At 41.0% G+C, this 115,865-nt stretch overlaps 2 protein-coding genes and 1 long non-coding RNA gene across 4 annotated transcripts; 1 reads left to right on the top strand and 2 right to left on the bottom strand.

Annotated features, from left to right (window-relative positions):
- Nucleotides 1-16,623: 16,623 nt before the first annotated feature.
- On the bottom strand, nt 16,624-34,712 carry slc6a4a (solute carrier family 6 member 4a). The gene is made up of 14 exons (XM_060944083.1): nt 34,612-34,712; nt 31,180-31,732; nt 30,247-30,381; nt 29,392-29,614; nt 28,686-28,824; nt 28,306-28,440; nt 28,076-28,179; nt 27,661-27,788; nt 27,365-27,477; nt 26,768-26,899; nt 26,532-26,631; nt 26,336-26,436; nt 23,347-23,514; nt 16,624-18,097 (listed from the first exon to the last, which is right to left on the bottom strand). The coding sequence occupies exons 2-14, from the start codon at nt 31,547-31,549 to the stop codon at nt 18,017-18,019; spliced, it is 1,929 nt and encodes a 642-aa protein (XP_060800066.1). The 5' UTR covers nt 31,550-31,732; nt 34,612-34,712; the 3' UTR covers nt 16,624-18,016.
- Nucleotides 24,540-33,770, top strand: LOC132901590 (uncharacterized). 2 transcript variants are annotated; one of them, XR_009656872.1, is made up of 5 exons: nt 24,540-24,879; nt 26,326-26,650; nt 26,743-28,859; nt 29,060-29,225; nt 29,367-33,770. It is a non-coding gene; the product is annotated as an uncharacterized LOC132901590 (long non-coding RNA). The 2 variants fall into 2 exon arrangements; XR_009656871.1 differs by lacking the exon at nt 29,060-29,225 and having other exon boundaries at nt 24,545-24,879.
- Nucleotides 34,713-55,105: 20,393 nt separating the features above from the next.
- Nucleotides 55,106-97,338, bottom strand: blmh (bleomycin hydrolase). The gene is made up of 12 exons (XM_060944082.1): nt 97,226-97,338; nt 92,690-92,887; nt 90,522-90,631; nt 88,904-89,045; nt 88,174-88,262; nt 86,634-86,726; nt 62,296-62,451; nt 62,032-62,190; nt 61,535-61,602; nt 61,270-61,387; nt 59,380-59,449; nt 55,106-55,380 (listed from the first exon to the last, which is right to left on the bottom strand). The coding sequence occupies exons 1-12, from the start codon at nt 97,233-97,235 to the stop codon at nt 55,232-55,234; spliced, it is 1,362 nt and encodes a 453-aa protein (XP_060800065.1). The 5' UTR covers nt 97,236-97,338; the 3' UTR covers nt 55,106-55,231.
- Between the last annotated feature and the right edge of the window lie 18,527 nt (nt 97,339-115,865).

Below are 115,865 nucleotides of genomic sequence, written 5' to 3'. Positions count from 1 at the left end.
TTCCATTCTATGGCACCTTTAATTATGTTTCCAGGCTGGGCTTGGGGTCCACTGTGAACGTGACCAGGATAAAGCAGTTTCTGTAGAAGTAATTAAAGTTTTGTTTGGTATCTTTAGACTAGGTCTAAAATTTATTTAAAACAAATAAGCTAACAACAACAACAACAATAATAATAATAATAATAATAATAATAATAATAATAATAATAATAACTGAACCTTTAAAGCCTGAAGTTAAGAAGTTTGGGCATATACAGCAGTAATATTACACAGATGAAATCCAGAGAAAATATAAAAATGTATCATCAATTGTTCTCTAGTTTCAGGTATTTCATTACCTGATTAGTGAACACTGTCTTATTTATTAGATACAAGTGTATTTTAGGGCGGCATGGTGGTGTAGTGGTTAGCGCTGTCGCCTCACAGCAAGAAGGTCCGGGTTTGAGCCCCGTGGCCAGCGAGGGCCTTTCTGTGCGGAGTTTGCATGTTCTCCACGTGGGTTTCCTCCGGGTGCTCCGGTTTCCCCCACAGTTCAAAGACATGCAGGTTAGGTTAACTGGTGACTCTAAATTGACCGTAGGTGTGAATGTGAGTGTGAATGGTTGTCTGTGTCTATGTGTCAGCCCTGTGATGACCTGGCGACTTGTCCAGGGTGTACCCCGCCTTTCGCCCGTAGTCAGCTGGGATAGGCTCCAGCTTGCCTGCAACCCTGTAGAAGGATAAAGCGGCTAGAGATAATGAGATGAGATGAAGTGTATTTTAATCATATGTAATCCCATGCAATCTTGTTTATTCATTGCAATTATCTTAATCATAGTTAAGGCCATGAAATGATGCTATGTTTGTGTATTGGTAACGATATCCCTGTCTCACTGTGGGTGACTCATCAGACAGACCAAACGAGTGAGTACCAGATTAGCCAAGATTACAGTGGCCAAAGAGACTATCATGTGTTGACAAGCAGCAAGACTAATCACAGCTTCCAATTTAAATTAGACTGAGGGTTCATTTGGAACAAAGAAATATTCCTATTAAAGTCCTTTTCCCTGACAAGTAATTAAGACTGGAGATGGTGTGCACTTAACATGGACTGGTGACTCTAAATTGCCTCTCTAAGTATATATGTGTGTGTGTGTGTGTGTGTGTGTGTGTGTGTGTGTGTGTGTGTGTGTGTGTGTGTGGTGCCCTGCAATGTACTGGCATCACATCCACAATGTATTTCCACTTCATGCCCAATGTTTCAGAGATAGGCTCCAGATCCTCTATTAACTGTACAAAGATAAAGTGATTACTGATGATGAATATTTTAATGCAGAAATTAATGTGAAAATTTGATCTGCCATTGAGTTTTATATGCCAATATGTTCATGATATCATCTTATATACACAATATAACCTACACTATATGGCCAAAAGAACATGGACACCTGTGTCTTCCCCAAACTGTTGCCACAAAATTGGAAGTGCACAAGTGTATAAGATGTATTTCTACACAGCAAAATCCCCAGTGTTGAATTAACACCCAGAGTGTTGATTTAACACCCTACTGTATTATGTCCAATTGGACACAAATGAACTCTGAAAGTGTTAATTTAACACTGGGGAATTTGCTGTGTATGCTCTAGCAGTACAATTTCCCTTCACTGGAACTAAGAGGCCCAAACCTGTTCCACCAAACCTGTTCCAGCATGACAATGCCCCTGTGCACAAAGTGAGCTCAATGAAGACTTGGTTTGTCCAGGTTGGAATGGAAAAACTTGAGTGGCCTGCAGAGAGTCCTGACCTCAACACCACTGAACACCTTTGGGCTCAACTGAAACCCTGATTTCAACTGACCCCAATGCTCTTTATCTGACATCACTGCGTGACCTCACTAATGTTCTTATGGCTGAATGAGCAAAGACCCACAGCCACACTCTTAAATCTAGTGGAAAGCCGTCCCATAAAAGTGGAGGTTATTGTAACAGCAAAGGGGAAATAAATCTGGTGAATTATGAGTGCTTCTAATTATATATTTTTTTTTAAAAATGTAAAAAAAAAAGTAATATTGTTTTTATTCAGTAGTTTAAAGCATGGGAAGATGTGAATTATGGCTATACATTTAGACTTGTTCATAAGTTGTGATGCCTTTTGCAACAAAATGTGCTAATGAAATAATAATGTAGATGAGTAGTAATAGGGCGGCACGGTGGTGTAGTGGTTAGCGCTGTCGCCTCACAGCAAGAAGGTCCTGGGTTCGAGCCCCGGGGCCGGCGAGGGCCTTTCTGTGCGGAGTTTGCATGTTCTCCGCGTGGGTTTCCTCCGGGTGCTCCGGTTTCCCCCACAGTCCAAAGACATGCAGGTTAGGTTAACTGGTGACTCTAAATTGACCGTAGGTGTGAATGTGAGTGTGAATGGTTGTCTGTGTCTATGTGTCAGCCCTGTGATGACCTGGCGACTTGTCCAGGGTGTACCCCGCCTTTCGCCCGTAGTCAGCTGGGATAGGCTCCAGCTTGCCTGCGACCCTGTAGAAGGATAAAGCGGCTAGAGATAATGAATGAATGAATGAATGAATGAGTAGTAATAAAGTAATAGGGTGCGTAGCATGCAAAGCACAGAATTAATGAAAGACTCAAATAGTATAGTCACTCAGTGATCTGAAGTAAAGTGTAAAGATCTCTAGTATCCTCTGCTGGTCATTACAGTAACTACATGAATAACAGAGTTTATTAAGACAGTTTTAGAGGTCAGAAAAAGACAATCAATCAATCAATCAATCAAACCACTGCTCCATCAAAACAATAATTTAGTTCTGTTTAAATTCCAAGTCCATTTGGCATATACATTTGTTCCATAAAGGTGGCACAGTGGTGTAGTGGTTAGCACTGTCGCCTCACAGCAAGAAGGTTCTGGGTTCGAGCCCAGTGGCCAACTGGGGCCTTTCTGTGTGGAGTTTGCATGTTCTCCCTGTGTCTGCGTGGGTTTCCTCCGGGTGCTCTGGTTTCCCCCACAGTCCAAAGACATGCAGGTTAGGTTAATTGGTGGCTCTAAATTGACTGTGAGTGTGAATGGTTGTTTGTCTCTGTGTCAGCCCTGCGATGATCTGGTGACTTGTCCAGGGTGTACCCCACCTCTCGCTCATAGTCAACTGGGATAGGTTCCAGCTTGCCCGTGACCCTGCGCAGGATAAGCGGTTGCAGATAATGGATGGATTTGTTCCATAAATCAACAAAGACTAATGTTTAAATGCACACAATTTCCTTTTATACTGAACATTGAGACAAAAAGTTCTGGTCTTAACCGGAGTCAAATTCCTCGTGTGTGTCCACATACTATAAAAGTGTTTCTGATTCTGACATTAAAGTGTGTGCTTCCAGCTTTCTAGCAGCAGTTTGGGGAAGATTCATATGCGTGCCTTGGTCAAGTGTCCACAAACTTTTGGTCATGGAATGTATCTTTGTTATACAGCAGGTGTGTTTGATCTCACCAGCAGGGCACACACATATGAGCTTATTTCATTAACCAGGGTTGCCAGGTTTCAGCAAAATTTCCAGCTTTACTACATTTCAGAACCTCACAAAATACCTTAAATTAGCCCAAAAAGTTCAGGCATTGGAAGAAGGTGAGTTTTCTTTTTACTCAATCTTTGCATGGGAAACAGGTTCAGTGTGGTGCACATACTCCATAAAACCTCTTTCCCTGAGTCTGAGACCACTCGTAAAAATGCTTGTGCTTGGCATTCTTTTTCAATTTAACATAAAGTTTCTCATTACAAATTATATTATCAGCAATAACTTGAGTGAAAAGTAGAATCTTTGAAATATTTGCAGAAATTTCAGTTTCTTAGTATTTCGTATGTCCCCTTTTTGCTTTAATAGTGTACACTCGAGTTGACATAGATCTCATCTCATCTCATTATCTCTAGCCGCTTTATCCTGTTCTACAGGGTCGCAGGCAAGCTGGAGCCTATCCCAGCTGACTACGGGCGAAAGGCGGGGTACACCCTGGACAAGTCGCCAGGTCATCACAGGGCTGACACATAGACACAGACAACCACTCACACTCACATTCACACCTACGATCAATTTAGAGTCACCAGTTAACCTAACCTGCATGTCTTTGGACTGTGGGGGAAACCGGAGCACCCGGAAGAAACCCATGCGGACACAGGGAGAACATGCAAACTCCCCACAGAAAGGCCCTCGCCGGCCACGGGGCTCGAACCCAGACCTTCTTGCTGTGAGGCGACAACGCTAACCACTACACCACCGTGCCGCCCCATTGACCTAGATATCCACAAATTAATATAAAACCTGATGATCAATGTTAGATCAAATCCATCAGAGTGTCATCTGAACACATGCTTCAATGGAAGGGATGAGACTCATGGAAAATCTGACCTTTTGTACAAAGGAGTTAATATGGTCAATATCACAAATTTGCTTAAATTGAAATAGTGACCTAGAAATTGTGCAGTGTCTTGAATACTGAATAATCACAAGACAAGAAGAAGAAGACAAGAAGCCTTTATTTATCACATGTACACTCAAGCACAGACTTAAACACAGTGAAATTCCTCTCTGCATTTAACCCATCTGAAGCAGTGAACACACACACGCACACACAATTGAGCAATGAGCACACACACATACCCAGAGCAGTGGGCAGCTATGCTACAGCACCCAGGGAGCAGTTGGGGGTTAGGTACTTTGCTCAAGCGCACTTCAGCCCAAGACTGCCCCATGTTCACCCAACTGCATGTCTTTGGACTGTGGGTAAAACCGGAGCACCCAAGGAAACCCACACAGACACGGGGAGAACATGCAAACTCCACACAGAAAGGTCCTCGTCGGCCACAGGGCTCGAACCCAGAACCTTCTAACTGTGAGGCGACAGTGCTAACCACTACACCACAGTGCTGCACATTTTCTTTTTTGCTTAAGAATTTTCAAAATTCTAAAACCTTCTGTTTATTTCTAGTTTTAAATATATTTTCAGTGTGGGCTCAGACATTTGAACCCCACTGTATCTTAAAATAGAAATGGTTCTGTACACCACAGTCACACAGTATGTTCTCACAATTTGCCTTTGTTCGCAGAAATTTATTACATTTAATTCCAGTGATTTACAGCAAGACCTTGGCAGGTGCAGAGGATTTTAACTAGCCCAATCTGGCATACTGCAACCACCACCCTGGCAACCCCATCATTAACTGTCCTGTCCACTGTTCCTCCTTTGAGCATGGGGCAGAGTGATACCTGCATCAGGGGGCTTCTATTAGTGCTTGTTGTAGTTTAGGTCGATAAAACAGCTCTGGATTGCTCTCCAAGTTTGTTATTTTGCATTTGATTGACTTTTTCAAGGGGTGAGCATGCGCTCAGTAAAATTAAGCTGATAAAAATGTATTTATGTTCTACCAAAGGTACTATTTATTCTGTGCCAAGGGAGGCTTAACAGTTTGGCAGTGTTCTCCACAGAGAACCAACTGACCCAAAAGCTGACAATAGATAGGAGCAAATTCATCTTGGCGAGTAAACAGATGACTGACTACATGTTGCAAACAATACTGAGTGTCGTAATACAACAAACCATAGTTTCATTATGCATTACAGCCATTTACATTTCACAGGTTTTGTGTGTGTGTGTGTGTGTGTGTGTGTGTGTGTGTGTGTGTGTGTGTGTGTGTGTGTGTGTGTTTTCCTTGGGACCTTTTAAATGGTCTGTCCTTGGCACATATGCACAATGGGCGTACGTACTATTTATAAGCAAATGACTAGCTAAAGTAAGTACATATTTGCTTAAATCCAAAAATGGATTAGATTTAAATATAATCCTAAAAATCAAAATATCAAAAACAGAGATTTTATGTAAATCAAATTTAGCCAATTGGCATCATCTGCCACACTCGTGCCATGACTGTGAAGTGAAGTGAAGTGAAGAGGAAAAAAACTGGTATGAGGTAAGTGCATCCGAGGCACTCAAATGCTCTACTGAAAATAGAGCATAGTAATGTTAAGCACTCAATACTTAGTATATGTCCACTGTAACTATTTACATAACATTTTAACTAGATAGACTATGCTAACATTAGATAGCTGGCAATCCATCCATCCATCCATTATCTGTAGCCGCTTATCCTGTCCTACAGGGTCACAGGCGTGCTGGAGCCTATCCCAGCTGACTATGGGCGAGAGGTGGGGTACACCCTGGACAAGTCGCCAGGTTATCACAGGTTTTATGGTTTTGCTAATTTTATGGTTCTGATTTTTTTAAATTGTAATTTTACCCCAAGCAAGTCCCAAACAAATTGGAAAAAACAACTACAACAACAACCCAACAACAATTTTCATAAAATTTAGTGTTGTATATAATTCAAACATGCAAAATTCATATTCAGATACTTTAGTCAGCTTCTAAGCAGCATAGTTGAGGGCCCCTAATGATTAGGGCCCCTAGGAATGTGCCTTTAATTCTGGTCTTTAATCTGCCTGGTCTTTAATCTGGTTCATTCATTAGACTACAAGTGTGGACACTGGGACAGATCCTGTGATTCTCGTAGGGAGGAAGGTGAGAATCAACTCATTTGACAAGTTCTTCCTGAACTTGGAGTGAGCTGCTTTTCCACTTTTCTGTAAATTGAGTTTTAGGGCTCCCAAGTGGTACAACAGAAAAGCATTTGCCATATTATCCAGAGATCACCAGTGGGATCCTGATGATGCCACAGCCATCCGTGGCCAGGAGCCCAAGACAGCAAAATTGTCCTGTACTCTCAGGTAGTGTACTCTCTCTCCCCTGTCAATTACAGCGATGGTTGCCAATCATGGGCATCTGTGGGCTTGTGTCAGGCATACAGAAGTGAGCGGATAGTGCTTTCTGAGTGTGTTACACCACCACCAAATGTTGCCCCTTGGAGGAATCACATGATGACCTTTGCCGTCCCTGGTTGGTAGCTGTTGTGTGATAGGGGACAGACTTGTCTGGTGGGTGGGAATTGGCTATGACTAAATTTGAGTGGGGGGGCTTTTGGGATGAGAGAAAATTACATCGACTCTACATGCTCTTCTAGATCCAATTACAGTAATTGGAATCCACAATTCTGGAGAAATATTGTTGATATTTGAACTCAACATCTAAACAATTACATACCTCCCTTCAGTGTTCCTTCAGAAGCTCTGCATCCCAAATACATAGACATGCATTACTAAGGCAACAATAACAGGGCTAGCTGACTAAAAGAGAAATATGGCTGAATCCATCATCGTCCATAAATTAGAAGAGTTTACTTATCACTTTTCGGACAAAGACTGAGAGCCAATACTTGACCAGGGTGGTAGAGGTGGTCACGCAAGTCTTATATGGTGTGAAAGTGGATGTCTTTTTCTCATAGTTGAAGCAAGACAAAGCATTATAATATAAAACATCATCAAATGAATGGCATGCAAGGACACAAACACAGCCTCAAAACACAACAGAGTAAAAAACTAGCTCGAGTTAGTTGTTTAGTCTCATCTCATCTCATCTCATTATCTCTAGCCGCTTTATCCTTCTACAGGGTCGCAGGCAAGTTTGTTTTTATAAAGCTAAGAGAGGACCATAGGTTTGTAGCTAAGCTAATAAAGAAGGCAACGTTACCTAGCATAGCATTTTGAATTATGGATCAAACCAAATAATCCCACTGTGCTAGCAAGCTTGGATTTTTTAGGTCTTTGTGGCTATAAAACCCTTCATAAATGTTGTACAGACAAATACCATGATTTCGAGTGAACAATAATACAGTAAGTAATAAAACTAATGTTAGCTAGATTGTCGGTTAGCAAACTGTTGCTACAGTTGCTCCTGAGACGCTAACATGCAGAGAGGAAGAGACAGTTTCCCAGAGCCAGCACACCAGCTCCAGACAACAAGCGCTCCTACAACTATGGCTAACATCATAACATAACAACAGCATATATTGGGAAACTAGAAAGAAAGCTGGGCAAGTAATTTAACATTACCTAACACACAAATGTGACGGGCAGCACGGTGGTGTAGTGGTTAGTGCTGTCGCCTCACAGCAAGAAGGTCCGGGTTCGAGCCCTGTGGCCGGCGAGGGCCTTTCTGTGTGGAGTTTGCATGTTCTCACCGTGTCCGCGTGGGTTTCCTCTGGGTGCTCCGGTTTCCCCCACAGTCCAAAGACATGCAGGTTAGGTTAACTGGTGACTCTAAATTGACTGTAGGTGTGAATGTGAGTGTGAATGGTTGTCTGTGTCTATGTGTCAGCCCTGTGATGACCTGGCGACTTGTCCAGGGTGTACCCCGCCTTTCGCCCGTAGTCAGCTGGGATAGGCTCCAGCTTGCCTGTGACCCTGTAGAACAGGATAAAGCGGCTAGAGATAATGAGATGAGATGAGACAAATGTGACGCAGGCAGGCTACCTGATTGCTAGCTAACGAGTGTGGATTAGTGATCATAAACATTAACAAATGGGCCAAAACAATACTGACCTATTGATTCAGGTGAAAGATAGCACAATTAATGTTACCCATTTTGTTAAGCAGAAACAGAGCAACCTTCATATCTGTCTTTGTGCCTTTCATCTCTCAGACATCTCTCCACTGTTGGAAAGCCTCACCGATGTTAACTCGGCTCTTTACCCTTGCCTGATCATAGCATTTCTTTGTAAATTTTTGTTCATTGACTTCTCCTCTTTGGATGACAATGTGATTATGTTGTTGAGTTCAACACATTACACAGCGGTGCTTGAAAGTTTGTGAACCCTTTAGAATTTTCTATATTTCTGCATAAGTATGACCTAAAACATCATCAAATTTTCACACAAGTCCTAAAAGTAGATAAAGAGAACCCAGTTAAACAAATGAGACAAAAATATTATACTTGGTCATTTATTTATTGAGGAAAATGATCCAATATTACATACTGTAACTGTGAGTGGCAAAAGTATGTGAACCTTTGCTTTCAGTATCTGGTGCGACCCCCTTGTGCAGCAATAACTGCAACTAAACGTTTCCGGTAACTGTTGATCAGTCCTGCACACCGGCTTGGAGGAATTTTAGCCCATTCCTCTGTACAGAACAGCTTCAACTCTGGGATGTTGGTGGGTTTCCTCACATGAACTGCTCGCTTCAGATCCTTCCACAGCATTTCGATTGGATTAAGGTCAGGACTTTGACTTGGCCATTCCAAAACATTAACTTTATTCTTCTTTAACCATTCTTTGGTAGAACAACTTGTATGCTCAGGGTCATTGTCTTGCTGCATGACCCACCTTCTCTTGAGATTCAGTTCCTGGACAGATGTCCTGACATTTTCCTTTAGAATTCACTGGTATAATTCAGAATTCATTGTTCCATCAATGATGGCAAGCCGTCCTGGCCTAGATGCAGCAAAACAGGCCCAAACCATGATACTACCACCACCATGTTTCACAGATGGGAGAAGGTTCTTATGCTGGAATGTAGTGTTTTCCTTTCTCCAAACATAATGCTTCTCATTTAAACCAAAAAGTTCTATTTTGGTCTCATCCATCCACAAAACATTATTCCAATAGCCTTCTGGCTTGTCCATGTGATCTTTAGCAAACTGCAGACGAGCAGCAGTGTTCTTTTTGGACAGCAGTGGCTTTCTCTTTGCAACCCTGCCATGCACACCATTGTTGTTCAATGTTCTCCTGATGGTGGACTCATGAACATTAACATTAGCCAATGTGAGAGAGGCCTTCAGTTGCTTAAAAGTTACCCTGGGGTCCTTTGTGACCTGGCCAACTATTACACGCCTTGCTCTTGGAGTGATCTTTGTTGGTCGACCACTCCTGGGGAGGGTAACAATGGTCTTGAATTTCCTCCATTTGTACACAATCTGTCTGACTGTGGATTGGTGGAGTCCAAACTCTTTAGAGATGGTTTTGTAACCTTTTCCAGCCTGATGAGCATCAACATCGCTTTTTCTGAGGTCCTCAGAAATCCCCTTTGTTCGTGCCATGATACACTTCCACAAACATGTGAATATCAGACTTTGATAGATCCCTGTTCTTTAAATAAAACAGGGTACCCACTCACACCTGATTGTCATCCCATTGATTGCAAACACCTGACTCTAATTTCACCTTCAAATTAACTGCTAATCCTAGAGGTTCACATACTTTTGCCACTCACAGATTTGTAATACTGGATAATTTTCCTCAATAAATAAATGACCAAGTATAATATTTTTGTCTCATTTGTTTAACTGGGTTCTCTTTATCTACTTTTAGGACTTGTTTGAAAATCTGATGAGGTTTTAGGTCATCTTTATGCAGAAATATAGAAAATTCTAAAGGCTTCACAAACTTCCAAGCACCACTGGATGTGCCAGATTTACCGTCCCTCTCTCCCACTGCCTCTTTTCCCCCAGAGATGCATATAGATGGCAGAAGTCACACTAGAACCGGGCACCCATGACCCATGCTTTAGGCACTTAGGGATATATTAGGGAATAAATAGTGAAGAGAGAAGATGGTAGGCCTGAATGTACATTTTAGTCCACTTTCAGTCTAGACATGACAGTCTCCCAACCTCCCATAACAACCCCCCCAATCCATCCCCCCATCCACTTTTTTTCTCACTCAGCAGTTTAAACCTTAAGAGATTTTATGTGACTACTTTGGAATTAATCATTTTAACATTCGATGGAGTATTGAAGAAGGAGGGGTGTAGGTATCTGTGTGTGTGTGTGTGTGTGTGTGTGTGTGTGTGTGTGTGAAGATAAGCGTGTATTCTCAGGGTTCAAAATGAGTTTATTAAGCAGTAGGCTGGCATGGAGAGACCCAGATTGCTCTGATAAGGCCACGGAGTGAAGGGAGGAATGAAAGTTTCATTTCCTGCTTCCACGAGCTGACGTATCAATGCAATCAGGACACAGGGCTTGTCTAAGCAGAGTGAGTGACAGAGAAGTGTGGGGAGGAAGAAAATGCCGGAATCAAACGTAGGTAAACAAACCATGTGAAATGGAAATGTCTGCAAAGGATACGTTCATGAATCATTCAGATGCCGTATAGATGTCCTATAATGCTTCTAATGGAATACATTTAAAATCACATTTGCATGTAGCCAGAGATGAGACTCAGGAAGCATAATAGGGATTTTGACATGAGATTATTATGCTAAAGAGAATGGCTGTCAAAGGCTACATGTATAGAAGCCAATTGTGTGTGCTATTGTATGCTTTTATTTCCTGTATTATTGAGTAAACAGTCAGTTAAGAAAAAAAGAGAGAAATCATTTTGTGTGCCGCATCCAGATGGAGACAGATAGGTAAAGACAGGAATGGGGAGATGGCTGCATCAGGGAGCTGTACCTGGGTGTTTAATATAGATCCTCTGGTCAGATAAAATAGGCAGAAAAACAGGAGGCTCCCATCATCAGAAGAGCAAGGCTTATAGGAAATTGCTTCAATGGAAAGCACAGTGCGAAGCAGGAGACTGCGTTACCAACATCTCAACGTCAATCCTGTTATCAATTGCATGCATCTATTGCTGAGTTTTTACTCCTGTTCCATGCTTTCTGAATTTTACTGACTGTAGTATTACCAGAGTAGGAGGCTTAACTTAGGAGGATAAAAACTTTAAGAATGACTACAGTTGGGATGTTGTCATATAGGCTGTTGTTACTGTTACTCAAAACTGCATGTATCATGTGTGTATGCAGTGTGTAGGAATGAACAGTGTGAAGTGTTTGCTAAGGCTAGGGCACAGAGTAGGGGGATGGATTAAGCCCTGATGACAAGATAGAGGGCTATTTGTAGAGCTCGTTTCACCATCATAGCTTGCCTGTCATGAAATACATGGGTATGATTAATCAGTGTTACTCACAAGGATTATCTCATTTGCTTTGTTTAATTTACTGATGAGACATCATTTGCGCAACTGTGAACTACACTCACCAGATACTTTAATAGGAACTTGTTCTTGATTCTAAGCTTCCTGTTTTTGGCTGCAGGAGTGGAACCCAATCTGATCTTCTGCTGCTGCATGCTGAAATGCTTTTCTGCTCACCACGGTTGTAAAGAGTTGCTATGAGTTACTATATCCTTCCTGGCAGCTCGAACCAATCTGGCTATTTTCCTGTGACTTCTCATATCAACAAGGTGTTTCCACCCACAGAACTGTCTCTCACTCAGTGTTTTTTGTTTTTTGCACCATTCTGTGTAAACTCTAGAGACTGTTGTGTGTGAAAGCCCCAGGAGATTAGCAGTTTCTAAAATACTCAAACCAGTACATCTGGCACTGACACGCATGCCACAGTGAAAGTCACAGACATCATTATTTTTCCCATTCTGATGTTTGAAGTGAACATTAACTGAATCTCTTGATTTGTACCTGTGTGATTTTATGCATTGTGCTGCTGTCAAGGGATTGGCTGATTAGATAACTGCATAAAACAGCAGGTGTATGGGTGTTCCTAATGCCACACTCAAAACCCGCCGTAAGTGCTTTGGCCACATACGGGTCGCAGGGTTTGGTAGCTCGCAGCCGTGCAGCAGGGTCGTGGTGAACCCGGGGGAAAGTTTGGGGGAGGAATATGGGCAAAGTACTTGTCAAGTACGTGTTGCACGCCTGACTTCCTCAAGGCATGGAAAAGTTGCGCCGTTAGCCCATGGAAAGCATATGTCTGACGCACGTGATCAGTGCGTGTTCAGTGAGTGTGGAGTGCGTGTGACTTGCATTTTACCAGTTTCCTGCGCTAGGAGTACGGGCCGCACTTGTGAAGCCTGTGTGACACATGTGATTAGCACGTGACAATCACTCATGACTTGCATGTGATGCAAGCCAGGAATGGGTATAAAACCAGCGTGTCTGCAGCATTCTGCATCTGTCTTTCGGCTGAAGAGCAATATCGCTTCGTGCTGCTCCTCAGCTTCTATCATCTGCCTATAAGGGTCCAACTCCCTCAATTGTTGCAGCGGTATGGCAACAGCCATCTTCTTCCCTTCTACAGTGCTACACATTACATGATCGGTTCCTTGGTTCCTCCCCAATATATACAGTATACCCAGAGTCTTGCCCCTCGTGTCGCATGTGGGTTGCGTGCGCTGCGTGCATGCCACACATGGGGTGGAAAGTGAGATGTACTTCTGTCTCAGGGGCCACATAAATAGCAAGTGTGGAATACGTGTGTAGTACTTCTGAGGCACGTCACTTGTACAATGACTGTGCGTCACTTGTGCGTCTTACTGTCATCGCAAAGCCCCTACTAGCCGTGCTGCTGACTTGGTTCAGGTGTAGAAAAGGAGTACGGGTCCCGTACATAGTGTATGCGTTCTTGATTTTTCGCAAGACCCGTAGAATTTGCATGTGCAGGACCAAAACTCTCCATGGCCAGTCTGCGACCTTCTACGGCGCTGAACACACGCAAGTGTCGCACAAGTCTCAAACATGGTTTTGCCAAATTTTTTACCATAGACCGCCTGTAATAGCACATACAGCAGGTTGTGAGTGAGCCTTAATAAAGTGCCTGGTGAGTGTATCATACAACATTTTGGCAGATCACACATTTTGGCCATCTTAAAAAAAAAGAAAAAGAAATAGATAAGCACATTCTGAGAACAGGGAGTAGATATGAGTATTTAAGGATGAATATTCTGATGGGAATCGGGAGTAGCTCTTACTTCATGTCAGCTTGGTAATAACATGTAATCTTCTCCTTCCTAGAAAATTAGAATTCTCTGATCTGTATATATATATATATATATATATATATATATATATATATATATATATATATATGTATGTATGTATGTATGTATGTATATGTATATACATTATATACAACCATTCATTCATACATTCATTTGTCCCTGACTGAAACTTCTGGCAGACACTCCCAAACAACCCAGATGGCTTGTCTGTGTTTACCCAGTAAATCTGACCAGCATGACCACCAAGTGATGATCATTTGGCAACTTTGGACCTTCTCTTTCCCTTAGTTCCAAAACATTAACCACAACCTGATCATTGGCCTTTAACACAAGGTATAGAAAGTACACTTATGAGCAACCTTGTCTTTGAATAAAGTGTTCATTATTGATAATCCGGGGATTGTACAGACGTCTAATAATGTTTCACCACACAGGTTCAGATCTGGGAGGGTGTTCCAATTATTCACTTACTACTTCTAGCTTGTCCCACTTAAGTGTGTGGGGTCACTGCTATGTGGACCCTATTGATCCATCCATCCATCCATTGTCTGTAGCCGCTTATCCTGTCCTACAGGGTTGCGGGCAATCTGGAGCAATCTGCAGCTGACTATGGGCGAGAGGCGGGGTACACCTTGGACAAGTCGCCAGGTCATCGCAGGGCTCCCTATTGATCCAATGTCATATTAATTGGAGCATAGTTTTACGCCGGTTGCCCTTCCTGCCTCAACCATCCCATTTCCAGGCTTGGGAAACAACCATTCACACCTATGAACAATTTAGTATACCTAAATGCATGTCTCTGGACTGTGGGAAAAACTGGAGCACCCAGAGGAAACCTGCACAGACATGGAGAGAACACGCAAACTCCACCCACAGAAAGGCCCCTGCCGGCCATTGGGCTCGAACCCAGAACCTTCTTATTGTGTAGTGCTAACCACTGCACCACCATGCCACCTGGGTGGTCCAATTACAACTCTCCAAATATTTCTATCATTCCCAACATGAAATTTAAGTCCCCCTGAAAGATTATGGAGTCAGTAGGAGGCACCCTCTTGAGCACCTGCTTCACCTTCTCAAAAAAGGCTGAATACTGTACACAAACAACAGTCTGAGTTCTCCTTCCTGATACTTGAAATGTTATAGATGCAATTTTCTTGTCCACTGGGAAAAACTCCAACTCCCAGGCCCTTAGCCTGGGACTGATGAGTATCCACACACCTGTCTGATGGCCTTCTGTGGGAACCCTGCAGTAGGAGACAGATCACCACCCCATCTACCTATTTGGTACTGGAGCCCTTATTGTGTATTGATGTAAGGCAGACAATATCTAGTTAATTGTCTTGTCCATCTAAGGCTGTCCATGTCACGCCAACTGCCCGACTGGCACTGCACCTTAACTACACCCTTCATCTTGCAGATATACCCACAGATTGTCATTTCAGACTGAGCTCAACTGGTTTATGGGGGTGATCCAGATACCGAGTGCTCACCTAGGATCGCTCTTTGTCTGACCTCTCCCCTCAGATCTGTTCACCAAAGGTGGCTCGACTGGTAGCATTAAACTCCCAGTCACATAGCTCTGAAGTTCACCCAAGTACACAGACCCCTTCACAATGACAAGGTCTATTTCATAAAGGGTATAAGACGGTACCCAGAACTAAATGGATGGACAGAGGACAAAGAAGAGACAAAATCTCTTAAAAATAATAGAGAAAATATTCTCAGAAACAGTCTTGGGAGAGTTCATGAAGTATAATTAAACTCTAGTTCATGTGAACAGCCACGCTGAAAATATTAAATAAACAATGTCAGTGAGCTAATGGTTACTTTGACTAATAGAATTTGGATGAACTGCACTCCTTAATTTCAAGGAGAATTCATTAGGAAATACCTCATAATTAATGTCTTGTTTTACTGCTGAAAACAGCAAGCAATAATTTCTTTTTCTTAACACCTGTCTAAGAAATTCTGCCAAATAAATAAAACAGATGTTGCATAAATGTTAAGAAATGAGTCACACCAAACAATCAGATTGGAGTTTCCATTTGTTTGTTTGTAATTAGCTTGTAAAGCTTTTCATATATATTTTAAAGGGATCATTGATATGCAATTAACAGTTTTATAGAATATGGATAATTAGGACTATGACAATGTGATATCTGTATCGGGATAAAGCACAACACAATATGCTTTTCCAAAATACTCTTAAGAGTATCAATGCTTTTATAACAAAGCCAACTTAATATTGAGAGTAACAATGAACTAAGTAGATGTTTAAAATTTTCTTTGTTAAATCATTTATTTGGAAATTTAAATAAAATATTTTAAACATTAATTAATTCAGTAATATTCAGTAACTGCTTTATCCTGATCTGGGTCATGGTGCATCCTGAGTCTATCCCAGGAACAGTGTGTGAGAGGTGGGAATATACCCTGGATGGGACTCTAGTTTATCGCAAGGTGCCATTTGTACATGCATTCATACTTAGGGCAATCAATTTCACCATCACCGTGTTTTTGGAAGATGAGGAAAATTCGAGAACCCAGAGACAACTCACATGGAAAACTCTGCATAGACAAGAACCTGAGCTCAGCATCAAACCTGACATCATTGTAGACATTATAGATGTAATAGAGAAATGTATTTGATGTTTATTTATAGTTGTTTTTTTTTATTTTGTGAAATGCTTTTCCCATTTGAACCCTTCACCATAGGCTTACACTTTTAGAAAAGGTTCCTAATAGAACAGACATCTATCTGTGTATAGATTTTGATCTCTAATAAGCAAAGTAGAGGTAACAGTGGCAAGGAAAAACTTCCTGAAACAACATGAGGAAGAAACAATATTCATTAACTATCCAAAAAAACCCTTGTGGAATGATACGCATTATGTATTTTGAAGCATTATAATACGGCAAAAATATTATATCGCCCACCCTGTGCAAGAAAGCAAAATAAATAAAGCACCATCATTATTAATACATATATATTTTTTATTTATCTAATAATTAATATATAATTCATATATATCTTTATTCTATATGCATTCATATAACAGTCATGTAGACATACATCGATAAAGTACAGGAGATTTTACATTGATAGAGTAACTTGTAAAGACAAGAACAAGATAGGTAGGAGGAAGAGGCAACACTATTTTGAGGCACAGACTAAATACATAGAATACATTCTTGTCTACATGCATGTGCGTGCATACACACACACACACACAGATCGAACCATGGCTTTTGGCTTTTCTACATTTACTTAAAGCTCACACATGCTGAAAACTAACGAACATCACACACCCTATACATCTCAGACAGGTTGACAGGTTGTCACATGACAAACACAAACAGCAACACACACACACACACACAGGTACACACTTGCACTTTCAGTCATTTGCTAGTTTTTTTTCCCTCCCCAAAGAAAACCACGTCTTTCGGGTTATAGTTGAACCATTTGTAACAAGCACACTAGTATTTGGTTTCTGCTACCTTGTCATTCACATATAACATGGAAAATAAAGAGTCACTGTGTTGGCTATTGGTGTCTCGTTTCATGAATGAAGAATGCATTACATTAATGCAATTCCACAAATGGTCCAAAATAAGTTTATGTTACATATAAGATGCTGTATTTTGTGGTTTTGATAAACCTGACAACTGTGAGCAGTGACACTCTCCACAATGATAATTACAAAGAGGTGTGATGGATAGATATTTGTTCACCGACACCCAAACACTCATACGTACACACACACCTGTGCAACAAACCAAACCTTGCTTTTTCTCTATCTGAGGAGTTCAAACCTCAAACCGTAAGGATCTGTGAAGTAAATTGAACAGCAATACAAGTCATCTCCAATTATATTTGGCTTCATAAATATATATAAATGTAAAAGCTACCTGAAATGTCAGATGCATATAAAACAAAACTGTTAGTTGGTGGGAGATTCAAATGTCATATTTGATCTGAAAGTGCTAAATAGAGTGAGACATGCATACATTACGTATACTGTCCATTATTGATTTCTTTACGACTTCTAGTCCATTTGTTTGAGAACAATGTAACAAAACATGAGATCACAAAATGGTGACAAAAACCAAAAAGACATTTGTGCTACCAGACTCCTGACTCGAATACCCAATAGATATATCTTTGTGGCAGGTGCCATCTCACACGTACATTGAACGCTGCCACATTTAGGAATGGTGGGAAATAGAGCAGCTGAATTGCTGGATGCAGGAATCCAGCCATCGCATGTTCGGGTTAGAGACTCCTTTGGCAGATCTGGGATATGAAGAAGGGGTGGAATACCCACTTGTGCTACATGTCCAGCAGAGGGCGAAGGGTCTCCACTCACACAGCATTGGTGATGATGATATCTCTGTGCAGGCTATCGATGTTTGCAGGCTCAGGGGTGATGCTTTTCATCAGACGCTGAGGAGCAGAGAATGAGTGAGCATACACACTGCAGACTACAGGAGTCATAAATAAATGAATGAAGGGATGAATTAAAAAAAAACATTCAAGACCAACTAGAAAAACTTAATCTGAGCCAGAAAAGTTCCTAATTAATTCATTTTATCATCAAATGTATAACCCCAATTCCAACCACTGTAAAATATACATAAAAACATAATGCAATGATTTGCAAATCATGGAAACCATGTATTTTATTGAAAGTAGTACAAAGACAACATATCAAATGTTGAAACTGAGAAATTTATTGTTGTTTGAAAAATATACGCTCATTTTGAATTTGTTCCCAGCAACATGTTTCAAAAAAGTTGGGACAGGGGCATCACTGTGTTGCATTACCTCTTCTTTTAACAACACTCTGTACATGTTTAGGAACTGAGGAGAGCAATCGCTGTAGTTCTGAAAGTGAAATATTGTCCCATTCTCGTGTGATATACAATTTCAGTTCAGGGTCTCCTTTGTTGTATTTTGCGCTTCATAATGTGCCAAATGTTTTCAGTAGGTGACAGGTCTGGACTGCAGGCAGACCAGTTTAGCACCTGGACTCTTTTACGATGGAGCCATGCAGTTGTAATACATGCTGAATGTGGTTTGGCATTGTCTTGATGAAATAAGCAAGGCCTTCTCTGAAAAAGATGTCATCTGGATGGCAGCATGTTGCCCCAAAATCTGTGTATATCATTCAGAATTAATGGTATGTTCACAGATGTGCAATCTACCCATGCCATGTGCACTAATGCCCCCATACCATCACAGATGCTGGCTTTTGAACTGTGCAATGATAACAAGTCGGATGGTCCCTCTCCTCTTTAGCTTGGAGGACTCCGTGTTCATGATTTCTAAAAAGAATTTCAAATTTTGATTCATCAGACCACAGGACAGTTTTCCACTTCGTCTCATCCATCAGTAAATGAGCTGGAGCCCAGAGAAGGCAGCGATGTTTCTGGATATTGTTTATATATGGCTTTAACTTGCATTTGTGGATGTAGTGATGAACTGTGTATACAGACGATGGTTTTCAGAAGTGTTTCTGAGCCCCTGCAGCAATTTCCTCTACAGAATCATGTCTGTTTTAAGGCATTGTCATCTGAGAGCCTGAAGCTCAGGGGCAACCCATGTTGGTTTTCAGCCTTGTCCCTTGCGTACAGAGATTTCTCCAGATTCTCTGAATCTTTTAATGATATTATGTACCATAGATGACGTGATCCCCAAATTCTTTGCAATTTTACATTGAGGAATGTTATTTTTAAATTGTTGCACTGTTTCCCCATGCAGTCTTTCACAGAGCGGTGAACCCCTCCCCATCTTTACTTCTGAGAGACTCGGCCTCTCTGGGATGCTCTTTTTATACCCAATCATGTTACTGACCTGTTGCCAATTAACCTAATTATTATTTTTTTTAATTACACAAAATTTCCAGTCTTTTGTTGCCCCTGTGCCAACTTTTTTGAAACATGTTGCTGGCACTAAATTCAAAATGGGCATAGATTTTTCTAAAATCAACAATATTTCTCAGTTTGATCTGTTGCCTTTGTACCATTTTCAATGAAATATAGAGTTTCCATGATTTGCAAAACTTCACATTCTGTTTTTATTTACATTTTACACAGCGTCCCAACTTTTTTTGGAAACATGGTTGTACATGGGACACATGGCATTATGACTGATGCAGTCTGTCAGCCAGACAATTCAAAGGAGTATTTTTGGATGTTCACACACCCTCTGCTTAAACTACAGTGAGTTGTGAGTTGCTTAGTTCTGGTTGGGGCAGAGCTAATTTCCAGGCCAGAAATAATATAAGCCTAAAATGACACATTGGATGACAATATTGTTAATTGTTTTAAAGGTATCTTTTATACATGTACGTATGGTTATTATTGGGCTAGATAGACTTTTGAAGACATTAGAAAGCAGACCTTTAAGGTGCCTCTTCAGTTGAGAAGAACTAACCAAGGATCTCTTTCCACCACAAAAACTGACTTAATAATTTATCTCGAATTCTATTTGCCAAGAAATCTTGTGTAATGGTCTGACAGTACTCTGTCCATGTTCTAAATGTTTTCTCCCACTGATCTCAGCTTAGCTGCACTGCTTCTGGAATTTTAAGACAAAACTGGGAGGGTCTCCAAGAAATGCACTTTTTTTTCCCCATTGCACATGGACTGATGACAAGTGCTTTGTGTTTTCTCAGTCTGGTAAATAATTACGAATAAAATAGCTAAAGGCGTATTCTAATATATGAGTACTGATTAACTGTGCCCATTGTACAATAAATGTAAAACAGCTCTGACTGTTAAACTCCATTATCTCATTAGAGTTAGAGGAAAAGAAGAAATCCTTTCAAACTATGTTCTCCGCTTTATTTTTAGCCCAAGGTATCATTCAGCCAGCCAAAGGACGGCTTAATAAATGAGCCAAAGAAGCAAATGATTAAAGCAGCTTTAAAACCACAGTTATTGATTTTGGAATTGTTTACTTGGATCTAAGGTTAATGGAAGCTCATGTAAGGCATCATTATTATTTGAGTGGGTTGATGTGGTGATCTACAGTGATGCGCCTCTGCACTTTCACCTGAAGTGACAGTGCCCGCCTCAGTTATTGGCACTCCTGTATAGATTAGTTTTAAAAAGGGGGTAGGAGTGAGGGTTTGAGACAAAATCAACCTTTTGGTGAAGTCACTTCATCTCACACTAAAAAAAATAGAAAAATCCAACCTTTAATTGAAATAAATTTATTTCGAGAAAAACAAATCCCTCATCAAGAAATAATTATTTTCAACAAAAACACATGTGGCACTATTATTGGCACCCCTGGAAAAATAAATTGTGGACGCAATGTAACTGAAGCACGTTTCCCATTTAAACTGGAGATTTTTTGAGTTGACTGGAGTGTGTAGGAACTTTCAAGCTGTAATCCGTGACTTCCTGATTAACTGGGAAACAAATATGAGGTGACACAGAGGCCAAATTCCCTTAGTCATCCGTCAACATGGGAAAGACAAGAGAAAACACACAAACCAAATGAGGGAGAAGTGTGTTGACTTTTAGAAATTAGGGAATGGTTATTAAAAAAAAGAAGAAAAAAGCTACTCACCTAAAAATGTCCATTTCTACTGTTAGGGCAATAATAAAAAAAAGTGGACACCAACTGGAACTGTTACAAACTTGCCTGGAAGAGGAGCCAAGTTTATTTTGCCCCCATGTACAGTGGTGAGGATGGTAAATGAGGTTAAAAATAAATAAATAAATAAATAAATAAAAATCCTCAAGAATCCCCAAGGATGTGGTTGGTGGATTACAAGAAAAAGTAAAATCTTGGGGTTTCCAAAACCACCATCAGATGCCACCTCTACGCCAATGGATTATTTGGTATGCCAGAAAAAAAAGCCTTTTTTGTCAGTTAACCACAAATGTAAGCACATGAAGCTTACGAAATGCTACTACAACTTTGACTGGAATCATGTTCTCTGGTCTGATGTTACAAAAATGGAGCATTTTTGGCAATAAACACTCAAGGTGGGTTTGGCGTAAAAAGAAGGATGGCTATCATGAAAAGAACCCGATTCCAATTATAAAATATGGTGGAAGTTCTGTGATGTTTTGGGGCTGTCTTTCCTCCAAAGCCCCTGGAAACCTTGTTAGGGTACATGGCATCATGGACTCCATGAAATACCAGGACATTTTAAATCAAAATCTGGCTGCCTCTGCCAGGAAACTAAAACTGGGTCATCATTGGATCTTCTAGCAGGACAATGATCCGAAGCATATGTCCAAATCAACACAAAAATGGTTAACTGACAACAGATTCAAGCTTCTGCCCTGGCCATCTCAGTCCCCTGACCTGAACCCCATTGAGAACCTGTGGGGTGAGCTGAAGAGGAGAGAGAGCACAAGAGAGGGCTGAGGACCCTGGATGATTTGGAGAGATTGTGTAAAGAGGAACGGTCTCAGATGCCCTGCTCTGTATCTCCAACCTTATAAAATGTTATAGGAGAGACTCAGTGCTGTTTTACTGCAAAGGGGGGTCATACAATGTATTAAATGCAGAGGTGCCAATAATTGTAGCACATGTGTTTTTGTTGAAAATAATTATTTCTTGATGACGGATTTGTTTTTCTCTGAATAAATTTATTCCAATTAAAGGTTGGATTTTTCTCATTTTTTTCAGTGTGAGATGAAGCTACTTCACCCAAAGGTGGATTTTTTTGTAACCCTTTTTACTGATCTTTACAAGTGGTGCCAATAATTATGGAGGGCACTGTACCTCACCAGCAATACTGCCTCTGTTGACGTTTGTCATTTTTAATGAGATAACAATATTCAGTTTGGTATATAATAGTGGCAAAAGGGGAAAAACATATAAACTGGAAAATACAGATGTTACCATTTTCCATGCATTTACATATTTTCTTTAGCTTTTATTTATAACCAGAGTCCAGTAAAGCATAGCTAACACCAATATTTTAATAATATTTTAGAAATAGAGTGTAAATAACAGCCATTACCCTTGCAACAATAACCAGTTAGTGAGTGCAGAGACTACTACTGTGTCTGAAATGGTGCCTTACAGTGCACTATGGGTATATTGTGCTCGGTAGGGAATGTTTTTTGGAACCAAGCTACTGCAGAGCCCTGGATATTCATCAATAAAATTTCATTTATTTACTTTCCCAAATAATGCACTATATGTTGAACAGGGTGTGATTTTGGAAATTATTAACACCTACAGGACACCTGCAGGGTTTTGTCCCGATGCTAATATAACACACCTGAAACCGTTAATCAAAACCTCAAAATGTTAGTGCCAAGTGTGTTAGAAATGAAAATTCAGTCTGAGTTGCTCCTACCTGACCTCTCTTACACCAAGGACGTCTGTCTTTACCGCCAGGTAACAGCTGTAAGGCTAAACACACATCCTATCTGACACCCGCTTTCATCACCATTGTGTATTTAAGGCATATGCAAACATGCTTTGCTCGTCCTAGCTGACAGCTCCATCAAAGCAGACGGACAAGAAGCAGGACGGCAGTGGCATCTGGACCGTGCTCGCACCTCTCGTCACGTCTCATGGCGACCAAATGGATAACGTGAGTCACTGTCTTATGATAGTGTGTTGATCTAATTTACCTGAATGTCATCTTTCTCATATGTATGCAACTGCGTAATGACAGATGGGGTTAGGTGCTGTTGTTTCTGCTGCTGGTGTACCTGTTTGAAGGTCCCTTTGGCAGTGAGCAGATGGTAGACCATGTAGGAAGGCACGCAAATGAAAGAAGAGACACCAATGCAGTAGCCCAGTACAGTGGTCCAGAATGGGTACACGTAATTAAAGAGCTTCACCACAGGAGGGAAGGCTAGAAAACTTCCAATGATGAACTATAAACAAATAAAACATAGAACAAGTAAGCATGTTTGATGGGAAATGTTTCGTGGTATCTTAATTGATGTACGGGACAATTAGGTTATTATTATGGGAAAAGGTTACATTTGCAAAATACCTGATTTGGCATTACTGTTTTGGGTCCATAGTTGCTCTTAATACTCAAAATACATGACACAAAATGCAACACTGCAATAATTTAAATCAGCATGAGCTAGATTATTAATTATTCATCAATTCTACCTGAACTGAATTGGTGTAAAAGAGATGTGACTCGAGGTAAGGTGGATCGGCAACTGGGATGGCCACACCCCTGTGTATTAGTCCTAACTGATTACATTTAATATTACTCAGCACAGTGGCATGGTGGTGTAGTGGTTAACGCTGTCGCCTCGCAGCAAAAAGGTCCAGGTTCGTGGCCGGCGAGGGCCTTTTTGTGCGGAGTTTGCACGTTCTCCCCATGTCTGCGTGGGTTTCCTCCGGGTGCTCCAGTTTCCCCCAAAGACATGCAGGTTAGGTTAACTGGTGACTCTAAATTGACCGTAGGTGTGAATGTGAGTGTGAATGGTTGTCTGTGTCTATGTATCAGCCCTGTGATGACCTGGCGACTTGTCCAGGGTGTACCCCGCCTTTCGCCCATAGTCAGCTGGGATAGACTCCAGCTTGCCTGCGACCCTGTAGAACAGGATAAAGCGGCTAGAGATAATGAGATAACTCAGCACCATTGTATCTGTTTTTTTAATTTATTTATTTTTTTTACTTTCACATCTGGGCACTTTCATGCTTTTTTCCAAACCCATTACTGTTTAGCAAAATCATGTGAAGTTTAGGGAATTGATCTGTAAAATCAAATGAATTTGGGTACAAACTGTACCATGCAATCATCTAACTTAGGGTTGTTATTTGAATAGCAGGCTTGTTTGAACTTGTCAAGTAATTTCCTGTTTCAGCTTCAACACTGGCAGGAAAATGTATACTGTGATCTGCAGATAAGATATAATCACGGGTGCAGATAGAGGGGGGTTCGTCCCACCCAGATTTAAATTCACCTCGTTCGGTCCCCCCCACTTATAGGGAGGAAAAAACGTCTATGCTGTCTTTCTTTGCATAAGGCAAACCTCACGGAAAAAATCAAAAGACTAATTACCATTCGGTTTATTGAGGTGCACAGCAGTGTATACATAGTTGCAACTGCACAGACTGCACAGGTTGCGAGCTCGAGCTTGGTTGCAATGGTTACCCACAAGTTTGACAGGCATATCGGGGACAGCTCCTCCTAGTTCAGGACCCCAACACGGCATGACGAAGGGTGCCAAAAGGCAGAAAACGATTGCATCGTTAAAAAAAAAAAAAAAACGACTGTAAGTAAACTGTGCCTTACTTTATCATATCACCTTGCAATTTTTTGATAGTCTGGTCAAAGTAATGTCGTAGTGAAAGTAAAATCGTACGGAGTAAAGATGTCTTTCTGGTAGCCTCCTTCTTTCGGTGGTAGCCTGTAGATACAGTGCTCAGAAGGCAGTTTTAATGTTTAATCTGGCGTTCCCTGCCATAATTTCAGTGAGCATAGTGTTTCATAAGGAAAAATTTGCGAAGAGTTGTTGACTGACTGCCGCTCACGCAACACACAGGCATAGTTAGAAAGTCAGGATGCACTGGTTTACACTTTACACACACACACGTAGCCCAGCCTCTCGCTATGTTTAACAGTTGGAACTTAGCGGTTTTAAAACTAGTTTTGCAGTTTTGCAATTTCTGTGCGTGATGATAATGTGTAAACTTTGGATTTCCATAGGCTATGTTAAAATGTTATCATTGTCCTGGCCTGCAGGTAGTTCCTGGTGATGGCAGTGAGGGAGGTGAAATAACATGTATACACACTACCGTTCAAAAGTTTGGGGTCACCCAGACAATTTTGTGTTTTCCATGAAAAGTCACACTTTTATTTACCACCATAAGTTGTAAAATGAATAGAAAATATAGTCAAGACATTTTTCTGGCCATTTTGAGCATTTAATCGACCCCACAAATGTGATGCTCCAGAAACTCAATCTGCTCAAAGGAAGGTCAGTTTTATAGCTTCTCTAAAGAGCTCAACTGTTTTTAGCTGTGCTAACATGATTGTAAAAGGGTTTTCTAATCATCCATTAGCCTTCTGAGGCAATGAGCAAACACATTGTACCATTAGAACACTGGAGTGACAGTTGCTGGAAATGGGCCTCTATACACCTATGGAGATATTGCACCAAAAACCAGACATTTGCAGCTAGAATAGTCATTTACCACATTAGCAATGTATAGAGTGTATTTCTGATTAGTTTAAAGTGATCTTCATTGAAAAGAACAGTGCTTTTCTTTCAAAAATAAGGACATTTCAAAGTGACCCAAAACTTTTGAACGGTAGTGTGTGTGTGTGTGTATATATACACACACACATATATATATATATATATATATATATATATATATATATATATATATATATATATATATATATATATATATATATATACACACAAAATGGAATCATTTGCTGACAGCTCAGTCCCCCCCAGTTCAAAAATCCTATCTGCGCCCCTGGATATAATGCCTTCTAGATAATGCATTCAAACTTATAAATGAGTGTTGTATAAAAGTGAGTAGCTTCAACCGAAAAGCTTTATCTGAACTGTTCTGTCAAGTAAACGCAAAAAACCTTGCACTGATGTACCTGTTCGCTCCAGTTTTCCCCTCTTACTGTCTTACCATGTCATAAAGGCTAAGGAATATAGTGATGTGAGTGTGTTTTGGACTTGTTTCATTTGTAGCTGGACTGACCAGTAGGAAGCAAGGGCAGATGGCCACCCAACACACCCTCCAAAACAGACCAGGGGAGAAGCCAAGCATCAGCTGCACGTCATTGCAGAAACGCGTTGTCCCTAGACACACACATAGACACACAGTAAGGCCACATAATATAGTACCGAACCACAGAAGATTTTCTAGATGGCTCTGTGAAAATTCAGGTATTCACCATAAAACCAGGAAACAGCAATGACTTCGAGGAAGACGACAGTGATGACAGCAGGGCCTGTTGCATATTCTTCGAACAGTTTCACCACGAATGCCCCTCCCTATATCAACACCATACTGGTAACAACACTTAACTAATGAAGTTCTCTAATAATAAATACTTTTTTAATTTGTTATGGTTCCCAGAATACATTCTCATTGTTATTTCAAAGCAGAGTGGAATGTCAGAGAACTCACATAGGTAAGTGTGGAGAGAGCTCCCAGGTAGCAGACACACACCAGACCAAGAACAAACCACTCTCTTCTGCGGGCGAACAGGTGGGGAAACTCATCCAAGACAGCAGTGATAACTCCTTCCAGCCCAGCAAACTGCAGGTGGAGATGTAAATGATGCTAATAAAGTGGGTGCCACTGGTTACACAATGCAGACACTGGCATTAACTATAACTATAACAAACACACACTCACAGCTCAGTGCATTCTGACAAATCCAAGTGTTGAGCAGGAACAAAGACCAGACCCACCAATAATCTCATTAGTGCATCGTGATAAGCACATGCTGTCATTCATTGTGGCTGTTTACCACAGAAACTGTACGAGTGGTTTCATATGATCCTTTAGGGAAGAGGCATTTAGAAGGGCAAACCAGGGACAGCAGAGAGTGACCAACAACCTAAGCACAGCAATTGGCAGACAATACTGTGTCGGCCAACATGTTGTGCTCTTGGCTGAAAAGCTAAATGCTTACTAAAAACCTGCTTAGGGCTCCACATACTATTATTAAGATAGGCTGAAAGAGCTGGGCTAATTAACAAGTGGGACAGAGAGACTGACCGTGCTATCTAATCCCAGCATGATGATCATGAGGAAGAAAATAATGGCAAGGAAAGTGCTAGCAGGCATGTTGGAGATGGCCTCGGCATAGACGATGAAAAGTAGACTGGGACCTTTAACAAGAGGCAAATTTGAAGAAGAACTTCATTAGACAATGCAGCAACAGAGTCCAAGCTTTTGTGTACTCTTAACACACATATATCTCTTCGGCATGTTTTATAGAAAGCCAATGAGGAAACAGAATGTTGTGTCTTTACATTTAAGATGTTGGTACAAATAAAGCTTCTGGTTCTCACCAGCATCCTTTGCGACTGTCTCCACCCTCTCCTTCCGCATCTCAGCCATGTATCCAAGTACGGTGAAGATCACGAAGCCTGACATGAAGCTGGTCAGACAGTTCACTGAGCTCGTCAGCAATGCATCTCTGAGACACAAATAAAACCTATTTACAGAATTCTGTCTTTTTCGTTATTTAATGAGTTAATTAAAGCTAATTCGGTAAATATTCACATTATAATATGGTGTAAACGATGTACAAATCACTAATCTGTTTATATTTAGCATTATAATGGTCATATTTTGAATTTTTAAATTATATACATCAAACATTATTTAATATTGACAAAATGATCCATTAGTAGTGGGCTTTGAGAAACAACCAAGAGCAGATAAGATCAGATCTTTAATATTTGAAATCGTATAGCCGTGTACTTGTAACAGTTGTTGTGAAAGGGATTGTAGCTGGCAAAGGCTAGGAGCACACCAAAACCTGGACCCAGAGAGAAGAAGATCTGGGCTGCTGCATCAATCCAAACCTAACAAACAAAGAGAAGGAGAGAAATTTGATCATGGAAAAGTTGAGGACAATATCAGATACAATATCACAATATAAAAAGTCTCGCTAAGGATCGAGCTTGCTTTTAGATTGTTTGTCTTTTCACCGTAGTGGTCAGGAGCTTCTCCCAGTTAGGCTTCAGGTAGAAGACAACGCCTCTCCATGCTCCAGGCAGAGTGGCACCTCGCACTAGAAGGATCAACAGAACCACATATGGAAGGGTTGCTGTCACCCATACTACCTACCAGAGAAAAGAATGCATAAGTTAGATAGCATATGATATGATATGATATATGATATGATATGATATGATATGAGCGCTGGGACCTTCTGTCCATGGCTATTACTGGACTCCTGGCCCAAGAAGGCTATAGCAATGCTAAGGTTCATTTTAGTAATAGGGCTGCGAACTCCGAGACTGTTGCACCACTTGGAAGCCCCATGAGTTAAGGTTTAAATCTTTCCTATGTCGTTCTTTCTTCTCACCTTGCCAGAGGTCTTAACTCCCTTCCAGATGCTGAAGTAGACGATGGTGAAGATGAAGAGCAGACAGAGCGCCAGCTGCCAGCTCACTGCACCCAGCTGATGAAGACCTGGGGACAGGTGCAGCTGCAAAACCTTCCGTCTGAGACATTGAGAGAGAGAGAGAGAGAGAGAGAGGTAAGTAAAAATAGAGTAGAGAAGGTGCACACATTGGTGAGGGAACATAAAAGTGATATTTTTAATAGCAGAATCATAAAACAGTGGAAACTGAAGATGAATTGGAGTGCTGAGAGAAGGGGTGATGAGACCCAACTCACAATTCAAAGTCAAAGTGAAACCCATTTCTTGAACATTTCTGTTTTATTTATTTGAAACAGGAAATTCCTGCTGATATAGCAAGATAAGCTTATTGGCCCCCAGTGTGGAATAAGCCTTAACCTCAACAAAGTCTGCAAATCTCCCCTAAATCATCAGAATAAAGTGAAGCTAACCAGTCCAAACCGGTTTCAATCTACAAAAGACATTAATATTTGCTCTTCTAATGTGAGAGATTGTTCATTTTTATGTCTCATCCATAACTCTACATGGTTATAATCTATATGAAACTTTCTGCTGTTACTGAGGAACTGGGTTTTTTTCCTTCATGCTAATCCTGCCTCGCTCACTCTCTGACTTTCTCTGTAGGCTCCTGGCACTTACATGCACTTACGTATAGAACTCCTCGGCAGGCGACATGGATTCATTGGTCCAGGAAATGTTGCTATCAGTGAATAGATACTGCTTGCAGTTGGCCGTGTTCCAGGAATTTTTGCATGTCGCCCACGGAAGCGTTGAGTTGAAAGAAGACAACAGGTAATACAGAGCCCAGGCCATGATGGTGTTGTAGTAGAAGGCGATGTACAGCGCTATAATGCAGATGGCAAAACCAATACCTACAAAAGAGACGCAGGAAAAGAAGTTCATCTGCTTCGCTCTGCTTCAAGCGGCTTCCACTTCAGAAAGAGACAGGCTGATGACATTTAGGACAGTTCAATAAACTCGAAGTTCTATATAAGTTGGCATTTTGTATGGGAAATGTGACAATTTCCATAACAGAGAGTACAACAGCTATCAACAAAGCAGCACACAAGCACGAAAGAGAGCATTATCGGTTTCGTCGCTCCCATCCTTTCCATCTAGCACCAGTCAGCTTGGTGCAACTTAGACTGCTTTTCTAGTCATAAAAGTAGGAAGGTGCCGATATAAAATTTTCATATCATGCTAATTCCTTATCCTTTTTTTTAATCAATGTGTGTGAAATTAGCCTTACTGTATATTGTACTAGAAAAATCTTGTACTTGTTTTACTGGGCAGCATTTTACGTGAAAAGGAACCTTGAAAGCTGCATCAAAAATGCAAAAACCAGGAATGATATTCTGCAGTGCCGATAATATCAATATTCAGTGTGCTGAATACAAACAACTTTATTATAAACCGATATTATTTGGACATGCCTTCTCAGATGTGTGAGCTGTGAAAGAGAGAGAGAGAGAGAGAGAGAGAGAGAGAGAGAGAGAAGTCTTACCTTTGAAGATAGGGCAAATGTGTTTCCAGATGGATATGCAGCCACTGCGGTGGAACTGCCCGAGTGCCAGCTCCATGTAGAACAGAGGAACCCCGCCAAACACTGCCATTAACAGGTAAGGCAACAGGAATGCACCTGGATGAATAGTTGGGACAGGAATACTTTAGAGAACAGCAGTTAGTCAACAGGCTTAAACATGTGATAAATGCTTGAATTCTCTGGAACTGAGGAAAAACCTCAATTTTAATTTCATTCATTCATATCAAAAGGTGATTTTAAAAATCCGTGAAAAAACAAAAATGAAAAATGGAAACGTGTGCATGTTTCACCCTGCAAAAGTAAAGAGTGGTAGAGAAAGGCAGCACAAGTTCAGAAAAACCTTCCTGTTTGATTAAAGCTTTATTTTTGTGATTTTGACATGAGTGCAAAGATAGCAGCTGATTTAGTAGCTGTGAGGCAGGTTATTAAACAATAAGAGATTGAAGTCCCTCTCATGAAAGCCACAATTAGAGTTGGTAGTAGCGAGTGTATCCCTAGCTGCTCTATCTCTCTCTCGCCCTCCCATCTTGCATGGTCAAACAGGAAATTACAAAGATTTTATTATTTCAAATTCAAAGGAAGGAGGCTGAATCCTGTTTGGAGTAAGAACGTGAGCGGTCGAGTATAAAGAAGAGAAAGAACAGCAGAGTTCCCTATTGAAAAAACAAAACAAAACACACTGTCTATTTGTTCTCGCTAAAGCACACAGAATCTAATCGATCATGTTTCAGAAAAGAAACACAAATCTTTCTGACAAGTTCTTGTGATCATTAAGTTGCTCTTGGGTTCAGTCGGGCTCGAGATTACCACTGGCAGAATGTCATGCGTGAAATGGTGACTGCTGACTGTCAGGTGGTGTAAATGTTTTGTTCCGTCCTCTGCCTATAAACTCACCCCCTCCATTCTGGTAGCAGATGTACGGGAAGCGCCACACATTGCCCAGGTCCACTGCGTAGCCAATAACCGACAGAAGGAAATCCACCTTCTTACTCCATGTCTCCCTGGGCGGATCCAGACTGGTCTGCTGGACCACAAGCGTCCTGAATCCCCCAGGAGCACTTGTCCTGTCCCCGATAGCCCCAGTGCCTTCCCTTGGGCTCTGAGCTGATGTGCTGGGGTATCCATTTGAGACCTGTGTGGGCCCAGAGACTGGTTTCTGTCCTTTCTCAGCAATGCTGCCATCCACCAACCTGCCATTCTCTTCAGATTTGTCCCTCTCATCTTGTTCCTCTTGGTTCATCATCACTGCCTGTTTCATCTCCATGGTCAAGGGTGAGATGCTGTGATGGGCTCTGATGAAAGTTTTCTAGCACTGGCTGATATGGGGCCCATGAGGGGATTCAGACGATGGAGAAGAAAAGTTGGACTGGCAGATCAGGAGAATGTAACTATAGCAGCAATGGACCTGATTGTTTAGTCCACTTTAACAACCTCCGACAAACCCCTCCTGCAAAAAAGAAAAGAAAGAAAGAAAGAAAGAAAGAAAGAAAGAAAGAAAGAAAGAAAGAAAAAGATAATTTTATAGGGAACTTCAGAATGTTGACACTTTCCATTTTTTAATTTTTCACAAGTCCACACTAGTGACATAGAAAATATACAATCCAGTCCAGCAATTACTTATCTGACTGCTGTGAGTCCAAACAAATTGCATCTAATATGAATCACGCACAGACTCGGCAACATGGGGTTAAAAACTGTAAAAAGCAAAATAAATAAAATAAAACAAAACAAAAACCAACCAACCAACCAAACAACAACAAACAAAACAACCCGGGAGGGTATTTGTACAAGCCTGTACAAAATTACACCCAGGGGACCTACCGGAACGCATTTATTTATTTTATTTCCACTTGACATTGCTGGTGTTGCTGAAATTAACGTGAGGCATTTGAAATGCCTGGTCTTTGCCTTTATTTGAAACAAAGACAAACAGAGAAATTAGGAAATGAAAACTTGAGAAAAGAAGTTGTGAAATATGAACAAGAATGCGTACCTCAGCTGAAACTATACTGGACAAATAAACTTTAAAGACATGACATCAGTGCTTTCCTGCTGTTTTTACAGCAAGCAATGAATTATTTATAATAACGGGAAATCAAGAGGTGTCAAGAGCTTGAGGGGAAATTAAGAATGAAATTGAGAAACCAAACTGCAGTACACCAAGGGTCATTTGTAAGCATTAATGAAATTATTTCTTTGTTCGGAAATGACAAATTTAATATAATTGTCTGAAATCAGTTACAACAGCTCTTGCAAAGCAACAATAGAGCAATGAATACCCTCATGCCTCCTCTTATTTCATTAATTTATTTATTTGTTTTCACAAGACAGAAGGTAGTTGTGTCCTGATCTTTCACTTTCTTTGCCAGAAAAAGAAATGAATCTAAAATACCCATAATGATACTTTAAACAATATCAACCTTAAACAATATTCTCTTAAAAAAAGAATACCCTTTTAAAACATCTAAACCATTTGGCACAGCAGTTTGCCCACACATGCATTTCATAAAGTTTCCAGTGGAAGCAGGTTTCCAATGTTCCTTCGGCTCGACGTTTTTATTAGGCATTCATAACGATTAATTGTGTACAACCAAACCATCTCCACCTAAATTTCCTCTTAATTATTTTTTAATGGTAATAGCCGGTGTGGTGAAGGTGGAAAGTGTTACACAAACAATCAGCACACAGCTTGATTTATGCACAGTTACCATTATTACAGTTTAATATATTAAATAAGACTTTCCTTAACGCATACACTACCGTTCAAAATTTTGGGGTCACTTTGAAATGTCCTTATTTTTGAAAGAAAAGCACTGTTCTTTTCAATGAAGATCACTTTAAACTAATCAGAAATACACACTATACATTGCTAATGTGGTAAATGACTATTCTAGCTGCAAATGTCTGGTTTTTGGTGCAATATCTCCATAGGTGTATAGAGGCCCATTTCCAGCAACTCTCACTCCAGTGTTCTAATGGTACAATGTGTTTGCTCATTGCCTCAGAAGGCTAATGGATGATTAGAAAACCCTTTTACAATCATGTTAGCACAGCTGAAAACAGTTGAGCTCTTTAGAGAAGCTATAAAACTGACCTTCCTTTGAGCAGATTGAGTTTCTGGAGCATCACATTTGTGGGGTCGATTAAATGCTCAAAATGGCCAGAAAAATGTCTTGACTATATTTTCTATTCATTTTACAACTTATGGTGGTAAATAAAAGTGTGACTTTTCATGGAAAACACAAAATTGTCTGGGTGACCCCAAACTTTTGAACGGTAGTGTAGTCCCTGAGTACCACAATAGAACACAAGGGCTCAATACATTTAAACGAGAAACTCTATCTGGTCTTTAAAAAGAGCCAGCGCAAAATGAAAAATTATTTTTCTTTCACCCTGGAGGAAAGCTAAACCGTCATCGAAATACGACTAAAATATGTTTACAGATGGCAGCCTTGAGAGAAATAAATAGAAACCACTTGCGTACATTTCTAATTGTTTCAGCCTGAAAAATTTGTTTAAACAGCAAATTTCCCAACTGATTTCACTTCAGATAATGGAAGAGTCCTCATTTCATGCGCTTATATTCAAGAGGCTCGATTTTAATTTACTTTATCGGATCCAGTTGGACCTTGTTCTGTTCTGGTTATTGCTATTCTTCCTATCAGGAGTCCAAAATGTTGAAACACTCCCCCCCCAAAAAAAAAAAAAATATTATGTCAACTATAATTCAAATGATATCATTTTATCATTAGTCACCAAGAAGTTAACACCCTGAGGCACTGGAATCAAAGATTGATTTTTTTTTTTTTTAAATACACTTAAATCAGTCTCAACATATTTTTAAATAAGCATCAAGTTGTCCATCAGTCTATTGGTTTGTGCAATTATTTCTCAATTTTGATTTTGCTTTAAATGCAACTGAGAGAGGAATCTAGAGAACACAATAATATTAAACATACATTATACTGTATGTGAATGCCCATAGTATTATTATAACCTGCAGGAGATCGCTTTGTGCATCATCACATCATGGCACATTGCTACAGTTCCCACAATGTTCAAAAAATGATGAAAAAAATCATTCTGAACTACTTCATATTTTTGGCAAAAGTTAACTATTCAGCATTGTCACATCCTTAATCACTTTCCACAAAGTTACCACAAGCACATCCGTCAGCAATTTCAGTTCATAGAGCGTATCAAGATAACACACTGAGAAGCATGCAAACACACACAAGTAAAAACCTGTCACCCAATTTTTTTTTACATTTTTTTTTTTTTTTGGCAAACACGTTTCTATACACAGCATGCGCAGTACAACCCTACCGTGCAGAAGTAGAGTGGATCTGTGGGGGTCTGTGTGTGCTGGGCTGGTGCTCACTCACCGACCCTGGGAGCCAAGTGCATAAGACACACCTCCCTAACCCTCCTGCACAGATACTCACTCTCTCTCTCTCTCTCTCTCGCTCCTTCTCTCTCTGCTCCTGTCCTGTTGTGTACATGACGTGGTGTGCACTCAGGTGATGTACTCTGGACTCTTCTTTTACTTCCTCTCCATACGTCGTTATTTACAATGAACTACACACAGGTTTACAATGCTGATCTTCATTTTTCTGGTATGCGAGTTACATGGACAGCAGGAAACTTCTCAGATGAATTTGTTATGCAAATCAAAGTCTAGGTAGAGTGATTATACAAAATGAAACAGTAAGTAAATCCTTTACAGGACTGTGACAATACACAGCGAGAGTACTACTAATAAAGCTGGTAAAACTACCACATAAAATCCTTTTACAGAAAGTTCACATCTGTAACAGGAATTCAGGAATTTCCAGAATGGGGCCTTTTCATAATATGATCTAGTATTATAAAATACATACTGTGCTCATACTAAAATAAAAACCCCAAAGCCCTTAATTTGCTTAACTTCAATCCACGGAAAAAAAATATTAATAGGAATTTCAGGGCAAGGTACTTGAATTTCCATCTGATACTTTGGCATGTATTAAATCAGGGCTGACCCAGATTCTAATAATCCTACTGAGATTTCTCTTTCTTATTCCATCCATCTTACATTGGTTCCAGTATCAAAACAAGGAGCTGACTGTTTATTTCTTTTTAAATTGACAGAATAATTATTTTTCTTCCGCCTCCTTGTCCAGCACTATTGCCAGGTTGGGGTCCATGTGGACCCTTGAAGCACAGTTTTTACACCAGATGCCCTTCCTGCTGCAACCCTCCCATTTCTGGGCTTGGGAACAAGCATTCACACACACGGGCAATTTAGAGTAGCCAATTATCCTTACTGCATGTCTTTGGACTGTGGGAGAAACTGGAGCACCCAGAGGAAACCCACACAGGCACAGGGAGAACACGCAAACTCCGCACAGAAAGGCCCTCGTCAGCCACTGGGCTCAAACCCAGAACCTTCTTGCTGTGAGGCGACAGTGAGAACCACTACACCACCGTGCCGCCCCCTATTGACAGAATAATTAATACAATTATTTTATTTTGGCAAGATCTGCACAACTAGATATAGTTTAGATTAATATTACACACTGTAACTTAGTTCTCTGTATTTGCACACAGTATGTAATGTTAAATATACAGTATATATGAATAAAGTGTGTTCTATAGGTTTTTGTTACTAAAACTACATGCACGGAAAACATGTACATTGTAAATGTTCAAGATGCAATTCTTGATTAGGTTATTTTAGATCCATTATATACTCAGGACCATTTCTATCAACATTGAGCTTATTGACAATTCATGTATAAGAAACGGAAAGGAAGGAATAGAAAAGGAATATAAGAAAGCCTGCAGAACCCAAATATAATCCAAGTTTTGACTGTATTCATGATATTGTTTTTCATATGTGAATAACTCCGCATTGTCTGCAGTCCAAAAGAGAGAGTGAAGAAAAACATTAGCAGTGAAAACTGATGTTTTGTCAGAAAGGAAGTTAACACCCCTCACTCTTCCAAGAACACACAGAAGTAAAAAAAAAAAAAAAAACCTCCGGCACAATACTAAATAAATACAGTGCTCTGCTCTTGCAACATATTTTCCCTTTTCTCTTATCAAAATCACTGCTGTCAGTTTGGGAGGTGAAGTTCACTTATACTTATATCCTCTGGTGCAGATAAAACCTGTCACCACATTGTTTTTCAACTTGCAGCCCCCTGGCACTGTTCACTAGCGAAAGCCATGCAAAAGAGAACAGTAATGAACTCCCATGCCACAGACAGCAGTCTGACTCCTTGGCACAGGGTTTTTCCCACAATAGACACATTTCAGAACTTAGGGTTGATGACATGGTGTACTGGCAATCCTGTTATGAACGTATTAAAAGCTAAATAGGATGGATAAACTACAATCCCAAATCAGAAAATGTTGGGACAGTGTGTTGAAACTGAATTTAAAAACTGAAAACAATCATATGTAAATACAGTGGCCTCCATGATTATTGGCACTCTTCGTAAAGATTAGCAAAAATAAAAAATAAAAGGGGGGGTTAGAAGAAATCCACCTTTTTTGAAGTCGCTTCATCTCACACTGAAAAAGATGAGAAAAATCCAACCTTTAATTGAAATAAATTTATTCAGAGAAAAAAAATCCCTCATCAAGAAATCATTATTTTCAACAAAAGCATGTTACTATGTGCTACTACCCCTGGACATGATAGTGAACATGATGTAACTGAAGCACGTTTCCCATTTAAACTGGAGATTTTTGAGTTGATTGGAGTGTGTAGGAACTTTCAAGCTGTAATCCGTGACTTCCTGATTAACTGGGGAACAAATATGAGGCGACACAGAGGCCAAATTCCCTTAGTCATCCATCAGCATGGGAAAGACAAGAGAGAACACACAAACCAAATGAGAGGAAGTGTGTTGACCTTCATAAGTCAGGGAATGGTTCTCAAAAAAAAAAAAATTACTCACCTAAAAATGTCCATTTCTACTGTTAGGGCAATAATAAAAAACTGGACACCAACTGGAACTGTTACAAACTTGTCTGGAAGAGGATCCGAGTTTATTTTATCCCCAGATACAGTGAAGAGGAGGGTAAGAGAGGCAAAAAAAAAAAAATCTCCAAGGATCACTGTTGGTGAATTACAAGAAAAAGTAAAATCTTGTGGTTTCTAAGTCTCCAAAACCACCATCAGACTCCACCTCCATGCCAACGGATTATTTGGAAAGTTTGCCAGAAAAATAAACAAATCAATAAATAATTTTTTTTTAAAAACCCTGACGTTTGTGAAATGCTACTACATCTCTGACTGGAACCGTGTTCTTTGGTCTGATGTAACAAAAATGTAGCTTTTTGGCAACAAACACTCAAGGTGGGTTTGGCGTAAAAATAAAGATGGCTATAATGAAAAGAACCCGATTCCAACTGTAAAATCTTGTATATTTAGTATACCATATATATGGTGGAAGTTCTTCAATGTTTTGGGACTGATTTTCCTCCAAAGCCCCTGGAAACCTTGTTAGGGTACATGGTATCATGGACTCCATGAAATACCAGGACATTTTAAATCAAGATCTGGCTGCCTCTGCCAGGAAACTAAAACTGGGTCGTCACTGGATCTTCCAGCAGGACAATGATCCGAAGCATATGTCCAAATCAACACAAAAATGGTTACTTGACAACAGGTTCAAGCTTCTGCCCTGGCCATCTCAGTCCCCTGACCTGAACCTCATTGAGAACCTGTGGGGTGAGCTGAAGAGGAGAGAACACAAGAAAGAGCCGAGGACCCTGGATGATTTGGAGAGATTGTGTAAAGAGGAACGGTCTCAGATGCCCTGCTCTGTATCTCCAACCTTATAAAATGTTACAGGAGAGACTCAGTGCTATTTTACTGGTAAAAGGAGGTCATACAATGTATTAACTGCAGAGGTGCCAATAATAGTGGCACGTGTTTTTGTTACAAATAAGTATTTCTTGATGATGGATTTGTTTTTCTCTGATTAAATTTATTTCCATTAAAGGTTAGATTTTTCTCATTTTTTTCAGTGTGAGATGAAGCTACTTCACCCAAAGGTGGAATTTTTTGTAACCCCTGAAAGTAATCTTTACATGTGGTGCCAGTAATTGCAGCAGGCACTGTAATATTTGACCTGTATTGCACTCAAAAACAATACAACAGCACATTATTTGATGTTTTACCTCATGAATTTTATTTATTTATTTATTTATTTATTTATTTATTTTTTAAATAAACACATTTCAATTCTGATTCTTGCAACACATTTTTAAAAAGTTGGGATGGTAAAGCTGTTGGGATGGTAAACCACTTTATAATGTTGCCATTCCTTCTTACAATACTAAAAAGATGTTTAGAGACTGAAGACACCAAGTGATGAAGCATTTCAGGTGTTATTTTGTCCCATTCTTCCAGCAGACAGGTCTTAAAGTGTGCAACAGTACGGGGTCGTCATTGTCATATTTTTAGTTTCAGAATTGGCTACACATTCTCTATTGGTGACCGAGGGGACAGGCACCCTCTTCTTCCACAGCCATGCCTTTGTAATGTGTGCAGAATGTGGTTTTGCATTGTCTTGTTGAAATCTCCCTGGAAAAGATGCCTTGAAGGCAGGATATGCTGCTCCAAAATCTCAATGTACTTTTCTATATTAATGCTTCCACCACAGAAGTCTAAGCTGTCTTTGCCAAGGGCACTGACAACCCCATACAGTACTATGACAGACCCAGGCTTTTGTTACTTGCTGGTAACAGTTTGGATGGTCCTTTTTGTTTTTGGTCCAGAGTACACAGTGCCCATTTCTTCCAAAAAAGACCTGTTGTTTCCATTGTGTGCTGGTGCGTCCCAGATGCTGCTGAGCCCAGATAAGTTGATGGCGCTTCTGGACACAGTTAAGATAAGGCTTCCTTTTTCACAATAAAGTTTTAACTGGCATTTGTGGATGGAACTCCATATTGTAGTGCTTGATAAAGGTTTGCCAAAGTAATCCCGAGCCCATGTAGTTATATCAGCTGTAGATGAATGACGGTTCTTGCTGCAGTACCGTCTGAGGGATTGGAGTTCACGGGTGTTAAGCTTAGGTTTGTGCCCTTGCCCTTTACATTTCGAAATTCCTCAGATTCCTTGAATCATTTAATGATATTATGCACCATAGATGGTGAAATATCCAAATCCCTTCCTATCTTTCTTTGAGGAACATTGTTTTTAAACATTTCAATTATTTTCTCATGCATTTTTTGACAAACTGGAGATCCTCAGCCCACCTTTGCTCTTCAAAGATTCGGCCTTTCCTGGGTACTGATTTTGTACACTCTAAAAAATAAAGGTGCTTCAGTGGTTCTTCAAATCTCTGGATGGTTCCATAGAGAGTCAAAACTCTGTGATGAACCATTATATTATGCGAAAGGTTTTTCACATTGGAAATGGTTCTTCAGAGCCTGGCATTCTCTTACCATTTGCTTGTCAATGCACATCAGCTATGTTTACACAAATCTGTCTTCACTGCTCAAACAAATGGGTTAAATGGTTCTTTAAAGAACTGTTGCATGAACGGTTCTTTGAAGCCCTGAAAAAGGTTCTTCTATGGCATCGCCCTGAAGAACCGGTACTGGCCCCATTATTTTTTAGAGTGTACCAAATCATGATTATAACCACCTCTTGATATCACCTGTTTCAAATCACATCATTATTTAATTGTCTTACCTCATTACTCACCCGAAATTCCCCCCATCCCAACTTTTTTTTGGAATGTGTTGTCGGCCTGAAACACAGTAATGGATGTATATTCACAAATGAAATGAATTTGACCGGACAAAACACAAAATATCTTGGGTTCATACTGTCCACAATGAAATACAAGTCAATGTAAATTTAGAAATCACTGCTTTCTTTTTTATTTGCCTTTTCCATACCGTCCCAACTTTTTCTGATTTGAGTCTGTAGACATAGTGTATTTAATCATCGTTTTGTTTATTGACAATGACAATACAGTATATCACGTCCTTTTCACTGAGTTCAGGTCACGGTCAAAAATAGTATTCAGAAAAAAAGTCACCTGTGTTCTGTTAATTCGGTTTATAAGAGACATGAAATGGGCAGTCATAGAGTGTTATGCAAAAAGATTTTGGTTTCTCCAGATGAAAAGGAGAAAAGGTAGATGATGTCAGAGCTAAAGTTAATAGATGCACTTTGGATCTTAACATGTTGGCATGACGAACAAACTCTGATCTTTGAAACATGTTGGTGTGTTTTCCAGCGTCTGTCTACAGGGGTAGGGGGCATAGATCAAAGACATGAGGAATGAGGGAAAGGAGAAGGAAAGATGAAGGAGGGCTAACGGAAAAGAAAACAAGAGCGATACAGAGAGTCAGACAGAGAGAGATAGAGAGGTTAATTTGTTTAATTTGTTTTTTTTTATCATTTTAGATGTTCATTTCATATTGTCTTTTTTTCTTCTTGTTCTTGCTTGGTTTCCTGCATCTTCATAACCCTGAATTAACCTCCTTCATATTTTATTATTATAATATTTTATTAACTTGAATATTTAATTAATCTTTACTTCCTGTCTTGGCGCTAAGCCTAAATGATCTGAAGGCTGTTGTTTTGTTTTGTACAATAGACTGATATTCCATAGACATGGCCAAAGAGGGACAGCACCCTTTCCAAAAACTGGTGCTAGAACAGCCACAGTGGCATTGAATAGTATTTTGTGTTACGTTATAAGTTTGCAAATACTAGTGCATCTCAAAAAATTAGAATATTGTGAAAAAGTTCAATATTTTCCATCAGTTATTTAAGAAAGTGAAAATGTTATATATTATAGACTCATTACACAAACTAAAATGTTTCAAGCATTTTTCTATTTTAATTTTAATCAGTATGGCATACAGTACAAAAACATAAAAAAAATCTCAAAATATTAGAATATTTCATTTTGAGTTTGAGTAAAATAGTATGAACACAGTGTATCTCTCGGTCGAGTTCAGTACACACAACCACAATCATGGGGAAGACTGCTGACTTGACTGTTGTCCAGAAGATGATCACTGATGCCCTCCACAAGCAGGGTAAGCCACAAAAGGTCACTGCTGAAAAGGGTGGCTGGAAAAGGTGCACAAGCAACAGGGATGGCCGCAGTCTTGAGAGGATTGTCAAGAAAAGTTGATTCAAGAACTTGGGAGAGCTTCACAAGGAGTGGACTGAGGCTGGTGTCAGTGTATCAAGACCCATCACGAACAGACATCTTCAAGAAAGGGGCTACAACTTTCACATTCCTAATATCAAGCTATTCCTGAGCCAGAGACAATGTCAGAAGTGTCTTATCTGGGCTAAGGAGAGAAAGAAATGGACTGTTGCTCAGTGGTCCAAAGTCCTCTTTTCAGATGAAAGTACATCTCATCTCATCTCATTATCTCTAGCCGCTTTATCCTTCTACAGGGTCGCAGGCAAGCTGGAGCCTATCCCAGCTGACTACGGGCGAAAGGCGGGGTACACCCTGGACAAGTCGCCAGGTCATCACAGGGCTGACACATAGACACAGACAACCATTCACACTCACATTCACACCTACGGTCAATTTAGAGTCACCAGTTAACCTAACCTGCATGTCTTTGGACTGTGGGGGAAACCGGAGCACCCGGAGGAAACCCACGCGGACACGGGGAGAACATGCAAACTCCACACAGAAAGGCCCTCGCCGGCCCCGGGGCTCGAACCCAGGACCTTCTTGCTGTGAGGCGACAGTGCTAACCACTACACCACCGTGCCGCCATGAAAGTACATTTTGCATTTAATTTGGAAATCACGGTTCTAGAGTCTGGAGGAAGAGTGGAGAGGCACAGAATCCAAGGTGTTTGAAGCCTAGTGTGAAGTTTCCACAGTCTGTGATGATTTGGGGTGCCATGTCATCTGCTGGTGTTGGTCCACTGTATTTTATCAAGTCCAAAGTCAACACAGCCATCTACCAGGAGATTTTAGAGCACTTCATGCTTCCATCTGCTGACGAGCTTTTTGGAGATGCTGATTTCCTTTTCCAGCAGGACTTAGCACCTACCCACAGTGCCAAAACTACTACATGGTTTGCTGACCATGATATTACTGTGTTTGATTGGCCAGCCAACTTGCCTGACCTGAACCCCATAGAGAATCTATGGGGTATTGTCAAGAGGAAGATGAGAAACACCTGACCCAAAAATACAGATACGCTGAAGGCCACTATCAAAGCAACCTAGGCTTCAATAACACCTCAGCAGTGCCACAGACTGATCACCTCCATGCCACACCGCATTGATACAGTAATTCATGGTAAAGGAGCCCTAACCAAGTATTGAGTGTATATTCTGAATATACTTTTCAGAAGTTGGACATTTCTGTATTGTAAATCCTTTTTTTGATTGATCTTAGGGAATATTCTAATAATTTGAGATACTGGATTTCTGATTTTCATGAGCTATAAACCATAATCATCAAAATTAAAACAAAAAGACTTTAAATATTTCACTTTACATGTAATGAATATAGAATATATGAAAGTTTACCTTTTTGAATTAAATTATGAAAAAAAGGAACTTTTTCATGGTATTCTAATTTTTTGAGATGCACTAGTATACATGGATCAAGAAATTTACAATGTTCAAAGATGGATCAAGAAAAGTTTACCCTACCTGAGAAACCAGTCCATGATAAATCACTTCACAGTGCTTTCGGCATCCTTTCAAGGCCACACTGGAGTGACAAATTAGCTCACTCTGAAACCTGAACTTTACACACAAGCACACATAAGCTGTAGAGCACACACACACACACACACACAAAAAAAAAAAAGGTTTGCTGAAGCAAAGTTGCATTGCATCCAATACCAGAAAGGAATTAGGGTTTTTTTCTCGCCTTGAGCTCACTGATCAAATATTCCCTCTCAGACGGCTCTCTTGCTGATTACCATGTCATTGTCTTAAGACTGCAGCCAAGGGATTGTGTAGTGGATGATGTCAGAGCTAAAGTTAATAGATGCTCTTAGGAGCTCCAAAAAAGTCTAGTCGTAAAAAAATATTACATGACAGACAGACATGGCTGTTACCTTACGCGCACACACACACACACACACACACGCAATGGCTTTTTTCTCACAGTTCACAGTGCAGGAGACTCTTAAGCAAACAAACACACACACAAACCTATCACATGGGACGCTTGCCTTCACAATCTGCCTCAACTACGAGGTTAATCCTCAACAAGCTGAGTGCAAAGAGCGAGAGAGGAGGGAGGAGAAACAAACTAGCCAACATCTAAAATAGGTGAAGGGTTCATTAAAGCAGGTTGAGTTTAGAGAAAAGAACCAGATGCTTGAACCCCATCAATCTTACTTGAGTATTTGCTAAATTTCTTAAGAAGTGGCTGAACTGTAAATGTAATAAATAAATAAATAAATAAATAAAAAACCTGCAGAGAGGGACTAGTGCAAGAAATCTAGTCAAAAAAAAAAGTATAGAGTAAGAGTTCTGGGAAGCTCTCAGATCGGACAAAGACATTAAGGTGCTGCCAACAACCAATACACTTCTTTAAAGCTTCACAGCAGTACATCTCTTCCATCAGGCCAAGAAAGACACAATAAATCTTCCACAAAGTGCCAAAGAGAAATTTTACATCCATGCAAAATAGTCTAATACTGTCATTTCTTATGAAGGGTGAACGTTTTACTGAATATAAAACCCTTTCTTTTTTCGTGTGTGTCCCGTCAGGCTGAATCAAGTATCCCAGTTTAAAACTGGGAATTCTGTAAAAGATTTAGCAGTTGGCGGCACAGTGGTGTAGTGGTTAGCGCTGTCGCCTCACAGCAAGAAGGTCCGGGTTCGAGCCCCGTGGCCGGTGAGGGCCTTTCTGTGTGGAGTTTGCATGCTGTCCGCGTGGGTTTGCTCCGGTTTCCCCCACAGTCCAAAGACATGCAGGTTAGGTTAACTGGTGACTCTAAATTGACCGTAGGTGTGAATGATTGTCTGTGTCTATGTGTCAGCCATGTGATGACCTGGCGACTTGTCCAGGGTGTACTCTGCCTTTCGCCCGTAGTCAGCTGGGATAGGCTCCAGCTTGCCTGCGACCCTGTAGGACAGGATAAAGCGGCTACAGATAATGAGATGAGATGAGATTTAGCAGTTGAGCTTTAGTACACTTTAATGTTTAATAAACAAACTGTTTATTGATAGCTATGTTCTTAAAAAGAAATGCCTTTATTTGCATTTATACAGATCCATGAACCGTCGTTGCTGTTGTATCTGGTGAATAAATTCTTCTTGGCAAATAATTAAACCATAATATTTGATTATTTAGGAAAGAAATTAAACACTAATAAGGTACAAATCCCAGATTAGCAAAGATTAGAGGATACCTACTTCAGAGCTGTGGAACATCATGTTTCTAGTCTCATCAACTAAATTCCTCAATTTTTAGGAAATAATTTTCAAAGAATGTACACAACTTGTACACTGTTGCTCACAGGTCAGCTGAGACACATTAACTGATATGCTTAAGACAAGAGTCAAGTATAAGACTTTTAGTGACCTGTACTAAACCACTCATTACTTGGAAACTACTTTTGCATGTGTCATACTCAAAGTTCCTTATAAATAATGCAATACAAGATAATACGTACATGATAAGGAGAACATGGGAAAACACAAATACAGTTTTAAAACGATCATTTCATTTATTGATTATGATTAGCTTTACCATAGCAAGATCTCATGTCATTATCTCTAGCCGCTTTATCCTGTTCTACAGGGTCGCAGGCAAGCTGGAGCCTATCCCAGCTGACTACGGGCGAAAGGCGGGGTACACCCTGGACAAGTCGCCAGGTCATCACAGGGCTGACACATAGACACAGACAACCATTCACACCTACGGTCAATTTAGAGTCACCAGTTAACCTAACCTGCATGTCTTTGGACTGTGTGGGAAACCAGAGCACCCGGAGGAAACCCACGCGGACATGGGGAGAACATGCAAACTCCACACAGAAAGGCCCTTGCCGGCCCCGGGGCTCGAACCCGGACCTTCTTGCTGTGAAGCGACAGCGCTAACCACTACACCACCGTGCCGCCCATAGCAAGATCTATATATGTACATACATTATGCCTGGGAAACCACTACAGCTTGCGCCAATTACAGTGGCCCCATTGTACTGAATCTGCGTGTCTTTGAACTGTGGGGTAAACCGGAGCACCCGGAGGAAACCCACGCAGACAACATGCAGACTCCACACAGAAAGGTCCCTGTCTGCCACGAGGTTCAAACCCTGAACTTTCTTGCTGTGAGGCGACAGTGATAACCACTACACCAGCGTTATTGAAAGAAAAAAGGTTATACAACACCTATACTATATGGTCAAAGTATATGAACACCTGACTATCACAGCCATATGTGCATCTTAACCAAACTGTTACCACAAAGTTGGTAGCACACAACTGTTTATAATGTCTTGGTATTCTGTAGCAATTTCACAGTTTCTCTTCATTTTTACCAAAGAGCCTAGTCCAAACCTGTTCCAGGCATTTGCACAAAGCGAGGTCCATAAAGACATGGGTTGCCAGTGTTGGCGCAGAAGAACCCAAGAAAACAAAATAGAGCCGTGACCCCAATCCCACTAAACACCTTTGGGATGAATCGGAACAGCGACTGAGCACCAGGGCTTCTTGTCCAACATCAGTACCCAACCTCACTTATGCTCCACAATTTAGCAGAAAAAATGAAGACTGCAGCAGGGGAGGAGGGGAAGATGAACTTTAAATGAATGCCCATAGATTTATAAAGGAATCTTTAATAAGCACCTCTGGTTGTAATAATCATGTGTCCACATACTTTTGGCCATATAGTGTGTATTGGTCATATGATAAAGTAATTGCCCCCTGAACTTAATAACAGGTTGTGCCAAGTTTAACAACAACAACTCCAACCAAATGCTTCCAGATAACTGGAAATTTTTCACATCACCGTGGAGGAATTTTGGCCCACTCTTCTTTGTAGAATTGCTTTAATTCAGCCATGCTGCAGGGCTTTCGAGCATGAGGTGCTCATTTAAGGTCCTGACACAGCATTTCAATGGGGTTCAATTCAGGACTTTGACTAGACCACTCCAAAAGCCTTAATTTTATTTTTCTGAACTATTCAGAGGTGAACTTGCTGCTACTGTTAGCATTAGGCGGCAAGGTGATGTAGTGGTAGCACTGTCGCCTCACGGGAAGAAGGTTCTGGGTTTGAGCCCAGTGGCTGACGGGGGCCTTTCTGTGTGGAGTTTGCATGTTCTCCCTGTGTGTGCGTAGGTTTCCTCCAGGTGCTCCAGTTTCCCCCACAGTCCAAAGACGTGCGGTTAGGTTAACATGGGGTGGCCTTGGGTTGAAGTGCCCTTAAGCAAGGTACCTAACCCCCAACTGCTCCCCAGGTGCTGTAGCATAGCTGCCCACTGGTCTCTCTCTGTGTCTGTGTGTGTGTGTGTGTGTGTGCATGTGCTGCTTGTGTAAGCAGTGCATTCACTGCTTCAGATGGGTTAAATGCAGAGGATGAATTTCACTGTGCATGTAATAAATAAAGGCTTTTTCTCTTCTCTCTTAAGCAAGCGAGATCATGCTAACTGGACTGTGCTAGCTTTCATTCGTCATGATTGTTAATGTTTTAGGATGAAGTATTTTTATTTTTTATTCTAAAAATGATAAAGGGGCCTTTTAAATGTTCATTCATTTAAATTAAAAAAAAAGTGGTTTATGTAACAGTTGGGTAACAGTTCCTTCAGAATAAGGAAGGAAATGTATGCAATTTTAGGCGTTACTATGTGGCTTTTACACAACATGGAATAAAATGATGTAAAGCTGAAGCTCAAACTTGGCTTGTGTATCAAAATATGTCATTTCAATCAGACCAGAACTACTAGGTTAATCACGTCATATTCATGCATAATTCATGAAGCATGTCATGATATGTAGAGTGGGGTGGCGCAGTGGTTAGCACTGTCGCCTCACAGCAAGAAGGTCCGGGTTCGAGCCCCGGGGCCGGTGAGGGCCTTTCTGTGTGGAGTTTGCATGTTCTCCCCGTGTCCGCGTGGGTTTCCTCCGGGTGCTCCGGTTTCCCCCACAGTCCAAAGACATGCAGGTTAGGTTAACTGGTGACTCTAAATTGACCGTAGGTGTGAATGGGAGTGTGAATGGTTGTCTGTGTCTATGTGTCAGCCCTGTGATGACCTGGCGACTTGTCCAGGGTGTACCCCGCCTTTCGCCCGTAGTCAGCTGGGATAGGCTCCAGCTTGCCTGCGACCCTGTAGAAGGATAAAGCGGCTAGAGATAATGAGATGAGATGTAACAGTTGGGTAACAGTTCCTTCAGAATAAGGAAGGAAATGTATGCAATTTTAGGCGTTACTATGCGGCTTTTACACAACATGGAATAAAATGATGTAAAGCTGAAGCTCAAACTTGGCTTGTGTATCAAAATATGTCATTTCAATCAGACCAGAACTACTAGGTTAATCACGTCATATTCATGCATAATTCATGAAGCATGTCATGATATGTAGAGTGGGGTGGCGCAGTGGTTAGCACTCTCACCTCACAGCAAGAAGGTTCTGGGTTCAAACCTCACAGCCAACGGGGACCTCTGCATGGTTTCCTGCCACAGTTTGAAGACATGCAAATTAGGTAAAATAGCCAGCTGCTGGGGTTGCACAAGCCAGTGTATACTTGGTCCCAGTCCCAAGCCCAGATTGATTGGAGCAGGTTGTGTCAGGAAAGGCATCTGGTGTAAAAACTTACGTCTGTGGAAAATGATGATCTGCTGTGGTGACGCTTAACAGGAGCAGCCAAAAGAAGATTCACAGGTGAACTAGCTCTTGTACTTTAGATTGTTACCTTGCTGCATAACCCAACTGTGCTTGAGCTTCAGACCACATTGCTCTGGATAAAAGTGTCTGCTAAATGCCTGTAATGTAATGCATTCTTATCCAGAGAGAGTGACATACAACATACCCAGAGCAGCCTGGGAGTGAGGTGCCTGGCTCAAGGGCATTTCAGCCTTTCTTGCTGGTTCAGGGAATCAAACCAGCAACCATTTGGTACCAAAGGCAGAGAGAAGACTTCATGGTCTTATCAAATATGGGAAGAGAAAAGACTTCATGGTCCTATCAAATATGGGAAGTTGCCTAGGCCCCAAAGCAGCTAATTATCCCTACATCATCACCATGTTTGACTGTTGATAAGATTTTCTTATTGTGGAATATTGTATCAGCTTAAGTCAGATGTAATGGTACCCATGTCTTCCAAAGTGTTCCACTTTCAACTCATCAGTCCACAGAGCATTATACAGGTAAACACCCCTTTCCTCAAGGTTAGCAGTGGTTTTTCCCTTTGCAACTCTCCATTTTTGCCCAGTCTTTTTAAAGGTGGAATCATGAATTCTGATCTCATCTGAGGTCATTTTTTGTTACTGCCTATGTGAGTCATGAATGCGCACTTGGAGGCCTTTTGGTAGGCCAGCCACTTCTGAGTGAATTCACCACTGTTCCAGTTTGGCTCTCACTGTGGTACGCTAGCATTCCAGGGGGCAATTACTTTCTCTGACAGGGCCAGTTGGCGTTAGCGTTTTTCCTTCAATAAATTACATGATCCCTTCTCTTATATTAAATTTTGTTTGAATATCTAAAACAATTAATGTGACAAGTATGCACTGCAACGTGTTTTTTTCCTGAAATACAAGCTGTCAATGCTAAAAGTCAGAGACCGGTTAAGTTTAAAAATATGGTTAAGTTCAAGCAATTTCAAAATGACTCAAACTTCTCACCAGATAATCAAGTCGAAGCTTGGATTCCATGAAAACAGGAACAGGCTGACCATCAAAATGAAGCCTCCTAGCAAGGTCTACTTGCAAAGAGAGTGCAACAGGACTCTCCAGGTAAAAGAAATTACACAAATATATTTAAGTAGACTGCCTGTTGAATAATAGGACCTCATATGGTGTGTATTTTTATGTATACAACAGTTAGTTCCAGTCCACTAACATGAGTGGACGAGCAGTGTTCCAAGAGCACTGACATTTAGTCAAACAGCACCAACACATTTCACTGTTTGTCACTCTGTCTGCGTTCACAACATAAAATTCCCATTCTAGCAGTAATTAGGGCCCGAGTACCATTCGGTGCTAAACCCTATTGTTTTTCGAAGGATTATTATTATTATTATGCCGCGTTTGGCCTTATTTGAGGCATTTCCCATGCACGAAAACTCATGAAATTTGATACACACATCAGTCATTGTCACCGCTACTCAGCCACAGACTTTTGGCCCCGGGCATGGCCCAGGGACTTCATAGTGCCCCTTTTTCCATTTCCCATTGAAATGAATGGGTAGAACTTTGGAATGATGTCATAAGGCCATTTGGAGTGAAATTACACATGGTAATTTTTAACGTACTCCTCCAAGACGGTTCATCAAATTCATGTCAAACTTGGCAAACATGATGCCAAGATATTGCTGAAGTTGAATTGCTAAGGGATTTTTGATATGTTGTAATATGTTGAAATATTATAACATATAGTATGCCAAGATATTACTGAATGTTGAATTTGATATCTTGTAATATGATTCTGATTCTGATACTCTTTAGCCGTTATGGGCCTGTCTGGTATAGCGCCACCAACTGGCCAAGGAAAGAATAGGGTTTTGAATATGTGTGTTTTGACACGATTAATTTTAACATGCTCCTCCTAGACGGTTCATGAGATTCATGTGAAATGTGTTATACGTGATGCCAAGATGTCGCTGATATTAAATTGCGAAGGGATTTTTGATATCTTGTAATATGTTGAAATGGCCTTATGATTTTAATATCTTGCCACATCAACAGGAAACGTGTCAGAAAGCCACAGTGCATTGACTGTATGGTCGGACACTTCTTACTTCAATAGATATTATGATTATTATGATAACCTGACGCCCAATGGGCCTGCCTGTTATAGCGCCACCACCTGGCTAAGCAGGAAATGTGCCAGAAATTGGCAATGCTGACACTTTACAAAGTATTGTGTATTATGATTGTGATGATATTCACATGTGTAATTCAGATGCCTAGCACAGCGCCACCATCTGGCCAAGCAGGAAATGTGCCAGAAATTGGCAATGCTGACACTTTACAAAGTATTGTGTATTATGATTGTGATGATATTCACATGTGTAATTCAGATGCCTAGCACAGCGCCACCATCTGGCCAAGCAGGAAATGTGCCAGAAATTGGCAATGCTGACACTTTACAAAGTATTGTGTATTATGATTGTGATGATATTCACATGTGTAATTCAGATGCCTAGCACAGCGCCACCATCTGGCCAAGCAGGAAATGTGCCAGAAATTGGCAATGCCTTAACTGATTGATCTGACACTGTACAAAGTATTGTGTATTATGATTGTGATGATATTCACATGTGTAATTCAGATGCCTAGCACAGTGCCATCATCTGGCCAAGCAGGAAATGGGGAAAAATGTTCAATTCATTGATGGATTGATCTGAAACTTTACAAAATATTGGATATCGTGAGTCTGATAATATACAGTAACATACAATTCTGTGCACACTCATACACACACAGTCATATGCATATTTATGCATACACACATACTCACAAGTATGCACTCATGCACACGCAACATCTATGAGCACACTCTCTCTCTTTCACACACACACTTTCTCTCTCTCTCCCTCTGACAAACAGACACACACACACACACACACGCACACACAATAATAGCGGAGCTCCAGCGGAGCACCATACCTAAGAAAAAATGGAAAACCCATCGAGTCGATTTTTTGTGGTTTATCCGTGTACGTGTACCACCAGTCATACACACCGCCTAGTGGCCAGTGTTAGTAATTACCAGTCATACACACCGCCTAGTGGCCAATGTTAGTAATTATCAGTCATACACACCGCCTAGTGGCCAGTGCTCGTAATTACCAGTCATACACACCGCCTAGTGGCCAGTGTTAGTAATTACCAGTCATACACACCGCCTAGTGGCCAGTGTTAGTAATTACCAGTCATACACACCGCCTAGTGGCCAGTATTAGTAATTACCAGTCATACACACCGCCTAGTGGCCGGTGTTAGTAATTACCAGTCATACACACCGCCTAGTGGCCGGTGTTAGTAATTACCAGTCATACACACCGCCTAGTGGCCGGTGCTAGTAATTACCAGTCATACACACCGCCTAGTGGCCGGTGTTAGTAATTACCAGTCATACACCGCCTAGTGGCCGGTGTTAGTAATTACCAGTCATACACACCGCCTAGTGGCCGGTGTTAGTAATTACCAGTCATACACACCGCCTAGTGGCCGGTGTTAGTAATTACCAGTCATACACACCGCCTAGTGGCCGGTCTTAGTAATTACCAGTCATACACACCGCCTAGTGGCCGGTCTTAGTAATTACCAGTCATACACACCGCCTAGTGGCCGGTGTTAGTAATTACCAGTCATACACATCGCCTAGTGGCCAGCGCTAGCCAGTAAAGAAATAAAACAAAAGAGACTGGCAAGGATATCAGAAAATTCTACAACCCAGAAACAGATGGGAGCTCCGCTTTTAGGCAGTGCCTAAATCTATATATTAGTGACCTGCCATCATTGTGCATTTTGTTGCAGACATATGAAAACTCTGCATGTATACACACACACTGCAGACACAAGAAAGCTAAGATGACAGCGCGAGATGGAGATAAGGAGGAGACACATGTATAGTTTTGTACATATATGTACAAAATGTACATTTTCACACCACAGAAACACACACACACACACACACACACACACTTACAGTCTTTGTCTATCTCTCATCTGTCAAGCAGTCATGCCATTTGCAACATGCACATCACCTTTGAACATTTGATGAATATATGACATGTGACTGTTTTGTTGGGTGGCGGAATGTCCTGGGTTGCGGAACCACACGTGCGAGGGCCCGTCAAGGCCACTAGCGGCTTTAATTTATGTTGAAACCGTTACTACTATTTAAACAAAATATTTGTCCATATTTTATCTGTTACCCAATATTAATTTACTGTTTATAGAACTGTTGTATTAAAGCAAAAATCACACTCACAATTGTGCTGCTGTACTGAATATCAGCATGGCTGTGATTACCTGCGGCACTCATGCCTACAGCCAAATCACACCTGTCTGGACATCCAGGACCCGTCTGGGCATCACTCTCGCTTGTGTGATAGTTCTTAATTATATAAATGTCAGCTGAGAATAAATATACTTTAATCTGCAATTCCATTGGTTTAATAGGCCCTCATTAATATTTCCAGGATATTTTATTTATTTCCCAGGTGATTCCTTGACCTAGGCTATAAATTTCCAGCAAACTCCCCCAGAACATACCTGATCAGTCGAGATCTATCACGTCTCCACAGACTTCTTATAGTAACAAGTACTAGATGGAGCAATTCAGGCGCTCCTTTGTGCCGACAGCCATCAGGCTGTCCAACAGCCCCGAGAACCCAGTCAATGCCTTTTCCTTACTTAACCCCACCCGTCCCGTCACCCCTCCCCTGTTCCTGTACCCATTCCCCTGTTTTTTTATCGCTCATGACTACATTATTCATTATAGCATTTTATATTTTTGTATTGTATTTTTATTTGTATTTCTTTGCCTGTCTTTCTGCTGCTGGTAACACCCAGATTTCCCACATGGAGATCAGTAAACTGTTACCTTACACTGCTCCACTACAAATCAGTGCATTACCTTGGTGGATGAAAGGCCTTAACAGCAGACTTTTTGTTCTGCACCAGACTACTCCTTCAGTCTTTAGGGCCCGTTTACACGAGGACGCTGTCGGGTAAAAACGACTAAATATTTTATCGGAAGTGCCTTTCGTCTACACGGGGACGGCGTTTCCGAGGCTGAAAAACGGATAAAATTGAAAACGCCTTCCAGAGTGGATAAGTTAAAAACGGCCCCCGTTGCATATCCGTCTAAACTACCCAATACGCCAAACTCTGCTCGGATCTGCTCACGTCGGGTACGCGTTTACGTCATACATATGTCATATACTGTATACATGCCAGCCCGGGAAGTAAGAAAGTAAGTAAAAAAGTAAGAGCATGTCTGATTACATCGATCCAACGGACCTTCAAGCTGCTCTGGCAGCTTTAATAAACGTCCAGGAGTCCTTCGAACATCTATACCGAATCTGCACATATACCGTTAATGAACAGAGGCGGGTATAGTATGCTCTTACTTTTTTACTTACTTTCTTACTTACCATAGCCAGAGTAGGCAAAGTTTTCGCGGCGCAGATGTGCAGATCAGACAAGACGGAAGACGTTGCGCATGCGTGCAGACATAGCGGAGGTCTTTCACAGCACCGCCTGGCATGCACATCTGTGACAGAGCGCAATGCGTCCGTCACTAAACAGCGGTTCCTCCCGCTGGTCATGTTTCAATGGTCACGTGCAATGGACTAAACCACAGTTGCAAAGACATTCCAAATACAATCTGTGTTGTATGTTTGTTGTGGGTTTGGTAATGGGGGCTTTACGGGTACATTTGTTACAACTTTTAGATATGTAAACCTGAAATGTTTGGTACATGTGTTCATAGTAAAAGACGCGACACAGGTTTAAACGGCGCAAGCATTTATTAGTTTTCACTATAAACAATAGCGTGTAAAGATTCATTAAGTGCGCACGTTTAACATCTGAATCCTTTTCTGCTAGAGTTTATCTAACATCAGCCAGAAATGTTTGTGGCCATTTACCTGCTGTAGTCTTCCGGGTGCGGGACCAAACCGGAATGCAGGTCTCAAAGCGCTTTTCAAGGTTTCTTCCGCGATGCGCGGGAAAGCAGCTCATTAGAGCGGAGAGAAATGGTCTAAAAATCTTACGTAAGTGTTTGTTGTAATATTTAAGGTCTGCACACTGTTGTAGGAGTGTAATGCATGCAGTGAAAATGTTTAGAACTGTTAAAATCTGTCTAGATGTGTTGATTGATTTTAATTGTGTTAAGACTGTGCCGTAGTCTTTTAAATATGCGCTGCACTGTTCATTCGGGGCATGGCCTCGGCAGGGAGAGGACGCATGACTTGAGCTCTGTGTGAGTAATGCCAGAGTAGCCTAGCTTGCGTGGGCATTTTGTCCCAGAATTTTGTTTGTTTGTTTGTTTGGTTTTGTCATCAGTGTTTTTTTTTGTTTGTTTGTCCTGTTTGTGTTAACTGCCGGCTTAAGAATAAAAAGAAAACTATTTTTGTACAAGAATTTTCCTTGTTTTGCTCATCATTCTGACTGACTACTCCATCCGCTCGGCACACTCTATTACAACATCCAATTGAATTCCACACATTTATGCGTCACCGTATAGACGCAGATTTCCTCCTTGAAAACGGTCGTGTAGACGCGGAAAAAAGTGAGAACAAAAACGGACTTTTGCGTTTTTGTTTCAGACCGTCCCCGTGTAAAGTGGGCCTCAGTCTGATCATCCCTAACAAATGCAGCAAAACAAAAATAATCGAAATCATCCTGCTTATACTCTGATGTGCTGCTTTGATTGTTCTGCAGGACACATTTAGGCTTGAAGCCTTCGTTGTAAACTTTAAAACAGTTGAATTAATGCTTTACAGCTTTGTATTGACTGTTTTATGGAAAAATTCTCAACCCACCAACCCAGGTACATATGCCCTACTTTTATATGCGGTTCCATATTAATTAGCGGTGACTTTCATCATTGGAGCATTATCTAATTCATACATCTGTCTTTAACGAGAAGGATTATTCCAATGAAATGAGACAACAAATGATGTCCAATAAAAAAAGGAAAAAATTTATTATTTTTTAATCTAGAACAGGCTTTTTCAGAAAAACCATCAAGAAGGGTGGAGTCAAAAGACCTGGCTGAGGTTGGATTAGACATGCTCAGTCTTCATGGTTATGCCAATGCTCCCATTGGATCCCAGGCAGGGAGAATAACAGGCTCCTGCTTATTGACCTCCTTCACCTCACCAGAGAGGAACTTCTTATCCACCACCACTTCGTAGACGTATTCTGAAAACCACTCATCCGTCATGATCAGATAACCTGGGGGGGGGGGGACCAAAAGCGAAGATTAGGTATGGATACAGAAGAAGTGTGTGCGTGTAGAGAATGAAACAAGAGACTAGTGGATCGAAAACAGCTTGCCCAAGTTTTAATAACATTCATAAACCAGAAAACATCTTGCTACAGCTGTATAGTAAAAAGTGGACTTAATAATTCTACACACAAATGATATATGCTTCTAATTAAAGACATGGTGGGAAAAAAAAAAATCACAATTCACATTCTTGAAAAGAGAACCAAGAGGTGTTAAATGGACATAATGAGCAATATCCATGTCCTTCAACGGCATTTCTATGAGTAAGAGGACTCAACAAGGACATTAAGGGTGATTTGGATCAAGTCACTGAATTGCTAGCTAGTGGGAAATCAGACGATTCATCCTCAATAACCACTTTAATCCCATTCAGGGTAGCAGTGGATCCGAAGCCTATCCTTGGAATGCTGGAGGAGATTAGATGAATGTACACAAACACAGGAGGGTGTCTTGTCGAAGTACTGGCTCAGATTAAGACTCCGTGTTCCCTGAGCTTCAGTATTCACAGGACTGAACTCACCAAGAACTATTCAGATACATTTCAAACATGGATACTTGCCTGTAAACACTTGGTGTACATTCCTATAGCCATGCAACCTACATCTCTTGCAAGTGATTTGTGGCTTATTCCAAGAGCCATGGACTCTTGCTAATGCCAGAGGACCAAATGCTCTCAGTATTTCTCTATAACGCACCCCATTCCAAAGAAAACTTTAATTACAGTGGTCTTCTGGGCCTTTTGGTGTTCCTAAACTCACATGCTTTTCTTTTTAAGCATGCACCATATAGTTGATTTGGCCACACCAACTTGTTTTTGCCATCCCTCATGATGTCTTTGTTTTGAGTTTTCAGACTAATGATGGCTTGCTTCACTGACTGGCAGCGACAGCTCTTTGGATTTTATATTGACAATTAACAGCAATAGATTCCAAATGCAAACATCACACTTGAATTTAACTCTAGACCTTTTATCTGTTAAGCAAAATAATGAGGGAATAACACAATATACTTGACCATGGGACAGTTTAACAGCCGACTGTCCAATTACTTTTAGTCCCTTAAACATTTTAATTTTTCATGGCCTTATCAGAATTCTGTGGAATTCACACAGAAGCTGATTTTCAAGGAACTGCTTTTTTGTTGCCAAATGTTAAAAAATGGGTGTTCTTTTAAAAAGCTCAGTGATCCTTTATCAGCACCTTTCCAATTGTTTTGCTGGGAGGGAAGGAGCCTCTCCCTCAGAAATACTCAGTCTACACGACTTCATTTCACACAGTTCCCCTTCCCCTTTTTCGACACGCCACCAGACAGAACTTAGACAAATTCACCCAAGTGTGTAATAGTGTACAGTAGGTGTTTAGCTTCAGATAATTATCATCAAAGTGCTGAAGTTGGACAAATAGCAGGAAGTGGCACTTGGCAGAAAACATGGCTTTCAAGGGATGTGGACAAGCCTGATGAATTAGAAAGCACCAGCATATCAACCCCCCACACAAACATACACAAACACCTCAGAAACTGTTGGAAACGATTTCTTACTGTAATTCATGTTTGCTTTCGGTTTTCAGACACTCTGGATGTCTGTGTATTTCCACTTCACAATACTACACTATTCCACTTTGCTATCATTTTATGCACAACTGCAGACAAATGGATAACAGATCTGCTTAGCTGATCAAAACCTGCCAGGAACTAGCAAAAATTGCAAGCTGGTCACGCAAACTGGATTTCAGCCTCTTTTTTGTTTTGTTGAACGGCACATCTTGTAGTAATATTACACAAAGCTATAACATGGTTCATATGGGCCACAACCTCAAATGATAGAACACTTAAATACATATTCATCATTCAACATTAATAAGGACAAAATGTACAAGCCTCAGCAGCCACCACTGAGCTCTTTATAGCACTATAAACATTGTCAAAATCTGTCAGCAATATTCCCTCTTTTTGTCTTTGGCTTAACACCTAAAAGAACAAAAAAGGGCAGCAAAGTGGCTAAAATAATCAGTCACTGCTGAGGATTTTTTTCCCCTCTTCCCTCTTTAGTACATCTCATTACAGTCTAATCTCTGGAGGGAAACAACTGTTAGGACAAATTTGTGGGCTGCTGACCGTCTAACCTCAAGCATACATTTTTCTCTCTCCCAAGGCCAACAATGTCTCCCTTCTGTCAAGCAAATATTGTTTCAAAGCCACAAAAATGACACGATTTATTCATTCAAATGAAAATGTATTCGTGTACAGCCATGATTCATCTGAAATAATATCTCATTATTGCACTTTAAACTGGAGCGTTCTCCAGCATTCACAGGAGTTTATAGAATAATGGAATATTATTCTGTGAGGTTTCAGTAAACTTTGAACTTTTAAACAGATGATGATGCAGTCTGAAGGCAAAAGATCTACAAAGCATGACTGAGCTTTAAAAAAAAAAAAAAACACCCCTTCATAATCTGGGCAAGAATGTAGGGCTTTCAAAATGAGAAAGTGTGAATGCATATGCATCTACTCACACTGTAAAAGTTACCTAAACCTTTTATTACTTTTCAAGGAAGGCTGTTTTTTTAATTAACTGTGTATGATACACAAAACAGGCATATATGCCGTATGCAGGCGATATTTAATTTTATTTTTTTATCCAGTTAATTCAAACGTGACTAATTTTTGAACACTAAAAATCTTTTCAACAAATAACAGTTGGGACAGTATGAGACCATAATAATGGAATGTGACCTGGGGTCAAAAACATGCACCAAATTTATAGAAAATTAAAATTTTGCCAGTACAACAAAATAGGATACAAATATAAGTAAACTGCACCACTATGATAAAAAATAGTAACAGGAAATAGGTGTCTTTCTTCACTTTTGAGATATTGTACTAAATTGTATACTAGGTGCAGGCCATGATGGCAAAAACGTATACTTTTTGATGCTCATGGAGGCATGACAGTTTCAGCGTTATACACGAGGAGTATAAAGGACAACAATATAGCGAGTGTCTTAGCCCATGTTTACATTAGACCGTATCAGCGGATCATCAGATTAACGTTTTTAAAACGATTAGTGTGCACACAGCAACACCAATACACGATTTGCGTGCACACAGCAACGCCAATACACAGATACGCTCGGCTCCGCAGGCATCCTGCGCTCCAAATCACTCCGCCCTGAACAGCGAGTGCCCTCTGGAGGGTGCGCACTCCGGCCCTGCGCAGCTCACACAGCGCGCGAGTGAAGTGCACAAGCCACGATTCAGGACTGAGCCGCTGTGTGTGTGATCCCAGCGCATATCACTTACCACTTGCAAGTGGAAGGATGGCAAGCCTAAAGACAATCATAACTACACAATGGGCAGTATTTGCATCAGTATTTGCAGTATTTTCATACTTTTATACTCTTTAATGAAAGGTGATACAAGGCGGAAGTCCGCGCCGTTTTTCAGCAGTCGCGTCACATGACCAACGCCAGCGAATCAGGAAGGTGGATGTCACAGTGACGTTGTCCAATGAGACACCAGCTAGAGCTCAGCACAGCGTATCCGCGTATTCTGAATGTTTACACAGCACCGGAGCTGACACGATCTGGATTGAATACGTGGACCCTGGCGGATTCCCGTTTCCCGGCGTTTCCAGGCGGTTTAATGTAAACGGACAGTGCATCCGCGAAGAAAACGAGACAGATACGGTCTAATATAAATGTAGCCTTAGAAGAGTGAGTCAGGGCTCCAGAATCAAGGATAAATCACATATAAATCAGACAGATTTCCTCAGCCAAGAGTCAATAATGAACTCCTTTAAAAAAAAAAAGGCAGAGGAGGAAAACTCTGGGATGTAATCCTTTTGCAAATTAAATTAGCCCATCTGGAAAGACAAATATCTTTAGACTATATAATACAGAGTTGCATGCGAGGCAGACAAACTACAATTTGAGAAACCTCACCCTTATTCCCACGATCATCACCCCATGAGTTCTCCACTCTCCACTTCTTGTAGCCTCCCTCCTTCTCGGCCTGAAAAGAGAGAGGAGGGTAAAAAGCACAAAATAACCCTACAATGTTTAATCAAGTTCATGTTAAAATGTGCAAACTCGACTGAGCAGGACATCCAAGAAATTATTCAACACATACAAATTAGATAAAATGTCCCAATGATGCACAAGCAATCTCAGAAAGCATTAAACTTGTGGATTAGATTATATAAGGTTGCGATGGTCTTTATAATAAACATCATAAAGAAACCAAAAATGTCCCAAGAGTTTTGTGATTATATTGGCTCCAGTTCTACATTATCAGCAAGAACAGTACTGTGAGGAACATATATTTCAGCTTCAAATACTCCCTTAGCTCACGCTGGACTTCAGAGCATATGGCCCCTCTGGTTCACAGCTCTGTTTCCCTTAGAGTTTTCCAGAGCAGAACTTACCCCTTTAGTAACCGCAATTGTGTATCACAACCTTTATCCTGCTATTAGTGGGACAGAGTGGAAACTCTGGACACAACTGTTGTCATTTACGGGGGAAACTGACAGTAATTTCAACTACTGGAGATTATGAATGGTAAAGGGGGGGGCTGGGGCTGCAAATGGCTCGTAATAAAAATATGCAGGGTTGTATCCCATTAGGTAGAATTACTCTGTTTTACTAGTCAAAACATTTTGTAATTTTGTGGTCTCTCTTTTTGTCATTTTGTACATTATAGAGATCTTGCATGTGACGTCACAGCCGATCCAGATTGTGACAGACGCCATCGTTTCGGTCAAACGCCATATTCCGCCTTCTACTTCTACTTCTGGTTCTACTTCTGCTTTTACTTCTACCTTTTCTTCTGGAAAACCCTACTATATACAATTCTACTACAACGGCTGTGACTACAAGCTCTCCCTACCTGTGCACGGTTTTTATGTTTTTTTGTGTGTATTTTTGCGTGTTGTTCGTCTGTACCGGACTTCAATATCCACTACAACCGTATGGACTTACTGGACATTGGTTTCCAGCAGAAAATGACGGTTTGTAGCGATTTCCATCGCATGCACAACATTCCGGACGAGAAAAAAAATAAAAAAAACATTCCGGACGAGACCAGATTGCGAGACCAGCGGGGTCTCCGTGGATTGTTATCGGAAGCAAAGCGAAGGAGGCGTGCCGGGAGCCGAAGCAAAAGCGAGGCTGCAGAGCCGGCCTGTTGACTAAGCTCAGAAAACAGCTACTCAAACCTCCACTGCCAAGCCTCTACCTCTCCAACGCCAGATCCATGTAAACAACACGGACGATTTGGAATTACCTTATTCTATAATCGGCTGGTCAGTGCTATACTCAATACTTAAGTGACTTACCCATCCAATGAGGATTTTCTTGTTTACAAGATGCCACATCTGAGTCGCTGACAAATCCTGAATTTCTGTAAAGATAACTGTGCAGAGATTTATAACATGCAGTGCTTCACCACTGAACAGCGAGAGAAAGTTGATGAGGTAATCATATTCCGCTGGCAGTTCAAAATCCGGTGGTGAAAACTCCGTCCGGAAAGCCATAAGGGTCACAAATCTGTAGATCGTTTATTTTAGACATATATCTAGTTATCTGTTCATTAGAAAAATGAGCCGTGTAGTCCGTCAGTTGAAATTGATCCATTCTGTACACGAGTGCAGTAGTATTCAGCTGTGTTTTTGACCGACACGATGGCGGTTGTGTACTTTCCAGTCACGTGACTGCAAGATCTCAATAGGGTAGAAGGGAAATGCTACCGTGGCCACCACAGTATTCCATTCCCTAACCATGTCGTCTTTTTTTTGGTCTGAAGTCCCTTCAAGTTGTGCCTTGTGTGTTCAGTACCTTGTCAGTAACTGCAGTAAGGATCATGGCGTGGGTCATCAGGGAATCTCCATAGATCAGCCGCTCTGCCTTATTCAGGTTCTTTACTGATACACCGAACACCAGCTCGTGGTTAAAACTATGCACAGATATACAAAACAAAACACTGAAGTCACCTCAGAAAGCTATAACTTGAATTTTTTTTAATAATGTCATACCACACACACACTTGCTCAGTGACACTCAGTCTCTCACATTCATAAACATGAATACTGATGGCACTCACACATTTATGTCGTTGATGCCCAGTTTGCCATGGAAATGCTTTCCGACATCACAGCCAAACCAGACAGCCTGCAGAGATCAAGAGCGAGCACAATAAAAGGCACCTGTACGTAGGACAATGATTGCAACGGAAGAAGACAGTGTGGCAACAGTAACAGTTGTCTAATTACTGCTAAACCCCATCATGTTTGCTCTTACTTTGCTTTAAACTTGACATTATCAACGAGATTTGATCTGGGGACAAATTCTCATGGAGCAAATACTGTTTGTGTCTAACAGTGAGTAATAGCAATGTTTCTGTTTGTATCTTTTTGTGCTGTGGTTCCACTGTAATGTACATGCATTTTTGCTCACTTTAAAGCCAGGATGACCAAATAGCCATTTGATGATTTTAAACTAAGCCAAGTTATAATAAATATTTGACTATTCATTCCAGAAATCAGGAGCGATAGTCAGCAGCAGTACAGGGTATCTAGAGAATGCAGACCTACACCATACCTCTCCGTCCTTGATGGAATCAGCAGTGGCTTTCTTCAGGAGCTCTATGGGTTGATTATTATAAAGTGTCTTGCGTCCGCCCACCATGTTTCCTAAGTACTCCACGCTGTACAACTTCCCAAAGGGATTCTGAGGCCTGGGGTCATTCACAAGGCACACCTGAAAAGAAAGGAGGCGGGATCACAACCAGTAATTCACACTACTGGTAATGAATAAATGTGGAGAGATTATTACATGTTTAATGGAGATTGTTCAGGGCTGTACCTTGTCCTGAAGGTTGTAGAGGGGCTTGACATGCTTTATGTAAAATTCCTTAGGGGTCAACGGCCCAAAGCAGTGGAAGGTCTTGTCCTTGTCCCTGAACTCCCAACAGATAGTTTCTGGAGGACTTCCCAAACACACACTAACCACTCGAAACACCTGGACCCAACAAAAACACAACAGAGAAATCGGAGATAAAGTTCGGCTGGTGCAGTGTAGAGTTCAGATGGTGCAGTGTAAATCTGGCATTTGTATCTTCAGCCCTTGGATCCATCACGCTGCAGAATTTCATGCTTTTCCTGCTCAGATATGATAATGAAAACACAAGTTCATTAACAAGCGATTTTTGAGCCAGATTGGGAATGTGTAAAATCAGCCATAACCTTCCAAGTTGGGTTCAAGCTGCTTAGGTTTCTCTCAGTACTGTTTTTGTAAATTCAGCCTCTTAGGAGTTATCTCTGGCATTTCCGTCCCTCCCCTGTTTAAGCCATGAACTACATGTACTGATAGCTCATTTCCTCACAGCAGAGAATAACTCATCCATAATAGGGTATGTGAGAGGATGAGAGTATACCAGTGTTCATCACAAACACACACACATCTGCATATCCCTCACCCTATGTTTTAGTTCAACTGTCATTTTTGTTTCTGAAGAGTCCAGCCTCATTGCAAAAATAGAGTGAATGTGATGAAAACTGAGCTCTACAAATTACACTGGGTCAGTTTTGCTACAACCATTCAAGCCTACTGCTTTCCCCAGATACAAGTAGAAAGATGGAGATATTTCTACAAGATCCCCATCTTGTATGTCCATTCTTCCAACTCCAGCCCTCTCCTGTAAAGTGAGCCATTAAGTTTCTCAGTTTGTTTTCACTCTCCAATCCCCTTGGGAGAAGGGTAAATTCTAGCAGTGCCCATCCCATTCTTCTCACTATTTACCCAATCTTGGACCCAGATGCTCCAAGTACACAAACAGCCTCATGTGCCACTCCTCAGACCCTTGCTCTTCCTTGGCAGGTTAGATAAATGTATGGCTCCATCCAAATACAACACTGGCACCCACATTTCTTCCATTTCCCTGCCTGTTGAAAAGTGCTGTTGTACAAAACAATGGCAGAGGCCTGACTGACATCAGAACATAGTCACTGAGTCAATATTGAAACACCTGCCTGTGGCCAAGTGGTCACTGTACTGAAGGAAAAGCAGAGAGGCTCATTCAGGGAGGGCTGAGTGGTAAGAAAGATGATTACACAAAATCTGTTTACACAAAATCTGTAGGGAATTTTTTACTTCAAGAAAATACATCGCTGTTTCTTGATGCGCTAAATCTCTTTTAGCCAACTAGCAGAAGTTTTTCCTCCTAATCAGGCCCACTATACAAGTTTTCATTTATCCCTTAGTACAGTTTCCCCCTTTCCACATTGCAGTTCTCAAAAGTTTAATTTTACCCCAGAAGTGGCTGTACAGCCGGCTGCTCATGTGCTGCTAACTCGGCTAATATTAGGAACAATCTAGAAAAGCACTCGGAGAGCGCAGACCTCCGCCAAGAATCCTTTAAAAAAATCCGGGATCCAGAAGGTGATCCAGATCACCGCCAAAATTTAATGGATTGTTACTTGTGCCCAGTCACACCTCTGGAAAAAAATTTCAGAGCAATCCGTTCATTACTTTTTCCGTAATGTTGCTAACAGACAAACAAACAAACAAACAAACAAATGCTACCGAAAACATAACCTCCTTAGCGAAAGTAATAATAATAAGTAGAATGCATTTCCAGAGAAAATGCGAAAGTGTGCTTGCTCAGGTGCACTGCCATGGCGACCTGGCAAGAGAGGCGACCGCACAACAAGTTTTGTGTCAACACGCGAAAGTTTGGCCAAGACACAAGGCGGATTCTCATACGGAGATGACAGGCTGGCAAGGTTCTTTACAGGGACATCCCAGAGCATCACTAACATGAAAATTTAGATGCAATTCTAAATCCGTAAAGAGATATGACCCAAAACACGTTTTTGCTCATTGTGGCGCCCCCTAGTGGCCAAATGACACCAAATTTGATGAGGGTACATGAACTGGTGCCGAAAGTCATCTCAACAAATATGGTCTTGATACGTCAAAGCGTTTCTGAGATATGAGCCAAAATACTTTTTTTTGCTAATTGTGACGCCCCCTAGTGGCCAAATGACACCATATTTGATGAGGGTAGTTTGGATGGTGTCCAAAGTCATGCCACCAAATATGGTCTTGATATGTCAAAGCGTTTCCGTGGTATGAGCTCACTTTCTGTTTGGTGGCTTCGCCATCGATTTTGATTGGCTGCCATGGGCGAACGCTTTGACGTATGAGAGCGAAACTAATATCCTTCATTAGGCATGGACTGGAGATCACGTGTGCCAAGTTTCATGATGATCGGACAAAACATTCGGCCAGGGTCACTCTACCTTCACTTTGGGCAAAATTAAAAATGGCGGAAAATCTAATTAGGCGGAGAATGACGTCATATGGTGCGTTGGAATCGTCTAGCTCCAAGGATTCCAACGGCACCAGACTTATGAAAATCGGACATACAGATCAAAAGTTACGTGCATGAACGCATGTAAGACCGTGATCAGTTGGTGGAGCTAGAACGTGAGACGTACCAACATGAAACTTGATGAAATCAATCAGGGTCCACTCCTCTATCAGTGTACCATGTTTCATGACTTTACACCTTATGGTTTGGCCTACAGAAGGAAAAATCTGTTTTTTTGCATCGCGCGCCCATTCATTTCAATGGGGAAAAATTAATCCTTTAAAAAAATCCGGGCTCCAGAAGGTGATCCGGATCACCGCCAAAATTTAATGGACTGTTACTCGTGCCCAGTCACACCTCTGGAAAAAATTTCAGAGCAATACGTTCATTACTTTTTCCGTAATGTTGCTAACAGACAAACCAACCAACCAACCAAACAAACAAACACTACCGAAAACATAACCTCCTTGGCGGAGGTAAAAAAGGTACAATCTGTGTTTGTGAAATTGCAAGCTAAGCCTCTGGCTAGGATACAGCAAGATTTATTACTATCCAACAAGAGTGGCAAGTGTATGTGTGTACTGCCTTCAGAAACTGTTCAGGTTTATTTGAAGGTGTGACCACCTCCTGACACTCTCTAACCAGGCATGACAAAAACAGAAGCCCGAGCATGAGCTGAAGGAAACAGAACTGTTTTGGGTGGTGTGAGGAAGGTTTAGATCACAGGCAGATGAGGCCACACAAGTTTCTGCTTTTCTGTCCAGCACATCCAAGTTACTGCTTTATCTGAGATCACAAACACCTGTTGCACAATCCACTGACAGCAGAAACTGTTTGTAGGGCTAAAAATTAAATATTTATGAAATATGACTGCTCCTGCTGTTCTCCAGAAGCAGCATTTGATTATAACAGCTGTGAGTGGCTGGCACTCGTGACGATTGTGCCATGGAGACGGGACTTCCTCCTGCCTCAAAAGAAGTGATGACCAACTCACTGCAATGCAAATACCCTCAGTAAATATTCTTTAAAACAAGGCCTAAGACATGACATGAATTTCCCAAACTGGAACGTGCGAACGCAGCCATGGGAGGCTGAAGTAAATTTTCATAGATCAGACCTTAAAATATTTTTGAGATATCTCCTGGAAGGGGAAATGGATTTATAAAAGCATGTATCCTTCAGGTAGGCGGCACGGTGGTGTAGTGGTCAGTGCTGTCGCCTCACAGCAAGAAGGTCCGGGTTCGAGCCCCGTGGCCGGCGAGGGCCTTTCTGTGCGGAGTTTGCATGTTCTCCCCGTGTCCGCGTGGGTTTCCTCTGGGTGCTCCGGTTTCCCCCACAGTCCAAAGACATGCAGGTTAGGTTAACTGGTGACTCTAAATTGACCGTAGGTGTGAATGTGAGTGTGAATGGTTGTCTGTGTCTATGTGTCCGCCCTGTGATGACCTGGCGACTTGTCCAGGGTGTACCCTGCCTTTCGCTCGTAGTCAGCTGGGATAGGCTCCAGCTTGCCTGCGACCCTGTAGAACAGGATAAAGCGGCTAGAGATAATGAGATGAGATGAGGTATCCTTCAGGTTGATAGACGGACACAATGCATTCCAGAACTGCATGAGTCAACAAGCTGAACTGCACAGAAAGTCAGCACAGGTCTCACGTCAGGTTTTAGGCCTCTTCTTTTTGATGGGACCAATAGGTGTTGAGTCCTCAGCCTGGGGCCTGGATGTGCACCATTTGTATTGAAGAGGGCACTTGTGTGTTTTTATGAGATTCAACTGGAGCTCTATCTGGCTATCCAAGTGCCTCTCCTTGGAGCGGGGGTGTTTACTTCCTAGAGAGGCAACAGTGATGTTTGCTTCCTGGAGAGGCATAAATGGAGTACTTCACCCTCCCTTTTCTTCTCCTCACAACACTTTTGCATGATGGCCACTGCTAGACCACACAGGCCTTTAAATGAATGCTTAAAAGAGAACCAAAGAACACAAGAACAGCTATATACCTACCAGGAGCAACATATGTCTTCATGGCGAGCAGATCTGAGCTTCCCAGCTTTTTAAGTCAGCAGCTTTGATGGTGATGATTATGCTGCAAGTTCAAGTAACATCTTGATCGCCAACCTAATGTCTGTGGAACTAAAGGGCCTATTTGGGGAAGCCAGAAAGTGGCATGCTTCCACAGTTTGATGCACAAATCTGTGCAGTAAACAGTGGTCCATCCCTCAGGCCATTCTTCTCTGTTCTCTGAACAACTGTAGCCTCTCACACACACACGCACATTTGTGTGTTTTTTTCTGTTGCCCAAACATGTCTTCAGTTGGATGGAAGTGAACAGGTCAACAATGTAAAATGCAATGCAGCACCATGTGTTAATAATTTTCTAAAGCAGTATGCATTCCAGTGTGAATGGTTGTCTGTGTCTATGTGTCAGCCCTGTGATGACCTGGCGACTTGTCCAGGGTGTACCCTGCCTTTCGCCCGTAGTCAGCTGGGATAGGCTCCAGCTTGCCTGCGACCCTGTAGAAAGATAAAGCGGCTAGAGATAATGAGATGAGATGAGTATGCATTCCACTCACTATAGATATGATAGGAAGATGCACTTAAATTGATTTACAGCACTGTTGGATGATACATGGAACGGAATAGACACACTGGGGTGAGAAATGGACTTGACTGAGATTTATCTACGTAAGCAGAACATTAGAATATCTCATCTCATTATCTGTAGCTGCTTTATCCTGTTCTACAGGGTCGCAGGGAAGCTGGAGCCTATCCCATCTGACTACGGGCGAAAGGCGGGGTACACCCTGGACAAGTCGCCAGGTCATCACAGGGCTGACACATAGACACAGACAACCATTCACACCTACGGTCAATTTAGAGTCACCAGTTAGCCTAACCTGCATGTCTTTGGGGGAAACCGGAGCACCCAGAGGAAACCCACGCGGACACGGGGAGAACATGCAAACTCCGCACAGAAAGGCCCTCGCCGGCCACGGGGCTCGAACCTGGACCTTCTTGCTGTGAGGCGACAGCGCTAACCACTACACCACCGTGCTGCCCAACATTAGAATAATGCAGTCCAATTAGGACATTTTAGAGCATGAGAGTGTATTTTTCATGGCTGGTGTGAGTCCATACAAATACACGAAATCTAAATTACAATGACCTGCCCCAGAAACTGGCCAAAAAAACTGAACACATTCAAAAGTTGTTCAAAAACCAGTGGGGGGAAAATAAAACAAACAAACAAAAAAAAACCCCCACAGATGATGTATATAGAATGGGAAATACCTCTAAAATCAACTGCAAGATGACCAGTAAGGCCTTTCTGTTTAGTTTAAGCCAAGCACCAAAAGATGTGGCATGCCTTGTCAAACTATAAACAAAGGCCTTAATTCTATAGAAAGGTTTTAAAACTTTTTACTGCACAAAATTCTTGGACATACCCAAGCTTTCAACTCTTTCAGGAGCTTTCATCAGGGATAGGAGGTGCATTAAACAACTTTCCTGGCACAGTAGCGCCATGAGAGTCTCTTTACAGCCTTTTCAGCGCCTAAAGCAGCCGCTTCAAAGCACACATGGATTTCCTCTGAAATGAGTGTATTCGTTCAAATACAAAATGTCTCTCAGCGGCAACTTTAATAGGAACTTGTTCTTGATTCGAGGATCCCTGTTCTTGACTAGCAGTAGTGGAACCCAATGTGGTCTTCTGCTGTTGCATGCAGAGATGCTTTTCTGTTCACCACCATTGTAAAGAGTTGCTATGAGTTATTATATCCTTCCTAGCAGTTCGAACCAATCTGGCCATTTTCCTCTGATCTCTCTTATCAACAAGACATTTCCACCCACAGAACTGTCGCTTTCTCTGTTTTTTGTTTTTCACACCATTCTGTGTAAACTCTTGAGACTTATGTGTGAAAACCCAAGGAGATCAGCAGTTTCTGAAATACTCAAACCAGTCCATCTGGCACCAACACCCATGCCACAGTGAAAGTCACAGAGATCACAATTTTTCCCATTCTGATGTTTGAAGTGAACATTAACTGAAGCTTTTGATTTGTATCTGTGTGATTTTATGCATTGTGCTGCATAAAATCACAATGCATAAAATCACACAGTTATCTAATCAGCCGATCCCAGTACAATGCATTTTATGCACTGTGCTGGGATCGGCTGATTAGATAACTGCATAAAACAGCAGGCATATGGGTGTTCCTAATAAAGTGGCCCGTGAGTGTGTGTTGTGTATATGAGAGCGAGGGGGGGGGGGATATTACATGGCTTTGCAAAGATATGAAGTTTATCTCTGAGTGGTGATTGTATACATCATGAGGGAGCAAAGCAAACGAGTGAAATATTTTTCAACACGAGAAGATAAACTTCATATTTTCACGCTACTGTGTAATATTCTTTTGATTATATAGACACATCCACAAAAAAAAAGCAAGTTAATCAAAATGATTTTGAACCAGTTCGCCATTTTGACAGTGTGCGTCCAGTCAGCAGGAAAACACTGGGAATGAAGTCATCAGAGTGAAAATACTGAAAAATGCATATATGTTATTTACCAGCTGGGAGGTCCGTATCGTGAAATACCGTGACCGAGGTCTTGAAAGTACTGACCGAGGTCACGGTATTTCACCATACGGACCGACCTTAAGCTGGTAAATAATATATATTTTTTTTCTTTATCAAATTCTAACAGAAAATGAGAGCGCCCGAAAGGGCAAACTGAGCCAAGCCGCCATTTTGAATCCTCATTCACGGCTGTAATGCAAATTGCTTCCTCCTCGGTATACAAGTGCACTTCCATGGCAGGAAAAAAAAAACTACATTTTGCCTATGTAGTCCCCTATTTATACAAAATTGAGTCATTCAGGATTCAGCCATGTTTTTGCTCGGCGTTAGCAAGTTACAGGTTTTTAGCTTTCTCCTGAAATGTTTTACTTTATTTCTTCTTTTTCAGGGTAGTAAAACTCGCTTTCGCTGTGAAGACTGTCATTATCACTATCCATGATGTAAAATTAACTCATTCCCTACGGCAAGCCGCTGACAGCGGCTCGGCGAATTTTCCCATTCCCTACGGAAAGCCGGTACTATCGGCTTTGGTGACGTCATACGGAATTCCCTCGGAAGCTCCCATAATAAAGCAGTACACGTGAATTTGACCAATCAGAGCTGTAGAGGACTGCACATAGACCACATTTGGATATTATAATTAGCAGGAAGCCCGCGTAGGGAAGGTTTATTATAGCAGGGATAGACTGCTTTAATATTATTATAGTATTATAATATAATACTATAATATAATATTATGACTGATGCTTGTGAAACCTACCTACTTCAGAATTATACAAAAATAATTCCATATTTAGAAAGGACAGGTTTCAAGGACTCTGTAAATTTATACTTTTCTACCTCTAAAATAATTTGTTATGGAGATAGAGACATTTAACTGAATGTACCTATTAAATTCGTGATTTTCACAAAAAGTATTCCGTCAAAACGTGACTGAAAAAAATTGAAGTATTTTGTAAGGAATGAGTTAATGCTATTATGCTAAGAAATGCTGGCAAAAATTTATAAGATTTTTGATAAAAATCTTATAAATAAATCTTATAAAAAAGATAAATGTTGACAAAAATTGCTACTATGTACAGTGGTGCTTGAAAGTTTGTGAACCCTTTAGAATTTTCTATAGTTCTGCATAAATATGACCTAAAACATCAGATTTTCACACAAGTCCTAAAAGTAAATAAGGAGAACCCAGTTAAACAAACGAGACAAAAATGTTATACTCTGTCATTTATTTATTGAGAAAAATGATCCAATATTGCATATCTGTGTGTGGCAAAAGTATGTGAACCTTTGCTTTCAGTATCTGGTGTGACCCCCTTGTGCAGCAATAACTGCAACTAAACGTTTCCGGTAACTGTTGATCAGTCCTGCACACCGGCTTGGAGGAATTTTAGCCCATTCCTCCGTACAGAACAGCTTCAACTCTGGGATGTTGGTGGGTTTCCTCACATGAACTGCTCGCTTCAGGTCCTTCCACAACATTTCCATTGGATTAAGGTCAGAACTTTGACTTGGCCATTCCAAAACATCAACTTTATTCTTTAACTATTCTTTGGTAGAATGACTTGTGTGCTTAGGATCGCTGTCTTGCTGCATGACCCACCTTCTCTTGAGATTCAGTTCATGGACAGATGTCCTGACATTTTCTTTTAGAATTCACTGGTATAATTCAGAATTCATTGTTCCATCAATGATGGCAAGCCGTCCTGGCCCAGATGCAGCAAAACAGGCCCAAACTATGATACTACCAGAACGAGAAACCTTTATTATTCGTCACATGCACACTTCAAGCACAGTGAAATTCATCCTCTGCATTTAACCCATCTGAAACAGTGAACACACACGCGCACACACCCAGAGCAGTGGGCAGCCCAGAGCGCCCGGGGAGCAGTCAGGGGTTCGGTACCTTGCTCAAGGGCACCTCAACCCAAGGCTGCCCCACGTCAACCTAACTGCATGTCTTTGAATTGTGGGGGAAACCGGAGCACCCAGAGGAAACCCATGCAGACACGGGGAGAACATGCAAACTCCACACAGAAAGGCCCTTGACGGCCGCTGGGTTCGGACCCGGAACCTTCTTGCTGTGAGGCAACCGTGCTAACCACTACACCATGTTTCACAGATGGGATAAGGTTCTTATGCTGGAATGCAGTGTATTCCTTTCTCCAAACATAACGCTTCTCATTTAAACCAAAAAGTTCTATTTTGGTCTCATCCGTCCACAAAACATTTTTCCAATAGCCTTCTGGCTTGTCCATGTGATCTTTAGCAAACTGCAGACGAGCAGCAATGTTCTTTTTGGAGAGCAGTGGCTTTCTCCTTGCAACCCTGCCATGCACACCATTGTTGTTCAGTGTTCTCCTGATGGTGGACTCATGAACATTAACATTAGCCAATGTGAGAGAGGCCTTCAGTTGCTTAGAAGTTACCCTGGGGTCCTTTGTGACCTCGCCGACTATTACACTCCTTGCTCTTGAAGTGATCTTTGTTGGTCAACCACTCCTGGGGAGGGTAACAGTGGTCTTGAATTTCCTCCATTTGTACACAATCTGTCTGACTGTGGATTGGTGGAGTCCAAACTCTTTAGAGATGGTTTTGTAACCTTTTCCAGCCTGATGAGCATCAACAATGCTTTTTCTGAGGTCCTCAGAAATCTCCTTTGTTCATGCCATGATACACTTCCAGAAACATGTGTTGTGAAGATCAGACTTTGATAGATCCCTGTTCTGTAAATAAAACAGGGTGCCCACTCACACCTGATTGTCATCCCATTGATTGAAAACACTTGACTCTAATTTCACCTTCAAATTAACTGCTAATCCTAGAGGTTCACATACTTTTGCCACTCACAGATATGTAATATTGGATCATTTTCCTCAATAAATAAATGACCAAGTAAAATGTTTTTGTCTCATTTGTTTAACTGGGTTCTCTTTATCTACTTTTAGGACTTGTGTGAAAATCTGATGATGTTTTAGGTCATATTTATGCAGAAATATAGAAAATTCTAAAGGGTTCACAAACTTTCAAGCACCACCGTATGTTTGTTGTTGTGAACGAGCGAGTCGCCAGTGGTCCGTAACCGGGGTCCATAACTGGGGTCCGTACCGTAGGATACGGACCCGCTCGCCAGCCAAATCAGAGCGCAGGATTTGATGGAAACCGGACCGCGAAAAAAATAAAGTATGCTACTCAGGTCCACGATGTAATTCATATGAAAAATACTCGCTTTTCAACACAAGAAGATAAACTTCATATCTTCAAGCCAACGTGTGATTTTCTTTTTATTATACAGACACATTCAAAAACAATGCAAATTTATCCAAACAATTAATCAATTTCTTCACGAGTGAAGATATTGGAAAATATGTTACTCTATGTCCCAGATGTAGTTTGTATGAAAATACGAGTGGCATATTTCCCAGTAAAACACTTGTGTCTATATAATAATAAATATATATGAATGCTTCCTCCAGTTCTCTAATTTGCTATAACTAGGTGCAGAGAGGGTGGAAACTGGTACAGAGAAGCAGGTAGACAATTGTATTGGACGATGTTGAGTAGGAAAATAGCCTTCATTTGGGCTCCTCACATGGAGTCTGTGCAACATCAAACCACGACTCTGCAACCAAGTCTGACAAACATCACTTAAACTGGATCAGGGCTGACCAGCTTTGATCCGCGTGTAATCTCTCACACACACGCACACGTGTAAATAGACATGCTGGGGAAAGCAGACAGTTGCATATAGAACAGTACAACCAGCCTTTTAGTAATTACAGCATGTTCAAACAATGTCACTTTCATTTCAAATCCAGACACTGCTGTATAAAATACCCACCACACTGATATAGTGTAATGTGGGGCTGCAAAATATTTCATGCGCTTTTCATCACGGTAATTATTTTTATAATTTAATTTGCAAATTAAATAAAACTGACTGCAATGTTTGTAAGTTTAGTTCAAGCTATTTGGAAGACATTTCAAATCAGGTTTACTGACTGTAGTGCATTACATTTTGCATTCTTCATAAAGATTTTAATGGTTTGGTTGCATTCTATGGTAAGATACATTTACATGTTTGCTCTTCGTCAAATTTAAATTTTGAAAGATAGACTCAGTTAATGTGACTTAAGAGCAGTCTTATGTGCATTCAAAGATTTAAAGCATCTAAGGAATGAGGGCTTATCCATACGTATGGAAGAAAAATCAGTTTTCTGTAAATGTAAAAACAATTTTAGCCCTACGCATGCTGAATCATCAATCAATAATTAATCAAGATAATCACTTGATAAATAAATAGCAATGACAATCATTTAACTTTAAACAGAGTCATTTTAGATAGAATTGTTCAGCCCTAGTGGAATAACAGAAAAACACAAGGGCTGGATGAAAATGTTTAGTCTGCAAAACATCGGATTACTTTCGTCAGTCAACAAGTGATCCAATCTTATTTTCATGATGCAACTCTGTGCTTGCTCTCACGTATGATTAGATTAGATTAGATTAGATTAACTTTATTCATCCTACATCTGGGAAATTCACGTGTTACAGTAGCAAGAAAATGTCAGACAGATAACAAATAAAACTGAAATAAAAATTAGACAAATGAAGGATTAAATACAGAGGGCTATTTGCATTATCTATCGTGAAAAAGTATAGAAAAATTGCCTTATTGAGAGGCTCGGAAAAATTGCACATTACAGGTAGACTCTCTCTCTCTCTCTCTCTATATATATATATATATACACACACACACACACACACACACATAAAAGGGCCTGAGAGATGGCAGAGGTAGTAGTGGTGAAGTAGTGCAAATTAAACGACAAACAGGTTATTGGTGCTACGTTACAAGTTGTGGGTGTTATACAGTCTGACAGCAGCCGGTATGAATGACCTGCGGTACCTCTCCTTACACCGTGGGTGTAGCAGTCTACTACTAAAAGAGCTGCTTAAAGCCCCCACAGCCTCATATAGGGGGTGAGAGGGGTTATTCATGATTGAGATCAGCTTGGCTAACATCCTCCTCTCACCCACCATCTCAATGGAGTCCAGAGGACAGTCCAAGACTGAGCCAGCCGCTGGTGGCAACACCATACTGTTGGTGTTGCCAAAAAGAAAATCATAACAAACTGAGACAGCATCTCTCAGCTGTCAGATCCCATGCTCTCACACATGTGCCAAAGAGTCTTTTATGGGTGCAGCAGCTAAACAATACCAACCCACACCAGGTGGGCAAACAGCCACACAGTCACCTAATCAACAAATAGGAACATGTCAAGAGCAAGCAGACCAGGTGACGCAGCCTGATATAATAGGATACTCAGGACACAGGTAGGAGGAGTGTTGGGATACAAAGTACTGTTAAAACACCACTTCCTTTGTGAGAGGTGTCTCAATATAACAGCAGCTCTACTACACTGGTCAAAGTGATGCCTGTGGGGTATCTCTGTTCTGCACAGATGGTGCAGGTGTAATAATACTGCCAGTGAGATTGCCTTTGCCACAGTGTCAGACGCTGAGAGATAACAATCTTGTTTGTGGAACATTCTGTCATCAAGCCGTGGAGGTGCGCATGTTCATTTTCATTCTCCTTTCATACACATTGAGCAATATCACAGCCATAAAATCGAAACAAGTCACATAACAGCCCAACATTCAGCTTTTTTAATACTCAAAGCAACAGCTAAAACAGATTTTAGAAACACTGAATGATAACCATGTCTGGATAACTCAAGTCCTGATCAGAGGTGTCAAGTAACGAAGTACAAATACTTCGTTACTTTACTTAAGTAGAAATTTTGGTACTTTCTACTTTACTGGAGTAATAATTTTTCAACCTACTTTTTATCTCTACTCGTTACATTTTCAAGCATTTACTTTTACTTCGTTACGTTTATAATAGTCTCGTTATTTGCATTTCATTCGGCTTGACACTTGCGACACTTTAAAAGGAAAAAAAATCAAATCCAGATCATTCGCATCACACACAAAAAATAACAGAAACAACCCAATCAAGATAATTCGCGCCATTAAATTTGATTGTGGTTGGATGAGGAATATAATCAAAATGTCATTACGACACCCTATTGGTCTGTACCCGACCCATCACTTGACGCAAATAACGACCACGCTTAATGTTCGAAGTCGAAGAAGACACTCTGTCAGAACAGAAGATAGTTAACTGGCATGGTAAGATGTCCGTCGTAGAGACTGAGGAGGAGAACAGCGAAATGTCCCAACCGACCACGAGTGAGGAGGTTGGTAGCCAGGGACCACCCTACACCCATGGCCATACCTAGAGGAAATGTTCAAGGTGGTTGGAACAAACCACAATTCGTACAGAATGCAGTGCAAGCTCTGCGCACTGAAATACCACGAGATAATGGCGTTCAAGAATTCACCGTCAAATCTCAAAAAACATACTGAGGTAAATTTCAAGTTTCTAATCAACCCAATAATAGCAAAATGTCATGGTAGCTTCGTAACATACAAATGGTAAATTTCCAAAGTATGCTATGGCTGGGTACATGCTTAGACATGCGTGGATTTACTTTTTACCAGCAAGGTATTTTTCAGTGTTTCCAACTTTGTTTGGTGGGCTCTGTGAAAGTTGGTATTCGTCTTTAGCTTGCTAGGTGTTGTCTGACCGTATATTGTATGCGTAATATTTATTAAGTTGCTTGCGTAGTGTAGGCTACAAACTGGTTGATAAACCATGCACTAGCATGAGGTGCTTGTGGGAGAAGGGTCTTGCATGAGCTGCTTTGTAGAAGGTCTTTTACTGCAGAGCTGCAAAGCCAAACCTACCGTTCAAAGCTCCTGCTGGTTTCATGTGAGGTAATATAGCAATGTTCGTTCGTCTAGCGGGCAGCGGGCATACAGTATACAGTAGACTAATACCTTTATGCATACGCTTGCAGGCATTGTTTCCTTGCACTTAAAGCCGAATTCGACACATCACTACTAGTTACTCGCGTCTCCCGTTCACCACTGCTCTTGACTAGTTTGCTAGGTTCCCTCTTGTTTAACTGCCACTGCAAAGAGTTCTTGCAGAGAAAGATCCCACGTCTGCATTTATATCACAGCCAGCAAATTTCGATTATGGACTCTTAAAATAATTTAGTACATTGGGGTTACAAGCTCACAAACTAACTCATTCTAATGAATGGGATTAGCAACTGTGACAGAAAAACATTTGTGACTGTTTAAACTTAACACATTGAGCCAATCTTTATATTACTTTGTCCACCTAATAAACTGCCACTCAGGGCGCTCCAAGCACACAGCAATCAGAGCTCTGACTTCGACATCGTTAGTAAATTGCGGGCTCTCGTTCGTTTGTCAGGAGTGGAATCCCCCCCACGAACCATATGCGGCATTCTCTTTTCTGAGTCAGGTTAAGTTTACAAACGCAGTTATGGTAGCTTGGTGGGTGTTAGTGAGTAAAGTGACCGGTCTTAGCTTAGTAAACGTTATATTAGCTTGTAGTGTGTCGGCATTCCAGCGGCCGCCCTTTCTCTCCTCGCCTGTGTTCAGCCTCACATTGCTGGAACACAAACATTCTGTTGACTTCTCTCATTACAACACTTACAGACAACAAGTCATTATTACTTGTGCTCCATGAAACACATTTTAATGGGTCAGGAGAATGTACTGTATGTGGACTTCTAGGCTGCGCCTTTGTCCTTAATAGCATTTTTTCCTCTTTCATTACTTTTACTTTTGTACTTTAAAGTAGTTTAGAAATCAGTATGCTTTTTACTTTTACTTGAGTAAAAAGCTTCAGTTGATACTTTTACTTCATGAAAAGTATTTCTAAACCATAGTATCTATACTTCTACTTGAGTAATAAATGGTAATACTTTTGACACCTCTGGTCCTGATGATCCATCTGGTGTGGGCTGGTCTTGTTAAAATAGTTTGTGGCAATCAAGCAGCCATATGGATGAGAAAGAGTGTGAAAGTGAACTGCTGAATCTATTATTTACTAGTCTAGATACCATTCTAGCATCACTGTCCCATTAATGTACGCATATCTGAAATGTCATCGTACACATCGCAATGCAAGGTTTTTTTTATATAAATATACAAAAAAAAGAAAGCAGACATACAGTATACTAAAACTATATTATACCTATTTTACTGTATATGTCACGCCACACGATTTTTGTACCAGATGCTCTGTTTACAGAATGCACAGAAATGGCGTTGAAAAGCGTGTGATATTTTGCACCATTTTCGCTGGCTTGCTCACTGAGGATAGACTAGGGATAAAATTAGCTCATGTTTAAAGTCATAAAAATTCTGTAAAGCTGCTTTGCGACAATGTCTACTGTTAAAAGCGCTATAAAAATAAACTTGACTTGATCCAATAACTATCAACGAATAATCACCTCAATAGCACCCCTACGTTTACCACTTTTAACATCATCCACGACTGTGATGGACTGAGGCTGGTTCTACAGGACTTGAGACAGGGACTCGTTTTAAATGACTACCGTGTAGTTACTGTCCAGAACCAGAAATGAGTCAACATTCGACAGCGTCCATTCACTGTACATGTACGGACTGATTCTGAATCCTGGTCACCATGTTTTCAACGCTGCGTGTTCAGAGGTTAGAAAGAATAAAAACACATTTTATGACTGACTGTCTTGTATCAGCAACAGTTCTAGCTTTGCTGGTAACATTTTGTACAGGTTAAAGTTGGTCCCATGTTAGAAACAGATTATCAGCGACTAATATTCTGATATAATGGGCACAGTGCTGAAAATAAATTTGGCATGGTGCCAATCAATCAATGAGGCGTCAAATTAAATTACCTCTAGCTGTTTTGCAAATCCAGAGTAAAAGTAGTGTCATTCTAGTTCAAAAATACACTTTAGACCGAGCTGAAACATCATGTACATCATGGACATTTTGAAGGCTTTCTGCCTCGAAAATGGACCATTTTGGGTTGCGCACACGTGATTTCATGTCAGATTTACAGTAACTTCCCTTGGTCCAATTTCACTTTGGTTTGTATTTCCTGCATACGGAGGCCTGGTGGTGTAATGCAGCAGGCATAACTCAAAATCCATCATCTGAGCATCTGGTATGAAAATCTGGTGGACTGACACTCATACAGCCAACAAAGGAAATGTACAGTGGAAGAATATTTTAATTTGTAACAAAGTGGTAATAATATGTTAATTAATTATGCAGATTGCATGTGTCCTAATTACCAAATGTTCCATGTACTGGACTAAGTTTGGATCCATAAACTACAGAATTAAAAGTGTTACACTTATTTACTATGCACCACTAAAAATTTCAAATTATAAGATAATTTGATGCACATTAAAGTTATTAGGGCCTTTTAATATCTTAATTAAGACAACTTTTGTTATACATTTAAAAATAAAAACTAGCGATATCATAAACTGCCATTTCGATGTCACCAGTAGCGGCTGGTAGTCTTTCAAACAGGGGAAGCTGGTCGGTTACGATATTTCCAGATTTTAAAAGAAAAAACACATCAATTTTGCCCATACTCTTGCCTCTGATCTGGCTGATTTTTGGCAGCGTCACAAACTGTGAAATAACAGGTTCTTTTGGCCCATTAGCCTACTGTCCAATATACATGATGGTGGTGTTGGGGGGGGGATATTTTAACATTTTATATTTTAAAATTGTGGCATGTTGTTTAAAAATTGACCTCGGCTGTGTTTTTGTTTAAAAATGTTTTCCAAATTGTAGCGGTGTTTAATTCATATCCAGAAAAACATATATTCCAATATAATATACTCAGCATAAACATTTTAAATAGAGTCTATATTTTTGGTCCATCCATGACATATTACTAAAGTAGCCTATTTACTGTTGTTGATGTGGGTCACTTGCTGTTAGCCAATTCACTTTCTCGTACCAGGAGAGCTGAAAGGAACGAGTATTATTCCCTACCTTTTTCACCAAGTCAGTTTGAGGCGTTGGTCTACCCTGCTCTTTAATTTTAATTTTTTCCTCGAAAGGAAGACTGGCAAATGGCTTCGCCAAAATTAAATCAGCAATGCTTGGCATCCATGCGCAGCTTTCTTGCTAGCTGACTAGCCCCCTCAAGTTCAGTCACTCAAATAAACAAAATTTCTGGAACTAAGATAGCAAACTTGACAACACTATATTTACACTTTATTTACAATGAAAATATATACAAACTAAAAAAGCTGGTAGAAACCGTATGTAATGAATGAAATCGAAACGTAAGCCGATCTCTTACAATACACCACAGCACTTGCGAATCCGCATGGGACTGAACTGATGTTGCCAGATACTGCTGACGTTATCCAGCCCAAAATATGTTCCAAACCCGCCAAAATGCACTTAAAACCCAAGGGCTGGATGAAAATGTTTAGTCTGCAAAACATCGGATTACTTTCGTCAGTCAACAAGTGATCCAATCTTATTTTCATGATGCAACTCTGTGCTTGCTCTCACGTATGATTAGATTAGATTCACTTTATTCATCCCACATCTGGGAAATTCACGTGTTACAGTAGCAAGAAAATGTCAAACAGATAACAAATAAAACTGAAATAAAAATTAGACAAACGAAGGATTAAATACAGAGGGCTATTTGCATTATCTACCATGAAAAAGTATAGAAAAATTGCCTTATTGAGAGGCTCGGAAAAATTGCACATTACAGGTAGACTCATATATATATATATATATATATATATATATATATATATATATATATATATATATAAATAAAACAAGTTGTGGGTGTTATACAGTCTGACAGCAGCCGGTATGAATGACCTGCGGTATCTCTCCTTACACCGTGGGTGTAGCAGTCTACTACTAAAAGAGCTGCTTAAAGCCCCCACAGCCTCATGTAGGGGGTGAGAGGGGTTATTCATGATTGAGATCAGCTTGGCTAACATCCTCCTCTCACCCACCACCTCAATGGAGTCCAGAGGACAGTCCAAGACTGAGCCAGCCGTTGGTGGCAACACCAACAGTATGGTGTTGCCAAAAAGAAAATCATAAACTGAGACAGCATCTCTCAGCTGTCAGATCCCATGCTCTCACACATGTGCCAAAGGGTCTTTTATGGGTGCAGCAGCTAAACAATACCAACCCACACCAGGTGGGCAAACAGCCACACAGTCACCTAATCAACAAATAGGAACATGTCAAGAGCAAGCAGACCAGGTGACACAGCCTGATATAATAAGATACTCAGGACACCGCCCAATCTGGCAACACTGTGCTGCCTGTCTATAGTTGAAACGAGCTTTCAATCAAAGAAAATATCCGGCCGCTTTCACCAATCACCAGTCTCCTCGCGGAAACTGCCATGTCCCTCCCATGTGAGGCTCGGAGTCCGTGGGTGGGCGTTTTCGCAGTATTTGTCCAATAACCATCTTGCATTTTGAGATTGAAAAGCGCAGAGCTCCCAAATGCCGTTGGAGTCCATTGAGGCTGGGAGTCCGTGAGACTCCGTGGGCGGGCATTTTCGCAGTATTTGTCCAATAATCGTCTTGCATTTTGAGATTGACAAGCATATAGCTCCCAATCCACTGAGGCTGGGCTGCATCGCGCTGTCACGAGGGGGGAAACTCACGCACACATTAGGCGAACTGGGGAAAGTTATAAGGGAATGATTTCGTACTGTAGTGGGTTGAGCACATATATTTCTATGATTCTGGATCTGAAATAGCAATGTTATAAGGTCGGCTATAACATAAGCCTAGCACAATTCATCCTACACGACGTTCGTCATTTTTAGAGGAGGCTGAGCCTCCCTCGTTGTCTTAGAGCAATCGCCCGTGGATGTCACTGACATCATCATCATCATCAGAGTAAAATAAAGTGTTTAAGTAAGTGATTAAGAGTCAGTTCAAGTCCCAAGAGAGTGCATCAAGTACAACCCCGATTCCAAAAAAGTTGGGACAAAGTACAAATTGTAAATAAAAACGGAATGCAATGATGTGGAAGTTTCAAAATTCCATATTTTATTCAGAATAGAACACAGATGACATATCAAATGTTTAAACTGAGAAAATGTATCATTTAAAGAGAAAAATTAGGTGATTTTAAATTTCATGACAACAACACATCTCAAAAAAGTTGGGGCAAGGCCATGTTTACCTAGCCTGGGAAATCCCATGCTGCTTTGCACAATCGTTCCGATCTGAAAAGACAGCATGGAAACTATGGTCTAAAGGCTCGCCTGAGTTAGGGAGCCAATCAGAGAGTGGGGAGGGGTGGAAAGACGGTGACGCGTACTACTCGACGAACGGAAGCTTGTAGTTTATTTGGGACTGTTTACGGATCACATTTAACATGGCGGCGAGCGATACGAACCAAACTTTCGATCAAGCTTTAGACACTGTTCTGAATAGTTTAGAGCGAAAGTTTGTTTTAAAAAAAAAAGAACAGCGTTTGGCGTTACAGTCTTTCGCCTCTTCGTCGCTCTAACTACATCACCGGGTACAACTGCCATGATTGGCCATGGGCTACGTATATGCCAAATGATAGACATTCGCAATGTCCAATAAACGGCCGTTGACAATCGTAAACCACACCTCCCCTACGAGAAATTCAATAGGCGGATTCCAGACCATATTTCACTTGTGATATGGTCTGGTGTTAAACAGACTAATGTTTACCACTGTGAGACATCCCCTTTTCTCTTTACAACAGTCTGTAAATGTCTGGGGACTGAGGACACAAGTTGCTCAAGTTTAGGGATAGGAATGTTAACCCATTCTTGTCTAATGTAGGATTCTAGTTGCTCAACTGTCTTAGGTCTTTTTTGTCGTATCTTCCGTTTTATGATGCGGCAAATGTTTTCTATGGGTGAAAGATCTGGACTGCAGGCTGGCCAGTTCAGTACCCGGACCCTTCTTCTACGCAGCCATGATGCTGTAATTGATGCAGTATGTGGTTTGGCATTGTCATGTTGGAAAATGCAAGGTCTTCCCTGAAAGAGACGTCGTCTGGATGGGAGCATATGTTGCTCTAGAACCTGGATATACCTTTCAGCATTGATGGTGTCTTTCCAGATGTGTAAGCTGCCCATGCCACACGCACTAATGCAACCCCATACCATCAGAGATGCAGGCTTCTGAACTGAGCGCTGATAACAACTTGGGTCGTCCTTCTCCTCTTTAGTCCGAATGACACGGCGTCCCTGATTTCCATAAAGAACTTCAAATTTTGATTCGTCTGACCACAGAACAGTTTTCCACTGTGCCACAGTTCATTTTAAATGAGCCTTGGCCCAGAGAAGACGTCTGCGCTTCTGGATCACGTTTAGATACGGCTTCTTCTTTGAACTATAGAGTTTTAGCTGGCAACGGCGGATGGCACGGTGAATTGTGTTCACAGATAATGTTCTCTGGAAATATTCCTGAGCCCATTTTGTGATTTCCAATACAGAAGCATGCCTGTATGTGATGCAGTGCCGTCTAAGGGCCCGAAGATCACGGGCACCCAGCATGGTTTTCCGGCCTTGACTACGCACAGAGATTCTTCCAGATTCTCTGAATCTTTTGATGATATTATGCACTGTAGATGATGATGTGTTCAAACTCTTTGCAATTTTACACTGTCGAACTCCTTTCTGATATTGCTCCGCTATTTGTCGGCGCAGAATTAGGGGGATTGGTGATCCTCTTCCCATCTTTACTTCTGAGAGCCACTGCCACTCCAAGATGCTCTTTTTATACCCAGTCATGTTAATGACCTATTGCCAATTGACCTAATGAGTTGCAATTTGGTCCTCCAGCTGTTCCTTTTTTGTACCATTAACTTTTCCAGCCTCTTATTGCCCCGTCCCAACTTTTTTGAGATGTGTTGCTGTCATGAAATTTCAAATGAGCCAATATTTGGCATGACATTTCAAAATGTCTCACTTTCGACATTTGATATGTTGTCTATGTTCTATTGTGAATACAATATCAGTTTTTGAGATTTGTAAATTATTGCATTCCGTTTTTATTTACAATTTGTACTTTGTCCCAACTTTTTTGGAATCGGGGTTATAAAAACCTTAGCACGTACAGAATCAGATCGGATGTTTAATTTTGGCTTTTTTGCTTGGATGAGCAACATCTCATAAGTCAAACAGTCCCAGGGCATTTTCGTAGAATAATACATTGATTGCACAAATTAGGCACCATGCTCAACCTTAAGGTGTTTATCAATATTTGAGTGGCAATGTTTTTCAGTTCGCTGGTACAGATGCCTGCAGGTGTAGCCAACATAGTCTGCATCACGCAGACCACATTCTCTTGGCTAACCAGCAGTGGTTTGACTTCATGTAATTTGAATTCCTCCTGAATTTTACAACTCATGTAAACAGGATGTAAGGTGATGTTAAGTCTAGCACTCAAAAGAGCCAAGCTGTCTTCTCACCATGTCAGATGACTTCTGGTCTTTAAAAGGCAACGAAAAATGGATGATCTTCATTTTAAATTAGGGCCTTTACTTTGTAAAAGTAGTTTTGGGACAAATTTAAATATTGAAGGCCATGTGAAACATGATAAGTACTATTACAGCATTACTAATGTATTGTGCGAAAATTTCTTCCATTTCAAGCTTGCATGCAAAGGGAGAAAAGGGACATATTCTTGTCTGATAAACCTGGATCCACCTCTTCATTGTTTTTTTAACAAGAGTGCTGTGAGAGCACAATATCCCCCGCTGGCAACTATGCTATAACTCTGGTAAAACGTGACTGAATTGAACAAAATTGCAATACGTGTATTACCGACATATAACAATGAATCCTGTCAAGTTTCATGAAATTCCTCCAAAAATGGTGAGAGGAGTTGTTTTCAGAAGGTGAGCACCCTTCCTGGGACGGACAGCCGAACATCGCCACGACAATCCCCCTTCGGGCCTTTCGGCCAGCGGGGGATAAAAATTGTGAGGGAAGTTGATTTCAGAAGAATGTACACCCTCATGAAATTGCCAAGTTTGGCCTTTTGCCAAGTTTGGTGAAATTCCTCCACAAATTGTGAGAGGAGTTGATTTCAGAAGAACGTACACCCTCATGAAATTGTCTAAGTTATTTAATCAAGGGTCAAAACTCTGGTAAAATTTTCACAAATGAAATTAAATCGCAATATGCGTATTACCGTCATATAACAAGGCCTTTTGCCAAGCTTTGAGAAATTCGTCCAAAAATTGTGAGAGGAGTTGATGTCAGAAGGCAAGCACACCTTCATGAAATTGTGAAAGTATAAGGTTGTTAATTAAAGGCCACAACTCTGGTAAAATGCGACCGAACTGAACAAAATTACAATGTGCATATTACTGACATATAACAAAGAATCCTGCCAAGTTACATGAAACTCCTCCAAAAATGGTGAGAGGAGTTGATTTCAGAATGTGAGCACCCTTCCCGGGACAGACAGACATCGCCATGACACAATCCCCCTTTGGGCCTTTCAGCCAGTGGGGGACAAACTATTGTCTGCAATGTTCTACAACCCCGATTCCAAAAAAGTTGGGACAAAGTACAAACTGTAAATAAAAATGGAATGCAATGATGTGGAAGTTTCAAAATTCCATATTTTATTCAGAAAAGAACATAGATGACATATCAAATGTTTAAACTGAGAAAATGTATCATTTAAACAGAAAAATTAGGTGATTTTAAATTTCATGACAACACCACATCTCAAAAAAGTTGGGGCAAGGCCATGTTTACCACTGTGAGACATCCCCTTTTCTCTTTACAACAGTCTGTAAACGTCTGGGGACTGACGAGACAAGTTGCTCAAGTTTAGGGATAGGAATGTTAACCCATTCTTGTCTAATGTAGGATTCTAGTTGCTCAACTGTCTAAGGTCTTTTTTGTCGTATCTTCCGTTTTATGATGCGCCAAATGTTTTCTATGGGTGAAAGATCTGGACTGCAGGCTGGCCAGTTCAGTACCCGGACCCTTCTTCTACGCAGCCATGATGCTGTAATTGATGCAGTATGTGGTTTGGCATTGTCATGTTGGAAAATGCAAGGTCTTCCCTGAAAGAGACGTCGTCTGGATGGGAGCATATGTTGCTCTAGAACCTGGATATACCTTTCAGCATTGATGGTGTCTTTCCAGATGTGTAAGCTGCCCATGCCACACGCACTAATGCAACCCCATACCATCAGAGATGCAGGCTTCTGAACTGAGCGCTGATAACAACTTGGGTCGTCCTTCTCCTCTTTAGTCCGAATGGCACAGCGTCCCTGATTTCCATAAAGAACTTCAAATTTTGATTCGTCTGACCACAGAACAGTTTTCCACTTTGCCACAGTCCATTTTAAATGAGCCTTGGCCCAGAGAAGACGTCTGCGCTTCTGGATCATGTTTAGATACGGCTTCTTCTTTGAACTATAGCGTTTTAGCTGGCAACGGCGGATGGCACGGTGAATTGTGTTCACAGATAATGTTCTCTGGAAATATTCCCGAGCCCATTTTGTGATTTCCAATACAGAAGCATGCCTGTATGTGATGCAGTACCGTCTAAGGGCCCGAAGATCACGGGCACCCAGTATGGTTTTCCGGCCTTGACCCTTACGCACACAGAGTCTTCCAGATTCTCTGAATCTTTTGATGATATTATGCACTGTAGATGATGATGTGTTCAAACTCTTTGCAATTTTACACTGTCGAACTCCTTTCTGATATTGCTCCACTATTTGTCGGCGCAGAATTAGGGGGATTGGTGATCCTCTTCCCATCTTTACTTCTGAGAGCCGCTGCCACTCCAAGATGCTCTTTTTATACCCAGTCATGTTAATAACCTATTGCCAATTGACCTAATGAGTTGCAATTTGGTCCTCCAGCTGTTCCTTTTTTGTACCTTTAACTTTTCCAGCCTCTTATTGCCCCTGTCCCAACTTTTTTGAGATGTGTTGCTGTCATGAAATTTCAAATGAGCCAATATTTGGCATGACATTTCAAAATGTCTCACTTTCGACATTTGATATGTTGTCTATGTTCTATTGTGAATACAATATCAGTTTTTGAGATTTGTAAATTATTGCATTCCGTTTTTATTTACAATTTGTACTTTGTCCCAACTTTTTTGGAATCGGGGTTGTAATATCCATGCAGGAGCAAAGACTTCTCTCTGAACCATCAGACACACCGTGGATGTGGTCAGGCATGTTTAGTATTTTGGCGCCCTCATCCGACTGCACAGTGTAGTGGCTTCTTCCTTTTTTGTGTTTAGTTTGTTTAGTACATTCATCAAACCTACTGACCTCCTCAATCATGGTGTCCATGGTTTCATTCAGCTCTGGTTTGGTGGCATTGCTGGCCACCATGTTCCTCAGCCTAAGACAATACTCCCTCAGCTTAAAAAAAGGAAAGAAAAAACACATGACTATCTTCATGCAACACAAGTATAAACATGCAAAGTACAACTCGAAAGCAGAAATGTTTCCTTAACATGAGTTGAAAGGAACTAATTGTATGTTCTTAGATTAGAAGATACATTGAGAAATATTTTAAGAATATCCATGTCAGTTTTTGAAGTTGCAAAATTCAAGGTAGTGAGCATTCAAAAAGAATTTATACAACAGTCGGACAAACAGCGGCCCAAGAATGCTGATAACAGGACTGAAATGTTTCACTGTTTGTATCATGCCGCTTATCTCTGCTTAATACATAAATTACAATTCTACCAATAGTTTATTACACTGGAACAGTTACGACACTTACCACAGGTTGTTAGTGAGCCAGAGCATTGCATGGCAACATGTAACAAACTATCCGGCTGTAGCTTCTTTGGTAACCATTTTCATTGATGGAAAAGAGTAACAAAATATTTGAGTCTGTCAGCTACTTAATGTGAGGTTCTTGATTAGAAAACTGTTGTATAAAAGCAAGATCACACTCGCAACCATGATGTACTAAATACCAGCAGGGCTGTAATTACCTGCAGCATTTGGTCTACAGCCGAATCACAGCCATGCTGATATTCAGTACAACAGCACTGTGGCTTGTGTGATATTGTTTAATTCACGTCCATCATTTAGGTGTGTCGATTGGAATCTAGAGGTGGACTTTGCACCTCATAGCCTTTGGTTAATCTTTTTATACTACCATGACTGTGGTACGTCTCCCTGATATAAATATTATGCATACATTATTTTTATTGGGCATTATAACCAGTGGTGGAAAGATAAAGCATAAGTAAACTTCAGTAAAAAGTGCTGCTATTATAGTAATAAGTCACTTGAGCGGTCATTAGGAAAATTCTCTCATTTAAGAATTTGTCATTTTTTCTGTTAAAAAGTACTTGATTCATCTAATGTTAACCAATTGTGTATCAAAATTGAATTACTTACAAATTGCACATACCATCGTTTTACTTGCCATGCAGGCTTATTATTGATTTTTTAAATTGGACTAAAAAAAATAAAATAAAACTGATACAGTGAATTATGTATTCAAGTATTGTAATGAGAACACATGCAGTTTATTACTTTCCACCCTTTATAACAGATCAAGTTAGCAGGCTGCCCACAAGTGATCTGAAAACAAGCCTAGCCATGTTTGCAGTCTGAATCGTTGACATCTAATACTGACACACAGGCTGATATACTGTAGGCACAATTTGTTTAGATGGAAGAGACCACTTGGCACTATATTTTACTGCAAATCCATTCTTAAGGTATTATAAGTAAGTTTGCTAAATCAATTGGACAATGTTCTGTGCTCTCCAGCTGTAGACGGCTGGCCAATAAATCCTCATTCTGTAAAATGTCAATCTAACTGTGGGGAAATACAGCAGTATACCTTGTGATTGAGGACATCGTTCATTCTTCGAGAGGCCTCAGAGCTGTGAGACTCAGGAAAGCACTTCTTTGGGACAACACCATATTTTTCTGGAAAACACAAATATTAATATCCTTCTATATGATTTGAATAATATTCAAGTTTTACCCTAATCTGTGGACATACTGGGTCCATTCACATTATTTTTACTTCTATTTTAAAGAAACATTGCTGTGGCAGAGGGGGCGTGGTGGAACATCAGCTGTGGGTTGCAAGGAGTCAGGTCGAACTGGCAGGGAACGTGGGATTAGTTTCACCTGTGTTTGATTACTGGCAATTTACTTATGTGTGTTTTCTGTGTTCTTTCAAGAAGGCCAGTAATGTGAGAGAGACAGAGAGAGAGAGAGAGAGAGAGAGAGAGAGAGAGAGCGCACCAAGAAACGGACTACCATGAGTGTATGTGTCTGTGTGCTTAAAGTACAGAGAGCAACAGAGTCGCTGAAAAGTGAACTTTAAACGAAAAAAGAAAAAGCACCTTGAGCTGTAAAGCCTATCTCCCATTTCCTCATTGCCTAAACTGCACGAGTGTTAGAATTACATTCCTAATTTACTATGTAGACACAGACTGACAAATCTGGCAAGTACCTTCCAGAATATCAGCTGCGTAATAAGACCGCAATAAAATGACAGCCTTGAAGTCGTATAGCTTGGTTTCCATTCAAACAGATCACAATTTTTCACAAAAACTGACCAATAAGGTTAACCAGCATATCCCACTGTCCACCATCATTGGTGGGATTTGAGAGCAGAAACTGGACCAATCGGCCATCTACTGGCTCATTCTTCTGCGCTGTCTCCACACAGCTGTGCAAAAAGTAATAGCAGCGTTCCACCTGAGAAAAACAGACAGCAAGAGAGAAAGTCCATGAGAGACAGTATTGTCATAAAACTGGGAGAAAAACCTTTGGTAAAAATCACAACATGCACAGATTTGCACATCCACAATGACGTGAACAAATGTGTGTCTTGTTCACAAAACAGCATACAACATCAAAATGTGTGGCAATTTCAGAGCAACTGACAAATCAGCTTTAACTGTGTTGACACAAGCTCCTGTCCACTGTCATATGTATCGGACATGCCACGATTTACTCTCATATACATCCAATTTAAACGAAACACACCATAATTTATGCAGGATGGGGCAGAGACAATGAGAGGAAGCATTCAACATACTACATGTATCCAAAATCTGGGGAAGTAAACGGTGCAAAGGAAACTCGTTTCAGTGTTTCATGTCCAAATCATGTAGAAAACTGAACATTTTTCCAGTCATCTAAACTACAACGAACAAAATCATATCTGGTGTGTGTTGTATTATTGATAAGAAATCATGTAATAACCTCAAAATATCTGAGTGTGTTTGAACAGCATGTCTGTCCAAGATGTTACATCCAGCTCAGAGCTCCTTCTTGTATGTAAATGTGTCTATTTCCTAAAATGAGCCTCATGTCCCTGCCTCTGATTCATTACACGTTCGTATGAAGTTTCTGGATTTTGATTAGTAATGTTAGCCAATGTAATGTCATTAATATTAGATTATGTTAATACTGATAAATAAATACAAATAAAACATTTGTCAGGTTGTAAAAATGTTCTGCTGACACTTACACAGACTCTGTATTTGATTAGATAAACAGATTAAATCTAAGAATAATGAAGGTGTCAAACAAATTTCACAAATCACATTTGACTGAACACAAGTATGATGAACAAGGGCCAGATTTTAGTAACCGTGATTTAAAATGTCATTCTACTAACAGCACTCTTCTCTAGACAGGTTATACAGCACAAATGCAACTTATAGACAGAATGCTCCTTCCCAAGTGCAGGACTAACGGACTTAAAAACTCCTTTGTCCCTCACGCCATCAGACTGTACAACTCCTCTCTGGGGGGGAGGAGGGGTAACAGGAGGACAGAGGATGGGAAGGAACAGTAGCCTAGCTTGACAATAAACAATACTGGACAATGTGCAATATAATGTGCAATACCTCTTCCGTTGGCCCTTTTTTCCCCCTCTTCCCCATATCTTATTCTTTTTTATATTTGTATATGCAAATACCTAATTTAATTTATCTAGAAGTTTTTTCTCTATTTCTATTCTCTGTTTATCCTGTAACGATGCTACTGGAATTTTAATTTCCCTGAGGGGAACCGCCCAAAGGGATCAATAAAGATCTGATCTGATCTGATCTGATCTGATCTGATCTGATCTGATCTGATCTGATCTAATCTAATCTAATCTAATCTAATCTAATCTAATCTAATCTAATCTAAAGATCTGCAAGTGCAGTAACATGGACTTACCTTATCCCAGAAAAAGAGATAGGACTGACTGAACTCAAACTCTTCTATATTATACTTCTTCATAAAAGGAAGTCGCATGACATTGAGGCACGAGAAGATCCAACATCTCCCTAGCAGCAATAAAAAAAGAGGGAAAAAAAAAAAGAATAATTTGCTCATTTAGGATCAATACCAGGAGTGTCATTATAAAAAATTTCTAGGATCAAATTTCCTCTTATAGTCCATGAACTTGAGGGATTTCTCTAGCTGAAGTCGATTTGCTTGTTCAAGTGGGGGAAAAGATGTAGAAACAATTTTTGATGCAACAAATGTTTTACCAATTATTTGTAGCTACATTCAGGAAACAATATTATATCCACATCAACAAGATTCACTCCACTTTTATAAATGAGGTCGCTGGATTTCTGTAAAGCTGATTTGGGACAATGTTAAAAGCACTATACTAGTGCATCTCAAAAAATTAGAATACCATGAAAAAGTTCCTTTTTTTTTCATAATTTAATTCAAAAAGGTAAACTTTCATATATTCTATATTCATTACATGTAAAGTGAAATATTTAAAGCCTTTTTTGTTTTAATTTTGATGATTATGGCTTATAGCTCATGAAAATCAGAAATCCAGTATCTCAAATTATTAGAATATTCCCTAAGATCAATCAAAAAAAGGATTTACAATACAGAAGTGTCCAACTTCTGAAAACTATATTCATTTATACACTCAATACTTGGTTGGGGCTCCTTTACCATGAATTACTGTATCAGTGCGGTGTGGCATGGAGGTGATCAGTCTGTGGCACTGCTGAGGTGTTACTGAAGCCCAGGTTGCTTTGATAGTGGCCTTCAGCGTATCTGTATTTTTGGGTCGGGTGTTTCTCATCTTCCTCTTGACAATACCCCATAGATTCTCTATGGGGTTCAGGTCAGGCAAGTTGGCTGGCCAATTAAACACAGTAATATCATGGTCAGCAAACCATTTGGTAGTAGTTTTGGCACTGTGGGTAGGTGCTAAGTCCTGCTGGAAAAGGAAATCAGCATCTCCAAAAAGCTCGTCAGCAGATGGAAGCATGAAGTGCTCTAAAATCTCCTGGTAGATGGCTGTGTTGACTTTGAACTTGATAAAATACAGTGGACCAACACCAGCAGATGACATGGCACCCCAAATCATCACAGACTGTGGAAACTTCACACTGGGCTTCAAACACCTTGGATTCTGTGCCTCTCCACTCTTCCTCCAGACTCTAGAACCGTGATTTCCAAATTAAATGCAAAATGTACTTTCATCTGAAAAGAGGACTTTGGACCACTGAGCAACAGTCCATTTCTTTCTCTCCTTAGCCCAGATAAGACACTTCTGACATTGTCTCTGGCTCAGGAGTAGCTTGATATTAGGAATGTGAAAGTTATATCCCCTTTCTTGAAGATGTCTGTTCGTGATGGGTCTTGATACACTGACACCAGCCTCAGTCCACTCCTTGTGAAGCTCTCCCAAGTTCTTGAATCAACTTTTCTTGACAGTCCTCTCAAGACTGCGCCCATCCCTGTTGCTTGTGCACCTTTTCCAGCCACCCTTTTCAGCAATGACCTTTTGTGGCTTACCCTCCTTGTAGAGGGCATCAGTGATCATCTTCTGGACAACAGTCAAGTCAGCAGTCTTCCCCATGATTGTGGTTGTGTGTACTGAACTAGACCGAGAGATACACTGTGTTCATACTGTTTTACTCAAACTCAAAATGAAATATTCTAATATTTTGAGATTTTTTTTATGTTTTTGCACTGTATGCCATACTGATTAAAATTAAAATAGAAAAATGCTTGAAACATTTTAGTTCATGTGTAATGAGTCTATATATATATATATATATATATAACATTTTCACTTTCTTAAATAACTGATGGAAAATATTGAACTTTTTCACAATATTCTAATTTTTTGAGATGCACTAGTACATCTAAAATTGAATCAAATAAAAATGCAATAAGAGGGCAACTGTAGGTTCAGTTAAGTTGTAACAATATGAACAAGCTCATATAACTACTTTACTTTGTAATAAGAAATACAGCAAAAATAGTGTATAACAGTATTATAGTGATTTGGAAAAGAATTTTTCCCAGTTGGCCATGGCCCAGCTCTCAGTACAGCTCGGTGATTTTGCTATGTGTTCGGTTACCTGAGTTCTTCTGGTTGGTGACAGGCTTGCCCTCGGCAGGGATGGCGTGCTGGAAGACATGCGATGTGTCTTGGACTGTCTGCCTGTGTAGGCACACTTCTAGAGGGTCGATGCAGGTCGACACATTTTGGGCCAGCAGATATCGAGGCTCGCTCTTCAGACGCTTAATAAAAGCAGATACTTTCTCCCCACTCAGGCCTGTGGTTAGACACAAAGGAGATTGATTCAGTGTCTATTTAGAGGATAGAGTAGCTTTAATTGCATAACCCTTCTGCAAACCTGAGAACCTGGACAAGAAGGCATAGACCACAGAGGTCAGAGATGAACAGAACATATAAAGAAGTACTAGGAAGGCAGAGTGTTCTCTGCCTGATCATTTAAGTGTCTCAATTCATCAAAACAGCTTAGTTCAGATAATTACTGTATGTCCATCTTAAGTACACCATTACATTGTCGGAAATAATGACATAAAACATATTCTCACAGAAACACCTTTATAGCTTACATATAAGTATAACTGAAGTAAAAAGTATGTAGTGGGTCAGAGTAAGAGCTACTGACTAATATTCACTGCTCAGATTTCAGCATTCGTTCATTGTTCAATAACCACTTTAACCTGGTCAGGGTCACAGTGAATCTGAGGCTTATCCCAGGAATGCAACATGTGAGGTGGGAACAAACCATTAATGAGACACCAGTTCTGATCTCAGTATTGGGTGTGTGTGTGAGATTACATCTATATTGATAATCATTATCGCAATAATGACCTTTGCTGGGCTGAGATCACTGTTCACAATATGAAATTGAGCATCCTTATCAAATAATGCATGTTTTATGTCCTGTAAGCATCATGGATGATCTTGATTAGTGTTTCCGCTGTGTTTTGAGCCATAGAAAAACATTTCACATGATCAAACAGTTGCAGTGATTTTTGTCAAAATATCACCAAATCACATCATATCAGTTCAGCCTCTCACATCAATGTCAGTCCAGTACCACACACCCAATCATTTTATCCACTCATCCATCCATAACCGCTTATCCTGTGCAAGGTCGTGGGCAAGCTGGAGCCTATCCCAGCTGACTACGGGCGAAAGGCAGGGTACACCCTGGACAAGTCGCCAGGTCATCACAGGGCTGACACATAGACACAGACAACCATTCACACACATTCACACCCACGGTCAATTTAGAGCCACCAATTAGCCTAACCTGCATGTCTTTGGACTGTGGGGGAAACCGGAGCACCCGGAGGAAACCCACACAGACATGGGAGAACATGCAAACTCCACACAGAAAGGCCCCTGTAGTCAAACCCAGGACCTTCTTGCTGTGAGGCGACAGTGCTAACCACTACACCACCGTGCCGTCCCAATCAGTTTATCGATGATTATTAAATAATATATGGTGCCGTTATGCTGACACTGTATCCGAAAAGCCACTGGAAAATTGCTAAATCATGCATCACGGTTCAGTGCTTATAATGATTGTTGTGTTTCACAGTAAAAGTATCAAATTAAAGCTGAAGGGACACAGGAAATATTGCTGCTGTATAAATAACACCAAAATACCCCACGAGATCTAAATGACAAAAAAATGGCAATAAGAACAAATAAACATGAGCCATGTACAAAAATGCAGCTATTATGACAATGTTTAGTAAGGCGCGACAGGCCTAGCAAGCCGGCCACAGATGACGCGTGCTCAAGATAGACGCAGAGAGCCTCGTACAGGCTGGCAACCGACAGGCCAACAAGGTGTCAAGGTGAATGAGTGAGTGTTTAGGAAGGGAGTGTGAGGTTTGTCATATCCATGGGGTTTCTTAGGCTTGTTAGTATATCTGCTTTTTGTTCCTTTCTCTCAGCTTTGCATCACAGGAGAAAGGGCTTTTAAAGTGACTGTCCCAAAACTATGAAAGATACTTCCTATCCAACTCCATGCTTCCAGTTCTTCATTATAAGACATGCCTCAAAAAATCTTTTCTATCTTGTTTTTCCACTCACCCAGTGACTCATATGCACGTGTTTATTGTGCATTTTACTGCTTAGTGATCTGTTTCATCTTGTAGTTATGTACAGAGTTCTCTTTTACTTTGATTTTTGCATTTATTCATTACCTTTATTTTCACTGAATTATGATTATTATAGTGCTTGCAAAGCATAGCATGATATTGTTCTTCCTAAGCTTATTATTATTATTCCCTTTTTCTACTAATCGATTTTCTGTGAATAATTCTTCAAACATTGCTTAATGTAGAAACTTTGTTGCATAGGTCTTGTAAATGACACTCGAGCCATGTTATTTTCATTTTTCTACACTTTATACTTTTTAAGCTATTAAAGGAATGATTGAATGGTGGAATCTTCATTCTATAACGGTCATTACATTCTACTTACATTCTATAACTGTCACTGCTGCAGTCTCTCTCTCTCTCACACACACACACACACACACACACACATTATACGTCTTCATAAAAGGAAGTCACATGACACTGAGGGACAAAAATATTCAATAACTCCCTAACAGAAACAAATAATTATTTTTGCTCAGTTAGGGTCTATACAAGGAGCATCATTTATTTAAAAAAAAAATCCTACAATTAGATTTTCTCTTATATTACATGAATTTGGGGGATTTCTCTAAGCGCAGTTGATTTGCTCCTTCAACTGGGGCGAAAGATGTAGAAACATTTTGTCATGCAAATGGGCATTTTACAAATTGCTTGTAGCTATTTTCAGGAAACAATAAAACATCGACATATTAAGATTGCTTTTACAATCGTCTTTATACACGAGGCTCCTGGATTTCTGTAAAGCTGATTTGTGAATGTTAAAAGCACTATACTTTAAAATTGAATCAAAGAGAAACACAAGAAGAGGGTGACTGTAGGTTCAGTTACGCTGCAAGAATATGAACAAAGCAGAAATATGATTATATAACTTCAGCATCGATTTAATCTCTCTCTCTTGCCATCTTTGCAAGCACTACTATTTCCTGGTATTCCATCCATCCATCATCTGTAGACGCTTATCCTGTTCTACAGGGTCGCAGGCAAGCTGGAGCCTTTCCCAGCTGACTATAGATGAGAGGTGGGGTACACCCTGGACAAGTCGCCAGATCATCGCAGGGCTGACACATAGACACAGACAACCATTCACACTCACACCTACGGTCAATTTAGAGCCACCAGTTATCCTAACCTGCATGTCTTTGGACTGTAGAGGAAACCCACGCAGACACCATGCAAACTCCAGACAGAAAGGCCCTCGCTGGCCGCCGGGCTTGAACCCAGGACCTTCTTGCTGTGAGGCGACAGTGCTAACCACTACACCACCGTACCGCTCTCTATTTCCTAGTATTGCAAATCTCATTCTCATCTCATCATCTCTAGCCGCTTTATCCTGTTCTACAGAGCCTATCCCAGCCGACTACGGGCGAAAGGCAGGGTACACCCTGGACAAGTCGGCAGGTCATCACAGGGCTGACACATAGACACAGACAACCATTCACACTCACATTCACACCTACGGTCAATTTAGAGTCACCAGTTAACCTAACCTGCATGTCTTTGGACTGTCGGGGAAACCAGAGCACCCGGACGAAACCCACGCGGACACGAGGAGAACATGAAAACTCCGCACAGAAAGGCCTTCGTCTGCCACAGGGCTCGAACCCGGACCTTCTTGCTGTGAGGCGACAGCACTAACCACTACACCACGGTGTATTGCAAATCTATTATTATTATTATTATTCATAGCAGTATTACATACTGGTCTGTTCTGTGATGTATGTAATTTCTTTAGGTACCTTCAAAGACACTTATAAATAAAAGAACGCTATTGTTATCGTGGTTTTTTTTTCTATTAGTACTATTATTAAAAGACAATATACACATTGTTGAATGCAAGCATGAATGAGAATCGATGGCCAGACTGCTTTTTTAATGGAAAAGGCCAAAGGTTAACCACTACAGTGACTTGCAACTTTTTAGTACTAATGCAACTGAGAGCTTCATCAGTCCATTTACTGCAGCTCAAACACCACAGTACATTACTGAGTGAATCTGAATATCATTTAACATCATCATCATAGTGTTTGTGGAGATGATGTTGTTGTTGTGAGCAGCAGAGCCCTGATCAGCAGTGAAGTGCCTGTGGATCTGGTTTTAATCCACTACCTGAACACAGCACCTCCTGAAACAGTATTATTCATTAACTGAAGTTTTTCTCACTCATGCCTTTAAAACGTAACTTACAGCTTGTCCTTCATATTGCATCCTGTCTGTCTTTACAGAAATGACTTCCTGCAATATATGTGCGTTTTTATATAATTATAAACCATTTATACACTGAGCGACAGCTAGCTAACGACATCTCACATGCTTTAGCCCGGTTTTATGGACCGGGTTCTGTTAGCTTAAAGGCTAGTCAGCTATGCTAACTATTACAAACCAAATAAGGCTGTCTAGCTGCACAAGAGCCTCAGTTACAGAGCACAGCAGGGAGCTGTGATGAAATATCAGTGAATACATACCAGCATCCATCTTCACTCTCAGCAGATTGACTCTTATGTGAGTTATGTGAGTTTTGCTTCGCCTTTGTTTATTTTATTCGCCGACGGGGCCAGTCAGCGAGCCGAGCGCGGAATCCCGGAAACAGGAAATGCAAATGACTTTCCAGTTGGGGTTCATCTCAGGCTCATTCAGCACAAGTGTGCTTTACAGAACTAATATTGTGTCGGTTCCCCCTGTGCTGTCCAAACAGCTCTGACCCACTGAGGCATGGACTTTGCAAAACATATCAAGGGATGCTGTGGAATCTGCCACCAAGACTAGCAGCAGATCTAAATAACTTACCATTTTATAGAGACTCATATATCAAGTCAAGTCATCTCTCATCTCATTATCTGTAGCCGCTTTATCCTGTTCTACAGGGCCGCAGGCAAGCTGGAGCCTATCCCAGCTGACTACGGGCGAAAGGCGGGGTACACCCTGGACAAGTCACCAGGTCATCACAGGGCTGACACATAGACACAGACAACCATTCACACTCACATTCACACCTACGGTCAATTTAGAGTCACCAGTTAACCTAACCTGCATGTCTTTGGACTGTTGGGGAAACCGGAGCACCTGGAGGAAACCCACATGGGCACGGGGAGAACGTGCAAACTCCGCACAGAAGGGCCCTCACCGGCCACGGGGCTCGAACCCGGACCTTCTTGCTGTGAGGCAACAGCGCTAACCACTACACCACCATGCCGCCCCAAGTCAAGTCAAGTCAAGTCAAGTTTATCTGTATAGCGCTTTTAACAATAAACAGTCGCAAAGCAGCTTTACAGAATTTCTCATCTCATCTCATTATCTCTAGCCGCTTTATCCTGTCCTACAGGGTCGCAGGCAAGCTGGAGCCTATCCCAGCTGACTACGGGCAAAAGGCGGGGTACACCCTGGACAAGTCGCCAGGTCATCACAGGGTTGACACATAGACACAGACAACCATTCACACTCACATTCACACCTACGGTCAATTTAGAGTCGCCAGTTAACCTAACCTGCATGTCTTTGGACTGTCGGGGAAACCGGAGCACCCGGAGGAAACCCACGCGGACACGGGAAGAACATGCAAACCCCACACAGAAAGGCCCTCGCCGGCCACGGGGCTCGAACTCGGACCTTCTTGCTGTGAGGCAACAGCGCTAACCACTACACCACCGTGCCACCCCAAGTCAAGTCAAGTCAAGTCAAGTTTATTTGTATAGTGCTTTTAACAATAAACATTGACGCAAAGCAGCTTTACAGAATTTGAATGACTTAAAATATGAGCTAATTTTATCCCTAATCTATCCCCAATGAGCAAGCCTGTGGCGACGGTGGCAAGGAAAAACTCCTTCAGACAACACGAGGAAGAAACCTCGAGAGGAACCAGACTCAAAAAGGAACCCATCCTCATTTGGGCAATGACTATAACATTAACAGTCCTAACATAAAGTCAGCTTCATTGATGCTATAAACCCCCCACCGACAGAAACCCGATCACGACAACCACAGTCCCAAAGTCAGCTCATATATCTCCATTGCATTTACCCTTTTGCACCATGAAGAAGAAATCCCAGAGGAAACCCATGTAGGCACAGGGAGAACCTCAGTTGGCCATGAATTTTGAACCCAGAACTGTCTGGATGGAAAGTTTGGAGCCTATCCCAGCTGACCATGGGCGAGAGGCATCGGTACACCTTGGACAAGTCGCCAGCTCATCGCAGGGCTGACACACACATAGAGACACAAACAACCATTCACACTCACGGTCAATTTAGAGCCACCAATTAACCTAACATGTGGGAGGAAACCTACATGCAAACTCCACACAGAAAGGCCCTTGTCGGCCACTGGGTTCGAACCCAGACCTTCTTGCTGTGAGGCGACAGCGCTAACCACTACACCACCGTGCCCTGGATGCAAGGTGACAGTGCTAACCATTGTGTCACCGTGCCTGAAGTGATTCTAATTTTAACCCCAAATAAAGATCAGTTGTGTCTGTAGAGTCACCGGTGAGTAGCTTAGTGGTTAGCGATTGAGTTCTACTCAATTGTTGGGTCATACCAAAGACCATCATAAAACTGGTGCCTACTGCCATCTGGCAAGGCACACTGCAATACAGATGTGAGTGGGGAGTCAAACTCTCGTGGTTACCAGAGGACTAGCCTCCCACTGTAACCCTATCTATGCAATATAGGTGAGAGGCCGAGGGCTACGAAATGGAGATCGGCGCTGCCAAATGCGCCATGGATGGTGCAGGAAGGACTTTGACTTGACTTTTGTGTCTGTAGGCTTTTCATAACATCATTCACGATCCCTGCTTCCCTGCCCACTGTGTAACTGCGTATTGGTCTAGACCAGGGGTCGACAACCTTTAGCATTAAAAGAGCCATTTGGGCCCGTTTCCCACCAAATTAAAAGCCATTCTGAGCCACAAAACCTATTTGACCACTAAATTGAAGGTAACACTCCATATATAGTTTCTTTAAAGTTATGCTTCATATATGAACTATAGTGTGTTGCTTTTATGAAATTAATAAACTATAAACAGAAAACAACTGACTTTTATTTTCCATTTTTAACAATGCAAAACACCAAATTCTTTTGAACTCTGAAAGAAAAAAAAAGATACTGGCATTTATAAAGTTTTTTTCAACTAAAATATTCAATGCAGGCCTGTTTGAGTCCTTCCCTTATTTGAGGATTTTTTTAAACTTAACCCTTTGACGCAAAACATATGCACACCCCTTCTAATGCACAACATGGGTCAAAAATGACCCGCGTTCATTTTCCAGTTTATTTCATGCTGACTGAGTTTTTCTTTGCTCTATCTTTTGAAATCAATTTATTTTATGATTGAATATTCCAAGTATTCTTTAAATATCTTGTTTTTAATTACCACAAATCATTCATTTAATTTTTTCTTTCCTACTTTATGAACAAAAATACTTTTTATATTACTACACATGGGTCATCCAAGTGTGATTTAAAATTAAATGTCTTAATACTATAATAATAATTTGTTTCAAGTAATTACTTTAGCAGTGAATGGGGCCAGTTATTTATTTATTAACTATGTAGTTAGCGAAGCCAACTACAATAAAATTAGCTAACTAAAGTAGATCATGTCAACAGCTAGGTAGCTAATAGTAATTACTTGTAACTTTCTGATGAGTAATCTACTCACTCTCAAGGTAACCTAAACATAATCAATTTTTTTCTAAGGTAATGTTAGAACAATTGAAAAACATACTTACATGTATTAGATGGGCAAAGGGTGCTGTGCTGAGCTGTGAAATGTCTGACACAAGCACAATTCACAGTTCCCACCAAACGCTGTAGTAAATGCATGCGGGTCGTTTCTGACCCATGTGTGTAAACTTGATGTAGAATTACAAAAGCTGTGCTTGTTCATAACTTAAGAAAGGAAAAATAAAAATGATGATTTGGGCTAAACAAAAACAAGATCTCTCATCTCATTATCTCTAGCCACTTTATCCTTCTACAGGGTCGCAGGCAAGCTGGAGCCTATCCCAGCTGACTACGGGCGAAAGGCGGGGTACACCCTGGACAAGTCGCCAGGTCATCACAGGGCTGACACATAGACAACCATTCACACTCACATTCACACCTACGGTCAATTTTAGAGTCACCAGTTAACCTAACCTGCATGTCTTTGGGCTGTGGGGGAAACCGGAGCACCCGGAGGAAACCCACGCGGACACGGGGAGAACATGCAAACTCCACACAGAAAGGCCCTCACCGGCCACGGGGCTCGAACCCAGGACCTTCTTGCTGTGAGGCGACAGCGCTAACCACTACACCACCGTGCCGCCCCAAAAACAAGATATTTACTGTATATTTGGAAAAGTAAATGACAAAATGAATTTATTTCAAAAGTATATCATAGAAACACTCAGCCATACATGAAATAACCTGGAAAATGAATGCAGGTCGTTTTTGACCCATGTTGTGCATTAGAAGGGTAGTGATACAAAAAGGGTTTTTATTCAAAAAGTAAGAAAGGAAAAAATAAAAAAGGATGTATGATGATCAAAAACAAGTTAATTGAGGAATACCTTGAATACTGAATGATGGAATTAATTTATTGAATGAATGAATGAATGAATGAATGAATGAATTTATTTATTTCGAACATGTATAAAAATGTATGTAACTATTTGTACATACAAAAGAAAGAAAATGAAAAAAGTGACAAAAAAGAATAAATAAAATAACATAAAGAGCTAAGACATTACAATACACCGCACATTGTTCGAAAAAGGAGTGGGAAGAAGTACAATACTTTTTTTTAATTTCCCACCCCTTTTTAACTACCCCGAAATCCAAACTACATTAATACACCTATAAAAATATATACCATATATACACTTCATGATTATCCATATAAATATATAATTACAAAAATAAATATATACTACATACCATATCCATATATATATATATATATATATATATATATACACATATACATACACATATACATACACACACACATATATACATATACATATATTTACATACACACACACACACACACACACATATATATATATATATATATATATATATATATATATATATATATATATATACAACCCCGATTCCAAAAAAGTTGGGACAAAGAACAAATTGTAAATAAAAACAGAATGCAATAATTTACAAATCTCAAAAACTGATATTGTATTCACAGTAGAACATAGACAACATATCAAATGTCGAAAGTGAGACATTTTGAAATTTCATGCCAAATATTGGCTCATTTGAAATTTCATGACAGCAACACATCTCAAAAAAGTTGGGACAGGGGCAATAAGAGGCTGAAAAAGTTAAAGGTACAAAAAAGGAACAGCTGGAGGACCAAACTGCAACTCATTAGGTCAATTGGCAATAGGTCATTAACATGACTGGGTATAAAAAGGGCATCTTGGAGTGGCAGCGGCTCTCAGAAGTAAAGATAGGAAGAGGATCACCAATCCCCCTAATTCTGCGCCGACAAATAGTGGAGCAGTATCAGAAAGGAGTTCGACAGTGTAAAATTGCAAAGAGTTTGAACATATCATCATCTACAGTGCATAATATCATCAAAAGATTGAGAGAATCGGGAAGAATCTCTGTGCGTAAGGGTCAAGGCCGGAAAACCATACTGGGTGCCCGTGATCTTTGGGCCCTTAGATGGCACTGCATCACATACAGGCATGCTTCTGTACTGGAAATCACAAAGTGGGCTCAGGAATATTTCCAGAGAACATTATCTGTGAACACAATTCACCGTGCCATCCACCGTTGCCAGCTAAAACTCTATAGTTCAAAGAAGAAGCCATATCTAAACATGATCCAGAAGCACAGATGTCTTCTCTGGGCCAAGGCTCATTTAAAATGGACTGTGGCAAAGTGGAAAACTGTTCTGTGGTCAGACGAATCAAAATTTGAAGTTCTTTATGGAAATCAGGGACGCCGTGTCATTCGGACTAAAGAGGAGAAGGACGACCTGAGTTGTTATCAGCGCTCAGTTCAGAAGTCTGCATCTCTGATGGTATGGGGTTGCATTAGTGCGTGTGGCATGGGCAGCTTACACATCTGGAAAGACACCATCAATGCTGAAAGGTATATCCAGGTTCTAGAGCAACATGTGCTCCCATCCAGACGACGTCTCTTTTAGGGAAGACCTTGCATTTTCCAACATGACAATGCCAAACCACATACTGCATCAATTACAGCATCATGGCTGCGTAGAAGAAGGGTCCGGGTACTGAACTGGCCAGCCTGCAGTCCAGATCTTTCACCCATAGAAAACATTTGGCGCATCATAAAACGGAAGATATGACAAAAAAGACCTTAGACAGTTGAGCAACTAGAATCCTACATTAGACTAGAATGGGTTAACATTCCTATCCCTAAACTTGAGCAACTTGTCTCGTCAGTCCCCAGACGTTTACAGACTGTTGTAAAGAGAAAAGGGGATGTCTCACAGTGGTAAACATGGCCTTGTCCCAACTTTTTTGAGATGTGTTGTTGACATGAAATTTAAAATCACCTAATTTTTCTCTTTAAATGATAAATTTTCTCAGTTTAAACATTTGATATGTCATCTATGTTCTATTCTGAATAAAATATGGAATTTTGAAACTTCCACATCATTGCATTCCGTTTTTATTTACAATTTGTACTTTGTCCCAACTTTTTTGGAATCGGGGTTGTACACACATACACATATACATACATACACACATACACATACACTTCATAAATATCTATATAAATATTTAGTTACAAAATTAAATATATACTTCATTCCATATATACACTTCATAAATATCTATATAAATATATAATTACAAAAATATATATATACTTTATACCATATATACACTTCATAAATATCTATATAAATATATAATTACAAAAATAAATATCTACTACATACCTATCCCTGTAAATATGAAGATATCTATCCCCATAAATAAATATATACCATATACTAAGTTAGTTCTAATATAACAATCAACCCTATTCTATTTATCCCTCATCATCCTCCATTAACATACTTCCTCTTCAATATACTTGTTTAAAAATATTTTTTTGTACCTTTTTTTAAACAGATTTATATTTGCACTTTGTTTTATTTCTGTCTCCAGTCTGTTCCATAAAGTCACCCCACAGCTCGATACGCACATGCTTTTCATATTTGTTCGAACCTTTGGTTTTTTAAAATTTAGGTCTCCCCTTAGATTATATTCCCCCTCTCTCTCACTAAACATTCCTTGTATATTTTTCGGCAATGGATTATTTCTTGCTTTGTACATTATTTGTGCTGTTCTGAATTTGACCAGATCCATAAATTTCAACATGTGTGATTTTATGAATAGTGAGTTTGTGTGTTCTCTGTATCCTGTTTTGTTTATTGTCCTTATTGCTCTTTTCTGTATTGTACATATCGGCTGCAGAGTGGTTTTGTAGGTGTTTCCCCAGACTTTGACCCATGTTTTGCATCAAAGGGTTAAAAGAAATTTTCATGCACTGACATTGTAAACTCATACAGCTGCAGCATTAAAGGCAAACAAGAAATTCCAGATTATGTTATTTTGATTCATGTTTATTTCAGTTCCTTAATTTCCTCACGTGGTGTACACGTGGTTAATGTGATTTCTGTGCCTGAACTTCACTGCACAGCATATCCATATCACGGTTGTAAGACCCTTTTTCAGCAAAGGCAGTGTGTTTATTCTGGAAATGTCTTTCGATGTTTGATTTTTTTGTTGTTTGCTAATTTCTCACCGCATACTAGGCATACCGGTAAACCAGTTTTGTCAGCAGCGAAAGCAAATGAATCTGTCCATGACGCATTAAACGTTCTATTTTTATCAGAAACTTTTCTCTTCTCAGATTTATCCATTGCTAGCTTACCGGGGTCAAAATAAGTCACTTTGTTATGACACGTCACCCCAGGGTGTCTGGCTCACCCTGCCTCGAAGCTGACGGTCGCCTCAACCTAGGGCGTAATTTTGGGTAGGGACGCTAGGGACGTGTCCCTACCAATATTCAGCTGCTACTATGTAATCACGATCAATAAAACTGATGTCCTAACCTGAGCAATGATTATATGGCACACAAAGGGTTAAATGTATGACACTGCTAATAATCCCCCCTCTAACATAGATATCATTCTCTGATTAGCTACCTGTTTCTCACTAACTTACATGGTTGGCTATCCCAGCTGTCACTTCATCTGCTGTAAAAGCAGCACACTTCCCACAGCAGCCGTGACTACCCGCCCATCAACCCCCCGTATCTCACACGTACACACCTGACCTACCCCACACACACCCCACTCTCCGTCAGCCTACAAATTGAGCTGGACTTCGATGTCCATGCATGCTTGCCCTACGACTCGCATGCTGACTTGAGTATCATGGATGACGGCCCCCCCCCCCAAGAAATGAGACATTCGTTCATTCCGTCGAGCTTTAAAAACTCAACAAAATCCTTTTGATGTATGGAAACCCTTCATAAAAGTATTGCTGCGGCTCCTTAGGCAGGTTTAGCAACGTGACAGGACGCATCAGAGCTAGGCTACTGCATAGCTGCAGAGAAAAGGAATGCTGGAACAATGTAACTTGGTGTTAGATAATATCCTCGATGAATGAATGTTAAATTTATAGACCTAATGGTTTTACAGAATGTAAGTAGTCAGATGTAGGCTACTGCATGGCCATGCAGATGTGCGACTTGCATTTCAGAATCAACAGCGTGACAGCCGCTGAGTCTGCTGCATTCACCGTTTTACAGAGACCTCTTTCTACTACTACTAGGCTAGGCTAGATACAACAAATCCATGGTCCTTTACTGCCACCTACAGACGAATATTGGTAACTGCAGCATGTTTGGTTCTTTCAAATAGGAGCAACCAGTGTAAACTAATTTGCTTGTGTTTATGTATCAGTAACCAACACATTTACATCTCATTTATGTGTACTTACATGTTGTAGTTATGTGTTTCAATGTTCTTGATGTATGTTAATTGACAGTATGTTGCACTTTTGCAGCCCTTAACATCCTGCATGAGTAAAGCTGAGAACTCTGAAGTTGCCTCCTTGACTTTCATTACATGACGTTACATTACATTACATTTAGCTGACGCTTTTATCCAAAGAGACTTACTGTTACTATTTTGGTACAGGGTATTGGTTACAGTCCCTGGCGCAATGTTGGGTTAGATGCCTTCCTCAAGGGCACTTCAGCCATGGATGGACATGTAGGGAGAGGTAAGGGTGGGATTTGAACCTGCAACCCTGGGATCCAAAGACCAACTCTAACCATTAGGCCACGGCTGCCCTCGTTAACCTATAAGATCTGCATGACATGAAATTATGATTGCTAATGGAAAAAAAAAACACCTTTCGGAAGCTCTGCCTTGGATCACTTTTGTGTCCCCACCATTGTCAAAATCAAAGTTACTCCCTTGGCCTCAGCTACGCCTGAACTTGCCGGGAACCTTCACCGGCTCGTAACAGCAGACTCAAACGAGTTCTGATAACCCAGGGGTGTGTCTTGCTAACCCCAGCCACATAGCATGTCTGTACAGCTGAGGGGTAGGTGGCAGACTAAGGGATCGCGGGGCGACCACCACGCCGCTCCCTCCTCACACCATATTCGGGTGGCACGCGCAGGTCTTATGCCACCACGCGGCCGATTCAAATGGCATTTCGTAACAACTTGTCTGGCGGCAACAGGTGTCACATACAGGACGTGATGCATATTTTGATTGAGAAAATATTAAAACAAGTTGTATTTTAATGTCACAAGAACACTTCAATCTCCAAAGATAGAATTATTACAACAAAAAAAACTAAAGAAATAAAATAAAAATCGATTTAAATTAAATGGCCATTATTTATTCACTTTTTTTTTTTCCAAAATGAGCTCGCCCTCTCAAAGCCACGGGAGCCACAGCAGAGGGATGAAAGAGCCGCATGCGGCTCCGGAGCCGCAGGTTGCCAACCTCTGGTCTAGACCTACCCAGGCTGTATACTGTCTAGCCTGGGGTTAGCTGTTTGAGTTCTCTATTTTCCGTACTTTGTATGGTTGGTTTGTTTCCTTGGCTGTTTGCTGAGTAGTGGTACTTCAACAGAATATTACACAAAGTATTATTATGTCAGTAGGTGTGAATGTGAGTGTGAATGGTTGTCTGTGTCTATGTGTCAGCCCTGTGATGACCTGGCGACTTGTCCAGGGTGTACCCCGCTTTTTGCCCGTAGTCAGCTGGGATAGGCTCCAGCTTGCCTGCGACCCTGTAGAAGGGTAAAGCAGTTAGAGATAATGAGAATGAGATTATTATGTCACTTGTTCAGTTGGCACTTGAACTTCCTTGTCTAGAGGTTCAGCACTTAGTGTACCTGACTTTTGCATCGCTCTGGATGAGAGTGTCTGTTAAATGCCATGTAATGTAATGTAATCTTCTTTGATCTCATTTTTAAAAGGGTGCAAATCAGGCGATGAGGAGAGGGATACAAATAATTTGCAAAACAACATTTGATGTACCATAGAATGCTGTGAAGGCCAGAATCAACAAATGGAGAAAATGGGGCACCACAATGACATTACCCAGAACAGGACCTCCCTCCCTCCAAAACTGATGAAGAGACAAGATGAAACTTCTCAAAGAAGCTGCCAAGAGACTAATGGAAACATTAAAGGAGCTGCAGGAATATCTGACAAAAGCTGGTCACTCCCTGCATGTGACAACAGTCTCTCATATTCTTCACGTATCTGGATAGTGGGGTAGGGTGGCTAAACAGAAGGTCTTTCTCATGAAGAAAAAAAAACATTGACAACTGCCTAAATCTTGCCAAATCATACATACAGTCACACCAAAGCATGTGAAAGAATGCCCAAAAATGCTCAGAAAGCCCAAGGTATGGTGTTTGGCACAGAAAAGACAGCATATCACCCAAAGAACATCATACTGTGAAGCATGGTGGTGGAAGCATCATGCTGTGGGGCTGCTTCTATTCAGCTGGGACTGGAGCTCTGTTACTGCTAGACTTTTTCACCTCCTTGCATGATAACGACCCAAAGCACAAATCCAAATCAACAAAGGAATGGCTTCAAAAGAAGACTGACATTTCCAGTCAGTGTCCAGATCTAAATCCTATTGAATACCTGCGGAATAACTTGAAGAGGATTGTGCACAGGAGCCCCCTCAATATGTGATTGATCTGGAGAATTTCTGCAAAGAAGAGTGGAATAAAATTGCCAAATCAAGATGTGCTAAGCAGACTTACCCGGATAGACCAAGTGCTGTATTACAGGCAAAAAGTGCTTCAACAAAAATATTTAAGGCACAGCTTTTCCACCAAATTGTTTATCTTTGTTTTTCAATTGAATTTTGTTGGTTGCTATATCACATTAAAAGTGAAAAAATATCTTATTTATTTATACATACACATCAGAAATACCTGCAATTTTAATATGGGTGTGTAGGACTTTTATATCCACTGAAAATTTGTGCTGCTATGTGTACTTAACATAACTTTTTATCATGTCTGCATTAATGTCAGGTACGAGGGAGGAGGCAGATGCAAGTGCAGAGTATATAACCCCGATTCCAAAAAAGTTGGGACAAAGTACAAATTGTAAATAAAAACGGAATGCAATAATTTACAAATCTCAAAAACTGATATTGTATTCATAATAGAACATAGACAACATATCAAATGTCGAAAGTGAAACATTTTGAAATTTCATGCCAAATATTGGCTCATTTGAAATTTCATGACAGCAACACATCTCAAAAAAGTTGGGACGGGGCAATAAGAGGCTGGAAAAGTTAAAGGTACAAAAAAGGAACAGCTGGAGGACCAAATTGCAACTCATTAGGTCAATTGGCAATAGGTCATTAACATGACTGGGTATAAAAAGAGCATCTTGGCGTGGCAGCGGCTCTCAGAAGTAAAGATGAGAAGAGGATCACCAATCCCCCTAATTCTGCACCGACAAATAGTGGAGCAATATCAGAAAGGAGTTTGACAGTGTAAAATTGCAAAGAGTTTGAACATATCATCATCTACAATGCATAATATCATCAAAAGATTCAGAGAATCTGGAAGAATCTCTGTGCGTAAGGGTCAAGGCCGGAAAACCATACTGGGTGCCCATGATCTTCGGGCCCTTAGACGGCACTGCATCACATACAAGCATGCTTCTGTATTGGAAATCACAAAATGGGCTCAGGAATATTTCCAGAGAACATTATCTGTGAACACAATTCACCGTGCCATCCGCCGTTGCCAGCTAAAACTCTATAGTTCAAAGAAGAAGCCGTATCTAAACATGATCCAGAAGCGCAGACGTCTTCTCTGGGCCAAGGCTCATTTAAAATGGACTGTGGCAAAGTGGAAAACTGTTCTGTGGTCAGACGAATCAAAATTTGAAGTTCTTTATGGAAATCAGGGACGCCGTGTCATTCGGACTAAAGAGGAGAAGGACGACCTGAGTTGTTATCAGCGCTCAGTTCAGAAGTCTGCATCTCTGATGGTATGGGGTTGCATTAGTGCGTGTGGCATGGGCAGCTTACACATCTGGAAAGACACCATCAATGCTGAAAGGTATATCCAGGTTCTAGAGCAACATATGCTCCCATCCAGACGACGTCTCTTTCAGGGAAGACCTTGCATTTTCCAACATGACAATGCCAAACCACATACTGCATCAATTACAGCATCATGGCTGCGTAGAAGAAGGGTCCGGGTACTGAACTGGCCAGCCTGCAGTCCAGATCTTTCACCCATAGAAAACATTTGGCGCATCATAAAACGGAAGATACGACAAAAAAGACCTAAGACAGTTGAACAACTAGAATCCTACATTAGACAAGAATGGGTTAACATTCCTATCCCTAAACTTGAGCAACTTGTCTCGTCAGTCCCCAGATGTTTACAGACTGTTGTAAAGAGAAAAGGGGATGTCTCACAGTGGTAAACATGGCCTTGTCCCAACTTTTTTGGGATGTGTTGTTGTCATGAAATTTAAAGTCACCTAATTTTTCTCTTTAAATGATACATTTTCTCAGTTTAAACATTTGATGTGTCATCTATGTTCTATTCTGAATAAAATATGGAATTTTGAAACTTCCACATCATTGCATTCCGTTTTTATTTACAATTTGTACTTTGTCCCAACTTTTTTGGAATCGGGGTTGTATTTAATAATAAAGTGCAAATATACACAGGCAAACAGTCCAAATTGGCAGGCTAAATCCAAAAGGTGAAACATGCAAAGGGTCGGGTGAGGTGCAAACAGGATATCGGAGGCAAAGCAAAAACGAGAAACAGGTACAGGAATCAGGAAACCAGAAACAGGAAACAAGGCTCGGTAATCCGTACTGATGTAGCGTAATACTTCACAGTGATACTGCAGCTGAACAGTGCACATATAGTTCCTTAATTAAGTTCAAGTGCGCATCATTTACGGCACACGTGCTGGAGTCCACTTGACGCGCACACAGCCCAGGGCACTCCTTCAGGTGCACGCACCACAGCACACAGGACCGACAGACCCCCCCCCCAAAGAGCTCCCTCCGTGAGCAAAAATCCATCCTACTTGGCTCCAGTGAGGGCTCGGGTTCAGGCTCAGGACAAAACTTGGACTCCTGACTTGCACTGGTTTCAAGCTCTGGAGATGGCTCAGGCTTGAGCTCTGGAGATGACTCTGGCTCTGGACTGGACTTGGGCTCTGGGCAGGAATCACTCAGACTCTGGACTTGACTTGGGTCCTGGACTTGGCTTGGATTCAGGACTGAAAGTGGGCTCGAGCTCTGGGCTGGACTTGAGCTCTGGAGATGGCTTGAGCTCTGGACTGGACTTGGGCTCGAGCTATGGAGATGACTCTGGCTCAGGACTGGACTTGGGCTCGAGCTGTGGAGATGACCTGAACTCTGGATTAGTCACGGGCACTGGAAATAACTTGGGCTCTGGGCAGGAGGCAGGCTCAGACTCTGGACTTGACTTGGACCTGGCTCGGATTCAGGACTGAACATTAGTTCGAACTCAGGACTTGACTTGGACTCAAGGACTGGGCTCTATGTCTTCAATTTCCTTTTATTGTCATTGCACAATGTACAACAAAATTCTATTCTTTTAGTGGATCATATAAAAAAAGACATAAAAACATAAATAGGTCATAAAAAACAAAGACATAAAAACACATCAAGGATAATAAAAAAACACTGCAAGACGATAAAAGGTGAATAAAGTGCATATTACACACATATTGCACATTCAAAGACATATTGCACACTCCAAAAGATCAGTTCTAAGAGTTTAGTTCTCGAATAGCACTTGGATAAAAAACTGTTCTTAAGTCTGGAGGTGCAAGTTTTTAAGGACCTGAAGTACCTCCCAGAGGGAAACAGAATGAAAAAATGGTGACCAGGGTGTGATAAGTCTCTAATGATGTTGGTTGCATGGCAGAGGCACCGTGTCCTGTAAATGTCCTGTAATGTTTGTAACGGAGTTCCAATAGTTTTCTGTCTTGCTGTGATTACTCTCTGCAGGGCTTTCTTGTCAGCTGCTGTGCAGCTCACAAACCACACCAGCATGCCATAGGTGAGAATACTTTCGATAGAACAGCGACAGAATGAAAGAAGCAGCTGATATGTCCAGTCTTTTCAATGTCCGAAGGAAATACAGTCGCTGCTGTGCTTTCTTCACCAGGGCAGTGATATCTGTAGTCCATGTGAGGTCTTGTGTGATGTGTGTGACCAGAAATTTAAATGAGGACACTCCCTCAACTGCACTACCCCTAATGTATAGGGGAGCAGGGCCTTCACATGGTCTCCTGAAATCAATGATCATCTCCTTGGTTTTGGAGATGTTAAGTGCCACGTTGTTCATGGAGCACCAGTCTGTTAGTCTGCGAACCTCATCCCTGTATGCGGATTCATCACCATTGTGTATCAGGCCAACTACAGTAGTGTCATCTGCAAATTTAATGATGGTATTTGTGCTATAGGTTAGAATGCAGTCATGTGTATAAAGGGAAAATGGGAGAGAACTCAGCAAGCACCCTTGCGGGGACCCAGTGTTTATTGTCAAATGCCTCTTTTCCACCAAATCAGTTCCAGGGCTGGTTCGGGGCCAGTGCTGGTGCTGGTTCACAACTCGTTCAACTCGCGAGCCAGCTGAGAACCAGTTTGCTTTTCCATAGCTCGCGGTGCTAAGGGAAGACACGTCATTATGTCGCTGTATACGTCAGTTATGTCGCTGTATACGTCAGTTACGTCGCTACGTTTGCATAAACCTTGGCGCGAATATCGAAGCAAAAACAACACGGAAGAAGCAGCAGCAGCAACAATAATAATAATAATAATAATAATAATAATAATAATAATAATAATAATGGATGACTTCGCGTTTGTACAGCTGCTGCTTCTCGTCGCTTAAAAATGGTGATCTTTCGCGGTCTTGTTAGGGGTCATCCATAATTTTCATCATTATCATGAGTCTACGAAGAGTAGACTTCTGAGCAACCCCCTCCCTCCCCCCAAAAGTGTACATTAGTGGACAAAAAAAATGATGGGTCTACGTGGAATAGGAATTCAAAATAAAACCATTTCTTGTCTCGTCTCATCTTCTTCCGCTTATCCGGGGCCGGGTCGCGGAGGCAGCAGTCTAAGCATGGAAGCCCAAACTTCCCTTTCCCCAGACACCTTGGCCAGCTCCTCGGGAAGAATACCGAGGCGTTCCCAGGCCAGCCGAGAGACATAGTCCCTCCAGCGTGTCCTGGGTCTTCCCCGGGGCCTCCTCCCGGGGGGACATGCCTGGAACACCTCCCCAGGGAGGCGTCCAGGAGGCATCCGAAAAAGATGCCCGAGCCACCTCAGCTGGTTCCTCTCGATGTGGAGGAGCAGCAGCTCTACTCCGAGCTCCTCCCGAGTGACTGTGCTTCTCACCCTATTTCTAAGGGAGCGCCCAGCCACCCTGCGAACGAAACTCATTTCAGCCGCTTGTAGCCGCGATCTTGTTCTTTCTGTCATTACCCAAAGCTCATGACCATAGGTGAGAGTCGGAACGTAGATCGACCGGTAAATTGAGAGCTTCGCCTTTTGGCTCAGCTCCTTCTTCACCACGATGGACCGGTAAAGCAACCGCATCACTGCGGAGGCTGCACCGATCCGCCTGTCGATCTCACGCTCCATCCTTCCCTCACTCGTGAACAAGATCCCGAGATACTTAAACTCCTCCACTTGAGGCAGGACTTCTCCACCAACCTGGAGAGGGCAAGCCACCCTTTTCCGGTAAAGAACCATGGCCTCGGACTTGGAGGTGCTGATTCTCATCCCAGCCGCTTCACACTCAACTGCAAACCGCCCCAGTGCATGCTGAAGGTCCTGGTTTGAAGAAGCCAACAGGACAACATCATCCGCAAAAAGCAGAGATGAAATCCTGTGGTTCCCAAACAGGATTCCTTCCGGCCCCTGGCTGCGCCTAGAAATTCTGTCCATAAAAATTATGAACAGAACCGGTGACAAAGGGCAGCCCTGCCGGAGTCCAACATGCACTGGGAACAGGTCTGACTTACTGCCGGCAATGCGAACCAGACTCCTGCTCCGTTCGTACAGGGACCGGACAGCCCTTAGCAAAGAGCCCCGAACCCCATACTCCCGAAGCCATTTCTTGTATTACTTTTTATTAAAATCGGATGACAGGACAATACAAAGATTCACAAGAGAAGAAAAGAAGACACAAGACGGGTCCAGAAGTTTTCATAGAAAACAGGCGATTCATTTTTCAGTCCCCCCAGGATTTTGCGGGCCTTTTTTGTGATTGTTGCGGGCTAAAATGTCTGATGTTGCGGGGTTTTTTCCAAAAAATTGCGATGAAAGTTGCGGTGTTTTTTAGGTTTTTTTTGTGATTACATTGCGGGAGGAAGTGAAAGTTGCGAGAAATTGTTGCAATTTTCTCTTTTTGTGATTAAAATTGAGTGATATGTTAAATATTAAGTTATTACTGAAAAACTATTGATTAAAAAAACAAATACACTGAGAAATGGTCCTATAAACATCTTTACCAATATAAAAGATTACCAGGACTACAAAAATGCAGAAAAATAGGCTTTACTTATCCAAATGCACCTGTTGGTTCAAAAGTTAAAGTGCACAGAACCTCACAGCACAACATGAAGTTACCTTAAAATATAATATAAATGCCTCAGCTTTCATGCAAGAAAAACAACTATTAATACTAGTACTGTGTGCAGGCAGTCTCTCTTGAAGACTAAATTAAACAATAATTATAAACTAATAAAATAAATGGCTCAGGCTTCATAGAAGAAAAAAACAATTTGAACAGAATCTCACAGTATGATGCTGAAGCTGCCTAAACAATGGAAAATAAAATACCATTTTGGCAAAAATGTTGGCATCCATTAATTTCTTGTATTAAGTAAAAAAATAATGTAAAGTGCACACAGTCCTTCACTGTAAACATAACACACTTTCAGTAACAGAATTTAAGCCTATATAAACACTGACTCGCACTGTGCTGCTTCTCTTGAATGTATACACGGAAGTAAGGCGGAAGGTAGTTTGTCGACGTCACCTCAAGACGACGCCAACGATTGGTCAAATTTGTGGGAAAGTTGCAGTAATTGGATATAATTGCAACACCGCCCTGAATTCGTGGGGATTGGTTGAATTTGCATATCGCAACATCCTGGAGGGTCTGATTTTTGAAAATTAGGAACTGTCTTTTTAAGGGGAGCTGTTGCCTTTTGGATTGGAAACGTATGTTTTTGATTCTTTCCAAGCAGCCTGTCCTGCCCTAACTGCCTCCTGCTGCTTCTCAGATGAATGCAGGAAACAATAAATGTTTAAAAACTGCTCGTACTTGTTTGAAGGAGTCTTGTGAATAGCGGTATTTCTGCTATTCACAAATTTGTAAATGCGGTCAAAATCTGGGTCAGCCATTGTTGTTGTATTGAAGAAAGAAAGCGTGTAGAGCTAGCTGGCAACACCGATGTGGCGCTAAATTTTTAACATGGCGGCCGCCGATTCGCACATTGACGGATCATCATTTTTTCATTTTTAAAAAGTGTACGCCTGGTCATTTACCCCCTCCCCCCCGCGTACGGTTTGTATGCTCGTGATAATAATGAAAATTATGGATGACCCCTTATTGTTGTTGGGCTTAACAACTCCCCCCCGCTGCTGTAAGCGGTTCTTTCCTCTGGCCCAGCAGAGAGTTGGTGCTAGCCTCTAACCGTTTTTTCTGGCCCCAGAGCCAGTTCTTTGTCAGTGGAAACAGAAAACCCGGTTCCAAACTAAGCACTGGCCCCGAACCAGCCCTGGAACTGCTTTGGTGGAAAAGGGGCATAAGAGGAGGAGCGATAAGTCCCCATCCTGACAACCTGAGAACGGTCAGTTAAAACGTCTCTGATCCAGTTGCACATGTGCTGATTCACAACCAGGTCCAGCAGTTTGTTCTCCATTCTGCTGGGTATGATTGTGTTAAATACTGAACTAAAGTCCAGAAACAGCATCCTCACATATGTTTTAGGGTGTTCGAGATGGGATAGAGCGGTATGTAGTGCTGTATTAATGGCATCTTCCGTTGACCTGTTTGCTCTATATGTGAACTGGTGCTTGTTCAGGGTGGGTGGGAGTGCTGCTTTGATATAACTCAAGACCAGCTTCTCAAAACACTTCATAACAGTGGGGGTAAGAGCAAGTGGTCTGAAGTCATTTAGGCTGCTAATATGTCTTCTTAGGTATGGGCATAATAGTGGCAGACTTCAGGCATTTCGGGACAGTGCATAGAGACAGGGAGAGATTGAAGATTTTACAGAATACCTCTGCCAGTTGGTCTGCGCAGTCTCTGAGTGCTCTCCCTGATATGCCATCGGGACCAGCAGCTTTCCTGGTGTTCATGCCATGGAACACTCTCCTGCCATCATCAGTACTGACATTCAGTGTTGGGCTGACCAATGTTGGTATCAGCTTCTTCCTAGTCTCTGCATCATCCACCTCAAATCGAGCAAAGAAATGACTCAGGTCCTCTACAAGAGAATCACTGCTGCTTGTTGTTGTATTATCTCTGCCTTTGTACTTGGTGAGGT

Source organism: Neoarius graeffei, chromosome 17 (genome assembly GCF_027579695.1).
Source record: "Neoarius graeffei isolate fNeoGra1 chromosome 17, fNeoGra1.pri, whole genome shotgun sequence".
Classification (NCBI taxonomy): domain Eukaryota; kingdom Metazoa; phylum Chordata; class Actinopteri; order Siluriformes; family Ariidae; genus Neoarius; species Neoarius graeffei.
Note: the sequence above shows the minus strand (reverse complement) of the source record. Positions and strands in the feature narration are given on the sequence as shown.

Coding starts and splice junctions, on each gene's coding strand:
- slc6a4a (XM_060944083.1), bottom strand. CDS start 31,549: ATGGAGATGAAACAGGCAGTGATGATGAACCAAGAGGAACAAGATGAG. Junction 29,615..30,246: donor CATTTGCCCTATCTTCAAAG/GTAAGACTTCTC, acceptor TCTCTTTTGTAG/GTATTGGTTTTGCCATCTGC. Junction 26,632..26,767: donor CTCTCTCCACACTTACCTAT/GTGAGTTCTCTG, acceptor GTGTTGATATAG/GGAGGGGCATTCGTGGTGAA.
- blmh (XM_060944082.1), bottom strand. Junction 62,452..86,633: donor TGGACACCATGATTGAGGAG/GTCAGTAGGTTT, acceptor TGTTGGGTCCAG/GTGTTTCGAGTGGTTAGTGT. Junction 61,388..61,534: donor GGCATCAACGACATAAATGT/GTGAGTGCCATC, acceptor ATCTGTGCATAG/TTTTAACCACGAGCTGGTGT.